Raw genomic sequence first — 111245 nt, forward strand, 5'->3', positions numbered from 1 at the left:
GTAATGCTTTAGCTTGGTGAAGATCAGATTTGACAAATTAGGATCACTTGCAATTTTTGATGCCCTGTGACAGTTGTATGCTTCATTGTTTCTCAGGAACGTGCCAGATGTTCTGTACCTGTATTAACAGTCACACTCGTGCCACACATAAAACCAACACAAAAACTATTTCATGCAAAAAAAATAAGTAACAGTAAGAACTCTAAAACCCTGGATATTTTTCCTTGGATAACTCTTTGGGTAACGTGATTGTTCTTCACATTCCTGTAGCAATCACAGCGACATCATGGTTACAAACAGGTGAAGGCTTGTGTGCCCATTGTGCTAATCCAAGCCACCAAAGAACAGCTTTGATGGACAGAAGCTTCAGAGCAAGAAGCTTCTCTGCAAGAGAACTGATGTAGATCCATCTTCTGTTAAAGCAGGGGATAAAGTTTTTGTTTTGTTGTGTTTTTCTTCTAATAGAAACTGTCAATAATTTTAAAGATAGAGCATCCTTTTTAATGGAAGTATGTGGTTACCTTTGCACATGGCACGCAGTCTGGTTAGTTTGACTGGCATCTAAGTCATCTTTTTTGGCTGTTCAATATCTTCCAGCTTTGCTGCTAATTTTAATTGCCATATGCCACTGTATGTTGAAGAGGAATGAAGAGGGAACAAAACCACAACATAATGTGTTACGTTTCACCTACGAATAACAATAAACAGGAAAACAAAGAGGAAGCATGAGTCTCATTCATCCTCATCTGTTGGTTTGCTGTGCGATGTGGGAATTGACTTGGCTCCCCTCGCCAAGCAGATCCCCTGCCATGCCATCCTTGGTGATCCTCTCTTGAAAACCAGCGAGGAGTTGCACGCACTCAGCCTGCAGGACTCAGCCCCATGCCTGAGATGCAAGCACGTCAGGCTACGAGATGGCCAGTGGCTCTCACACTAAGTGTTCTTTATTTGACATTAAGGGGGATTGACATTAAGGGAATAATTATTAAGAATATCTTTGTTCCCATTGCATTTTTGCTGCAACATGATTAATAGAAGGGAGTGGGGAAAGTTGCAGTAGTACCTCGTTAACCTACTTTCTAAAATAACGTGTGTAACGTGTCTTTCACCGGAAGGAAAAAGCGTTTATGTATGAATATGTTGTACGGAGCTGAATTTCTAACCCCCGATCTTTTCAAGTAGAACTCAGCACTGTGTTAATTGCCGGATATCGCTCACTTCAGCTTTTTCTTTTTACAGTAACTTATCTTGCCAGAAAGTTTCCATCGAGGGCGCCTTGTGGCCGCACGCAGCCCGGCGTGGAGGCACCCGCAGCCCGGGCGCGGCACCTGCCTCACGCCCAGCCCCGGGCGCCGGGAGCGGAGCCGATAACGCTTGGCGGAGGGGAGAGAGCGCCAGACCCGCAAAGAAAGCGGTGCCCTCTCTTGGCAACGAGCAGGAACTCCTCCTGCGCTGTGCCACAACCGCGCCGGAGTCCTCGCACCTGACGGCGCCCAGCCGCCGAGCCGCCCGGCTCTACCACGGCGCTCTGAGGGGCTCTGAGGAGCCCCTGGAAGGGCGAGGAGCCCTCGGTGCCGCCTCGGCCGAGGGGGGCTGCCCTCGGGGGGCCGGCTCCTCACATGGCAGCGCCCCGGGGCGGCGGGGCGAGCCGAGCTGCCGCTGCCCCCGCCGGGCCCGCCTCAACCCCCCCGGCGGCGGGCGGGCGGGCAGGAGGCGCTTGGCGGTGCCTGTCCCTGCGCCCCTCTCCGACGTGCTCGGGGCGGGGGAAGGAAGGGGATATGAAACTCGCCCAGACGGCGGCCGCGGGGGCGGCCCGAGGGGGCTGAGGGGCTCCGCGGGACGGCACGGGACGGGACGGGACGGGGCGGGGAGGAGGGGACGGGACGGGACGGGACAGGACGGCCGGTGGCCGCCGCCGGGTCGCCCCGAGCCCTCGTCCCCGCTCACGCGTGGCGGGCGGCGCCGCCGTGATGCCGGGCGGCGGCCGCGGGAGGGCCCCGAGGTAGGGCCGGTGGCGCCCGGCGGAGGATGGCGTGCGGCGGCGGCGGCGGCTGCTGCTGCTCCAGCGCGGGCCGCCTGAACGCGGACAACGCGCGGTTCCTCCTGCTGGCGGTGCTGATCGTGCTGTACATGCTGTGCGGCGCCGCCGTCTTCTCGGCCATCGAGCTGCCCACCGAGCGGCAGGCCAAGGAGCGCTGGGAGGAGCGGCTGGAGAACTTCACCCAGCGCCACAACCTCAGCCGCGCCGAGCTCCGCCACTTCCTCCGCGAGTACGAGGAGGCCGCCGTGGCCGGCATCCGCGTCGATGACATCCGGCCCCGGTGGGATTTCACCGGCGCTTTCTACTTCGTGGGCACCGTCGTTTCCACCATCGGTGAGTGCCCGGACTCGACGGGGTCCCGGGGTGGGGGTGCCGCCGTCGTGCCGGTGCCCGCGGTGGAGGGGCGCCCCCGGGCTGTGCTCGCCTCCCCGGGGGGACGGGGGAGCCTCGGGATGCGGGGACAGGCTCCGGGGATCACCGCTCACACCCGAAGCCGAAAGGTTTTGGAGAGCCGCCACGGCATCCCGAATGTTGTAGCGTCTTCCTGGAGCGAGTCTTCGGTCCGGAGTTGGGGAGGGTCGGTAGGCAGCGAGCTCTGAAGGGACTTTGCTGCTGGGCTAATCTTTTACACAACAAAAGTCCTGAAACCAGCGGTGCCCAGCTGGCAGCTGTAGCACCTGGGAAGGTTGGGTTTCAAACCACCCAGCTCTCCGTCGCACTGGCTTTCCGTGTCAGAGTCAACAGGTCGGTGGGCACTGCCTGCTTCTTGGTGAACAAACCCGAGTTTATCCGGGCGGAAGGAGCTGCAGGGGAAGGTGATACTGAACAGAAATTCAGGGGGGCTGAGAAGAGTACATGAAGATGGAAAGGGACAGAGCCGGGAACTGACATCAGCGCCCCGGGGAGCCTGTGGGTGTCATCAGAAAGGCTGCGTTAGCTGCTGTGGGCAGCCAAGAGCCCCGGAGAAACGGAGCTTGCTTTAGTGAAAGACAGGCAATCTTCTGCGCATTTACCACTGTGATAAATGGGGTCACTATGTCTTAGTAATGGGATTTCCAATTCAAATCAGTTTCACTCCACATGAGAAACACACTGAGGAATGATTATTTAATTACTAAGGGCAATTTTTCAAGAAATCACCATTAACACTTGCTCCCTGAACACGGGCTTTGAGATGTCTTGCTTTATGTTGGACCTGCGAGCTGTCCATCAGTTTGTTGAACACTTGATGCTTCCCAGCAGTTCTACTGATTCCCCAGCACCAAGTTTCTTAGATCTTAAGTTCATTTTGTGATGACAGGTGTCATTGGACTGATTTTACATTACCTCAGGGCATTAAGGTTTGGGTGTTTTGTGTCCTTAGACCTGGAGAAGTATGTTTAAATGTTCTGCTGAACTGGTGCTTTAAAGTAACATAACATTGCTAAAACCATTTCTGAGAACTGATACTGTTTGTTTGAGATTGTAACATCTCCATTCAGGTCTGTTCCCTGAATGATCAAAATATGGTGTTCATCCTAACCTTTGCTACTGCCATAAAATCACAGGAAACAGAGCTGGGAACAGATCTCCGAAGTTCACTAGGTCCACCTCTGTTCCTAGAGGAGGTATCTTGTGTGCAGTTACTTTCCTGATAGGCATTTGTCCAAGCTGATGTTTTGAACCTGCAATGCCGGAGATTCCACAGCTTTCACAAGGAATCCAGACTAGTGTGTTATCATCCTCACTGGAAAAGAAGTTTTTCCTGATGTCTGCCTAACTGCAGTTTAGTGACTTTCCTAATTTTGGTCTTATCCTCAGACATAGAGAATGGCCTCTTAGGTACTCTAAAGACTGTCATGTGTCCCTTCAGTCTTTTCTCAACTTAGAAAGCCACAATATTATAAAACCCCTTTGCAGTGATAGAGTTAATTTTTACCTGTAATAACTGATGCCAGTAGTTCTTAATGTTAATATTTATCTTATATGAATGAGATTGTTAGAGGGAGAAGAGTATCTGTGGTCTTATTAGCTGTAATTACTTACAAGCACAAATATCCACTTAGTCACTCATACTTCCTGGTAATTTCATTGGTTTGCTGATTTCCGTTGCCCACAATTGAGAACTCAATCAGCATTTCTACAGAAAATGCCCTGGAGAACCCTTCTTCCTTCAGATGGTCTGTAGTCTTTGAAGATTTACATCCTACCCCTTCTTTTGACTTGACATTTCTCATTTTTAGTTGTATCAATAGTATCACTTTCTCAGTTTTATCAACAGCATCATTCTTTCTTAATCTGGTCAGTAGCATTGCATGCTTTTGGTCTTATCAATGTCATCACTCTTCCTTAATCTCCTCAGTAGCGTGGCTGCTCTGTGAGGCTGCTGGTGTGTTTCAGCTCTTTATCTTAGTGTGTGCCGCAGGCTGGGCTCTCTGGATGGTCACAAGACGATGGTGACTTGGCCACATCCCTGGGGCCACACCATGCAGGACCATTCTCCCACATGCCCTGCAAGTGTGTTTGTTTTTATCAACCATATCATGGCTCATCCTAACACTAGATTGTGTTATACGTCTCTGATCAAAGATTTTGCTCTCTTCTTGACCCTTTCTGAATGGTCTGCATTTCTTTCATGCCCCAGTAGAGTGCCCCCAAATCAATGTATTAGCTCCAGCTGTGACCTTACTAGTCTATGGAAAGTGGAAAAATTATGGCTTGTGTTTTTTATTCTATCCTTCTGGTGGCCACATACATTTCTACAGCTAAGTTTGGTGCCTTCAGTTAAAGACACTTTTTCAGGAATTGGTGTTTTTATGACATACTCCCTGTCCACAGTCAGTAATACATACTGGTGTCAAAGGTTTTGATTTAACAGGTAAACTGTTGTCAAAGAAGCGGTCTTCTATTTCTCTTATAAACTTTATCTTTTATATTTTTTTCTCTTCCACATGGTGGCAATTGTTTTGCTACTGTACTCGAATAAATGTACTTCTTCTGCAGTAAATAAGGAAAACCTAACCACTTTGATACACTGCTAAAGCATCACTGAAATGTTACTGCTAGTATCAACTGCCTACCTGTACTTTAGCTTGAAAGATTTGCCATCATGTGTTTTGGGCTTTGAGAGGAAAGAAGAGAGGTTTACAGTATCTAAGGGGATAGTACTGTATTTTTAATTAAGATTCACATAAGATGTCTGTCACACAGATATCATACTGTGATATCAGTGTGTGGAGTCAAGAGGTTGAAACAAAATATACCAACTCTTTTCATTTGTCAAGAAAATACAAAGCTAAACTAATAAAAAAATGTCCTTTTTTCAGTTTAATAATCTAGAGTTTGTTCTGTCAAAGGATGTATTCATATCAATGCTCAGCCTGTAATTCCTAATTTTGATGTGTCTTTTGCTTAATGTGATCCAGCATTAGGCCCTGAAGTGGAAACAACAGAGGCATAAGAAGGCAGCCACAAGCACCCGCCCAACTGGCAGATTACCTAGTTTTGCCAGGAGGTCATCCCAGGGAATAAGATGGGGTCAAAGCCCCTTCATCCCATGAAGGCAGTTGCCTAACTCTAACCTATGGAGTGGAGCCTACCTGTGTAGGATCGTAGAAGCACAGAATATCCCGAGTTGGAAAGGACCCGCAAGGATCATTGAGTCCAATGCCTGGCTCCACACAGGGCCAAGTCTGTAGCAAAATCCTTCATACACCCCCTTTGTTTTCCAGGTTAGTTTGTCTGTTTGCCACATAATGCACCAGCATTTGGTAGGCTCTGGATGCTCAGCAGTGTCGGACTGTAAGGTCACGGCTGTCAGAAGGCACTCTGATACCTAAGCTCTGTGGTACTTTGGGACAGCAGCGCCTCCAGGAGTTAGGGAGATGATGCCCAGGTGCTTGAAGAGCTATGGATTGGATTGCTGCTTGTCTTTCGTGATAGACACCTCGGCACCCTCTATTCTGCTTGAAATAGGTAGATGCAGCTGCCCAGAGGGTTAACATAATGGGGTATTTGCAGCATATAGGTCCTTCTCATATACGTTCTTCTCTGCTTTTTGAAACCACTGAAAAAAACAGTTACTGACTTCAGCTGCATCAAATGAAGGACTTATCATTACTGCCTCCATATCTCATGTACATCTGTATTTCTGTGAATAACTTCACAAAATTGAAAGGACTTTGTTTCCTTTTTAAAAACAAACAAACAAAACCTGTGCTCATCCCAGGCAGTATCATGGTCTTGATTAAAAGTGTTTTATTTTTAACTCTAAATGATGGGAAATGTGTCTTGTCACAAAGGCATAGCCTAAAGAAAGTAACTCATCAAACTGACATATGATGTAGCATGTGTGTGGTGTTTGACCAGGCTCACAGCAAATGAGGTATTTTTTCCTACTGTTGAAACAGAATTTCTTGTATTTCAGTTTGTGCCATTTGCCTCTTGTCTTTTCTGTGTGAACTGCTTATAAGTAGTGAGGCAGAGGAGGAAGTTATATCATTTTCACAAAACTAGGTACATTTTGTGGAGAAATTGCCGTAACTTGTGTCCTTTGTGGCAGAAGCTGCCGCGTGTTGCTCTGGAGGTGCACAGCCTTGGTGCAAGGTGAGAAAAGAGGTTTGTCCCCCTGCTGCCTTACCTGAGGCCCAGGAGCCAACATGTGCTGGCAGAAGAGTGGGCTTTGTGCAGTAGAAAGCAAGAGGCAACCAGGTGGTAGTGTGTGCGAAAGGGGACACGGGGAGTCAGGGCGTCTCCTCTGAGCACCTAGAGGGGGCTGGGAGGGGAACATTGCTGGCTAACTGGGGGGAACCCCCATGGCAGGGCTGTTCCCTGGCAAGGCAGCCACGCTGCCCATCGAGCAAAGGAAGGAGTGTTCCAGGTGCCAGACAAAGTGCTGGTATCCTCGTTTTTGCCTGTGTAAATGCAGCACCTGCTGCTGAGGAGAGTTACATCTGAGGAGGAACCAAATGGAGGGGGAGGAATAATGCCCAACAAAACACCAAGGTCATTAAGATAGAGAACTGGGCTACTGTTTGTAGCCTCAGATTACCCTGTTTTTACCATCCTTTGGGTGAGCAAAGGGTGGCGGCTGCACCGAGTGCCCCCCTGGTGGCCGAGGGCCTGGTGTCACAGAGACCAAGGGACAGGCCGTTACCCAACCGAACCCGATCTGCATGTTGGAACTTGTACAACACAAGGTACATTGTTCTGCTGGCTCATGTTATTCTTTAAATTCTGTTTATGCTGCAAGCAGCCCTAATAATTCAAAACAGTGGCCTGCTCTAGCCACCGGGCCGTGACCGAGACTCAGTAATCCCGGGTGAGACAATGCGGTAAGCTCACAGGAGCCAGTGTTTTCTTTTCTCTAAGTTCATTCAGGTTCTGGATGTTTCGCGTCATAGATTCTGGAGTACTTTTTCTTCTTGGTGAGCTGGTACTAGGCTAAGTTTGTTTTTATGTTCATAAAGTCTGTTGTGGTTCTTGTCCCTGAATGTCAGTTGAACTTGTCTCTGAATGTCATGAACTTCAGAAGACAACATCTGACCTTGAATCCTGTCTGAATGTAAACTCTTACACATTTTCTTTTAAAGAGATCCCTCTTCTCCTTATAAACAGTGGCATATGGCTGCTACGTAAAAGCATCATGTTTAAAATTCTGTCACAAGAAGAGAGTTTGGGTTTCAGTTCCCTGCTTTATCCCCTCGCATAGCCTGGCTATTCTTGCTGCGGGTGTAGCCCATGTGCTGTTCACCTGTGTTTAGTGGAGGGTGATGTATATATAGCTCAGTTTTCTGGATCTTTACTGACTCTGAGATTCTTTTCACCAAGGTTGCTGTCAGTAATGGAGACTCCTATGAATAACTTTGTGCTGTGGGGACTGTTTCAGGTGCCCTTCTGAAGTTTTGAAGTTCTCCCAGGCATGACATACAGAACTACTGTGCAAGGACTGGATTACACTCCTGGAGCCACTGAGCCTTTGAGTCCCTTTCTGGATGTAAAGTGCTTTTTGTCATCTTGCCATACTCATCAGCAGAAGTATTGCACCAGGCTGCTTAGGTTCTCCTTCAGATTAAAACCAAACCAAACCAAAACATTTAAAAATTATATAAAACATTTAGTTCCAACAAGCTCTGTTAAAGGTAACAAATGATTTCCCTGCTTTCCTCTACTGTAGAGCTGCCTGAAGGATGAGAATGCCCCAAATATCAGCGCGGGTTATGGCTACTTGAGTTAGTATGACACCCACTTTCTCTTTCCCTTTGAATCTACCATATCCTGCAGTCTCTGACTTGAAAAGCATATTCCACTTACACCCTGTAAATGTAGAATACGGGGAACTGAATGTCATGTCTGATGTCCTTTTCCTGTCAGCATACGTTAAAAATAGTAATTAGTTTCAGAATCACAGAAAATTTTCCATGATGGCAAAAGGTAGGTATTCAAAGATCTCAGACTTTCAGTGTAGAAAACCTGGCATTGCGATAAGCAGAAATAGTAGAAGAAGGGCTTCATAAAAGTGTTATTGCAGTAATTAATGTGTTAGAAAGTATATGATGATAATTAGAGATGAAAAGTGTGTCTGGCTAAGTAAGATTAAGCAAGGAGATGATGTTTAGATTTTCTTTGAAATATTTCACAAATGCAAAAGAAACAAAATGCAAAAAAAATTGTCACACTGATCATTTTGGAGGCTGTTATTTTCTGAAGGTATTGAAACAATCCTACTGGCCTTTGTTGTGTAAATAGAGCAGACCATTTTTTTTTCTTTTGTTTTTCAAATAATATTGCATTTGCATTAAGGAGTGCAAAGAGGATCTTAATTAAATATTAAAAAACTCACTTAATTAATTTCTTAAAAATGGACCTACTAAAGAAAGAGGAACAACTAGGTTTGCCCAGTGCCAAGAGGAGGAAACAGCAGCCAAAAAGCTGAAATTAGAAGCAGCAAAAAACAAGGTTTATTTTACATGCAGGCAATTAGAAGCAGCAAAAAACAAGGAGGTTTATTTGACATGCAGGCAACTGGTATAGTGACAAAAAGGGAATAATCTTTCCTCTATCTCATCCTGATACTTTAATAAGAAAGGTTTTGTTTGTTTGTTTGTTTGTTTTTCTGTTTTTTTTTTTTTTTTTTTTTTTTTCTCTACTCTATATAAAAAGGCTTTCATTAGTTGTAGGTCATCTTTAAAAATGCATTCTAATGCTTCTGATCCGATAGCTCTAAGAGCCTGAAAGATGTGTGCTCTTAGAGGATGACTACAAGACTGATTCCCTTCCTTTGGGTTTGAGGGGAAAGTTCAGGAAAGGCATGTCTAGAGCTAAAGGCTCTTCACTTTACATTCCCATCCTTCATCTCTCTCTCTGAGCCATGTTTGCCAATACCGAGATCTTAGGCTAAAGCTTAGGGAAGATGCAGGTAAACTGAGGTAGTTTATTTGCTTTACAGAGATTACCAAGTAGTCCTCAATTTACTTAACTTTTATTTGTTTCTAGAACTGCATCTGTTTGTGTGACTAGTACATTCCCCACCTCTGAAGGACCTATTTGCCCAAGTTAGTGATTGGTTCACTGTAATAGTTACTGATGAATATACAACAGATCTGTATAAAGCAAAGATGTAAAAAGAAATAGGAAAAGGAGAATGGTGGTTACCACGACAGAACGACCATCAGTCTATACGCAGAACAAAGCAGAAATTTTTAAGTTAAGCAAACCATGCAATAGGAAAGAAGTATGAAATTAAATGAATCTGGAATTTCTTTTTTGTGACATTTGAAAACAAGATCTAAAAAAACACAGGAGTGGTAGCCTAGCACATTTGCTCTTGGACAGAGGTTAAAACAAAAGGTTAAACCACAAGATTAGGAAAAGGCCAGGTGACTTCTACTGTGTACATTTTATTATTTCTCTTAGTGTCAGAGTTTTCAAGTGATCTTCAAGTCATCCAACTTTTCAGTATATATCTTACGTAGGTCAGATGAATTAATGTGTCCTAATATGTCTGTTTCTCTTCCCTGACCAGAAAAAAAAGCTGAGGTTCCAAATGCAAAAGTTGATAATGATACTAACAGCATTGAAAATTAGGTGAAATAAATCCCACCCTAGCAATCTGATGATGGGCACCCAGAAAGCAGCAGAATCAAGACACTGACTGTTAATTTCTCTGCCACAGGTTCCCTCTCCATTAAAATAGATCAGTAAATATTTAAGAGCACTCTGAAATCCACAGATGCAATAATTATATCAGCAATTCTCTTTCAGGAAGGTTGGGATGAGGCTTTTTGTCCAGGGCATAGAGCTTGATCATAATGGAGGATTTATTTTATCTATTTACAAGTTTATATGCTGGGAGATTAGCACAAATTCTCCTATAAGTTTTTCAAACATAAATGCAATTTAAGAGGAAACCCTCTCAATTTGTCTCTAACTTTGCTGTGGTGTAAATGTAGAAGGCAGCTTCTGTGACCACAAAGTGGCAGAGTTCATTAATCTTTAGAGGAGAAGGAGAAAGAGAAAACCAGGGGATTTCAAGAGCAAAAGTTTTAATAACTCAGAGACTTGCAGCAAACAATCTCAGAGGAACCAAAACTAAAGAAAAATTAGGTTAAGGCAGGCTAGCAGTCGCTCTGACAAAAGTTACTCATGATGCTGGCTCAAATAATCCACATGTAGAAAGAGGACAAGAGCTGTAGTGAAAGACCAGCATGTTTAAATTTTCAGTTAGTTATAGATTTCAAACTATATTTCAATCAGAAGGAAGCATACAGGAAATGGTCATGTGGCCATGATGAAATAGGGTAGGGCCCAGTTGGACATGGTATTCTTTGAACAGTTTTCACTGGATCCCTGTAAGAATAGAAGCATGTATCAAATGGGGCTCTGCAGGGGCCTTCCTGCAGTCCAGAATTGCTGCTATGCCAGTGGAAAAATAAATCACATTGAAATGTATGAAGAAGCTTGCAGTGTTATGTTTCCACTATATTCTTTTCTGGGAAGCATTATCCAGAAAACAGTTTTCATGTTTGGCTGCTGCACTTCCAGAAATAGGGTCTAGAAGGAAGCACTTGGTATGACCAGGCATCTAGAAAACAGAACTTATGCCAAAACTGGAAGAAATCAAGGAATTTGAATAGCTGAGAGAAGAGAATTTGTGTGGAAGAAAACAATATGTGAAAATCTGATGCAAGATGGATTTAATACTCTGTTCTCTAAGTGCACAGCAGCTAGGAAAAAAAGTTAATGGGGCTTAAATTACAACACTGCCAGTTCAGGTTACACACAAGAAAGTCTCCTAACACTGACTATAAAGTGAACCAGTTGTGCAGTCTCTCTGGGACTGCCATAGAGAATCCAGCACTGTAGTCCTTGAAAGCAGGTTAACCAGACATCCCTGGTGTCATCCCAAGAATGACACTAGAAACTTTAATTCTGTCACTGGGCAGTGAATGGACAAGATGACCTTTTTATGCTCCTGCCAGAGCTTTTTTTTTTTTTTTTTTTTTTTTTTTCCCCAGGTTCTGTCATAGTATATTCCTTATCCCCATTAGCCTCCAAAAAGATTATGTGTTTAGCACCCTGCATATAAAAGTTTGTTCTTCAGCAGTTTTCCCTTGTATTTTTAGGATGCAGATAAGAAGCATTTTGTGACAAATTTACAGGGAAAATATAGATTTTAAAAAAAATTTGTTAAACCCTCAGGAAATGAAAGCAGGATTTTAATATTAGAACGAAACAGGCTTTGACAAGTGCAATTGTGTTACCCTACTTAGTATATATCTCAAATTAAATAAACTTTAAAACAGCCTAAAATAGAACTGATCATGCACTGAGAAGCACTTAATTAAAGCAGTGAAATCAGATACAACAATATCTTTACTGCTGTTAGAGTGAAAAGAGAAAAATGGATGAAAAGAGATTAATCAAAGCCACAGCTTAATATAAACAGATCTTTACTTTGAAGAACTTGGTCCTGTAAGGAGCTAAGTACTTTGCTGGAAGATGCTCTTCTGTCAGCTGTAATTAAGCGTACCTCCTTCTGTAGTGTTATATATATCCCTATGACTTAGAGACAAAGAGCATGAGGAAAGTACGATTGTTCTTATTCAACAGCTGGAGAATTAAAGCAATGAAATGATACCTAAACTGAGCAGTGGGTATCTCCCTCTGTGCCCTCCACTGCTCCTTGCATCTCCCACTTGTTCTAAAGAGAGACCTTGCAAAACACACCACTGTTCACTTGCAGTGCTTCCCTGCAGAAACCAGGGGAGGGAAGGAAAAGGAGGAAGGGTGGCTGTGCACACCCAGACCTCGCCTTCACATAGGGGTGGGGCATGGCTGGGGCCACAGCTGAGTGTTTGGTTTTTAGAGTGGTTTTGGATAAATGCTGGAGAGGAGAGGAGAGGAGAGGAGAGGAGAGGAGAGGAGAGGAGAGGAGAGGAGAGGAGAGGAGAGGAGAGGAGAGGAGAGGAGAGGAGAGGAGAGGAGAGGAGAGGAGAGGAGAGGAGAGGAGAGGAGAGGAGAGGAGAGGAGAGGAGAGGAGAGGAGAGGAGAGGAGAGGAGAGGAGAGGAGAGGAGAGGAGAGGAGAGGAGAGGAGAGGATTGAGACATTTGGGAAAGCTAAAACTATATCCTCTTTAAATGATGCAAAACTTTGGGCCCTACATGAGTTTGTAACTGGATCAGATCCTAGAAGTTTAAAATATTTGTAATTTGCTTCTGAACTCACCTGGATGTTTTTGATGGCAATATTCTCCTTATGAAGAGCCTAACTAGCAAACTCCTTGAAGGGGACACTGGATAATGCTATGGAGCATGAATTCTGCAAGACAAAAGCAAAGGATTTAAATCTGCAGAACAAAATTTCCTAAGTACTAAAGCTGTGCCTCAGGGAAATGTGATTTTTGACATGGAGGAACTCATCTGAACTGCTGCCGGCAGTATCTGTTACAGGTACTGACTGCTGTGTAATGGGTGGTTCTCTCGAGGCTGCCTACCTTGTTGTTCAAAAACTCTTCTCCATGTGTTCATCCAGACCAAATACAATAAAACCTGCAGGTATGAATGCAAGGAGAGATGGACAACTTCACTCACAGCATATGGGAACATCAAACCATGGATCTGAACATGTTTAATACCTTGAGGTACTCCAAAGAGTTCAGCACATTTGCAAAGAATAAAAAAATCTCCCTGGGTTATGTAGTCCACTTGCCTGACTGAGAAGGGATGCTTCTCTGAAAGACCTGAGGTTTTGGCTTTGTGCAAAACACTTTCCAGTGTAATGGTGAGCCCTTATTAAATTGCTCATTATATGGTGACATGAAAAAAATAGGTATCAAAACAAGGAGTAAATCTGCATAATTTTCTAAGCCAGAAGTTTCCCGAGGAGTGTGCTGCAGGCTGAGCTGGAGATTAATTCTGCATGTTGGAGCACACAGCAAACGAGAGCTTTCTGACTGGAGTGGTGACACATGCAATACTGTGTTTTCCTATTTCCTGGAGAGAAAATTACTTTTTTAATTGAAAGTAAAAGCCTAACCAGAGCTGAGAACATTAGACATGCTATGAAGTGGGATAAGTTGGATGGAGAAAAGAAAAACACCAATGTAAACCAACTACTTGCTGGTTATGGGTGCTGTCTTAATTTGTGCAATGGATGAGTGCTAAGAGTAGGGCAGGACCATGTATACCTAACAGTGAGACAGTATTGACTTGAAATAAGTGATTAAAAGTGGTCAGTTCAAATAATGTTTTATATAATAGCTATTAATAGAAAATAGTTCCTTTAACTTGGATCAGACCACTTATATAAAGAAGCATATACATATTTTGCTATTGGAAATTTGTAATTAAATGAATGCTGGGGAGGAGGCTTGCAAACTCTAATTCCAATATTAGCTGACTCAACGAATTTTAGAATAGTTTAGTCAAGTTATAAAATACTGCAAATAAAGGCTTTGATGACTGTTTATCATTACTCATACGAATAGTTCTGCCTACTACAGTGGAATTATTTCTGCTGATAAACTGAAGCATTTATTCAGATAGTTGATGCATGAACAGTTAATACTTTAAAGCCTTTTCAAAGCAGTATAAAATACTTGAAAATAAAATTGTTTCAATGTTAAAACTGGGAAAAAAAATCATCCCTGCACAGTCTTCTTTGAAATATTATTATATATCTTAGATTACCGGGGAAAAAATTAGGATTATAAAGTAGGGATTTTTTTTTTTAAAGCATTGATGTGGCTTAAGGGTTCTACTGAATTCACAGTGCCATCCCTGTCGGAGGGCTATAGCTTGCGGAAGCATTTCAGTTTTCTTGACTTGTGAAAATCAATATACCAGAAGATGGTGTTGATTGTAAATATAGCCCAGGCTTATTGCAACCTCAAACCAATTCTGCATTTGAGGTGGTTTTGTTCTCACAATAAGAATGTTAATAAGACTCTTAATGTGTTTCTATCCACACAGGGGAAGTGGTGAGCATTTTAAGTGTGACACTTTTTAGTAGAAAGCTATTCTTTTGAAAATCTGATAGTCCTCAGTCATTAGGAAGAAAAGGAAATGGGAAGTACTTATTGCTTCACTTTTAGAACATTGTAAAAAAAAAGCAAAAAAGTAGTAAGAGGTGATAAAACATTGAATACAAATGTACCAAAGTAAACTAAAAAAAGTTTTCTATTTTAAGCATGTATTTGCATCCATTTTATACTTTTTCAACACTTCTTTTGCAGTAGTCAGAACTTCACAGCAACAGCTGTGCAGCACTCTTACTAAAAAAGACTGTTCCTTGTGTGCATCTGTACTTGTGATTCTCTTATTCATGTCAGCAACGTATATGTAGCCTATACACACAGCTGAGCTTTGCTGCTTCCTATGATAATGAATTCTGTGCTCTTAAGCACACACATCCAGTTAATAACATAGTCAAACTCAAACATCTTAAAGCTGGTTGGAGCAAAATGGTTGTGTTCCAAGAGATGCTTTGAAAATAACAAGATGTTGAAATTCAGTTAGAAGCAGAAACTGATTGTTTTATGAAGTTATTTCTACCAAAATATAAATGGGGTAGTGCTGTTGGGACAGAACCTTCTTTTTAAATGAAACTTTTTTTTTTCTTTTTCTTTTTTTTTTTTTTTATTCCCTCCTTTTGTTGTTCTCTCTACATCCCATCTCTTTTCCATTCTCTGTATGCTCTGCAGTGGCACTGTGGTGCTGTTTGTTGTCAGAAAAGTTATATTCTGTAATGGCAAATTTCTCTCTTTTTGTAAGCACGAGTTCATTTTGTTATACAGGCTGCCCTTCCTCCTTTCATCTTTTATGTATAATGCTTTAAGTAGGAATTTTCATCTGTCCAGAGAACCAGAGTCTGCATCACCCACCTGTGGCTGTAGTATTCCTGTTTCACAGGGTAAGCGGCAAAAAGCCCGGTTTGTAGAATGATGAGAAAGTTCTTAAGACTGTCCTGTGTGCTTCAGTGAGTAATGTTGGCTGTTCCTGCCTCTAAGATGCCATTTCAACACAAGTGTGAACATCATTGTGCTGTTAGAGACACTGCATTCCAGATGAGCTGTAAGCCAAATCCCCATATTATTAAAACTGCCCTGGTACCCCCTGTAAGAATTCAGTCTTGCCCATATTTCAGTGGGGATGGATGCTTTCAGAACAGGGACGTAAAAGGAATTCTCCCCACATTTACAACCAACATGCTGTTCTGTTACCTCATCCCCCATGTGTTTTTTTTAATTTGCGATATATTCTGTCACAAACTTGTTTCATGACAGAATTGCTATCGTTCAGTGCCATGACAAGACACCACTACACAATCTAAAAAAATCATTTTGGAAGGATTTTTTTTTTTCAGGAGTTAGTAGTATTTTAGGTATAAATGGATGAATAAAACATTTACTCTGAGGGTCAGATTTTGGTCCCATTAATGACAGATTCAAGGCTCCCTATGTTTGTTCATTTCAATTTCTTTCTTTGGAATCCAAAGGAGCAGAGGAATAGAAGGTGGCATGTAACAATTTTGTCAAAACTAGATAGTAAATGCTTTGTAATTTATGCAGCAGGGGATGGATTACCGCTTTGCAAATTGTCCTTTGATATGAGAAATGCTTCTGTTAGCAGTAGTTTTTCTCTGATGCTTCCCCAGAAAGAATTATCTCCCGCTTAGAGAGCAGATGCAGGGGAGTACTGGAAAAAGCAAATTAGCGGGATGAGGTTTTACTGCAAAAACTTTGGAACTGTTTTCCTGATGTGTTTAGAGTTGATCATGTAAATAACAAGGTAGGTGAGTCTGCAATCAGTTTAAAAGCTGTCTTTTGCAGTGTTACTTCTATACAGTTTGTAAAGTGTTTGTCTACTCACATCAAGGACAAAATACTGTTTTTTGGAAAAGCATTTTATTTAGTCTACAAGCCTATGTCATATCTTGGAGAGGCTGTTACACTGAAGGGCAGATGATTTTAAGATTCATTTTTATCTTACCAGTGTTCAAGGGACTAAATTCAACGTTTTACAGAAGCTGCCTGCAAAGCCTTTTCACCCTAAAGAAAACATTGGCATGACTCAAAATACACAGAAAACAGATCTGCTCTGTTTACTAGGTGATTTTACAGTCATGTCTCAGAACAGACTTGCACTTTAAAAATCAAATTTTGCCCCCATTGAATAAAAAAAAATAAATAAATACCATTCATTAGTGCTAGTTTATGTATTTTCTCTTCCTAAAGTTCTTTGTCATTAATTCTGAGGGTCATTAACCCAAATGACTGCATCAGAAAAGAAGATGGAAATCCTACTTTTAATCTGCTCTAGGGAAGATCTGCAGTCAGCTGGGTATTGACACTGCTTAAAGCAGATACATGGGGAGTGAGCAGCAGATGTGAGGAGAGGGCTGCCAGGGGAAGTGATCATGGCAGTTGCAGAGAAAAAGGGGCTCACTGTGGAGGGCCAGTGGGTAAGCAGGTGAGGATCATGGACTTAGAGTCACCAGCTGAGCTTCAGCAGCAGCATGGGTACTCCATCCCCCTTGCTCAAACACAGTTATCCAGCTGTCTTCTGGTGGCACTGAATATTACCAAATGCCCTGTCCCTCATTTGCAGATATTACAGATGTTCTGAAGACACAAGTCTGGCTAAAGAGCATGCTTAATATTGACATCTGTCTTTTTAACAATGGAGCTATGCTCCAAAATCTTTTGGCTTGCATGTTCCTGGACTGTCTGCTATAATGAGCCCTAAAATAGATCTTGTTGTTTGTACTTGACAATTACTGCATAACACTGGTGCTTCCTCCTACAACTGATAACTGGCATGTCTGTAGCTCCTGAAAAGGAAAGACCTTTAACATAATGAAAGGATCTGTTTGGTTTGTGTCTATCCATTTCTTCCACACATGGAATGCCTGTTTTTCTTTGCACCACTTCAGTGGGAAGCACTGAGAACATACGTAGAAAATATAGTCACTTGGAGTAGCTACAGTTAGTGTTTTCTTTCACATGGGGCAAGGGCTTAAAGTTTGTTTAGCCTCATCCTAAAATGAGATGTGCTCCTAATCTCATTACTGAGCACAGACATTCAAACTTCACATATAGTTATCAACGGGGATGGGATCTGTCAAGTGACCATTTGAAGAATTCCCTGAACAAGGAACTAACATGAACCAGAAACCTAAATAGAGTAAAAATGATCTCGTCCTTTATACGTAACCTCCGTATTCCTCAGCTTCAGCCTGGCAGTCCTGTTCCGAACCTCTGGTAGTTTCCCAGTACACCGGGAGCCTTCCTAAGTATTTTAAAAGTTACATGGATTTGTGCACAATTCTTGCTGCAGAGATTTAGATCACATACATGTAGCTATGGGTGTGCCCAGTGCCACTGGTGGCAGGAAGTTCTCCTGCAGGATAAGGAGGTCTGAGACAGTGAGGCTGATATTTTAGAAATCACCAAAGTTGACTGAGAAGAGGGCAGAGCAAGTGCGTTAACTGTCACCAAGCCTGCACACGTTGGGGGCATTTTTTCTCCAAGTCTCTTGTGCTGTCATAGCTGGAATTCAAAGCTGTTCTGATTGAGTGGGATCCCTGGGGTGATCCTGCTGCCAGTCACCCCCCACTCCAGCTGCTCAGGAGAAAGTACCCAAGGTGGAGCAAGCTCTCTGACTCTCTAGGATGTAACTGGCCCCTCTGTCCATACTAGAGTAAATCAAATACTGGCTAGAATAAATAGCTTAAAATAGCTTTTTTGATCTATGGTGTTTTTTTTGTTTGTTTGTTTGTTTTTTGTTTGTTTTGTTTTGTTTTGTTTTGTTTTGTTTTTCTTAGAGCAATGCATTATATCAGCAGCATTTCCAATTGCAAACAGATCATTTTTTCCATGACAGAACGTGTTACACAAGAAGGAAGTAGTAGGGAGTAGCCCAAATCTAGCATGAAAATGAACATCTCTGGAGCATACAAAAATATCAGCTCAGTTTCTGATGTGTTTATTTGCTGCTAGAGCTGTGAGATACAACAGGCTCCTACCTAGAATTGCCTTCCTGGCAGATAAAAGTGGGAGCACTGGCAAGCATTTACAGTCCTGACAAAATCATGTCAGCTCTTGATATAATGAGTAACAAACAAAAAGTGTGAAACGTTTAAGTATTAGTTTGAGATATCTTAGTGTTGACATAGAATCAACACTTGATTGGCATAGAGAAAAGGGAAAGCAAGAAATTTGGGTAAGAATAAGAGCCACTCTGAGACTTCTGAGCTGAGTCCTGCTGCTGGTGCTGGCTGCGATGCTGGTGCAGCTGGCTGCAGCTGGGCACTGTGCTGCTCAGGGGCTGGCGTGTGCCTTGCTGCAGTGCTAGGACGAGTGGGTGACCCAGCTGTAAGCTGAAATAGCTGTGGAAGGAAGGAATAAATGTGAGGGGCCGTGAATTTACAGGAAAGCTGTAAGTATCCACAGAAGGAGAGTCTCATCTGAAATATTAAAATCACATCAGTTTCTTTCATCTTGAATGGAGTTTCATCACCAAATACATTCCTTTTTTTCTCCCCCATCTTGTTTTGACTTTTATCCTACCTATTGACTGGAGCCAGGCCCAAATTCTGTAACTGGAAAAACTAAAACCTCATACTTGACTGATTCCTGTGATTTTTTTAGAAGAAAGATGCTCTTAGCAAAGCATTGTGTAGAAACCTTTATCTCATACTGGCTTCTCTGAGAGCCTCCTGCATGGGATCTGTCTTACTGGACCACAGCATCAGGCCCACCAGTCCACCTCTGTCATGGCATAATAATGCCTCATGTAGCAGAGGAAGGACTTGTTTTCTGCAATAATATATTCTTCCTTGCTCTTCCTTTCTATTCTGCATGTCTTCTTTTTTTTTTTTTTTTCTTCCATGTGATGCCTCGTGGGCCCTGGCCCAAGGTTCTGATCTTATGCCAAAATCATGGGGAGCAGATAACCAGCTGTGAGGAGGTGGATATTAGGGGGCAAATCTCTTCCTGACTGCAGCAGAATATCAGCTTCTGACCAGGAATAATGAGTATTCCTCTTTATCTGAGCTCTTGTAAATTCAAACATGTGCTCATAATTTTATCTGCCCATTAACAATAAATCAGGACTGTAGGATAATTCAGAATTACAGACTAAATTGTACAATGAAAATGTGTTTCTTAGCAGAACTGTTTACAAAACAAATGCTCAACTTTATTAAGAAAGGAGTTAGCTGGAAATTGGTTATTGGCCCACCAGACACTTGAGCTCTGGAACTGTCCCAGGACACGGCTTTAGTGCTCGGTTACATTTCCAGAGGGCAGCACGCAATAAAAGTGTGTTCGAAGGAGTTCGGGGAAGCAGGTGACCTGCTGGAGCTAGATCAGGCTCAGGATTTCTGTTATACAGGAGATGCCATTTGCATGAGACTCCAAAAGTTTCCATAGATAATATACAAATTTGTCTGCAGGAACAATTTTTTCTCCTCCTCATTCTTCCAAGCAACACGAAGCAGCAATGTCTGAACTGTCAGGGATTCTGTACACTTCCAGGTGCACCACGGACTTCACTTGCTGGACCTAAAAAGGGGGTTTGCTTTGGGGTGACCAGTTACCTGTCATGGGGTAGCCTGTGCAGTGGAGACGTCTCACAGCCACACACGTGGAAGCCAGGCTGCTCAGCGAGATGGCTTCTCAATTGTCAGAACCCTCTTTCTGTTTTGGGAAAAATATGTCAAAACCAAAATGTTTCTGTGAACCACTTGGGTTTGATGCTTTGTTACTTCCCCATGAAAAAATGTTTTGTCAGAAAATTCCTACTTAATTCCACTACACAGAAACAATTAGAATACAAGAAATTTTCTTTCTTTGTTCCCTTATTGTTTTTATTTTTTACAGATATTCTATTTTTAAAATTAGAAATGAACTGAGTATCTGGCAACAAGGGCTTTTTTTCAGTTCAAGTAACTATTATGGGACTTGGTAAAAAGTCAGCTTGTTCTGCCTGGTGAAGTTAGCTACAGTGGCCAACAGAACTTTGCTTGAATCCAGAGAAAACAAACAAACTTTTTTTTTTGTTCCACAGAGGATGTCAGAAACCTCTGCCCTTACTACAGGGCCAAATTCAAATTTTCTTTGGCAAAACCACTACAGTGCTAATGGACGTGAACAGAAGAAAGTGAACAGGGCCTTCCTCTCCTTTTCTGAGGCTCTTGTGCTTGTAGGGCTCTGGCTCAGTGATCAGATAACTCAAATCAGCGATAAAACATGGATTTAGACTCCTCACTTTAGGCAACTTGGTCTGACTCCATGACAGAACTTCACAGGGTCCCCAAGTTTTCAGGAACTATATACTATTTTTTCTAAATTACTTATCGCCCACAGAATCCTGAGGCATTTGAAGTCTTTTGTAGACTTCACTTGCAAGAAGCATTCCGTGAGACATAAGTTACGTAGACGTTTCAGGTCATAGTTTTCGACTGCTACTTAATTAAAATGTTGAAGTGAAACAACTTTGCTGATGAGCGCACCAGGCAGCAGTGAGACAGAAAGGCAGGAAAAGTTAAGATTCCGACGTTGTGTTAACAAGTGAGAAAGGAAGGTTAAGTGGGTATAACAACCTTCACCGATACGCTTTGTGTTAGATGCAAATATAATTGGTTGTCATTATTTCATTAATTAGGAGGTGAACAGAGGACCTATAGATAGAGAGAAGAAGCAAAAGGCTCAATTACATAAAAAAAAAAAAAAAACAAAAACAAAACAAACAAACAAAAAAACCCCAACAATTTCCAAGTACTTATAATATCAGGGATTTCAAAAGAATGGGAAAGATTTTTAACTGTAGAATCTTCAGATGGGACTACTGATTTTCTAGCAATGTTCTGGCCTTAGTTCTTGCCCTTTCAGAGGACATCCAGAGAAGTAACATAATGTTTTGTTTTCTAAAATCATGGATTTGGTTTTGGCCAAATAGAAGCAGTTACAGTGTGTTTTTTAATTTCAGAATTTTGTATCTAACATGGAAAATGTAGTGCTTACAACAGTCCAGTCAGAGAAGTGGATCCCCTTCATAGCCTCTCTGGGTCTTGGTGTTTGTTTTGGGGTCCAGTAAAGCTGTGGGGTCTGATGACAGCAGCAGACACTGCTACAGATGGTTTCATTGGTATGCTTTGTCCACATTTTTTTTCCTCCTTCTCTCGTCACTGTGTGTTTTTTCCTTCATTCCTGACCATTACCTTGTCCCTGATGATAACACAGGCATGACTGAGGCGTTCCAGCTGCTTTAGACCAGACCTTGTCTTTTCTGAAGAATGGTCTCCCAGAACAGAGCTCTGGAGAAGCCCCACGGTGCCTTTACCTGAGCCTGCTGTCTGGTGTGATAAGCTCAGGGACTGACAGGAGAGCTTTTTCTAGGAGCAGATTCCTCTGAAGAATCTCATTTTGCTAGGGCAGTGCAGAAAGTTGATCCCTTGGCTACAATCATGAGTGATGGCAGTGTTGGAACTTTGCTACACTGGTAAAATAAAATGCAGAGGTGACAAAGTCATTAGGTCATTTGTTCTGTAAATTGCTATTTTCCATCATTGATTTCAATCAGCTCAGCCTCAAAGACCAAAATTAATGGACAGCCATACAGCTGCTTTCTGTACAGAAGTCAGTGGCATTGGGCAGTGAGCCTTTGGTCATGACAATGTCAATTAACTGAGATGGAAGTATAACAGTTAATAAAGGAGGCTTACAGCAGAATCCAGATAATTAGGTGAAATCAGGGAGGTAATTTTTTTTTTTTATACAATGGTTTAGCCTACCCTGAATTCATACCTCAGATCTCTGCTGTATGTTTACATTTTTCCTGGCTGTATTACATGTCTTCGGTGGCTTTGTCAACTGTTTCTTGTCCAGTAATCAGAATGACAAAATTTTAAAAATACCTTCAAGTCTTTTTGAAGTTCATCTGCATTTCTATAGCCAATATTCTTGTCACTGGTATTAATATCTTTAAAATGGTGGAAGGCTATATAGCCAGAACAATTTTTTTTAGATGGCTTATCTACATTAAAAGGTAATATGTTTAGCCTTGCAGGGGGACTTAGATGAGCCTACAGAGTTACTGAAGTGCCTTTATACAGTCAGCTAGCATATTTATGGAGTGGTTCAGCACTCCTAAATGAGATACATATTGCTGTCCTTGGCTAGAAAGAGAAGGCCAGGTACTTTTATAGGGTAGTGCTGTACTCCATTTTTTTCGCCTAGACCTGGGAGAAGCTAGGTAAGGAGTCTATCTGAATGAGGTTGGGACATGTGACTGGGCAGTCCCATTCCCATCTGTTCAGGAGTCTGGACCCACACATACTCCAAAAGTGTTTTTGTATTTCCTTCAGTGAAGCTCGTAATGAAAAATCCATAAGTAGTCCAAGAGCTGGAACTGGAACCTCCGAGCTGCCATCCAAATAGTTTCTTCCCTGGCAGCTCTTTGTCACACTCCCTTTCTCCTTCTGCTGTAATCCACACAGCAGCCTGGTTTCCCTAGGAGGGGACTTTTCTGTCTCAGCCTTGTGTTCAAGTTGGTGGGTTAGATGCTGACCTGGGCAATGTTTGAAACCTCCCCATGGCTGAGTAGGATTTAGAGTTGAAGCTCCTGACTTCCTGGGTGATTGATCACTTCAGTCATTGCCCACTGTATGCAGTAAATTTAGGTACCACCACTGGTGATTTTGAACACAATTCATAATAGCCAATGCCTAGCAAAGTCAATGAGTGTCAGTCAGGAGATGTAAAGAGAGTTTAGACATCTCTCTCTATGACTCTGGAAACACCAAGTCTGGATATTCAGGCTGAGATCCCACTGAGTATTCATGGCAACTCAGGTGCTTGGGGATCTTGCTTGGGGATCTTTGTGGAGGAGCAACCAGGCTCCAGGAATTTCAAGTCAGGTAACTACAAAGGACAGAGAGTCTGAATAGCAGTTTGAATTTGTGTTGAAAGTGTGCCTCAAAGAGATGGTGCTGTATACAGGTGTCTGAAATACAATCCAGATTTGTGCAGATGCTTTATTTTACACATGCTCAATAATCTCCCTGAAGTATCTGAACTACTTGCTTTCCTGTTCAGGACAAGTAACATATATAAACAGTTGTCTGCAGAAGTGAGTTTTAAATTTTCCTTCCACAAGTATATGTAAAATATATCATTAACGTAGTAGAAATGTCTTGTTTGTTTGTTTATTCACAGGACAGCAAAGTATAGCTAGCTTTCTCTGTGCTGGCATTTCTTAAAGTAAGCTGAAACAAAATAGTAAGTGAAGTCTTCTCTAAAAACACAAAAAGCTCTTATAAGGAAGGAGCTATTTTTAAAATAGATTAGATTTCAGGTTTTTAGTGTCCATTCACTCTTACATTTTAGATTTCATTTTAAGATAGGAGAAAAATACATAGGCCTGAAGCTCTGATGTGTGAAGTACAAGAACAAATCCAATACTTGCTGTTGCATAAATCCTCCTGTTGTTCATCTGAGGACTGCAGAATCTGCCAAAACTTCTCATAACAGCACCATGGGAACCTCTGGAAACTTCAAAGAGTTCAGTGATTACTGTCAAAACATGCACAAAGTAGCAATAAAAAACAACAACCCTGCAGGATTTTAGAGATATTCATCTCCATTGAACCCTTCTGGATTGTAATTGATACCAGTTTAGTTTCACTAAATTAAGTGCATTTTGTTGGGAAAACAGTCATTGTCCCCTTTGACATAACATAATGAACCATGGCAATAACAGTTTCATGGTCATTAGTTGACTGTATGTGTGAAGTGTGAAGCCTAAACTGTGGCTTTTCGCTCTTAAATCACAAGGTCTCGGCTCAAGATGCCGCACTGCCAAAGATTGCCTTGACGTGCCGCCAGCAGCCTGACTTCAGGGCTGCTGTGCCTATGAACCATGCTAATCTGCAAGTGCAGGCCTGTGATGGTAGCTAAGATGTAGGTAGAAATTACTTTCTATTTATTTATTTATGTATTTATTTATTTATTTTAGGGCATCAGCAATTAGAAATGAAGGTTTCTAATCTTACAAAATGCTTCCTTCCTTAAGTTACAGAGAAGGGCTGGTGGGACACCTCTCCATGAATGTGTATCTGACATTTGCCATGCCTCAGAAGACCTGCATTTATTTACATGTCTACACATAAGCAAGTGTAATAATAAACAGAAATGAACCGAATCCTCAAAGTCTTCCCCAGTTTCTCAGTGTTTGATTTGGCATTCTGATGTTTTCAGACCTGTAGCCACTGTGTATCATTTAGCTGACTTCTGTGTTTCAGGCAATTGAAATGTATCCAGTTTCTCCTGTACTGAACAGCAAAGTTTGCTTATCTGTTCAAAGTCAGAGAGGAGACTGGTGAAGACTGTGCAGTCCAGGTAGAGGAAATGAGCTTAGGGATGGTTATGGATATGGTTTTAGCTGTATCCAGGGTATTCGTACATCTGGTAATAACCTCAGGAAACAAGGCTGAGGTTATAGCGTGGGTTTCAACTGAACTGTGTGTAAACACCCAGACTGACTTAGATGTTTGTGAAGATACATCGAAATTTTATCAAGATTGTATCAGTTCTATCACATTTTTTTTTTTCCATTTTATTCTTTTTTACCTTAACTCAGTTTCCTTTAATTTGTTCCTTTTATTTCCTTAGCCAACAAACAACTCTACAGTAACCATACATGTCCTCACAAAATCATAAAATCATTTAGGTTGGAAAAGACCCTTGAGATCATCAAGTCCAACCATCAACCTAACACAAGGGAGTCCCATCACTAAACCATGTCCCTTAGTGCCACTTTGTAGCCTATTCCAATGCCTAACCACTCCATCCATGAAGAAATTGTTCTGGATATCCAATCTAAACCTCCCCTGGCACAACCTGAAGCCAGTTCTTTGGATTCTGTCATTTGTCACCTGTGAAAAGAGACCAACACCCGCCTCCCTACAGCCTTCTTTCAGGTAGTTGTAGAGAGCTATGAGGTCTCCCCTCCGCCTCCTTTTCTCAAGACTAAACATGTGTCTTCTGGCCCCCTGTGTTTTGCAAAAATCAGCACATGCTGTTTCTTATCAAGGGCTACATTGTTAGGTGTCTGGACAATGTATATATGCTGATTGCTGCCAAACAAAATATAAAAATTTTTTCCAGACTGCTCTTGTTTTCGGATAACATGAATTATGGTCTCTGTCTGCCACCCAAACTCCTATTATCAGAAAATCTGTGGGATCATAATTATTTTGGCAACTTCTAGCCCTGTTTCAGATCTGACTGAGTCTAATTGACTGCTCCAAAAATTGCTCAGGCAGAATGATTCTCTGACTGACAGGGAATCAGGAGGATGTGCTGGTGGGCATATACGCTCCATTTTATTGCAGAACTCAGCTGAAACTATAAGCATGTTTATTTTTTCCGATACTGTCACTACTAGACTTTTCTATGCCAAACTTTTCTTCAGATTTCTGAAAGCTCTGAGCTTTGCGATGTATCTGTGGGCGAGTAATGAATTCTTGGCTAGGCATGGGAAGAATGTCTTTGCATTTACATGTTCTGAGTGTACATACTAAATTCAACAGAGCATGAATTAGGCATGGAACTTATGAGCCCTACACCTTTACAAGCTAACATATTCTGCCTAAAAAAAGTTTTTTGCTTTGTAAATGATCTCTAAATAAGCTAGAATGTAAGGAGTGAGCAGGTCTTTGCAATGTGGAAGCTCATACACATTAAAACTTGAGCAACTTCTGAGCAGCAAATGAAAATGGCTAAGACAAAACTATGCTTTCATCTTTCAAACACTATCATCTGAAATTATTATTGTTACCTCCACCATTTTTTCTGCTGAAGACTTCCATTTCTCCTCCCCCTCATTGCCATGGGACTGGGAAGAAACTTGCTGGGTAAAAATAGCACGACTGTGTTTTTCCCCCAGTAAAGTCCAGTCAATCAACTTCACAACTCTTACACATTGCTCATGATAATGTTATATGAAGATCAGAGCACTGTGGATCTTCCTCAGCAGGCATTAAGACAGGAGTTACTGCATAAAGCAGCCTTTGTGTCAGTTGAGGAACAATGCTAGGCAAATTCTTTGGGAGAATTTTCACTGTTCCATTCCTCAGTATAATCATGGGGCTCATACATTGTCAGAGCTCTCAGCACCCTGTAGGGAAAATCCAGGACAATTAATCAACCTTGAAATGTAAACAATGGAAAACGTTCATTGGTTCACGTGGGGATTTACAACTTAAGGAATATGGAACCATCATTTTGAACAAACGTGTAGTGCCAGCTAGGAAGATTATCACTAGCATAGACAAGAAAGCCAGCTGTCCTGATAATGTTTGTTAGTTACAAGGAAAATATTACTGCTAATGTAGTCTTGTACCCATAACAATATGACTTTATGAATCTGAATTTGCAGCTCTCAGGTCCTTCTGGCTTCTGTATAGAAATGCAAATCATCCTAAGACTTCTGTCCTCACTTCAGGAGCCTTATAGCAATGAAAGTAGCAGCTCTGCCACTGGGAAAGGAGCTGGTGATTGCACATTTTACAATGCTAATGTACATACTTAGCACATTGGGATATGAAACTCACTGTTAATGTTGATTTAGTTCCTCACGGATAGAGACTGTGCCACTGATTATTGCTGGGAACTGAATGTGCTTTGAGCCACAGGTCCACTGTCTTAGATTAGAGCCTGGTGGTAATTACCTAAGCCCAGAAACTTCTGGACTTGGAAACTCAGCAATACTTTTATTTCTCACCAGTCAATTTGTAATATAGAAAGGAAGAAAGAAGAAGGAAATTATATGATAGTTTCTTATCTAGACAAATTTGGACTAAATTTTTTCTTTATTCCAAACTGTGCATTACTGGATACATGCCTTGAGAAGTGGTCTTTTGTTCTTAAAACAAAACTTTAGGTGATCTGGACAAACAGATCACCTAAAACAAAACAGGTGTGATCTGGAAGGAAATAAATGTCGTTAAGAAATGGATGATTTCAGGTTTTCATGACGCATCCACTTGTGTTAGTTCTAGTGATTTGTATTTGATCCTGACATATTTTGAGATTGTATCAGTGCTTTGGGATGGGAAATGTGCTAAAATGTAGCAAGCTACACTTACCAGGTAATGCTCAATGATATGACCTGACCTAGATCTTTATGATACGGAAAAAAGCATCATCTTTCAAATATACTTCCCTTGACAAAGTATTCTAAGAAGAAAATTAGAATGAAATTGTCCTTTGGGGCTCTATGGACAGAGTTCCCATTTATATAAATCATCAGGGATGATTTGCAGTGTACTGAACACGGGTGTTTAGGTAGCTTAGAAATAATGTTTTCCTGCAGGTCTTTCTGTCTTTCAGAATATGGTTTCATACTGTGGATATATTCTGGGCTTCCCCTTCTAAGAAATAAAGTGAGCAGTGCCTCAGCTGAAGTGAATATGGAAAGATGTGAAGATGGTTAGGAATATAGGACCTCCACATGCTTTTTAAGTGCTGTGGGGTCTTTACATCCCACCTCTACAGCACCCATGTATGGATAGAAGACACACTGGCATAATGTCTGAACATGAGGAGAAGCATTTGATGCCTTCTGGTCTTGGAGAAGCACTGCTTATCTTCCCGTGTGGGAATAATTCAAAATAAGAACAGAATGAGGGGCAGTCTGACCTCACTGGAAGAACACATCTTGTTTGCTTACAGATGTCAGAACATCTCTTTGCTTTTATACAATGTCAGCTGGCCATACCTTAGAGATCTTGCGTACTGCATCATACAATCTGTCCCCCCCTATGTGAGCAGGAAAAAGAAAGAAAATTGAATGTGTTCCATGCAATAATATCACTGAAAAAAAAAAAAAAAAAGGACTAAGTTTAGCTCATATTTTGTGGGCTAAGGATGCAGCTGAATAAATTTAGGTTTATTAGTAAAGTAATCCTTCAATTACAAATAATGTCAGAGCTAAAATACACAGTAATTATGCCCTGTTAATACTGCTGAAATAAAATTTTCAATGCAAAATTTGGCTAGCATGGAATCCCAGTGGGTTAAATAAACTACAGAGAGGAAAGTACAAAGTCCACTGTCAGTGGCAGGTGAAGATGAGTATGCAGAAGAAGATGCCATAGAAATTTAAGGAGACATAAGAGGGTGTTTCACCAGAAATTAGAAACAGGAAGCATTCTCAGATACATATTTCTTTTGCCCTGTACCTCTGGTGAAAATGAAGAAAGGAATTTTCATTATGGTCTTGATAGGAAACATCACTCTCGGAGTCCTGGAGCAGCAGCATAGGCTGGGGCAGCTGTGCCAGAAGACAGAGACAGAGGCTTGGGATCCAGCTCTGGCTCTGTGCTGGGACAAGACCCTGGCTGCTGACGGAGTAGTACCGTGTGTCCCACGAGCACACCTGAGACATCACTGCAGAACATCTTGGAGATGGTCAGGGAATGTATTTGATGTATTTGAGCCAAGTACGTAATGCAAATATGAAGAAAAAAGGCCTACATGCTTTTAAGATACACTACATGTAGTTATATTCTAAGATATATATATGTTCATTTATGTATGTATGTACATATATATAGTGCTTACGAGCTATTTATGAAGGTAAACACATCGGTGTTACACACATTCTTCCTGTTGCTTTGGAACATGCATAAATGCTGCTGGTTTGAGCCACTAGGCCTTTCCCGAAACAGAAATCAGCTGATGTTAGCCTTCCCTGCTTCCCTTAGAAGCTCTGTAACCAAAAAGAAATCATTATTGATACTCTGCTAAGGTGACAAACAATCAGGAAGACTTTACTTCCATCAGGAGGACAGAGCTGGCCTTTAGGAAGTTGCCCCCATTCCTCACCATGTGCACTGATGAAGCATTTTGCTTCACAGTTTACCCATAAGCAACAGGTAAGCAAACAAAAGGGAGCATTTGGAGGTTTGCTCCTCACTGGTATTTTAACCTCTTGTGGAGACTTTGCTGCTATATGTGTATGATATGCCCACTTGGAACCTATTCACTATTCACTTGGAACCTAAATATAACAGAAAGATGATAAAAGAGAATGAAGTCATCTGTTGAAAATGACCAGATAGCGTTTTAGAAGAATGCCAGGATAGTTCAGGAAAAATACTTTGTGGTTGCTTTCCTAGAAGAGGAAGCATGGAGTTTGACTGAACAAATTGTCAGGGAACAGCTGGAGGCATAGTTTGCTGAAGAAATCATTAGCTAGTTAAGAGGCATGCAATAAGCAGCTTAGATGAGCTTTTGGGTCCTACCAGTCCTATCTTCTCTTCTTCAATGAGTCAATGAGTGATTTTGCTTGTGCCTCAAAGCATGGAAATCTATATATCCTTTACATTTTTTATCAACTTCTTCATAAGAGAGGATATTTGCTACAGTAAAATTAGAAATTGTGTATTCTTGCTAGCCTCCTGTTATCATAAATCAACGAGTCCTGCAGCAGTATTGCCAGAGTGACTGTTATTTGTTTTAATGATGTTGTTCTGTGATATATTGTTGCTATTGTTTCTGATTAGGTTTATTCATATTTAAATTGCAGTAGTGCGCAGAGCTCTCATATCCAGAGGACACACCTGCTTCTGGGTTGCCTTGTGAAACTGTGCGGTAGCGTGCAATTCCTGTCTCAGGTTGGATTTTATAATATGAACATATTTACTTGTCTTCATCAGTATTTGAGTATGCATTTGTTTTCAAATACGCTCATATTCTTAGGTTAGAAGAAAACATAAGCAGGAGTGCTCACTTTCTTTAAGCCATTTAGTATTTTTTTCACTGTCATAGTGTATCTTCCCTTTGAATTTAACAGCCAGAGCCTTTTCAGTCTCTCTTTGTTCAGTGGTTTCCCTTGCTTTTTGTCATTATCATTATTATCTCAAATCCTCTTTCTCCTACACTGAGAGCAGCTTACAGCTGAAGATGCTAACTGTGATGAGAGCACACTGGTGATGTAGGGTATGGCTTTTCCCAGCACTGCACACACTGACTCCAGCAGGGTATTTGCCTAGGTGCTTAACTTTAATTGCATATGTGGTACCTTAGCCTTTGCTGTATTTAAGATTAATTTTAGCTCCTGTTCTTTATGTTCTATCTTTTGTTGGCTATTTTGATGGTCACAAATCTCTACATCTTTTTAATGGTAAAACAGTTTGGTGTGGCCAGTCAGCATATCTTTTTTTTTTTTTTTTTTTTTTTTGTGGAAACCCATGTCTTCTCTTGTGTTTCCTGCCAGAGATGACTACTTGACCAGTATTAGACAGGTTTGTATTAGACTAATTTAGTTAATTAAAAGTTATTTTCCTATTTTACTTTATGCCTCTTCTTCAGCATTTTTCTTTGCACAGCCTGAAGTTTTGTTTTGTTTTGTTTTCTGGTTTTATTTGTTTGTTTGCTTTTGTTTTTGTTTCTCTGGGGAGACTCTTCACTGAACTACTCCCTGGGTAAAATTTAGTGCCTGATTGTGGTCTCCTGACTGTGAATTAAATCAGGGGAAAACCAATGCATGGAGGCGGCTTTAGACATCAGATCCAGATGTTGTACTGAAGCTGTCATGAAAGCCCCAGATCTGTGACCAATGTGCAGAACAATATTCTTCAACAATAAAAAAGCTAGAGGTGAACGTAGAATGGATTTGTATATGAAAAAAAGGGGGTTTATTATCTCCGGGGTGGTTTGCTCTTCCCTAATTGGGTGGAAAACAGTGTGAGGATACTTAAAGCACTGTACAACTCTGCCTTCAGTGATGGGAATGCTTTCACACTTGCCATAGTAACAGCAAAATTGCTAGTGGTAAAATTAACTTAGTCTCTCTATGCTTTCTGACATTGCTATTTTAGCACTTGGTATGCATTTTAACTTTGCCCATGGCCAGGGTATGTAATGAAATCAGTAGGGCTACAATCTATTCAATTAGCCCTTAATAGTCGCTGCAGTGTGTACGTATGAATGGTGGCTTAAAATCGATGCCTAAAAGTAAAGTTTTGGTTCAGAGCCTGTCTTCATCTGAGAAAACCTGGAAAACAAACAAACAGACAAACAAAAAAAAGCCACTTAATATAAATCACGGGCCACCCTGAATTAGGGATTAATTTATTGCTGTGTATTTTAGCACCAAGGCTGTGTATTGATTTTGGGGATTCAGCCCAGCTTTAACGGAGATCTGCATACAGACTTTTCTCCTAAGTGCTCATTAGAGCTGCCCTGAGCTACCTCTGCTAATAGATGGTTGTTCAGAACATGAATGCTGGTGGAAATTGAGTTTTAGAGCAAATGGCAGTATTAGTCTGCAGACAGCATGAGTTTACCAATAAATACATTCATGCAATTGATGTAGGTATAAATATATCACAGATCTCAGGCATTCTGGAAGAATGCTGAGGAAACTATGTGACTTTCATGGACTTCTTAAAATAAACCCTCCTATTTAGAAGAAAGTAATCCAGAAAGTATTTTCTTTAAAAAAATAAATTACTATTTAACAGTAAAACAGTAGTATCATGTCCTTGTTATAAATACATTGGTGCCAATAAAAATACACCATCCTTTTGCAAGTCAGGTTGTAGATTTCCATTGTACTTCCAGAAACTGGGAAACTCAGTTACCATTTAGCCAATTCACCGAGTTTTGTGGAGGAGACAAGGAGGTACAGGACAGATATCCCCTCATGTCTGCAGGTTTCCACAGTCAGGAGCTCTCCCTAGAGCACCCCTGATGCTCTCTGACTTGGGTGGCCAGGTTTTGCCAGCTCCTGCACTGACTCTCAAGCACTGAGCTTCCAAAGAAAACCTTCAAGTTGATGCCTTATGAAACCTCCTAGAAACACGTCAGTATTGGTGGGCTCCATAGGGATGGCAGTGGAGCAAACCGATCATCTGCCACCATCCTTGGCCATAGCCAGGTAGAGGAAACACAAATAGTGCCAGAGGGTGGGCAGGAACTATGGCAGCTCCTGAAACAGTCCTGTGCCTCTGGGGAGCAGGAGGGCCAATCCACAGCTTCATTCGGGGAAAGCACATACAGATTTTTGGACCCTTTTTATTCCCCTTTATTTTTCCCTCCTTTGAGCAAAGTTTTTACAGAATAAAGGAGAGCCTTACAAATTTCCTGTGAGTCAAGGTGTGGAGAGATGAGAGAAGATAAAAAAAAAGGCAAATACTAATCACTTGATAAGAAGCAATAAAGTAACAGCCTGTAAATGTTTCATAGTACAGGATAAATTGGTAATGATCTCTAAATATTTGAAAACATAAACATATGGGAGGAGTAGATTTACTTAGTATAAAAAGAGTATGATTAATAGCAATGGGATAAAATTTAGCAGAAAGAAAATTTAGGATGAATATCAGAAAAAAATTGGAAATTTTATTAACTGCTATCTGTCAGATTGTGCTTTTGAATCAGTAGTGGTCTACAAGATGCTTGCTGTTAAATGTTCTAGCTTTTTTGATCTGTTAAGTGGTTTTCAAGGAGACTAAAAGTACTGCGAATCTTTTCCTATAATTTCCTTCCAAGTTTGTGCTTGTGCCAAGTTTGGCAGGGGGTGTGCTATGATTGCAAATGCCAAGGGGATCGATGTGCTCAGTCACAAGTAGAAGAGGTACCCATGAAATATCCCTTGTAGTAAGATAAGGGTTTTTGCCCAGGAAAAGCTCTCAGAATCCATTATAAGTGTATTTGGAATATTTTATTAGTATGCTTTGTGTGGATCCTACTACTTGATCTATTTTAGCCTTTAGATCTATTTACTGAATTTAACTTCAGTGGGCTAGAATTCTTGGTTTAATAAGAACCCCACTTTAAATTCTGGAATGCCATGTAACTTCATTTTAATGGAAAAGCTGTGCCCAACAATAGCTTTCAGAACACCAAATCTTTTCATATTTTTTCTATGTAACTTGAAAGCAACATAGCTGAAATATTAAGTAGCTGATTACTCAAATGAAGCTATTAAAATGACGTTGAGGTTTTGATGTTTTTCCCCTCAATTTTTGTCATTCCTATCAGATAATATTTATTTTATTTGCTAGATGGTGAGTCACTTGTGCAAAGTTTTACATCTGTTGTTTACAGAACATTTATATATCACTGAATTTGCTATCTTGGTGTCTGACTCATCTTTGTGTTGCCCCGGTGTAAACAGACTTTTTGTAATGGAGTTACAAAGGCGTACAGAAGGAGTAACATAGCACTAGACCAAACTTTTGGCTGCTGTAAAATTTTCCCAGGTGAATACCTGTGTATCACTAATACGAATATCCACAAATAGAGACCTTTTTTTTGACTTTTTGGGGAGGTAAGATGTGTAAATCGTTATGCTTTGGAGTCAAAACTGATCTCCAGCTGACACAGACAAGAAGGAAACTTTCCAGAATACACTGCGTCAGGCATTCAGATGCCTATAAATGTGTATATATATATGTAGTGCTGTATTTATATTCCTCAGGAAAACAAACAGTATCACATGAGTAGCACATGAGGTGAATGACATTTTAAAAACACGGTCTCGCCTTTATTTAATGCCACTCACAGTCACTCCCAGGCTGTGCAGCACAGGGCTCCCATGCGATGTGTTCTGCCTCGTACTGTGCCATGGGCAGAAGATCTGAGCACCAGCGCCTGTGTCTCTTCTAAAACTGTTGGTGTGATCGCAGAACTGTAACATGGGAACAGCACACAAGGGTGAGGGCAGCCAAGGAAGCTGTCCCTGGATCTGGGCAGGTAGAAATTTATCTGTGCTACAGGATTAATGTGCTGTCTTGTCAATGAGGCTGGAAATGGGGGGATATCACAGTATACAGCCTAGATGTGAGGCTGATGGCGTTTTTGCTTTTTTGTATCCTCTCAGTCATCGTCCTTTCTGTCACAGGTCCCATGTACTAAAGCTTTAGAAATGGAAGTGCCACACGGGGTCGAATACAGAATAACTTAATGTGGGAAGTCAGGTGAAGATCAACTGTGCACAGCCAAGAAATACCTTACACCAACGTGACTATGTTAGATGGTAGCAGTTGCAGGGTCTTCCTGTTGTATTTGCTTTAATAAGTTCAGCTGATAAGCATTCATTCTTTACTCATGTGACTTCTGCTTAGATAAAGAATTTGTGCTGTAAATTGTTTAAAAATCTGAGTCAAAAACTTGTAACATCAGTGTGAAGGTCTGCCACTAATGGACAGATGGGCTTTGCCTCTCCTGTGCCTCAGTCTAAACATCTGGAAAACAAGGCAAGAATGCTTGCCTATCTAATACCAGTGCAGTGAGATTCGGTTTAATCATATACATGATGTAATATTTGGGTTTATGAGTTGTGAAAAAGACAAATAAATACCAGCATTAAAGACATCATTGATTTTAGCTTCTTCAGTTTTCAAGGTGATACTTTGACATTGATTTTGGTCAAGATTTTATTCCAAGTGAAGGGTTTTTTTTTGCATATTTTAACACGAGAGAGTTTCTTTAGCTTACCCCATTCAGTTTTGTGATTATAGACAGAAGCATTTTGTAAGTTCTGTGCCCATGGCCTCCCCTGGTTTGCGAGTAAGTAATGTCAGGGCACTGCTGGTTATTTCTGAGAAACTTCCTTCAGTGTCCTGCTTCATTACTTGGGATTTTTTTTATTATTATTTTTTTGTATGTGTCTGTTTGTTTGTTTTAAAGGACACCTGAGATGTATTAGCAAAGTCTTCTCCAGGTTTCTGTCTCTGGGACAAGTCTATGCTTTGTCTTTCTTGCTTCAAAATTACACAAAAAGCATGAGGAAATTGCAAGAGGAGGACAGGCAGGCTTCTGCTCTGGTGTAGGAAATATGCATGATCCTGGAAGGATGTGCAAACCTGTGTGGCTGGGTTAGTTCCTGGGCAATCTGATTGTGTCACTGGATGAGGAGCACAAGCACAAGTTTCCAGGCTTTTCAGCAGGGCCAAAAGAGATATGCTGTGCATCCTACGGCAAAGATTGCAGCTCATATTTGCAGGCTGGGAAATGCTCCTAAACCATGCAAGGGATTGGCATGGTCAGCAACTCAGCAAGCAGCATGCGGAGCATGTGGCTCTGTAGCTGAAGGAGCCAGGGTTTCTCTCTAACATCTCTGCAAGGAGATGTTGGGAATAAGTAGGGAGGTTGTGGTTCCAACAGCGATTGCACTGTGTTGAGTGCCAGTGGATCATACTCTGAAGCTCAAAGAGAAGATTAAGTTCTAGGAAAGAGCCATGAGAATGAGTAGCATATCAGGAAACTTGTTTTCTAAGGAAAGTCTTGAGTTCATTTTAAGTTAGAATCTGAGAATATAGAACGGTTTGGGTTGGAAGGGACCTTAAAGATCCTCTAATTCCAACCCCCCTGCCACAGGCAGGGACACCTCCCACTAAACCAGGTAGCTTGTGACCACACAAGGACAGGAAGCTGATTTTGGACATAGCAGATTGGGTTGTATAGCTTGGCCAGCTCAGGCTTTCGGTGCTTTTTTTAGCTGTTGGAGTTAGGACATGATTTGTCCATCAGCATTTACAAAGGAGGATTCTTTCATTCAAAATATGTAAAGAAGAATTTTTGCTTGCTGAAGATTTCATTAATTCTCCATGTAAAGAAGAACTGCCAGCAAGAATATTCAATATAACTGAAAGTAAACAACTGTGTGTATTTTCTTAGATTAAATGCTCTAATTGCTTTAAACAGTCTTCTGTCTCACATAACACATCCCCTTTCAGACATGAACAACAAAGCAAAATACTTTAAAAGTTAACAATTTTTTTTTTTTTTTGCTTGTTTGCCATGTTTTCTCAATTTCATGTGATACACAGGAAAAAAAAAAACTACTCATATTTCTCTGCATTCTAGGCATCATAATACAGGAAAAGATGCTGTATGGAAGGCATTTCTCTGCAGGGACGGTCTAAATCTTAGAAAGAACACTAATTTAATATTTTCTTCTATCCTTTAATTGCTATTCCATATGCTGATGAAGACATTATTGTGGCAGACAGCATGATTACTTAATGGAAATATTTATTTCCATTAAAACGCAGATTTATTTATTTATTTTTTTTTTATGTAGTGTTTGCAGCCAAAATATATGGCATTGTACATTGCTGCCTGAGAATGTGTCCAGATACAAAAGCAGAATTCGTACTTGTTTTTGCTAGCTGCAAAATAACTGGGAAAAAAACCACCACCAACAACAAACTCAGAATGGCCACAGCTGGCAAGTACTGAAATGCTTTATTGTTGTTGTTGCCTTTCTCACTTTCAGTTGTCTATCACTGTGTTATTAACAATGAAGAAGAAATAGAAATACTTGACTTTTGAGTTGTGTTTTTTTTGAATTGTGAAGATAAAATTCATCTCTGGGAGAACCAGTGGTGATCTCCACAGAATTTTATCAGGATCAATGTAACACATTTTTCTAAAAAATGAAAAAAAAAAAAAAAAAAAAAGAAAAGAAAAGAAAAAGAAAGCACAGTCTCAGACTTCTGTATCAGTGAAAGAAAATTCCAGACCCATCCACTGTAACTGAAACTGCGCTGAAAATCGTCACTGGAATTGAATAGCCATGCATCAGTTTATTCATCTGTCTTTCACAGATAACCCCATGCACTTCAATTTCTCATGACTTAAAGCCAGTAATTCCTCACCAAAGGATAAATAATCAAATGTGTACATGCTTTGATGACAATATTTTCAGTCATTCAACTTTTGGTGAGAAACTCAAAGGGAAGTTTGAGAATCAACCTCATTGCACACATTGCACGTGCATTTTTTATTGGAATGTGCCATCAACAACTGTTTTTCTTTTTAAGAAAAAAGAAAGTTGGAGTTCCTGTTTCCTGTCACCACTTCACTTTTCTCAAGGCATAAGCCCCACACCATCTGTGCACATTTCACAGTAAGGCTTTAATTTCTATCTGTCAAGCTAAAAGGAAATATCTTTTCATAGCAGTTCAATATTGCTCATTGACATTCTGTGGGATTCATCCTGGAAGATAGTAAAAGACATTGTCAGAAACAGGAAGTTTAGGGGTCCATTGCCCATCCAGATATGCTTAACTTTCTGTGAGGAGCTAATATGGCAGTATTCTGCATCTCAAAATCGTCGAGACTCTACTTGTACTGATGGAGTTGTTCACTTGTTCTACAATGTCTAATGTTAGATTCTCCTGATAGAAATTGTTCCTTAATTATTGGTGGCAGCAATTGCATCTTATCCGGTATGACAAATCCAAATACAGTTCTTTCAAGGAGACATATAAAGGATAAATTAATTTCTCAATTTTTATTGTACTTTAATTTACTTTAGTGAATTTCTTCAGCACTTTCCCGTGTTGGAGGGCTGAGGGCAGGGAGGGGAAGAGTTTTTCATAAACACTGTGCTTCATCTGTGTGTGCACGCATTTTACATCTGCTTTAAAGTGAAGTGTTCTCCTGTTCTGTATTTCCCATATAGAGCTATAATTCTCTCACAGTGCTCTAGTTAGTTTACATGCACATAAATAGCAGGAAGAGAAGCTTAAAATCTTAAGAAAGTGAGACTGCTGTTTTCTACCATGCTATATCTGTATCAAATGTGAGAAGAGAAAAAACAGGGGCAGGAAAGTTGAATGTTGTTTTTAGGTAGAATCGTGTTTAATTAGAAATTGTTTTAGGGTTTTCCATCAGGTGCTAGCAGAATTCTCACAGTACCTGCTTAGTGATGCTAGAGAAAATTGGGCACTTGAAGATGTGAAAATTCCTGGTATGTTTTAGCTCACTTTATTAAAGTTGGGCTTGCTGAAAATCATCCTTCTTTGGAAAAAAAGAGCAATGAGGTATAAATTGTGTAAGACTATTTCTCTGTCACTTCTTCATAGAGCTTGTCTGTCTTGGACTCCTAAATGCAATTGCAGATCAACTGGAGGTGAAAGTCAGCTTTTAAATGCAGGTGTGTAATAGCAGTTTCTGTTACTTTTGACGTTAATGGAAAGAAAATGTTTTTTTCTACTTGAGGGTTGCATGGAGGTTACCTGTTCTACTCCAGGATGAGTAAACTCTGATTAAGCTGCCTGAAGCTGGTAAGTGCCTGTCAGACACTCAGCAAATGCCTGAAGAAAAATTAAGCATGAATTTCCTTGATGGTTCCAAATTAAAAACACTACTATTACTAATAAATGTGTTCTGCTAAGCATGAGGAAGGTTTATAATTATTTATCAACTTATTGATCAGGATGGACAGCAGATGCCAGCTCCTTCTCGTCTTTCTCAGAGGAGGGGTGGCAGTGGAGCAAGGTGCAGAGCTGAGTGCTTGGCTGAGTCCCTGAACCTCTCTGCCCGCTCCCTGCCCTCCAAGGAGCAGGAGCCTCACCTGAGGGAGCACCAGAACTTGTGTGCTGCCGGCAGCATCCACTGGTGTATTGCCTGTGATTTTGTGCTGGCAGACACTTGAGTTGCCATTATATCAGTGTTTATACCCGTCCTCGTGGGCTGTTTCCACATCCCTCTGGCTTCCCCTGCCTTTAGACTATGTTCTCCTACGGACAGTTGCCCGTAGCAACACCCATCAGAAAAGGCCCGGTGCCTCTCAGGCCCTCTGAGGGAAGCTCAGTGATGCCAGCCGTAGTTCTGGAGGAGCTCAGCTCTGAGCCTCCCTTCAGAAGCATTCCTTCAGAAAACAGCAGTTTGCAGGAATGAGAGGACAGCACACCCCAACCCAAAAGCATCTGACAAAATGCTTACCAGGGATTGTCCTGCGTGACTAGCCACGCTGGCATTTTCCTGCTGGAAATATCACATTGCTGATGTTGTGTAGCTTCCTTCAGGGCAGCACTGCACCCAGCAGCCCCAAATCCCATCCATATCCAGCAACCAGCACACCCCTCCCCTCCCATCCACCTGCTTTATGTGGGGCTGTGCCATTAGTTGGGGTAAGGAACTGACCTGGTTAAAAAAAATCTGAGAAAAAGGGTTATTTTTAACCCTTCCTCTGGATCAAGTTGTGGCCATGGATAAGTACACCGGCACAAGGAAGCTGACTTGGGATCAGTGGATGAGAGCTGCTTCTGCTGCCATTGCCGCTGAGGTGAATGCATATTGATCTCATTGTAAATTGAGAAAGCTACTTATTTTTGTTAGTATACCAGACAACTTCTCTATTTGTGCTGGTATAACTACAGCAACAGAGATCAGACAGAACTAGGTAGTGTGGGACCCACATGCACTGAAGTCTCACACTCAATCTGCCATTAGCTGGAAGCATGAAGGGTTTGGCAAAAGATTCCCAATGCTGATACGGCTCCAGCATCTGCCAAGTCTGTGTTCCTGGAGATCCAAGTCCTGGTCTTCTTGGCCTTAATGTCGAGGATGTTTGGACTCACATCTAAGCTTTCCACATCAGGTCATTTGTCCTCATATCAAGCTCTTTTTTTCTTGCTTCCCCTACATCTGCCACCACCAGACAGCTTTGTGTAACCATGGATCTGTAGCTTTTAACCCATCAGATTACACAAATTTGATTTACTGAAATAGCAAAACTGCAACAGCATTGATTGAGGCTTGACACAGTGAGGGCACTGAACATGAACTACTGAAGTTGCTATGTGGAAGCTCAGAATAGCAGTGCAGCTCCAAACTGGGCAACTAAAACCTGCCCCTGATCAATGCTAATAATGCCTTCATTTTCTTATTTGCTATGCTGAATTTCTTTTAGTAGGTAATGATTTCCTGAGGGAGTTTATTTCTGTTCTTACAGCTATAGCTGTTCTTACATCCAAATACAAATCAGAAAAGAAATGTATGTGGCTGACCGTGAAAATATTGGAAAATATTGGAAAATACACAGTGGGCGTATAAATCCTGATAAGAAGCTTATGGAAACTGTAGTGGGAACCTAGACCTTACCTAGGACAGTGGGTAGAGAAGCTCAAATACTCATGGATACCATCCTACTCAAAGCATTTAACCCATGCTTTAAGTTTTTAATCATTTTAGCCTGCATAATTGTTTTTATGCCTGATCCAGCTGTCAGTGGACTGGTACAGGCAGTACTGTATGCTTCGCCTCCCTCCAAGCAGAGCTTTACTGCAGCAAAAAGTTAAGTAAATTGTGGGATTCAGAGGTCTTTAAATGACATATGAGCATCTTCCAAGCAAAAGCAGTAAAGGATGTTTCATTTTAAAGGCAACTTCACTAGTTGGTATTGTTACATTGTGGAAGATAAGATCCTTTAGCAGGATGCTTTAGTGTCTGTTTACCCTTACAGTGCTGGAATAAATCTATCATTTCCTCACACCTGTTCACATCATTAAGTTATAACTATCCTGAATTTCTGCCTTCACATTGCTGAGTTTAAAACAGCCACTTCAAGCTATTTAAAGCAGAATTAATTGGAGAATGCCATAATAAGGACTCACAATTCACTAATCTGAGTAGAACAAGTAAAGCAGTACTCATTTGTAATATATGAAGCATAACTATAATTTCCTTAAAAGGATTAATTCATTTCATCCTATGCTTTTTATGGGGATATATAAAAGCTGGCAGGGTTGTGGGGTTTTTTGTTAGTTTGATTGTTTGTTCTTAATTTACCTTTAGTCATGTGCCAAAGTAAGAGAGTACTATAACATTGGCACTTTCAATAAATTTACAGTGAGCAAAGTCCCTGAAAAAAAAAGGCAGTTACTGTTTGTCATGCCAAGTGGACTGTAAAGCAAATGGTGTCTTTGCCTGAATCATCAGAGCATCAGAGATCTCCTTAGATTCAATTGTTGCAAGGTAAAAATAGAACAGTCTTCAACTGAAATTGTGACTGTTCTGTGGAAAGACAAGAATACAAGAACTGAACATCCTCTTTCTTGCAAGCTCCAAGGCCTTGGCTCTGTTGAGAGACAAGGGAGGTCATCCACATAGTGCTGTGTTCTTTTGCTATTGAACAAAAAATGAAATGTGTGTATTCATGATTATTCTCTGCTGAAAGGAAATATGTTCCTTAATAATGTACAGAGACACTACAGTGATTTGCAAATCAAACTATATATTTTTAATCCATAGAATCTTGTACTCAAATTTAAATTGACTTGTAAAATAAACCTGACTTGCTAATATCCCTTAATAATTTTATGGAAACAATTTATTTTTCACATTAAAACTTGTTTGGAGAGAGGTTCCTAAAATATAATTGTGTGTGATGTCAGTCAGCCAAGCCTCCCAGGTTTTTTGGTTGGTTGGTTGGTTGTTTTAAATATCTGTGTCAGTAAGTCTTTTATGAAATCTGTATGAAATTCTGGAAGAGGATTAATTAGATGTTTCTAAGATGTCTTCACAGAAGACACTTTCTAAGATATGTGCTTCATTAAGTAATGAAGCAAGATAAAAAGGGTTTTCTGAGCTTTAATTAATACTTTTGCTAAGGAACAACACGGTAGAAATGTGACATATAACCCAAAACTAAAAGAGAAGGGAGAGTGGGGACAGAGACATCCTTCCTACAAAATTTGCAGCACAGTGGAATAACATGCAAACCCTGACTGGGCAAGCAGGAAAGCAAGGCTCCTATAAAAACATGAGAAATTCCTGAGGAGGCCAGACCAATGGTCCCTTTAATCCAGTGTAGTGTTCCAGCAGCAGCAGGAGGTGATGGGATTTAGGTAAGTGAGCCTGGTCAGAGTCACAGGTCCATACTCCTTGTACTTCCTCAGCACCCAGAACTGTTGGATGTGGTTGTTAAAGAGTAGGTTCCGACCTTTTCCTGCTGTCGTCTGCTCACAGACTTGTTGTCCATCCATTTGTCCAATTCTTTATTGAGCTTGCTAATATTGTCTGCCTCTATGGTCTCTTGTGGAGGCAAATTGTAGACATTCAAAACACCAGTTGTATGAAGTAATTTCCTTAAGTTTTAGAGCAGTTTCTTCCTTGTTTTGCTGAGCGATGTGCTAGTTCCGGTATTTCAGAATCTGAGGAACAACATATCCCAATTCAGTTTGTTGTTGCTATTTGTTTGGTTAGTTTTGTTTTTTATTTTTTTTCTGCATGGAATTTGCATTTGTGGAATTTCATTACCCAGACAAACTTAGCATCATCTGCAGATCTGTGCATCTCACAGCGCACCCTCTTCTTGCAGTCATTTATTCAGCCGCTAAATAAAACAGGTCCCAGTACCAATTCCTGGGAGACCAGCACATTCAGAAGAACTCCTCTACATGTCAGTCTACAGAATTCCTCTTCTACATTTTTGACGACAGTGATTAAAAAAAGATGTAGTAAGACAGCTTCAGTTTGACGTTTCAGATGGATCTCATGGACATTTAGTAAAGAGGGGGTATAATAAGAAGAGAAAGTTTGGTCTGTGAAGTAAATCTCAGGGCAGACCAGTTCTGAAGCTGCATCCACAGTTCTGACTCCTAAAGTGAAACTCTGAGTTAGGGTCTGAACAGAGAAATTTTCAGGCAGATTTTTTTTTTTTTTCATTTTGTTTCCAGTATACTAATCAGGAGTGGAAGCTTGTACTTTTGTTAGAATAATTTTGATTTATTCTTCTCCTGTTCTTGACTTGCACTAAATCCATAGTAATTTGACAGACACCTGGCATGCTGCTCTTCATGAAAGCTCTCTAGGTGGTGTGCAGATTTATCAGATGGCACCTTATATTCAAAGACATGTTCAGGGGATGTCAGGAGCCTGACACATTTCTTACAATGCTGTAAGTGACAGCATAAATGTGGGTAGTACAGGGGGCCAAATTCATCTAGAGAAGCCTCATCTGACAGCACCCACTCACCAGCAAAACCCCTGGAATTTGCTCACCAGGCAGCAAGCAGGAGGAACACACAGGGTTGCTTGATTTTGAACAGCAGGAGCTGCCTGTCTGTGTGTGCTCCACAACTATATGCAGGCAGAGGAGGAAGGAGCCACAGTGGTGCAATTTAGGAGAAATTTCTTTACTGAAAGGGTGGTGTGGAACAGGCTGCCCAGGGAAGTGGCTGAGTCACCATCCCTGGAGTTCTTCAAAAAATTTGTGGGTGTAGAACTTAGTAGCATGGTTTTGTGGTGGACTTGTCAGAGCTACATTAAAGGTTGGACAAGATGCTCTTAGAGGTCTTATCCAGCCGGGATGATTTTATACTTCTATAATCACAGAGCTCAGCGCTGCAAGGTGCTGAGCAGCTGTGCTGAGGTACAAGTGCTGGGTATCAGTGCACTGGGGTGCCGTGCCTCCTTACACGAGCTCTTCACCACTTGGCATGTAGGAGTCCCTTACTGTGTTTCACACAACCCCCGTGGTTGTTTCTTCAGCCCCAGTGCTCTGCATAAGGGATCAATGTCAAGAGGACTGAACCCTGATCTCAAACTTCCCCTAGTAGGCAGACATCACCAGCTGGGCTTTTAAGAGGACGGAGGTGCAGTTGTTGTGCATTGTGCTAAGCACAGCCCCGTTGTTGCACGTGAGCCATGCTTAGACTGCAGCCAGACAGGCTCAAGCATCGTGGGGACCCCAGCAGAGGACTGCTGAGCTTGTGCAGCTCTGGAATGCTCAGGCCAGTGAAGGTAACAGCATCTATGGGCATGCATGGACAAAATTAAGCATCTAGAGAAGTAACAAGGGGAGAAGACTATGATCGCTGGGCTTTTCAATACCTAAGGGAAAGTTGGCTTTTTGTGTATCATGTTCTTAGACTTTGTCAAATACATTCTTAATTAAACACATTTTAGGTACTTTTGTACTATTTTTGTTTTGGTCCTTGTAAGTATTTAAGGATTTTCTTTGCAATCAATATTATCTTCTTGTCTTCAGCCAATTATTTTGATGTGCAGCCAGCTAGGTGCTCTTCACACACTTTTACTTCAGCAAGTTAATTCCTAGCTGTGTTTACTTCCAGAGAATGTTAATTAAAAGGTGATTAGGTGATTGTTTGATTGATTGTGTTTGTTTTGTTTGTTTGTTTTTTAACCAGGAAAAATCATCAATCTGTGTAGTCTCTCTTTAAATGATCTCTTTTGTACTCTCACCAAATTGCTGTGCTTAGACCCAACTTGGACATGGACATGGTGCTTTAGCTTTGTGAGCTAAAGTTTGAAACATTTTTGGTCTCTCTAGCCCAGTTTGAGGAAAAGACTGATTTTTATTTTTATTTTTTTTTCCATTTCATGGCTCTCTCTGTTCATCTGCCATGGCTTACAGGACTGGTACTCCTCCTGTAAGCCACCCTGTCAGCCTAAGCACCACCCTTCCCAGAGCCCTGGGCCCCAGGGAGCTCAGATGTGGTTTTCCTCTCCAGGACCACATATTGAAGCTTATCACACACAAACTCTTCAGATAGTCATCTCAACCATAGCTTTTTCTAAAGAGTTAAAGAAATACTCAAACTGAGCTGAAATGTCTGTTTGCTGAGATGGACTGCACCATCTTTCCAGAATTCCGTATCTTTTCATTTAGACTCCTTTCATCGTAGCTATCATGCCTTCTCCTGCAGAGAAACATGGCTCCTTCTGCTCCGTACAAAGTCCCAAAAAAACTTTCTTCTGACTGCCCTTGGCTTCCTTTTCCTCTTTAAAACCTTTATGTTTGTTCCTTTGCATGACCTACCGTTAAACATTGTTCCTTCCCTGAGAATGAAAGGAATCAAATTGATTGTTTTCTGGCTCTAAACCCTTCTTGGCGTTTTCATCAGCTATCCAGAATTTGGTTACTGAAGTCAAATTCTTTGTTTTATGTTTATTTACTCCAGAGGGGAGGTTGACATGTCAGCCCTAGGCTGAGTTACTACATATTGAGCCAGATAATTTGATACAATTGCAAACTTATCTATTTACTTACTTAGCTTGTTCTACACAAAGTCCTCAACTCATCACGAGATGTCACACAGCTTTTTTATTCACTCCTCAGAACCACTTGTCAATTAAGAAGTAATGATCTTGAGCAGTGCTATACAAATGTAGGGAAAGACAAAAGTAGCGTGCAATATGAGTATATATAGTTTTCAGTCTACATTGTTCTTCTGCATTTCAGAGTTTGTTTCTGTAATACGATTTCCACTCTCATCACACAAAAATTAATGGCAAAGCTTCACTTCTTAAGATGAGAGTAGCAATTTCCAGGAATTCCACATCAACAGCAGCAGGCAAAACCCCAATTTCTTGACAAGATAAAATGCTGGCAAAAGTAAACAACTGTATTTTTAGTTTTTATGCTTCTATCTTATAAGATATTTTTATTATAAATAGCTAGCTCTCACTGAATCCCAAATCAGTGTGGACGGTGGATCAAATTTTACCTCACCCTTATTGGTGCAAAACCAATATGATTACATTGATTGTAGTAGATTTATGTCTAATTTGTAACATATGGTTTGTATCAAGGCCAAAATCTGATTGCCCACTATATTTGTCTGAGATGCAATCATGTACAAATAGTACAGAAATCTGTCTAAACTCCGTAGTTATTACTTGGGCAACTGGATTTTTCTGCCCTCTGGTAATAAAAGTAGTGAGCAACTAAATTCAAACATTTAACATTACTCTAAGAAACATATTTTCAGCCTCAGCTGATTAAATGGAATTTGATTAACTCTCTTACTTCCATCCTACTGAAATGAAAGGGCTTTTCTTGCAAGGATAGGGAGGAGATGGCAAGGACAATTATATGACAGTGCTTCAGTAAGGAAAGGGTTGCAGATGTGAAAGGAGCTGCTAATGATTCATAATTCTCCTTGGTTAATACAGAGCAAGTACTTGCTAATGACAAAGTTTCTAGTTTAATTGAAAGATTTAACTAGCTTCCTCCCTTACTTAATTCCACTAAGTTTTTGGGGAAGTGTTTGCACATGCATATAGTCGTATTGACCCATGCTCTGTCTTCCTATTCAATTCGCTTATCTTTCCCATGACACTGGCATTTCTGTTAAATTGAATCTAGGAAGCATGTACCTATCAAATTATGTTCTTTATCTAGAAAGTAAGAACTGTGTGATACTTTATGCACAGAAACAAGGTAGGAGCTCCCAGCGTGTTGTTCTGCCTTTATACTGTCCTTTAGGTATGAATAAGGAGTAGGTCTGATTTCCAAGAGAAGAGGAAATGCATTTATTTCCATTGTGGAAAACAGCACGAACATTTTTCAGTCAGCAAGTTTTCCCTTGTTCTGTGATTGCTTGGAAGAGAAGGCAGCAATTGGTTGCCCAGGCTGGGGCTGTACTCAAAAGCATCAGCTTTCAAACAGAAGAACAAACTATTCTTGCCAGAAGGTGGAATGTCATGTGGAAACATGGATGTCCAGAAAGCAGCCCCTGAAAAACAATTCTCCTCCCTATAATTTTTGCAAAGCCCTGTACATGACTTCTCTGCTCCCCATCTGAAGCCCTGAGCACTGTTGTGGCTCAGGAGAGCTGTGCAGGGCACTGCCTGCTTCCTTCACAAAGTCGCTAAGAAACTAAAAAAGTTGCTGTGACTTTGAAACCATTAATTTTTCCAGCTCCTGGCTGGGTAAAAGAAAAAAAAAATACAAAAAAGTGTACAAGCCTTGTTTCCAGCAGAAAACAAGCCTCTAATGGAAGTGTGATAAACTCCCTTCCTTCAACTATTTCACTAACAGCCTTTTTATTCTAAAAGAGATTCTTTTGTGACACAGGCTTTTGCACCTATTTTTCAGCGTGTGCATTATATGCTATATCAAAGCACTATTTCCTTTTCATGTATGGCAAACTGTTTGGGACATGGCGGCTGGGAAGCCATTATAGAGAGACAAAAGGCTGCATGGGTTCCTTTTTGAACAGAAAGGACTTGATAAATAGCTTCAAAACTTTCAGATTTGTTTTCACACAGTTAGCCATGGCATTGGTCACTTACACTCCTGAGAGATCCCATTATTTAATTCTTTGCTTCTTTTCCAAATTAAAACATGCTTTTCAGAACTGTGAATGATGAAATTGGAAACATTTAAGCCTATTACCAGTACAGGTGACATCTTCAAAGCTTCTGGAAAGAGCCAGGACTTTGCTGTTTCATGATAACATTTTTTTGATATATATATATTTTTTATTTTTTTTTTTAACGAGCCACATGTTTGGTTTTGAGAGTTATTCAAACATTTCTTCTTCCCCTGGCAGAATACATTTTTAACTAGTGATACTTCAGTTCTTGTGACAAACATATGTAGTGAAAGCTTTTTCAGGTTCACTATTTTCATAAGCAGAATCTGTAAAATCATTTTCATTAACTGTAGTTATTTAATTGATCAGCACTAAATGTATCAAGTAAACCACCACACACATGGAAAAAAGTATTTACAGAGCAGCTGTATACAGGCTGCCAGCAGCTGAACCTCTCTGCTTCCAGGTGTAACAGCTTCTGAAAGACTGGGAAAAGCTATCTTCCAAAATAATCTAAGTCATCTCTGGGATGATTCATGTGAGAAATTTCTCTTTGTGCTTTTTAAAACGTTTTAATTTCATTTAACACCGATGTTTGAAATGATGGACCTTTCTTATGTGACTATGTCTTAGCACTGAGACCAGGAAATAGCCCTCGATTACATCTTGCAAACTTCCAGAAAGGTAGTTCATCTGGTGCACTCCAAATCCACTGTAATCTCTTGAAAGTTCAGACAGGCATTCACCCCCCAGAGTTTTTACTCTTATAGTTTTCAGCCTTATGATTTCAACTCAGTGATTGTCACGTCTTCAAGTAATCACTCAGAAAAGAGTTCACTTTTCCTTGAGGCTCATGAGTATCAAACTCTGGTAGGTATCTAATTTGTTGGACCAGGCAGCTACAGATACCTGTGGGCAGAGGTGAGCGATTCTTTAAAAAGTTTTATGTTTTCAGCAACAGTATAGTGCTTTCTCATAAACAAAATCTGTTAATTCAGTTAACAAACTTGCAGAGAGAAACCTCATAGAGCAGAAGAAAACCAAGTAGAGTTTCTGAGAGTCTCTTAAAGGCTTCTACAAGGTGTGTTTAACCTTTGATCAAAAGTATTTCAGAAATGGTTTTGCAATTTTCCTTCTAAAAAGATTCACCCCAGTTTTATCTTTCACAAATGGGTGTCTCTTTTTCTAGACATAATTAAAGTATGATTTTGTTCCCATAAATCTGCAAATACCTGTCTGGAAAGCCTTATATCCCTTTTATCCTTCAGATAGTTTCATGTTCCACTGGACACACCCTATAAGCATTCTCCAGAAGCCCCTTCCAACCTCAGCGATCCTCTGATTTGGGATGTCCTCAGTAGCTTTTCACCACCCTTTAACATCCCGTAATCTCATTCAATTCTAGTCTCTCTGAATGCTTGTGGTGGTGCTTTATAATTGTTCATGTGGGTAAGGCAGCTGATGCACAGAGAGCAGGAGTTGGGCATCATGCAGAAAGGCAGGAAAAGAGAGAATCAGTCCCTGCATGAGGCATTGTTTTGTGGTTCACAGGCAGGGGCAGGTGCTTTTTGTTTAGGAAACCCATGAGAAAAGTGCCAGCAGCTCTCACAGCCACCCAGTGGCATAGCAGGTCCTTGCCTTTTGAACCAGGTGGACATAAACTGCAGACATAAACTAAACTGTATGTTTTGCTGTCATGCAGGTAGAAGCCAGCACAATCTCACACAGTCCAGACTTACTCTTTCCTCCAAACCAAAAACCACTGTGCTGTCTATTGCTGTCATTAATATTTGTTTGTGTGTTGTTGGTTGTTCTTTTTTTTTTTTTTTTTTTTTTTTTTTTTCTTCTGTATAGAATCTTTAGTTGGTCTTGACATTTTTGCACCTGGTGGCAACAATGCTTCTTTTGTAGAGGATTTCTCTGGAATAGCCTGGCACTGTTTCACAAAACTAGCTTCTTTATTCAAGTGTCCAACCATCAGTCTCCCCAGCATAACTTCTTGCTTTTAAAATGTTTAAAAGGGTGAAAAATAGCCTTTGCCTCCTTTCTAAATCCTAGTCTTTGATCTATCTTATACATGTTAATGGGTAGGAAATTCAAAGCTGATAAAACACATGTTCAAGCTCTTCATCATATGCTCATAGCAATTGCTCAGAGAAATGCCAGTGCTACATCACCAGCTCTCCAGTGGCAAATATTCGTCACAGTCTCTGTTAACATAGCTGTCATCATTGTCTGCCAGTTTTCATAATTTTAATCAGAATAATCATATTTTCTTCTTCTTTTATGCAGAATATTTCAAGAATCTTACTACATACCATACCAACAGCTCTTTCTGTATGGTGTGAGCTCATGTTCTTTGCTTTTTATTTGTAGCCCCTGAAGCATCTGCTTTGTAATTCTGATATTTTTTTTTTTTGGTCATTTTCTTAGCTTTTTGGGGGCTGTCTGTCAGTCTCTGAGGAACTAAAGTGGTGTTTGTGCTGGCTTTTATACTTGCTCCTTTGATCTGTCCTTCAGCTTGATGTATCCAAGTGTCAGCCTAACTTCATTTTCCGGCTGAGGTTTTCTGTTACATTGAGGTAGCAATGCCAAGGCCCTTGGCATGTGATGGTTTTGGTAGTGATGCCTCCCAGGCTGCCTTTCTGTCATCAAGATAAAGCTTGAAATTGGTTAGGAAGATGTAATCACACACAAACACATGTGCTCATAAACTGTTTATTCACATCACCAAAAATCATCTTTCCTTATCTGAGTCCAGCTGCCTTTCAGCCTATGTAAAAGATCTCTCCTGTCCTGTCTTCTTCCCCTTCCCCTTCCCCTTCCCCTTCCCCTTCCCCTTCCCCTTCCCCTTCCCCTTCCCCTTCCCCTTCCCCTTCCCCTTCCCCTTCCCCTTCCCCTTCCCCTTCCCCTTCCCCTTCCCCTTCCCCTTCCCCTTCCCCTTCCTCGTTCCCTTCTTCTTCCCTTTCCCCTTCCCCTTCCTCGTTCCCTTCTTCTTCCCTTTCCCCTTCCCCTTCCTCTTTCCCTTCTCTTTCCCCTTGCTCTTCCCCTAATTATCACAGCAGAGATCTTCCTTTAGCTGAAATGCAGGTGACACTGTTACATAAAATTGCTCCAACCATGTCGATACCTAGAGACAAGAAAGAGCATTAATTTTATGAAACCCACTTCACCAAAAAGCCATTGAGGTGGTTATCTCAGCCTCATATTGCCAAAATACACACACACCACATATTCTCACTTGTTTTTTTCCCACTGTTGAATACAAAAAAAAAAACTTGCCTTATTGTCAGTAGCTTTACCTCTAAATGGGAAAAAATACTAAAGCTGTACAGCAGAGGAAAAATGTATTAGTACATATTGGACTGAAAAAGCAATTCACAAAAGCTACAAACATATGTACCTTTCCTACAGTATTAGGTGAAAAAAAATCCCTCCAGGAGTTACATAAACACTTTTTTCCTCCAAGAAAAATAAGGTCCTTTGTGTATATATGCCAAGAATGAAAGTTAAAAAAGAAAATTTAAACTAACCTTGGAAAAACTTTAAAATACACACAAATTTGTACTGTTTAGAAGGAAAATTTTAGTGTAGATAAACCCATAACTTAATTAGCACACAACATTTTGTTCCTATTCCTTAATAGCTCAAGTTACCATATTTACTCAGACTGACTGCTTAAAAACATACCCTTGAAGCAATGTTCATTACAGTCCTGATTCTGAGAAAGTACTATTGTGCCGTGACAAATTATGGCTTGACGTTACTGTTTGTTGTAAGCAAGGTATACTATTCAACAGAAGAAAAGGTTTATATACATATATATATACATATTCATCATAAATGCTTATGCTTATCTGATGCAGATATAATTGTATGCATATTTCAGTTTTGCATGTAAATAAATATATTCATCTTCTCTTCAGATGTATTGAGGCTGTCAAAAATTAATTTTTTAAAATATCTGTTTCAGTCACACTTCGAGATCTCTAGGTCTGATTTTGATTCTTCAAACATTACAGACACTTCATATATACCATGTATACATTATATACCTCTCTGCTGAACATACTGTGCTGGGACTGAAAAGAAAAGGCCAATATTTTAAGGAGTTATTTTCCTATAAATATGTCTTTATGGAGACTTCTTTTGGTGCTATGAGTTAACCAAACATGCATAGCAAATCTGCCATTTGTTACATTTCCTTCCTCAAAGACTTTAAATCCAAATGTGTATGCATTTGATTTTTCAATTTGAAAATATTTGAAAATAGTTCTGTTGTGATTAAAATTAAAACTGATGAGAATGCTATTTTTTATTATTTTAACATATTTATATATTAAATATATTTTAACATATTTATAAACATACAGATGTGTTAGTAACATCAAGATGATGCAATTAAAATCAACGTTTCTGTGTTTTAAGAATACATAAAAAATACACAAGCCTTTAAATGACTGTTCTACAAGTCATAAAAAGTAACCATAAAAAAAGGAGTAACAATGCTTTCTCAAAATTTAGCTGTGCTTTAGTCCTGTACTGACACAGGGTGTATTGACTTAAAAATGATGATGGAAATTCATTGGGTATAGCACCTCAGGCTTCAAAAACTGCATAAAAATTATAAAGGGAAACCAGAAGGTAGGTATAAAATATTTATAAGTGGAATTTATGATTGCAATGGAACTGTAACAAGGCAGTGTATACTTGTTACACAAGACGTGGCATGAACCTTAAATAAAATATAAACTTAATTACATAAAGCAGAATGGTAGAGATCCCATGAATTATCTTATACCAAAAAAAAAAAAAAAAAAAAAAAAAAAGCCTTAAAATAATGAAAATTACAGAGGCTGTCTCTCACAGAGTCACGTATTATTTAAGGGCGTTGTAACTAAGGTATCAACAGCCCCATAAAGACATTTTCTATTAATATTGAATTTTTATTATATTTTACATCCAGTGTTGTCCCTTTAGCATTTTTTTCATATAAACCTCATAGATTTCTTAAAATTGGAAGCTTTTCTTAAGCTATGTTTCTGTTCAGTGCAGAACATGTGGTTTATATATTTGAAATGAGAGAAGAATGGCAATAACAGGTACTCAAGTCTCCAGACAGGTTTCAACAGTGACTCACTGTGAGCCTGTGAGCTAAACTCCACTGTGTTAAATACAGACATTTTATCATACACATTAACAAAAAAAATAATAAAATAAAAAAAAATAAAGGCAAAACAAAAAAGCTTTCCTTCTGTTCTCTAAAACAAAATCACTCAAAACCCCAAAGTTTTGCTATTTTTGCCCTCAAAGTCCCATTCACACACTCATCATGACGCTGATCTTCTACATCTGTGTTACAAGATTCAGTTTTCAGAAGGCAAATAAATTTTATGCACAATCACTTACACAAGTCTTTTATATCCTTGGTGTATCACAGGCTGAACATGAGACTGGTACCATCCTCAAAGCATATCTCCCTCCTTTCAGTTCGGCTGTTTTTGCACACTGGCACTGGTTTAAGAGCAAGCACCTTTGCCATGCTCATCTCTGTCTGCAGAACTGCTGCTGGTGTTGTGTTCTTCAAAGGTTTTGGAAAATTATCATTTGATTGTTGAAAGACATAAAAAGGAAATGCCACTGAATCACAATTTTAGGATTTTATATAGTCACAGGCAATACAATTTTCTCTTTTATTTTGCCTATGTTATCCAAACCAGCCAACATTCTTCCTCTGTTTTTGTTGTTGTTGTTGTTGCTGGTTTTTGTTTGGTTGGTTGGTTGTTTTTTTTTTTTTTTTTTTTTTTTGTGTGTTTTTTGTGTTTTTCTTTGTTTTTTTGTTTGTTTTTGTTTTTGTTTTTTTTTTTTTTTTGGATTTGTACATTATAATCGTTCCCATTTCATAGTAATCTAGAATTTGAGTAATCATTTTCCAGTTTTGATATGTGATTGGTCCAGGGAAGAGACCAAGCCAAACAGGCCCCCTGACCTGCTCATTGAAAGAACCTGGGATGCCCTTTTGAGTCTTCACATCCAGGTCCATCTGTTTACCCTGTATGCACAGATGACTGCCCAAGGAAGGTGTAGTTTGAATAGCTGTGTTGGAAAGTTGGTGTGTTGATTGGTAAAGATGAGGATTTACAAAACAGAAGAAAGCATGGTTTGGGCCATTCACCTAAGACTCCAGGGAATATAGTCAGAAAGCCCCTGCTTTATCCCTGTCTAAATTTTTCTGAGCCTTTTCAGAATATGCATTGGTGTGGATGTTTTGCTGGGGACACGCAGGCATGGGGCATCAGCTGCATGGCAGGGTCCTTGGGGACAAGCTCGTGTCCTGGGTCTCATTGTGCTCTTGTGCCCGGGTGTAAGGGGCAGAGCTGCCCTGATGCTGACACTTAGGAAGGTTTTGAAACATAGAATCATAGAATGGTTTGGGCTGGAAGAGACCTTAAATGTAGTCAAATTCTAATACACATACACGTGCATAGGTGTACCTAAGTGTGCATCTGTGCATACACATGTGCATGGAGTGCGCATCTTGGGGAAAGGCAGTAACTCTGAAGAGAAACCACTTTCTCTACCTCCCAAAGACAAGTAGAGAGTAAAGACATTAAAAGTTGTCTTTTAATCCTACCAAAATCTCATACAGCAGAGAAGCAGCAGACTCCTACTGTTTTCAGAGGGGGGGGGGAGGGTTGAAGACAGAGAACTCTGGGCCTAGTTTGAATTTGGGAGGTGGTGGGGACATCTTGAGATCCCACCTTCTTTTGTTGGATGGAGTCAGGCAGGACATGCAGGTGGGTCTCAGGATAACCTGATATTGTTGGCTTCACAGGTCCAAGTACTCTGGTTACCCAAAACCTCAAGGGCAGCAGTCTCCTGAGCTCCAAGTGTGAGAGCCACACCAGAAGCTCATGCATGCCATGAGTGGCTCAGGAACATGTATGAACCAACCTAGTAGAACCACAAGAAGGACCATTAAAACCAAGCTTCAATATTCTAATTCTTCCCAATAGTAGTTTTCCATGATTGTGGACAGCTAAGAATGATGTTTGAATAAGATAGGACAGTTCAGTAGCTGTAATGAGTCAGACTCATTTACTGGTTTTACTGGTTGAACTCTTGCTACCATGAGCTGAAGGAGAAACTTTTCTGCCACGTGGTTTGGCCTCACTTCTTTGGAAGTAATTCAGCAGTCTTTGAAACAGTGGCAGTAGTGCTCTCTGCCAGGTTTGATGACTCTCCAGATAAGCTCAAGGGGGAAGAAATCTCAAGATATATGAGAAAGTGTAGCTTGTACTTGGGTAACTATATTTATAGCTTCATCAAAACATCTTATATCATTAATTTCAGCGTCACTATTGCCCTTTAGGAATGGACTTACCCCTGCTAGGAGTTCTGCAGAAGGTCACAATCTCTCTAAGTCTTCCTGAGCTGGATGCATGACACTGCAAATGTAGCCTGGCACAGAATGAAGCAGCAGCCACGCCACTCAGGGCAGGGTACCAGGTCACCATCAGCCGGTCACTCAGCATAGTGGTCTATCTGTGGATATGACTCAGCCCTAACAGCCCTGGAGGCATTTCCAGCTTTACGGCTCCCCAGAGCACTCAGGATGCCCAGGCAGGAGGTGCAGCACTCACAGGCACCAGGAACATCATGAAACAGAAGAACAGATAGCACAAAGCAGTGCTGCTATAGCCATACGGGCCCTGCCTTCCCAGCAGGCTGAGCCCTTCTCCACTATGGAGCTACCTGCACAACAGAATACCATCGCCAATGAAATACATATCATGGCACACTAGGCTGTCCCTGAGAAAATATTATTTCATTAAATATAATTATTTAATTAATATTAGGACTCAGGACTCAGCTAGCTCATTTTTTCCTCTGTATTTAGAGAGAAGGTCAAGAAGTTGAAACAAGTGTTTCTGACAACATGTGTGACTGTAGGTGTGTCACCACAGAAATATGTCTTTTTCTTCTCTTTTTGGGAAAGACTTTTTGTCCTCCTTCCTTTACAATACAGGACTCTATTATAAGCTTGCTGTCACAAGGGGAATGATGTGAGGTGGTTTGAGAGTGTTCCTAGAAGCGTTCCTGCTGGTGACAGGATTACTCCAGAAGAACTAGTTTTGCTAGGACTACTTATCCTGCTCAGAGAGCATAAGAATAAACTATTATGGCAGAAGTGAATTTTGCCACATTATTAGTGTCTTGACACTGTGGGAACAGTACAGGACATTTTCTCAATAAAGTCTTTCAAGTACAGCTTCTCTTAGAGTGGTTTTTCCTGCCTCTCTTTTAGAGGCACACCATACCCTTACAGAAATAGCTCAGCACAGAATGTGTACTGGAAGAAAGAGGGTCAGCATCTTTGCAGTTATCCAGGACTTCCTATATTTCTCTTATCTAATTACAGTTTTCTTAATCTCCTCATTGTAGTTGAGTATCTTGGTCATATTTAGTTTGGTTTACACCTTTCCTGATCTTCAAACATTTCCTTGTGATTGTTCCACTGGTGAAATTCAGCATTTCCCCAGTGAGTCATGACCAAAGTAGAGTTGATAAAGTAAAACAAGGAAGAGAGTTAATCAAATAAACAGAAAATGCAATAGGAATAGAGCCACAACACAAAGAGCTCTGATTGTAGGTTAAACTGGAAAGCCATTTCATGAAGATATTTATATTTCTAGCATCGCAATGACTCATTATTGTTGCTATAGCGTTACCCCCTCTTTCTACCCACTTCCTCTTTGTGGGGAAGGCAGGAGCAGTGAGCTGTACTTCTAATAGCACACATTCAAAAAGGAAATGAAACCTCTCAGGAAAAAAAAAAAAAAAAAAAAAAAAAAAAAAAAAAAAAAAAAAAGAGGTATTTTGCAAGACAATAGAAAGACCCAATCTCATGATCCAAAATGAAATGTAAAATCTATATGTCTGTCCTAGCCTTCCTACACACAAATTATATTTGGTGCTTCAGGCTTCATTCATGAAGGATTAGGACTGATGAACAGTTTCTCATAGTTCTTCATGGCACCATGAGTACCAGGATATGAAAACTGGAAGTTTAACTGGTATAACCTGTGAATGTCAGAAAATCCAGAATTAACACATGCCAAACTGTGCACCACCAGGCAGAGGAAGCAAGTGCAGTAATGACGTAGGAAAAAAATGCTTGCAGCAGTTGGTAGCTTTGGAGTAGTTTGCAACAGAAAAGATGAGATGAACCCACACTGGCCTGGAGTAGACATCTGGATTTGCCAAGGCCATTTGCTGTGGCCTCCTGAGAACACCAGGGCAAGGGTGGCACAAGTCCCCTGGGCTGTGCCCCGTCAGGGGAATGAGATGGGATGGGGCTGGGGGACGTGGGCAGGGTGAGAATGGCTGGGTGGGACCACTGCATAGCCTTGTCCTGGCGCCCAGCTTCTGGAGGCTGGCGCTTGTTATAAATAATCTTTTCTAGATTTTCAAAGGCTGATAAACCAGGATATTGAAGAAAGAAAGTAGAGAAACTGGATATTTTGTAGGGTTGATTAATTATAGCAAGATAATGCTTGTTTCCTCTTGTATTTTGATATAAACCTGTTTCTGTTAGATTGAGAATAACATTTGCTTAATATTGGTCAATACTCACCTTCTGTCAGATTATTCATCTTTAGGAGAGCTTCCTGTTGGACACAAGTCAAATTGACTATTGATAAGAATTACAGCTGCTTTCTTTTCTTTGGTTATCCTTATTACTCGCTTCAGGAAACCATGGAATATGATCATATTACACTGTCAATATGTTTACAATTCTTCTATCATTCTTTTTCTTAAGTATCCCTGTATCCTTTTGGAAAAGGCATACAATATACTCTGAACTTACAGGTGGATTTTAGAGCACTTTGAAATAACAATCTTCAAGACAGAATTTTTGCTGCCAAGATGAAATCTGCAAAATTGTTTTGCGTAGGAGGTGTGTGGTGCTTTAGAAAATTTTTATTGACTCTGCTTGGAGTTTGAATTCCTTCCAACTTCTGCAAACGTAGCTCTGCTACAGAGAAATTCAGAATTAGCGTGTATATTCAGCAAAGAAAACTAAATTCTTTTTTAAGCACTATTAAAAAAAGAAAAAAAAGACAATAATTGAAGGAAAATTGAAACTACAAGGAATGTAGTCTCTCAGTCTCGCTGAATAACATGAAATATATCAGGCTATAGTAATCAATGGATCATGGGTCACAGGCAAATCAGTACTGTGCTGATTTCAGAATAGAAATTTGAAATTTGTACTTCATTGCCATGCTGCCATACTTAGGATTTGTCATGTGTATCTATCAATGTTAATAACAGTGCCATATCCACAGATACATCCAACAAATCCATTGAAACACTCTTCGGTAGTATAAAAACATTTGTTTTTTCCAACTCAAAATGATGTGATTTTCGCTTGATTGACTATAATCTTGATTTCTACACGAAATAACTCTTTTTCAAGAAATGTCACTCAACTTATAAAATAAAGTTCATTAAATGTCATCAGCATCCCTCATACTATAAAAAAAATGTTTATCACTAGCATTTTTTTCCTGCAGTTCCTGTTTTTATTTCTTCATCACAAGTAATCTTGTGTTTTCAAATAACCTGCAAGTGTCAGCCACTGCTTTTATTTCCTCTTTCATCTGATTTCATAATTTCATTCTGTATTTGCTTCTCAGTCTGCAGTTTGGCTTCTTAGTCTTTCCCTATTCAGCTGTATGGTTCACACTGCTGTTCTAATTGCTCTCTAAGGCATTTCCCATCTATATATTTGCCGTTGGTTTCTCTTCTATGGGTCATATTGGAGTAACCTCTTACAAATTGTTAGGAGTGAAGTTTTTCTTTCAGGACTTATAAAAGAACTCAGACATGAAATTGCTGCTTAACTAAGTGTGATTTATAACTTAAAATCATTTTTGGTGCAAGGAAAATAATAAATAGCAAAAGTGACAACAGTTTTTAGAAAAGGATGCAAAGATGTTCCTAGGAGCCATAAGCCACAAAGTCTGTCTTCCATAGGGGCACATCGGGAAACTGTAAAGAAGAACAGAGCTAGTAGGAGTTTTGATAGAGATGATGGAGCTTTTCAGGAGGGAAGTCATGTCTCACAAAAATTACAGGTTACCTAGACATTGAAGAAGCACTCTCACAAATGTCCTCAGCAAAGTCTCCAAAGAAATAAAATTCTGCTGGGATAAAAAGTAAATTCCTATCACTGATAAAAAACCATTAAAAAAAAAAAAAGTCTAGGTATCATTATTCAGTTTTTGAAATGGAAGCACATTAACAGCAGGGTCTTTGAGGCTCTATGCTGCTAGCTGTACGTTTAACAGTCATAAACAATGTAAGACAAGATAGATAACATTTACATAAGATAGAGAAGTATTCAGGGTAGGCAGCTATAAACTTCACTGTGAAGAACTGCAGGTGGATATCATATTACTGAATAACTAAGTAATAAAATGACAGATGAAATTCAGTGGTGACAAATACAAAATAGTGCACATGGAAAAAAATGCTTAATAACAGCCAAACGCCCGTCACTTGTTGAGCAAGAAGTCTCATCCTCTGTGGGTAGGCCTCTAAAAACATCAGCTTGGTGGTCAACAGCAATTAAATGGACAACCAGAAATTACTATGAAACAGAGCGCAAAGCAGGACACATCAGTATGTCCTGCATAAATTCATTGTACATTTACATTGCAAGTACTGTGTATAGTTATTTTCCTGCTCCATCTCTGAAGGATTGTACTAAGGTAGAAAGAAACAAGCAAGGCAGTGGGACTGGTAATATGTCTGAGCAGATAGAAACTAAGGACTAAATACTATAGAAGTCCTCAGACTGGAGAAGAAGTGGGAAAGAAAGAAACAACAGAAGTGTATAAACTCAGGCGGTGAAGTGAGAAAATGAGCAGAGAATGATTATCACTACAGCTAACAATGCAAAAGGTAGGAAACCTGAAATGGATTGTCAGGTAGGAGGTTAGACAAAGATTTCTTTTCCACAAACCATAATTAAATTGCAGAACTTACTGCCTCAGGAGACCCAATGTGTAAATTATTTGAAAAAGAATTTGACAAGATTGATGGATAAATTATTAAATGTGATGTCCTGAAAGCCTCTAAATTGCTGAATCTTGGGAAGATATGCCAGGGAAAGATGACTCTATTCATACTTTCTTCTTTATTCATGCTTCTTTATATCCTTTCTCTGAGCATCACACACCCAGTGCTGTCAGAGGCAGGGGTCTGACCCAGCTCTGTGGCCCTGCAGCTTGGCGCTGCTCGCCCAGGCTCCCACTGAAGTCCCAAGCCCCAGTGCAGCTGGCACCCCTCAGCTGACAGCCATGGCCTCGCAATGGCAAAGAAATGCCAAGCAATGGCAAACAGCAGACCTGTGGGTTTCCTGGGATGGCGCAGAGACCTGGGAAAGACAGCAGGCAGATCAATAGGTGTCCTACAACTGCGCCGAGATTTCAGTTCCAAATTGATGTATTTCAGATACTCAATTAATTATTTTGGCTTAGAAATGCTGCCTCAATCAAGCGTGCCAGTTGTACTTTGGACGCCTCGCAGCCCGTGTCCCCCTGGCTCAGTTTGGCACACAGGCAGCATCAGGGGTTGTCAAAGAGAGCCTCACTTCTATGGAGACACCTGACAGGTTGTTCTTTTTGTTTTGTTTTGTTTTGTTTTTTAACATTATATTTTGGAAGAAAAAAAAAATGCAGTATTTCAGTTTTAAGTGCTGTAGTGTTACCCCAGACCTCACCCTCCTGGTCTATAACCAAATTGTCAAAAAGGCATTTTGCAAGCAAAGCAGGGAATCCACGTCTTTGGACCATTGCACTGTAGGGTATCTGAGGCAGAAGAGAGAGGATAAATATGTTTTTGCTGGTGTCCCAGTGAGCAGATGTGATGGATGGAGACACCTGCCCCAGGGCAGGCACCTCTCCTCTCAGAGACAAGAGCTCACAGCCCCTCCGATGCTGAGTAATGTGCATGACCCCAGCACGCAGCCAACAGGCTTATTTCAGTGTCTTTTGATTAGAGGGCAGCGTCTGATGTGAGAGCTTTCACTGACTTAATGAAGGAACTCATTTAAGCCATAGGTCTTCATGCTTGGCACAGCACAGTGTTGTCAGCAGTTTTACTACAAGAATGAATCCCATTATCACGTCTTTTTGTCTGTGAATGAGCTTTATTTTTCCTTATACAAATTTGGAAACAAAAAAGAGAGAAGCAAAGCAAGGAAAGCAATTTATTCCCAGGTAGTGTTTGCAGAGCTGTTGTATGAAAAGGGGTTTTGAAAACATTAATTTATTTAGTAGAGATTAGTGAGATTTCTGGCTTGATGGCCAGTGGAAAAAATGGGAAAAAATTTGACCTGAAGTTGTATTGGAAAACATAATGAAACAAATAATGAAAGTTTTGGTAGGTTTAATTTGACACTTAGTGAAATGCTGCATTACATTTTAAGATTATTAAGCTTTTAAAACTCTGAAATGTATTGCATTTTTTTCCCATTTGTTTTACTTCAAACTGAGAGATTTTAACCAAAAGGTGACCGATCTTTCAAAATGAAAAGTTTTGCCACAAAAATACCAAAAGAAAACAGTCTCTTTCATTTCAACTGGTTCAGCCTTTTACCATTTTGCACTCTTGCATTTCTTTGTTGAAACAGTTCACCAAATTTACTTGGATTTATGAATAATTTCAAACACCCCAAGAGTCCATTTGGAGAAAAAATTACTTATTGTCAGTCAAGTCCTAGTCTGTAATACAATATACCAGATTAATTTTAGCTGTGATGGTCAAAGTTGAACAGACTCAGTGTCGTCCAGTACTTGTAAATACAAGACATTTCAAGAATTAACATTAGTTCTGTGACTAAAAGCTTATAGGTCACTTTTGACAAATGGTCTTAAAAGGAAAGTGCTTCTAAAATTAATATCTTTATTGTAATACTGCTTTTAGGTTTTCCATTTTAGTGCTTCTCTGGAAATGTTAGCATTGATTGCTCCATATTGAGATTTGTAAACAGAAAAGTGAATTTAAAAAATACATTTTCTCCAGAAGGTCAAAGCAGCTGAAGAGGAGGAACTGGCACCGGATAGAGCCACACTCAGGCTCGCTGCCTCCTGGATCAATGTTCTGCATTTTGGCGTATTTATAGCTCACTGTGCCTTTCTTGCCATGCCTCTTTGGGTGCCTTTGTGAAGCCTTTGTTGGTGGGTCTTTGCCCAGGCAGATGTGAGCTCAGAGACCACTGAACCTGAGCCCCTGACACGAAGTGCCCACGGGTGGGGACGAAGCAGCCAAAGGCATAATGCCACGCTGCAGGTGTGAGCACCGTTTGCCATAAATGCATCTCTCTTGCCAGAGCTTTTACTGTACAGCATCTGGCACACACGCTGATCCCCGCTGCCGGCCACCTTGTGCCAGAGGCTGCCCAGCTTCCATCTCTGCCCAGCCTGGATGTGGCAGCCCTCCCCTACCTCCCCGCCGCCGCTTTGGGCAGATCCCACCGGCTGCAGAGGTTCCCCTTGGCTGTCGGTCTTTGCGTGTCTGTCCACAGGGTGGAGGTCATGACTTGCGTATAACAGGCTGCACAGAAAATAAGTCAGCATCAGAACTAGGATTAGAGGCGGATCGGTTCAAGGAGAAGGAGGGGAAAGCAGGTGGATGGAAACATTTGTGCGCCAGGAGGAACAATGGCAAAAAGCTGTCATGAACAACATTTTGTCAGTTTGATTTCTCTATTGCCCTGTTTCCTACTACAGAGAGCAGCAGCCCAGCTCCCTCCAGCAGAGAAATTTGACAAGGAGGCTGGAGCCTCCTCCAGGTCCCCTGGAAGCTGGGGTTTGGAGTGTGTGTCTCAGAGGGACACTACTCTGCAGGGCAAGAGTCATGCAGAGGGGTGAGGACAGGGGCTGTCACCTAAACATATGGGAGCAGAAGCAGCCTCCGAGAGGGATCTGTGCTGGTAGCAGGTCTCCAGTGGTGGGAGGAGGACTGCAGTTCGGAGCTTTGGGAAACACAGTCTCTTCACACTGTAGTTGTCTATCTTCCAAGCACAAATGTGTCACACTTCAAATACAATTTCCTTTATTTCCCAGAGCCTAATTTCTTTATTTTATAATTAGCATCTCACAACTGCAAAGTGAGGGAAACAAATAACTCTGTCTCTTGTCCGACATGATTTTGCTGTTTTCTACCAGGATTGGCTTAATTGATGAGTTATTTTATCCCTTATTAATCTTCTCCAGACCCTAATAAAACAGCAGCAAACTTATTTATCATGCATATTACTCTAATTTGCTCAGTGTTGTTCTGGACATGCTTGTTCACTTTTTATTCTTCAGCAACCTCTTGGTAAAACAAGTAGGTCTTAACGGCAGTTTTAACCAAATCAAAATTGCTATTTGCAAGCTGTGGGAAAGGAGGGAGATAAGGGAAACCTCTGACCTGAGAAATTCCTTGACAGAGAATGAGACCAGAGGAGATATTTGTTAGGTCCCAAATACAGATTTTAGCTGCGGAGAAGGACATGGACAAATAAGAAAGCTTCATCAGTGCTGACTTAAAAGAGGCCGATAATAAGCAGTCAACACTGGGGTTGGACGTGATGCTGGGTGCCTATGTCCCATCTGTGCCCACAGTTAGCTCAGTGAGGCACAGAAAGGCTTCATCTCGGGTTGTACGGCTCTGGTGGGGACAGACTCCTGTGCCTGTGAGGGGAGAGTCATCCTTGGATTGGATCCCCTGTGCAGAACAGCATCAGAAGGAAGGAGTGAGTATGATAACCCCAAGGCTAGAAATGAACCAGGGTGCAATGGGGAACAGATTGAGCCTACCAACCAGATGAAAATCCAGACCTTCAATAACTTCTGTTTTCTTTCCTTTGTGTTTGCTCTTGCTTGTTTCATTCTGGTTCTGGAGGAAATGCATGAACTTCCTTCCCCTTGCTGCAGGGAAGAGGTGAGACTCAAGCAGGTAACAGTTTGGAAGAAAGTCCTTTATCTCCTCAAGCTGAGCTGTGCCACAGGGATTTGCTGCCAGTTCCTCTGTCTAGCCTGTGACAAAGCTTCTGATGTGATAACTAAAGGTTTATTTTTTTAAAACCCTTCTGTTTTGTCTTCCAGGGTTTGGCATGACCACCCCAGCCACTGTCGGAGGCAAAATTTTTCTGATATTTTATGGCCTTATAGGATGTGCAGGGACCATCTTGTTCTTTAACCTGTTCCTGGAGCGCCTGATCACTGTCATAGCCTATGTCATGAAGTCCTGCCACGAGAAGCAGCTGAGGAGGAAGGGCGTCCTCCCTCATGATGGCCGGCGAGGCTCGGGGACCTCGGAGGCAGACAGCCTGGCGGGCTGGAAGCCCTCAGTGTACTACGTCATGTTGATTTTGTGTGTAGCATCACTCATCATCTCCTGCTGTGCCTCTGCAATGTACACACCAATTGAAGGGTGGAGTTACTTTGACTCACTTTACTTCTGCTTCGTGGCCTTCAGCACCATTGGTTTTGGTGATCTGGTCAGCAGCCAGAACACCCAGTATGAGAGCCAGGGCCTTTACCGCTTTGGCAATTTTGTCTTCATACTCATGGGGGTTTGCTGCATCTACTCCTTATTTAACGTGATCTCTATTGTCATCAAACAATCCATAAACTGGATACTAAAGAAGCTGGACTGCAGGTGCTGCCATAGATGCCAAAGAAAATTATTTCGGTCACGGAGGAATGTGGTAATGCCGGGGAACATGCGCAGCCGGAGAAACATCTCCATCGAGACTGACATTGTCAACGAGAGCGACACAGATGGGCGCCGGCTGTCAGGAGAGATGATCTCCATGAAAGACTTCCTGGCCTCCAATAAAGTGTCACTGGCCATCATGCAGAAACAGCTGTCGGAAACTGCCAATGGCTACCCGAGGCAAATGAGCACTAATTCAAAGCAAAATGGATTCTCTGGTGGGGTTGGAGCCCTAGCAATTATGAATAACAGACTGGCAGAGACAAGCGTGGACAGGTAAAACAGTAACAGAAATACCAGTGACACAGTGTGAAGCATTTCAGCACATACGGCAACAACAGGCATCGAATGGAAGTAGCAAGGGAGAGTGTCACCAGAGGGTGGGCTGCACGTGACAAGCATACCTTCTGTTGGAAGACCTCTCACACACATTTTTTGGGCTGCCACTTAATATCTTGGCTCTTTGAATTGCACCAGTCTCGGCCTTCCTTCTTCCCCTTCCTCCCCTTCTTCCTCTTCTTTCCATTCCTCAAACAGACTACTGCAGGAGAAATTCTGTTTAGCCTTCAGATCAATTTTCCATGCCCTGTACTTCTCCATTTATGTGAAATACAGATTTCAGGATAAAAAAATCGGTGGTATTGGAAGAAATCAAGAGTGTCTTCTGGACACATACTTAATTCAATGATTGTTTTGAGCTTTCCGTCTTACACTTTTCATAACTGTTTTCTGAAGGTATCTTATCTGAAACCAAAAGAGGAATCATTATAAAGCATACTCTGTCCTTCTACAGATTTAATTTAATGGAATAGAAAAACAATTTCCTTTTAAATATCACTTCTTAACATGTGTTCTTGTGAAATATCTAGGCTCGATGTTGTGAAACATCTAGGCTTGAAAAGCCAGGTTCTGCTGCACTAAAAATGTTTAGATCTGGAGCGATTCTCTGACAGTCAGTAGAGGAACTCTGGAGCTATTGTGATGTGAATGAGAGGAGAATTTGACCTTTAGAATTTGATTTAGTCTTCCCTTTAAAAGGATACTGTCAAAAGAGATAGAATAAAAAATTACCTTACATTTTTTTCTTCTATTTGCAAAACATGTTTTTTTTTTTTCTAGGCTAAATTTCCTTCTAGAATTGAATCACTGTGGTTTTCTGTTTCAAAACTATCAAATTGTAAAAATCGCCATCCTGACAAGTTGTATGAATTATTCCACAATAACGACCATAGACTTTTAGAAATTTCTGTCCATATTATGCTCAACTGTGACTGAAGCAGTTCAACATCAACATTGTGTAATGCAACTAGTAACTGGGTTTACAGAGCAGGCTTTATTCTGCAATTAGATTGCCATGCCAACATTCAGTGCATTATTATAAGTGACTGTGATCACAAAATCACTTTGGCAATGTCCTTTTTACCTCTAATGTAATTCTTCACCTGTTTTCTGGCATTCATTAATGATAAAGACAGGGTCTTGATTAGGGAAATAAAAAATATTTAACTCCTCATTTTTCTCAATGAAATGCTCTGAGTGTTCATTATGACTAGAAAGGAGACTTCATTGAGAAGCATAATAACAGCACGAAGAAAATGAAAACAGGAGACTAGGTGATCTTTAACGACAGTGAAATCACGCTTTCCGTTAGATAACTGTAGAAAAAAGGGATGAAATTAACATAAACTCTAGCAAGAATTTAAGGAAGTCTGGGCTGAATTCCAGTTTCTTCTTAGTGCATTAAAGCTGAACACTATATGAGAGTGTAAATAAGCAGAATGGGTCACAAAGGACCTGAGCCAATTCTCCCTAAAGAGAATAGTACATGCATCAGGACTGAATGTTTTCTCACTTCTGTTAGTAAGAAAACCTTTCACAATACTACAGTTTTAGGCAACACCCCTATGTAGTTCGTAATTTCTCTCATATGGAATAATGCTGATAGCTTCTTCAGTTTAACTTGTATTGCAAAATAATATCATATTATTTTTGTTCATTCTGACCAGAAACTCTTTTATTTAGGTTCCTAATACTACAGGATAACATTTTAATACTCATTTTAAGCAATATTTGAATTTGAAAATAAAAACATACCTCTTGGAATCCTTTCCTATCATAAAGCAAAACCAGAGATTAGATTAAAAAACTGCACTAAACAAGTGAAAAGAATTCCTAGCTCTTCCTGACATGTTACAATTAAAATATCCTGATTAAAAGTCAAATCCTGCTGTCCTTAGTTGCAAGGAGAGCTTCAAGCTGCAGTCAGTAGTCAAAAGTCTAGTATCAACTCACCTGTACAGCAGCGCAATATGCCTAATGGTATCCCCCCACATTAGTGCTCATGTGAAATCCAAATCGGTTCACAAACCTTAACTTTGGTGAGAAGAGCAGTCTTATTTGTCACTGGGGGGAGGGGAGGTGTTACATATTGGAAAAAATTCCACTGAGATGTTTTAGACATATTATAGTACCCAAGATCTATTATGTTGTTACAATTTTTTTTTTTCTCCCAAAATCTTCTGTCTCAACCTTACTGAATAAAAAGACTTGCATATAAAAACAAAAAAGTTCTGCTCTGAAGTCTTCTTTCTGATTTCATTCAGCAATGCCTGTGCCCTAAGATTTCATTGTTACAGGAGTATTCCTTGTGCTGCCAACTATCAGAAATAATTTAGGACTCAGCCCATTGCTTAAGCAGAGAGCTCATCCTGGTCAGAACAGCCACAGACTTGAAAAGTGCAGCTTACTTCTCCATTTGTGCTAGTTATGAGTTCTTAGGTGCAAACGTCAGATTTTGCTGAGCACTGTAGATAGAAGTTAATCCCTTTCCCTGATGATCAAGGCAATGCCCCAATTAACCTCTTAGACAAACAACCAAAACATGTAAGTTTCTTGAGTCCATTTATTCTATCATTTTGTGTCATCATTAATGAAGGATCTGGCTTTCATACAGGATTTTGACCTTCATCCTTCCATACCTAATTAGCTTTCAAATTTGGTTCTACAAGTCTAAGCAGTACACAGTGAGACAACTAAAATAACACGAGGCAACATTCATAGCAAATAGGTGAAAAAGAAAATTGAAGGAGAAAGGAATACATATACACTGATGGAAATAGGTACAACATTACAATCTGCACAGTCAATTCTGCAGAGATATTTATCTTTCCGAATATGACACATCCCAGCAGTGGATCAATAGGAGGTGGTTTCCATTGCTCCCAAGAGCATTTATACTGCTCCTTTCCATTCCTTGTGATACCAACCCCTGGTTGCCCATCACCACAGAGGAATCTTTATCAAATTCAATAGATCTGAAAACATCTATAGTTATGAAAGCAAGGCCATAAAATGCAGTCTTAACCTTGGTCAAGGCTGAGTGAGATTTTTGGTGTGCAATAGCTCTGCCTTTCCTCATCAGCCCCAACCTTCTGTTCTCTCAAGCTCTGGCTTTCTCATGACCAGAGCCTGCCAGTTGCAAGACAGTCTACAGTTGTTTTGTGGTCTGGTTTCATGTCCACTGAAGATAAAGAGGGAATAAGTGCACTAATTTTGGCTAATCACTTCTGTTCAGATGTGAATTGCCATTCCAGAGCTGAAGGGCTGGTACATTCTGTGACCATGCCATCTTCTATCATGAAGTCATGCTGTCCCCGAAGCACCTCTGACTTTGTCTTTAAGAAGCCATGCAGAATGCTTTCCTTGGGTGGCCAGAGGAATTCTAGGAGAATATTAGGGATTTAAAAAGAAGACCTCAAGTTTGGAAAGGGAAAATTTTGTCCAATGGTACTACTACAGTTGTTTTTCTAAAGGTATTGGACAGAAATCCTCAAAAGCTCATTTCATAATGTAGCATCAGAATTTTAAAGACACTGAATATGTGGAGATGTAAGCATACATGTGCTAAAAAAAGGCAAAATTTGTTACAAGAGTGCCAAATATACAGGAAACATCACATTTCTAGCAAATGAAAGCAGTGAGGAATTAAATGAGGAAATGAGGAATGAAAGGAAATAATGTCAAGTAGCCATGGATCTATTTTCAAAGATGTCTAATTTAAATCTTAATTCTGTATTGCTTAGAACTAAAATATCAGCTGGCAAGACAGAAACCTTTCAAAATTACCGTGTTTCCTCATTACCTGATATGAATTTGCTTTATGGCTAATGAGATGTGGACTTTATTTTTTTAATGCAAAAATGTTTCTGTGAAATCTTGGATGTACTGAGGCTCTGAATTTGCAATTAAAAGGTCAGGAGTACCTCTAATGCCACTGGATTAAATAGCAAGTTGCAAGCTAGAAGATTTAAACTGATACTCCTTAATAAATTAACTTTTTTTGAAAGTTGGGTTTATAGTTATGCCACACTGTAATAATATTAGTATTGTAAATTATCATTATTGCACGATAAAAGGAAATATTTAAGGCTAAAGAAAATATGATCTAATAGTTTAAGTAAAGGTAGCTCTCAGGACAGTCTTAGGTTTTGTAAAATTTGTTCATTGACTGCTTTGCTGTGTGGGTAGGTAGGCGCTGACAGAGTTACACTCATTTATCTCTGCAAAGGGCACAGTCCTGTGTTTACAAGGATATGAATAGGCTTTTCAAAGGCATCTAGTTCCTGCTGAAAGTCAATTCACCTCCTGCCGCACTTTAACTTTCAGTGGAAGTTAGGTAGCCAATTCCCTAAGGCAATTTGAGATCCCAAGCCATGTTTTAGGTCTTGAATCTAAGCTGCCCTGACAGTGTCCCTGAAAAGTTAAGGCACTCGGAGCAAGGTTTCAGTGCTACCATGCAGTAATAGCTGAATTCATTTATTTAAAAGCCTTTTATGGTGAATGCTTTGCATCTACCCAACAGCACAAGCAATGATTACAGTTTGCTTGATTTAATCTTGGCCTCTGCCAGTTTTAATTATATTTGACACATTTAGAAATTGAATAGGAAATAGGAGGTTGGGCTGGGCAGGAAAAACAAACTGGCTCCGTTTCTCAGACTGAATTAATCAAGAGAAAGAGGTCAGGTTGGGGGAGAAGCTTTCTGATTAACATTGCATTTGAATACATTTCCTCTAGAGGTGGAGGGTGTTAAGTTGTTTGGATGACTCCTCTTCTACGGCTGCAGAAGTGGAGCTGTTTGCTGTGCCATGCCAATGCCTCCACTTGTGGAACAGCAGCTCAGCTTACATCTTTTCTTATTTTGACTTAGTTTACTAAAAATGGGCTAGTGCTGTAATTCCTTGGACTCCTTCAAGAAGTAGTAAAATTATTTTGTAAAATTCTGTGTACAAGCTGTGGAGAATCACCACGTGTTGTCTTTCCACTGGGCAGAAAATACTGCTAAATATACCAGAGCAATCTGTCTGTTTGAGAGCCTTCATGGTAGTGTTTTCCTTAATCCAGGAAATAAGAATACAACTCCTTCCCTCTTCCCTATTTTCTAAGCATCTCTTGGCAACAATGCCTACACAATACTCTGTGCTTACTGCCTAAAAGATCATATTTCACTAGGAAAATTAAAGCCATTGCCCATCAAGATGGAACAACACAGCCCTATTCTTTATCAGATTCAACAGACGCACAGCGTAAACACAGGGAATGACTCTTCAGGTCCAGGGAGACAGAAGCTTTTTGAAATGCCCCATGTTTATAGAACTGTTTCATGTGACACCAGAGAAAAACCCAGTCACTGCAGATATTTGAAAGCTTAAAGAAATATAAGAACAATATTACAGAATAGAAACACTAATTTATATTTTGTTTTTCTTAGTTCTGCTCTAACATTTCCTACAGTTTTAATGATTCAAAATTATTTACAATAGCACAGAAGAATATACATTCACTAAGATTTTGAGGAAAGTGAGATTTGTTTAAAATGAAATATCCTTTTCCTCAGCTTCCTAGCATTTTATAAAGGGAAGGGTTGATTAAAAGAAGAATTATTGGGCTTCCTTTCCAAGCAAGTGTGCCAGTTTCTGGATTCCAAATGGACTTCCTATTAGGTGTCCATGCAGAAGCTACTAGAGAGAGGCAAGGTGCCCTGGATTTCAAACTTTATCAAAGTTTGCTTTTTCAAAGCTATTCTGCCTTTCAAAGCAATGGAATGCTACCAGTCCTTTCTGTTTGAGGTCTTATCTGAGACAACTTAACCTTGCACTTTATTACCTTTAGAAGGAAAGGATGTACATGAAGAAAAATGAAAATAACCTTAAATAACCTTAAAATGTACATGCTTGGAGCTGCTAAAATCCTCTCCGTTTTGTTAATTTGACGTTTGTGTCAGAGTTTAATTTCTCCGGCTCACCAAAGAGGTTTGCTCTTACTAGTGAATAGTCACAGTTCAAATCAACTTTCAAGTTGCATTGTTCCATCTGTTCTAAATGCTGGAAATGAACTAGTGATCTGAAGAGTGGGCACTGTGCTACGCCTGTTAGAATTAAAAAGGCTGGGGTCCTAGTGCCTAGGTCCATGCGGCGGGCAGGAGACACTCTGGGGCCATTACAGACCAAGTTGCTGCAGCAGAGGCGATTGCTGGCTGCTAGCCCCCGGGTGTCATATCGTCTGCATCCTGTGCATGGGGCCAGAGTAAACAGAGATAATGCTCTCCAGAAGCACCAGTTCAGAAATTCACTGGATAATTAGGCTGGAAGGGGCCTCTGGATGCCATCCAGCCGAAACCCCTGTTCAAAGCAGGTCCAGATAGCTCCTGCCCATCTCACCTGTTATGCAGCCAGGTAATCCTGCTTCTGCACATAGCACTCAAGGCACATTTCTCCATTAAAAACTGACCACCTTTCTCTTTGAAAAGGAAATGACAACCCTTCCTCTGTAGCTATTGCATTTGGGAAAATGTTTAGCTCTAGGTTAAACACATTTCTTTGTAAATAGCATCTAGGCAGCTGTTTTTCTCAGTGTAATACAAAGCAGATGGGTATTTTGATCCCTAGATATCCTTATTGTTGGCGGTCTTATTAGAGATGGCAAGGACTGAAAAGGTCAGTCAGTCTCTGTCAGCCCTAAACCTCTGGCAGGCAGCACAGAAGATCTCGTCTTGATCTGTACTTTGGGTTTGGTTGCATCCTCAGCTCAGAAACTGACTCAGCTCCACTGAAATCAATGGAGACTTTGCTACTGGGCTCTTTATCTAGCATTTTTCACAAGAAGTATTTTCACTTTACAAATAATCCAGAGAAATGTTGACTAGCCTTTTGTTTTGCTTTTACTACCAGCTGTACAAATGTTAACTCTGCTCATGCCTTGCTGTATTGTGCACGAGCTTTTTACCCAGCGACCATTATTTGGTCTGAAAATAACAGTCTAATTACAAGGAAACATAGAGTCATCCAGGTTGGAAAAGACTTTCAAGATCAACAACTCCAACCATCAACCTGACATACTGAATCTCAGCTGAAAGTATCTTGATTATTATCTCTAAGAACTGTTTGGTAGTTACTCAGTTCCTTGCCTGGAAAACTAACAAGTTTCACATTTTTCCCTGGAACTGTCCGCAGTTCTGCAAGGGCAGGTTTAGCTCTGTCCTGGCTGCCCATGTGAGTTTGTTTTTTCCTTCACCTTTCTTCCCTCAGGCAATACCTGCCAGGTCTTCCACCCTTCATTTTTTTCTTTCCATTCATCTTTACCTCAGTTCAACAAAGCAGTCTCCTACCCAAATATACTATGGGTTTTCCCTCTCCTTAACATTGCAATTGAAAGTGGACTCACTGTCAAAAAAAAGGATTTTGGAAAACAAAACCAGAACAAAACAAAACCCACCTTTTTAATCAATATGAATTCAGAGCCATATGGTGCCCATTAAAATTAATGATAAAAATGTGTTCTTAATCATTAATCTACTTGCTCCACACTGTCTCGTTAATCCACTTTTTTTGAAGTATGGTGCCCAAAATCAGACACAATGACACAGAAAATGTGCTAATATAGCATGCAGAGCAGCATGATTATTTTCTTCATCTTACATAAGAATCTCCTATGCATTTAGGTTCTAGGCAGGTGCTTGCTACCTTAAAGCACTGTTGATTCATGTTCAGCTTGTCACATGCTATTAATGCCAAATTATTTTCTGCAAAACTGTTACTTAAGTTTTAATGCTTCCAGTCTATGCTGGTCATTATTTCTATGCACCATTTACATGTATTGTTGTTGAATTGTTGATTTTTCAGATCTCTTTCCCATAGCCATTTCATTTTGAATGCTAGTCCTTCAACATCTACTCCACCACCCCAGTAATTAACAAAAATACTGACCCCATGCAGGTCTTGCAGAACCCAATAGATACCTTCTTGCACTTTGATACTTAACCATCACTCTATACATACTGTGGCTTGAATACTGCTTCTCAGTCAATTCTGCACTCATTTTGTGTTAGTCTCACCGAGTGTGAATGACAGTAACCTGCATCTGCAATATTTTCATCCTGGGTCATGAGTTATGAGCGAGAAAAGATTTAGCTTTAAGATCTCTAAGTGAATTTGCACAACTGACTAGTAGGGAAAAATATAATAATAATAAAATGAAATAAATGCAAATCTTGATTTACCAAGCCTCCAGCACAAAACTCCACCCTTTTTTTTACAGTTACTTCTTATGAAATAAATGTGTTCCAAGAGCTAGTGAAACAGATTAAACTACTTGAAATATTATCTGGAAGAATTTACTCTGAAAAATAAAAATGTATTTTGGCAATACCTTGGAGGATTTGGGTTGTTATTCCCCCCACCCGATGCATTTCTGTTCTAAAAGTTGCAATCCGTTAAAACAAAGTCATACATGAGCATAAATCATTTTTCTATAAATATGAGCTCAATTTTAATTTAAATTTGTATATAAAATCCAATTCTAAGTGAGATTATATTGGATATTTAATCTTGTTGGTTAAAAGTACTGAGACACAGAATGCCTTTTTTATGATAAAAAGATTTTTCAGGAATTATTTTCCCTCAATGTGTCAAGCTGTTGATTATCTTTTTGAAACACTGGTCTCTGTGAGCATTTCAGGGTTAGTGCTGTGCAACCAACAAATCATAGAAACACCTTTACATCATTCCCCAGACAAAACTTACAGATTTAGAATGAATGTGTTGCATGTGAGGGAGCATATTGTTCACTAGTCATTCAAGCTCCACAAGCCACTTAAAAACAGTGGCTGTGTTGTCAACATCAGTCTTCTTTGACCATCCCCTTACACCACAGCTCTGCAGAAAGCAAGCGATGTGGCCTCAGCACTCCAAATGTGCAGCTCCTTCAACAAGAAGCCAGCCCACTTGTCATGTAAAGGCTGCACCTCGGGTGGTCTGCCCAGCCACTGCCAGAGGTTTCGCTGCCCATAATCCCAATAAGCAAGTTTTTCCATGAGCAGTGGAACTAGGGGTTTTCATACACATATATGTCTAATGTCCCCTATACTCATTCCTTGCATGACTGTAACATCCACATATTCCCTAAACAACCAGCCTCTCTCTTTCTATTCCCAATGACACCCTACCCCAATACTCTGACAGTTTCAGCTTCTTCCTGTATCCACTGCAAGCACAGTGATACCCTAATTATTTTCCACATTTTTAATACCCCTGCCTCCTGCATTGCCCCCTCCCCTGGCCAGCAGGACCTACGCTGGGCAGGCTGCTGACAGGCCAGGGAACAGCCTTTCCCTCACGCACACTTCTCCTCACAAAAATGTGTAGAAATTTAATATATTTCAGACTTTTATCCCTGAATTAAATGTGGTTGGAAAAAGATAAGAGGTTCAAATGTTGTTTCAGGACAAACTGCCAGATAAATCAATGAAAAGGGACACATCAGGAGTATGGGTCTATTTCACCTCATCTCTGGAAGCCTGGTCGGTTCTGAAAGGAACTGCATTTCCATGGTTTCCATTGCCCCTATCAGACCACAGGTCTTTAATTGCTGGCAACACAGCACTGATCAGATTTACAAAGGTATTTTTATACCTTTGCATAGAAGACCATTGCAGATTAAAAAAGAATAAGTACCCAACTCCCACGGAAATCATGTACATGTATTTGCAAAGCTCTGTAGGCAGGGCTGAGCTTACATTCAGTCCAAACAGTTGTTATTCCCAGCTCATTACTAAAAAAAAAAAAATAAATGTGTGAGCAGGAGCTGGTAAACATGGTAAACCTCTAAATTAAACAGGTATTGTGATGGAGGGAAGGGAATCTGTGTCTGACGCAGTCCAGCTGCCAGCACAAATACTCCAATAATTAATCAGAATCTGAGTATTCCAGGAATTAAGATCAGAACATTTCAAGGAGAACAGTTAGTGGAAAATCTGAACAAAGAATAATACTTCACATATGTACAGCCAGAGACAACTCTGAAGCACTCCAGAAATACTGTGTTAATAGCAGATGTAATAGCACAAACCATCTGAGTATATTCTATTTTAAAGGGAGAATATTAAACTGCATGAAATGGATTCTGAATTTATAGAGGCAAGTATGAAAGCTATTGTTTGTATCTCCAAAGGCAGTTGAACGATGACATCTACTCAAGATACAACATCAATCAAAAAACAAGTAGCATATGAAATTGTATTAAGAATCTGTTATTGCACTATATAGATTAGATATATGTCCTCATCCTAGCTATTATTGTAATAGTTTGAACAAAAGATGATTACAAATGTAAAAAGATAAAGCCCAGGTAAAAGCAATTACAAATATCCAAATTAGAGGTCCCTACATGCTAACCCCTAAGGCACACACATACAAAAAGAAAGTCAGAACTATCTGCAGATCTGACTCTTGAAATAAGTGTGAGTCTCGCTTATATCATGACTGGACAGTAGAGGAAAACCAAAGAGCATAAGGAAACACACAGCTGAGAAAAGGCAGCCCTTCATCAGGAGCGATGCTGGTGGGAGAGGACAGTCCTTCTCTCCTGTGCAAGGCTCACGTGTCTCACTGGAGTCCTGGGTGTGCAGCAGCAGGACTACCTGCAGAGCAAAAAGAACAGGACAGGTAACTATCAGGACCCATTTGTTTTTCTCCACTGAAAGAATTGAAATGACTGAATTGGATTAAAATGAAAATAAATAAAAAGTAGGCAAAAGGAAAAAATGCACTTGTAAGGTTGTGTTTAGATGATGAGCAATATCCACGTAAAGAATACAGCAGGGTTTAGAAAATGGATGGTTACATAAATAATAATTGTGTGATATGGTATAAAATAATGTTTCTGAACCCTCACTCTTCTGTGCTGATAATGTTAAGAAAAAAATTGTCTTTTCCTGCAACATGTACATTTCAAGACATAGTGCCTGTGAAGGTTTTATACTTTTCTCTTTAAGCAGGTGTTGTTAAGGACTTGTAACAAGACCAATAAACCTCTGCAGTTCTCATAAATACTATTTCCCAAGTTATTAAACTGCTCAGGAAGTACATGAGCAAAGCAAATGTAATTTAGATATATGACTGTGGTAAGGGCAATATAGATCCCATATCAGAATATTTATTGAAAAGAAACGTGTATGTTTATATACTACAGCCATATCATACATATATAAATTTTTCTCTACTGATGAATGCCCTCAAAAGCAACAGGCTTGTTACAAACTGATGCAAAACACCAAGCCCCTTTTCAGCTGTGGTAAATGCTGAAATGTTGGGTGGACTGTTTAAGGGAGAAGCAGTTACACAGATTTCCAGGTGGGTTAAATTGACAGTGCTTAATTTACTTAGATTTACACCAGAGAAAGATTTGGCCTTTGGCACTGGTTGGCAGAAACATTAGGCCAGTTGTCTCCTATTACATTTCAGCTTTCTCTGAGGACATCTGGAGGGCCCACATTTATGATTAATGCAGCAGTTAAATACTATAATAACAGTAGTGGTACAATATAGAAGTACATTTACATTACAAGACATGTAAGGAAATAAATACTACAGTGCTAATATATGTAGCTGTATGAATCTTTCAACTTTATTTTAAGCATTGCATTTCATCATCATTTTCTACGTTAACAGCTATTTTCTTTTACAGAGGTTGGGAACTGGTGTATAAGCTTAACATACAGGACCAGGTATAGGGTTCCACGAGGTCAGGCAGCTATGATACCATTCAAAACTCACATTTTATCAGATTCAAGTCTTTTGAAATGTTTTTTCCTGTTTCTTGAATGACCTATTAATTTGATAAAGTTTTCTCATTGAGATATTCAGTTATCAACCAGCTGTTAGAGAGACTGGTGCAGCATGCTGCAAGCAGTAAGGAAGTACGAAATATGAACCTACAAAAGATCTGCTGTCACCACGTTTGGTTCCCACAGATGAAAAGATGTTAGAGGATCTGATAGCATGTAGTTCATTTATTTTCATGCTTAGAAACAGTTTGTAAGTGTTTTAAAAACAAGAATACTGATATTTTTCTATTCAATAAGAGATAGCAATGTCATCACATATGCACGAGTGGCTTTTTTCAGGTAACATAGACCAAGATGACTACAGACATTAAGAAATATTTTGTGTTTGTTTCTTTGTTTGTTTGTTCCTGTGCAAATTTAGAATTTTAGAGTGCAAACAAGTGTAGGGAAAGCAACACAGAAATTGATGGTGTGTGGTTTGGGGTCACATTAGGATTTGGCACTTTGCAACACAAAACAAAAGCATTTCTACACAGCAAATGTGTTAAAGTGGCAAGGAGCAGAGGCAGTGCAGGTGTCAGGGTGAAGTGGGTCTGGATGAGACCCTGCAGAGGGGAACTGGAGCCGGACACAGCCCTGGGGATGGCCATAGGGCCATGGCTCAGCAGGCCCATGGCTGGCACCGCCGGGCAGTGGGGAGCAGTAACCTGGCCCTGCTGGTGGCCTCAATGGGGCAGGGGCTGAAGGCCCGAGGGTTGATGTGGAGTCATGGGACTTGGGCAGGGTCAGTCTCTTTGGGGCAGAAGTTTCTCAAGGGATGATGAGAGCATGATGAGGTTTGTGGTTTGCTTCAGGCCTGTCTTGTTCCCATCAGTGTTTCCCCCAGCCTGTGATGCAGCCCTTCAGGGCCCTGCCGCCCCCATGGCAGGGACAGCCAGTCAGCACTCCCTGCCACCACAAAACTGGAGTGGGTCAATTGAATGCTCTCTCATTTAATCTGCCTGTCACAGGCTGGAGCCATTTTGTGTGACTAACCCTGTCTATTAGTATGTTAACACAGCTTTTGAAATGCTCTCCTGGTTTAAGCAGAGCGTTGAGGGAATGACAGTAAACAGTTAGATGAGACACTCCTCCCTTGTATTGCAATGTGTCAAATGCACACATACAGCTCTTGTATTTGCTGAAAGGCAGGTATTCTTGTTCGCTGAAAGTCACTTTCTGTAATTTAGATGATTTTTATGTCTTCGGTTCTATTTTCGGGAAGTTCATCTTGTGGCTGGGTTTGTGCTCCTGACAGGTACATGGTGAGCAGGGAGAGAACTCAGTTCTAACGTGAAATAAATGATCTTCGCTGTTCTCAGAGCATAACCTGGGGTTTGTGTTATATAGATTCCTGAAGGCTTCTCCTGCCTCTTTGCTTCATGTAAGATAACAAATGCTGCAAGAGAATTACTTGTCTTTGAGTAAGTGCAGGACAAACATTGGAATCCCCTTTGGAAACGAATGATCAGACCTCATTTATGTTATTTTAAAGAGCAGTTTCCTATATCCCAGGTTGCTGCTTCAGTCACCAGGCCATGGACTGCTTTCTTTGGGGTGTATCTGTCTCAGAAAAAATGTTACTATAGGCTTTGGAAGGTATTAGGAATACCTACTTCCTGTCACTTACAATTAGTAAGTGACAAAAAAAAAGATCAAATTATTTCAAAGGATTAGGCATGCTGATGGAGAAGTTGTTAAGGGTGCTTCCAGGCAATTATTTGTTTAAAACCTCTGTAACATTGCTGTGGTCACTGCTGATGTTGAGTCTTTGTGGCGGGAAAAGAGCTATCCCTAGTATTTTCCTATATGCTCAGGTTGCCCTTTCTTCCATACCAGTCCTAGCTAGAAGCTTGTTGGAGATCAGATCATCCCCTTCACTTGTGCTACCACTTACTTTTGAAGGAAACCTGGAGATGAGTGCAAATCAAGCTCCACTTATGGATGAGCCACTGATGCATTGCCAGGGAAAGCCTGGGAACAAGAGGTGCAGCAGAGAGCTCAGTCCTGCAGCCTCAGCTCAGCATGTTTCACACCTCCACTTTCTTCATCTTCCTAACATGCTTAGACAGAGGAGATGCAATAACTAATGTCACAGCTGAGACGTTACTCCACTGCCTTTTTTTTTTTTTTTTTTTTTTTTTGACCAAGATAGGGTTTGTTCTAAGGCAAAAAAAATCAGTGATCTATTTTAGTGAATAACTAGGGTGATGAAGGACACTGCTGTGCCAGCTAAAAAAAAAAAAAAAAAAAAAAAACAAATGAACAAGCAACAAAACAAACAAACAAACAACAAAACAAACAAACAATAAAAAATAAACAAACAAAAAAACAAAAACAAACAAACAAAAAACCACCGTTTTCATCTTCACTGCAGACTGCTACCTGTGGCATGATGACGGAGCAGGCCTGATAAGCACAGAAAGACAAATGCATGTAAATGTCAACGTGCATTTGGTTGTTCCTTGTTATATATGGAGTGGTAATTCGTGTTGAGAAAATGGTTGATATTAATAAAGAAGAGGGACATTTGGGAGGGTGGCCATGGGGGTCAGAAAGCCCCGTGGTTGATGATAACATTAGACTCTTAAACATGAGGCCATCATGAATGCAAAAGATTTTAGAGGGAACAAAGAAGGGTGATTCAGGAAACTCCATGCAGTCTCTGGTTGCTTGTTCTCCAGCCGTTAAGGCATGGAAATTTCTGGGTGTTTGCTGTTGTTATATTCAAAGTTGTTTGACCAATGAAAAGTTCTTTTCAAAAGAACTGCTATGGGGTGAAGGGTGTAAGAGGGGAGCCTGTCCTCAGGATTAAAAAAAAAAAAAAAAAGGCAACACGATGTAATGAAGTTATATCGTCAATGGGTAGGCAGAAAGAAGAAGAGGAACAGGCTAGTGGAACGGAGACCAGGACGGGAACAGGCACATTGATTGCCTCATGAAGATGGGTTCGGCCAAACTCAGCAAACCGCTCAGGGAAGCGCATACAGAAAGTGGCTGGAAATGGGTGCACCAGAGCTGGGAAGAAGCTCAAGCTGAGAGAAGTGGACCCGCGCACACAACTGCCCCTCACCCCTCGCTGGTAAGCAGTTGTGCATTATGGGGAATCATACGTCCTTAGAAACAAAGACTGTCCTGGTGACCTTACAGCTTATTCTCCTTATTAACAATCGGACAGTTTATGATCCTGAAATATGGGACCAAACTGAGGTCAAGGTGTGGGACTCTGCAACTAAAAACAACAAGGTTGCAGTGGAATTGGTTGGCACCTGGTGAGCAATCTCTGAGGCCTCAAAGAGCCATGTGGGACCACAGTCAGAAACGTGTGGTTTGCCAGAAAGTGAGGGAACTGCGGGCTCATTTACTGATCTGACTGCTATGCCAGCGGCCCCTCTGCCGCTACTGCCATCGAAGGCTTTTGCTGTTATGCCCCCTGATGACCTGGATGTGCCTTTTGACACAGGCCCTATTGGCCTTGAAAGGCAGATGGATATGCTTTTCTTTGATTTGGGAAGAACGGGATACATAAGGCCTGAAGACCGAGTTGCTTGACAACTTAAAGCAAGGCATATTGCTCAAAAGGAATGGAAAATGGAGACTTGTTTGTAGTCAAGAAAAGGAATGGAAAATGGAGACTTGTTTGTAGTCAAGAAAAGGAATGGAAAATGGAAACTGTTAAGTCATGGAACTTAAAGGACTGTTTGTTACCTTTTCTGATTGTACATATGTATAGGTGTACTTGGGTTTAGTAAGTCATGGAACTTAAAAGATTGTTTGTTACCTTTTCTGATTGTACGCATGTATAGGCATACTTGGGTTTAGTATGTAAAGCAATGTTCTATATGTTTAGAATGTTTGATGTTCGTGTGTGCGTGTTGGTGGAGTGTAGACTCCCCGCACACCCAGCACTGTTTACTTGCCTTTTATACCATTTGTAAATATTCTTTTATAAATATTACTAAATTCAGATTGAGATGAGACTTCATTTATAACATTCCTTATTCATTGGCTGACAGTATCTTTGAACTGAATATTATTTCCATTTCCTTTTGTTGTTCCTCATTTCCAGTGCAATCAATATCAACCAGCAAGCACTCTATTAGGAATGCGTGGTGCTTTACTGTGAGCAGTAGGGTTGTTTGATGTTAATAGTTTGGAGTACATGACACTGGCTTGTCATTACCTGACATTGCTCTTGTTTTACATCAATGCCAATGAGACTAGAGGAGCTTCTGGGAAGCTAGGGATATTGAAGATTAGTGCTCTGTCCCTTTTCTCTTTTGGTGTGTTCACATCCCAAGGTTAGGATCTTGTCTTCCAGCCAATGAATATATGTCACATACAGTGAAATTTACAGTGGGAATTGAAAGCCTGTCCAGAAGATTATATCTTTGGAAAAGGCCAATGCACTAACAAGGTAAGATAATGTAAGAGGCCATGAAATGGTTTTTGTTTGCATTTGTATTGGGCTTACACGGCAAAGTTTTGGTAGCAGGGGGCTGCAGGGTTGCCTCAGCAGATCACAGCAGCTCCAGTGTCAGATCAGAGCCAGCTCCAGCTGGCTCCAAAAGGGACCTGCTGCTGGTCAGAGCCAAGCCACGAGTGATACTGGTTGGGCCACTGCGAGAGCAGATTCAAGAAAGGGAAATAAACTGCTACACAACAGCAGCTGGTGGGAGAAAGGAATGAGAAATAAGAGAGAGACAGCCCTACAGCCCCTCAGGTCAGAGCAGCAGGAAGGCAGGAGATGCTCCAGGCATGCAGCAGCAGTTCTCCTGCAGCCTGTGGAGAGGCCCCTGGTGGAGCAGGCTGTCCCCCTGCAGCCCATGGGTCCCACATGGAGCAGATCTCCACGCTGCAGCCCATGGAGGAGCCCCTGGTGGAGCAGGTGGATGTGGCCTGGAGGAGGCTGTGGCCCACAGAGAGCCCCCACAGGAGCTCCTGGGCCAGAGCTGCAGCCCGTGGAGAGGAGCCCATGCAGGAGCAAGGGACCTGGGAGGAGCTGCTGCCCGTGGGGGACCCATGCTGGAGCAGTTTGCTCCTGGGGGACGGACCCCGTGGTATGGAGCTGTGTGGGAGCAGTGCTTGAAGAGCTGCTGCCTGTGGGAAGCCCATGCAGGATCTGTTCGGGAGGGACAGCATCCCAGGGGAGGGACCCCACACTGGAGCAAGAAAGCTAGGAGGAAAGAGCAGCAGATGATGAAGTATTACAGGCTGACTGTGGACCCCATTCTCCTGTGCCACACAGAGGGAGGAGGTACTGGAGGGTGGATGGGGGAAGGAGTTTTTTGTTGGCTTCGAGTTCTCACTGCTCTAGTCTTTTATCAATAGGTAATAAATTACATTAATCTCCCTTATGCTGAGACTGTTTTGCCCATGACAGTAATTGGTGAGTGAGCTCCCTGTCCTTGTCTCAACCCACAAGCTTTTGTTTAATCATTTTTTTCCCCTGTTCTGTTGAGGAGAGAGAGTGAGAAAGCGCCATGATGGTGCTTAGCTGCCCAGCCATGTTAAACCACCACGGCATTCTAACTTGCCTTTCGTTAATGAGTAATCCTTTGTTCTTTTTCAGTCTTTTGATTTCTTAGAATCTGTTTTCAGATAAAATAACCACAAGTTCTGTCATATTTTTTTTCCAATTAAAAATGTTACTTCTGACATTTATTGGGTGACTAGTTTCTCTTACTGTTTATTAGCATACTTCTACTGAAGTGTTGAAGTGTTGAGGTAGATTTTGGCTGTTTGTTTTCTGTGTTTGTGCTTTTTCTGCTTTGTTTATTCTAATCCTTTCTGAAAGTCTTGTTCCTACTGTGAGGGGTAGCCAAGGGGGGGGATGATTATCCTTCACCATGTCAAGTTCCATGGACCTTCCTGCTAAACTCATCCTCTTTTTTTATTTTATTTTTAAGACTCCTAGAAATTACTGATTATTTCCTGCTTCTTCCTGATTGACTCTGAGGCTTTCATCATATGCCAATGCCACTGTGGTAATTTAAAGCCACTTGTTGCTGATGAAAATCAATGTAAATGGTCTCTTGACCGTTATTTTGGATCTGAATGTCAGAAGCTGTGCTCAGAGGAAGTCCGCATTTGCAGACTGATAGAAATCTGTGGACACTCATGGAAATTTGCTACTTAGTACGCTGGCAGTTCCCTCTGCATTTATGGCCCATCCTTTCCCCCTGCATATAGCAGATGTAGCACCCTTATGAGCTGGTTATCTGATATGCAGGAGCAGAATTTCCATATCTTCATATACTGCAGTTTTCTACTTTTGAATTAAAATGTTTGATTGAAATGGGGATGATTGTAGGTTCCATTTCTTTCTGATTGTTACACCAGCGTTCTCACAGCCTGTTTAAATGGAATTTGTGATGGGACAGATGACCTCAGAAAGAACAAGAAAACATTTTTCTGCTTTCCAATCTTAATTTGCAGAAAATACAGAACACTTCATTCTGTCTTCTTTGGCAACAATACAAAAAACAATGATAGTGAATTGAGTGGTCTTACTTCATTTTTTATCTTAGACACAAGTTTAGAATTTTTCTTTGGAATTGCTGATGTTACAGGTGAGGATGTCTATGCAGTCTTGGAGTGCAAATAAGTGCAAATCTATGAGCACATAGTTCAAGACCCTGGATATTTTTAATTACCCTACAAAAGGCAGTAACTGTAAAATTAACAACACTGAGGAGATCCAGAGTATTCTCAGGTAAGAAGTATCAGGCGTGACTGCAACAGGAGAAACAACTTAGTAAGGATCTGGCAGTCTGGGTTTTATTGTGAGCTGAGAACCAGAGCACCTAGGGACTCTGACTAACTGATTGCTGTATGTACATGCAATCTGCTAATGTGCTGAGGGATTGTGTTTTCATTGCCATTGTTGTCCAGATAGCTAATTAAAAAACTTGCACTGGATTTATTTGCACATGCTATTTGTATCTAAAGTAAAAACATCCAGCCAGATCCTAAGCGTTAAAGTTGTCTGAATTTATGCGGGCAGAGTTTCTAAGATTCTCGCAGAAAATAATTCAGTTTAGCTTATTTGAATCAACTCCTCCAAGGTTTCTCCTTTATTTTGCAAATGTTTCCCATATCTGTGTGCTTTTCCTGGGATGGTAGCCAAATGCTAAAAGAAAGATAATACTTCATCGATTAAATGGCAGCACGATGTAAGGCAATGCTTTTTTCATATCATATCTGTAACAGTCTGGGAAAAGAGATTGAATTGAAATCCCCAGTAAAACTCCATAGCCCAGACTGTGCAAGAGGAATGACTGAGATACGTCCCAGAGGCACATTCAGTTAAACATCCTATGAAAAATGCATTTTTTTATCTCATTTGTGTGCATGCACCTTGTATTAGCTCTAAACAAATTTTAATATGTTGGTTTTGCCTAATCCTTTTTCATGCTTTCACCATTGTTACTTCTATGCTGCTCTCTTCCCAGTTTTCAGAACTCTGCCTCGTGGTAGTGAAGTATTTTTGTAAAAATATTTAAAATTATCTTTTCATCTGCTGGAGATAGAGGTAGTAGAAGTATCTGTAGTAGGAAAAGGAAGGGCAGTTTCATTTAACTGCCATCCTGTTAACAAACCCATGTCCAACTAGCACTTTGTGGTTATCACCACACAGCATGTCATGGTCACCTGAAAACTCTCACTGACAGAGGACAAAAATCAGATCACTCTACTCCAAGAGCAGCTTACTGTTTGTTTAAGCAATAGGAGTTAATTTTGCTCCAACTTTAGCAATGTAGCACACAGTCAAGCAATTCCATTTGCAGCAAAAAGGTAAGAGCAAGCCCAAAACGTTTTCCAGTGTTACATGATTAAGTAGCTAATCAGATATACCTATTGTACTTGTACAATTATCCCCAAAGCAGCACTACTTCAGGCACACATTTTGTTAAAATAGCTTTGATCTATAATATGTCTAATACTCTGAGGATATGTCACAAAGCTGTGAGGTAATTCAGATATTCTGATTCTTGACAAGTTGGTTTAGACACCTTACTAGCACTTGCTGTAATAAAGCACCACAGTGCAGGTGGTTCCCTGGTGTATTTAAGACATTTTCCTTTGTTGTCTCTAGTGATTATCTTTATGAATCTCCTCTGAGAACATTGGTTTCCAGTTTACTTCACTCTTCTGGAGGAGGATAAAATTTAACTACATGCAGTAATGAGTTACATTCATACTGGGATAAAGTATATTAAGTTTTTTTGCATTTACATCATACTTACTGGTGTTTCTTTGGAGTGTGCTGTGTTCAGATTAGGTAAGGAACCATTCAAGGCTACTGATCAGAGAAAAGTAGAAACGTTATCACACTTCTTCATTTCTAGCAGATATACTGAACTTAGGCTATGGGTAGGGGCACTCGTCAAGGCTCTGGGTGTTGGCTTGTGAAGAGGGAAAAGGAGAATCCTTCTAGGACACTGAAAATAAAGGTCACTGCTGCCAGAATCAGAACTCAAAATGTCCACATGGCTCTGCACTAATTGTTACCCTAGTGCAAATGTTGTGGTAAAGACAGAGCTCAGTTAAACATCCATAGGCCTTACCAGGCCATCTGTTCTGAGTATAAAACAAGTAAAATTCAGATCTATATTTATTAGTGAAGCGTTTGGAAGCCAATGAGCTATGGAAATTATTTTTTCCCAGAAGCCTGGACTACCTTTGCTTATCAAAGTAAGATTGTCCGATTTCTGTTCACCAAGTACAGCAGCTGCATCTCTTCAGGACAAGACTCAGAAATCTCATCAATCTCAAGTGGCTCAGCTGAATATTTTCTTGGCAAAAATTATCTGGGTCCAGAGAAAAAGACACAATGGTACTTTGAGCCTTCAGAGAACAGGCTGGCTCTGACAATTACAAAATGGGGCCCATAAGGGGAAAGAGGTAATTCTACTTCTCACTAAATCACTCATTTGTGTTCTCTGTTCCTCACGTAAACACTTCAGAAGGAAACTGTTACTTCCCTCTTCCTCTTGTCTGTGAATGTCCTATTAACTAACAGGACTTTGCAAATATGCATTCATAGAGGCAACTGAAATATGGTGGTGAGTGCTGCATTGCCTATAGTTAGCACACAGTACTTAGAACTGCAGATATGAAAATCTATTTTACTGTGTTAGAACATTTCTTCTCTGATGTCACTTGAAGACACCTTCTTCTACTAATTGTGAAAGAGCAGCAGCTGCAAGCTTCAATGCCATTTTGTTCCAAGGGCTAGACATGCCCTCTCCTCTCCTTCAAGTGCTCTGTGTTTTTCCCAGTGTTTCACAATGCATGTGAAAACACTTCTGCAGTGTTTGGGCTCAGTGAGACATTTTTGAGTTTGGGATTATGGAGAAGTAAACAAATATTTCTTGGCTTTACCAGCTACAGACAAGATCTGCAAAAGCGCTTTAATCCAGCTCTGTTCTGGACACTTCTGCCACTGTCTTTCTGCACTCCCCGCACAGCTCCACCTGGGTGGGATGCTTGTCTTGGTCCTGCCCCTGCTCCAAGCCAACTCCTGGTATTATCATCATGATAATTTATTGCTTGGCACTTAGATTTTTTCCTTAATTATCTCCTCAGATGATGGAAGTGTAACAGAACAGTACACTGACAATAATAAAAATACAAATTTAAAAAAAAGTTTTTAATCATCTCAGTCATAAAATTCAGATGTTGGCCAACTTTAACAACAGAGCAAGAAAAAAAAAAACAAAAAAAAACTTATTACTAGCCTGGATACTGATCTTATAGCTCCTATGGTTGCAGTATATGTTTAGTTTGCAAGAGATCCAGCTTCAACTTGTACTTGTACCTGAGTGTTCAAGCTGGTCTCTTCCTTCTCCCAAGCTATTGCACTGTAAGTGTTTAAATATTCTACACAAATATTGATACGTAATACAACTGCAATAAAAGAGAGGAAGGAAAAGACCTACCCTAGAGTAGCCTGTCATCTGGTAATCAGACTATGCTCCAACAGATGGGATATGTCAGTCCTCTGATTCTTCAGAACCTGTAACTCCTTCTGAAGTTCCTCATTTGGTTATCAAAAAGCATGAAAAACAGATTTACATTTTGTCTGTTTTTTATTTCATTCATTCCTGGGCATGATGGGATCATGCAGTTCCTTGATTCTGGAATCCGCTACCAATTCCGTCATTGCCATCAGAGTATTAACCCCAGTTCTCCTCAGTCCAGTGAGTTTGAATAACAACTTGAGTATAAACATTGTGGCATGCCCTAGGTACAAAGGTTAATATCAATTTTTTCTGGCAGGCTTCTACAGTCAGTGCTGGTGCCTGTCATGGATTTGCTTCTGTTGTTACTCAATTAAGCAATATAAAGACATCCTGGGCATGGTGATGCCATCCAGCTCTGACATAGATGTGTCTGGCTCCAAAATCTGTATTCAAGTCACTCTTTTGAAACAATGCCTTCCAAAATCAGTATTTTCAAGACGGCATGGGCAAAGTGCTATCACAATGTAATCCTTTTCTTTTGATATACTTAATTTCCAAATTCCAATGCCTTTAACGCTGGCATATCTTTGGATGTGGTTATATTTATTTTTCTTTCCTGAAGTGCAGTTAATATCTTTAAACTGTTTGTGTTTTAAAAGTAATGCATTTGATGTTAAGAAGTAGTAGGGAGCATTCTGGGTCAAAGAGTTCAAAAACATAAATCCTCTAACTCCTTGTCTCATTCCATACACCTTTCCACCCCCAAAATCTGAGGCTAGCAAGACCTGAATGTGAAAAAATATTCAGCTTAAAAACTGTTCTTTGCATTAAAAGCTGTATGGCAAAGCAATACGTTGAGTAAGGAGGACACAGCTACCTGCATACAGAAAGAGTGCAGGTGGCCCATTCAGAGGGATGTTAAGGTGTCTGCTGCTCCTGGAGGAACTTATGTGTAACTTGACAAAGATCAAAAGCCAAGGTTTCCCAATATTACTCTGAAATAGTAATAAATAAATAAATAATATAAATGAAAACAACTAAGTAGCTTCTGAGCAATATTAGCAGGTACAGAAAGGTGTCAGTTCTCCTGGAATACATTTTATTGGTGACTTGAGGTCTGAAAGGCTGACACTGTGGAATAAGACACTCCAAGGCACTATGGGATCACTTTGGAAATTGGCTGCCTTCAGCATGGGTTCTTGCTGTGCTGGTGTGTCAGTCTAACATCAGTACTTGGTTTCAGGCAAGTTTTCTCAGCTTTGGATCTTGTTCTGAAAAGTCCTCAACAAAAATACTAGTAGATCAATACTGCATTATTGGTTCTGTGCTATAAACACTCCTTATATTACTGCCTGAACTGCACACACAATCCAAAATTTGGCTCACGGGTGATGAAATTGACCGATGACTAATGGAAGGAGAACAGGGAGAATTTAAGCTCATGGGGAAAAGATGTGGTGTTATATATTCCCCCTGAGCCCCAGCAGTGATATAGTCAGTGCTTACTGCTTCAGCTTTCTGTTTTTAACATGCGGGAAGGGGGAGGTTTTGGCACTTCTTCATTAAAATTTAGTCCCATGTTTGCCATATGTTGTAGTTTACTGTAGGCAAAATGATAGAGTGAGAAGTGTTAATGAGCATCATTAGTGTTACAGACTGTTACTCTGGACTTCTACTCCTTAATTTTACACCAGGGGTTCCCAAACTGTATTTTCTGTACACCACCATGAACAGAAGCTCTGTGGTGTGGGGCCAGCCGTGTACCACTGTGAAGTGTTCTGCACGCTCTATATTGGTACATGCACAGCTCGCTGTACATCATAAACTTGGCACTCAAAAATGGTCCATGCTGGATGATCTCACCTAATTTTAAGATCTTTGGATAGGTTCCAACCCCCTAAGCTTAAGGAATTTAGTTACATAAAATATCAGATATGTTTTTGAAGCCGGATTGAGGAAAATTAGGTTGAAAATTTATTCCATTTAATCAGTAATGCAGCTAGATGAGTGAGCTGCTCTGAATCCCTTTGCAATCATTGATCTGACCTAATCATTCATGTAATTAACATAACCACTCCTGACATCTGATGCACACATTTTCTTATATTCAAAGAAAAGTATAAACTAATGGTCTTGCAATTACTTCTGCAATGCACGTCTGTCCTGTTTGAGCAGCAGCGCCCTTTGCTCTCAGTAAGATGGAAAGCCTCATGGTGTCCTTTCTAAAGAGCTTAACAGTTGCACCCCTCTTTGTGCCTCTGCCTTCACCTTCTGCCTTCTGCCATGCACTATTCAGAAACATCCCATGACATGGGATGGACTAGTTCTGACCTGTTCACTGGTGAAAATGCAGAGTAATACCAAGCCTTTATTTTTTTTATTTTTTGGGCCTGTTGTCATTGTTTTGACAATGAACTATAATTAGTTTTCAGTCAGCTCTGATTCACCTTTAACCAGTTTCATTTATGCCATATTGCCCTGGATTGCCTGTGAAAATATTGTGGAAACATGTCATCAGAGCTTTAGAAGGAGAAGATGTACAATCTTTACATCTTCTCCTTAGCTTGACTTGGATCGAGCACAGTTAGTTATTCAGTTAGGCATTTTTAAATTTAATTACAAGGAAATTGCGTTGCCCTGAGGGGACATCTAGCACTGTCCCCAGACTAAACTGGTGAGCAAACAGCTCCAGAGCACTCTCCAGCTCTGGCTGGCAAGGCAAGCTGGTTTCTCTGCTCCACGGCCCCTCAAAGGGTCCTTCCTCATTCTGCTGCACTCAGTGTAGAGGCAACCAGAGACAGCCCTGCTGCACAGACACCCTGTCCCAGAGGCAGACAACCCATGGAGGACATATGGCAAGAAGTAATTGATCAGGGCCGTGCAGCAGGTGAGTTGCAGTGGGCAGTACCTGGCTCTCCTGGCTCCTGGACCACTGCCCTGCCTGCTCTGCTGCCATGCCAGAAACTGCCCTGCTGTCTCGGGCACGTTGTGACTGGAAGATGGAGATGGGAAAGACTTTCAGAGAGCCCTGGGGCAGCCTTTGTCCAGCTGCAGATGATGCTTACAATGATTTCCTTCTGAGTCTACTAAGTGAACTATTTACCCTGTGAGGTGTGAATAAACAGGACAAGTGTTTTTTACACCAGGAAGTATTTTGATTTGAGTCGAGAAGCTGTTAATTTAAGGAAGACAAGTGGGCAGGTCCAGAGACAGAACACCACTTTAGTTGTTAGTTGGGTACTTACCCAATAAAATTATTTTTCCCTGCTGTAGCTTTATTATCCTAGAGTTAGATTTGTATTTATTTATTTATTTTAAATGTATGTATATTGCTTCCCTAGGGTTAACTGGTGAAAGAACCAGATTTAAGAAAGAGCACACCTTTCCTCTGCAGCCTGATTATACCAGCCCTTCCTGGGAGGGGGCCAGAGAATGGATTTTCACTTTTTACTAGCTATAGCCAGGCTTCTATGGGGGATGTAGCTGCAGTTGAATTGTATTTTTAATAAAACACTATAGAAAGCTGTAGAAAAGAAAACACTGGTTTCAGCCTCCCTCCCTAGCAGAGATGTTAGGAAATGAATTAATCCAAAATTAACGTTACTTTCCGCTCTGTTTCATCATCCTGCATAAATTTAATATTAATAATGCTTCAAATCATAATGTAAACAGTTTTAAAGCATCTTCTTCCTATATACTTTAAATACAATGATTAAATTTTTAAAAACATGCAGGAAAGAAGTCAGAGTTTGTGCATGTTCAGTATTAGTGACAAGCAAGTCTCTCAGTGCTAAGCAAGCAATTGGGGGCCCAGCCCTGTAAATCAGTTGTGCAGGGATTTATACAACTCAGCAGCTGTATACCTCAGTAACCATTTGTGCTATAAAATGTATGTGACCCTTAGGAGCCAGATCCTGCTACTCAGACACCCTATTGGCTTTTGTCCTGTGCGTCACCAATCCCTGAGGCTAACATGGTGTTGCCCTGTGAGCAGCATACAGCTTCACGCCTGGATTGCTGAATGTGTTTGGCAGGCACGGATGCAAATAGGAGCTCGCAAATCCCCCTCGGCACCCAACGCCCTAATGTTTTTTTGTCAGCCTTGTCTTAAAAGTTAGATTTGGTTGCATCAGGAGCTGCCCAGGAGCAGCCCCAGGTTTGGATCATGCAGGGCTGACATTTCAGTGCAGCCACCGCAGCAGCTGGTGAGGAGAGCAGGAATTACCAGGGCTTACCCCATCAGAAACACCAGCCAGTGCCTCGGGAGTGCTTGGCAGTTTTGGTGTTGATGTTTCCATATGCTTTACAGCTTGTGTTAAGTACACTAGTACAGGATGTAGGAAATCTTTATGGAGACTGCTCAAAGCACTGCACAAAAAGGATGGCACTACTTTTCCCCAAATGCATGTTGTTTTGACATTTTAATGCTAAGAAGCTTGCTGGAGGAACCCCAGAGTCTCCCACAATGTTCTCACTGATTTAGGGTCCCTGAGGCTGTAGGGAACACACCACACCTGCTTCTCCTTATGGCTTTCCAGACATGTTGCTTCATTACAAGATGCCTCACGCTCAGTCTGATTCGTAATCTTGATAGTGTGGATGAAGAAAATGACACGCACAGACACCTCTGTTTCTGCTCTCTGCTCCATTCTCACTGACATCAAGGGCCATCACTGGCACTAGGGAAGGCACATAGCCTTTGTGATATTACCAATAAACACAGGCAGACCCTCTCGCATCAGGGATCAGCTAGTTTAGACGTTATCTCTTCCTATCACACGAGACGGCTAAGACTGGCTGAGACGCTTGTGCTGTCAATACAGTGGACTAAAACTCCCGATATTAGCAGCTGGAAGTTGTCAGCTGAAATTTGAATCACTCCTTGTAAAACATGGCCCAGTCTCTCAGGATTTGGGGCTCGTCTGCCTGCCGATTTTTAAGCTGATGGTGAGGTGCTCAGATGACTTGGCAGTTGGCAACCTGCCATGCAAGCAACCGAAGCAGCTAAATAAATGGTGAGTCAAAGATTCTCAATAAAAATGAAGCATAATGGCTTAAATCAAATTTAACATCCAAATACTTCCTGCAAACTGGAGCAATTGAAACATGACACAGAAACAGGAATGACTTTGTCGGATATGGGATGTATCAGGTCCTGAAACTACACAGACTGGACTGTAGGCAGCTAATGAGGTGAAGCCGGTGAAAGCTATGTGAGGCTGACAAGAAGCAAGTCTTCCCCTCCTGAGAAAAGCCTCCAAAACCTCTTGTTTTGTGCAGGCTGCTCTATGAATAGTTGGAAAAGGGGAAGACTTGTCCTCAGACAAATACATCAGAGTGCCCTGTCACAGCAGTGCCCCGTTTCCTTCAGAGAGGTTCTCTGGCCAGGTCCCATTCCCTGCCATACAAACACCTCTGCTTGCTGGAGTCTGTTTTTGGCTCTTAGCTGTGGAAGACTTCTCCTAAAATGTACGATAAATGTAAAACCAAAGCTGATGGGCCCAAAAGTACATGAACTGCTGGGTTGTGTGAGGTAGAGAATGAAGGCAATCTGGGACACCGGGGGAGATCTTGTAGAGCAAAGTGATGTGCAGGAAGGGAGGCAGCAGGAACAGGTGCCAAATTGCACAGGTCAGATCACATCATGCTGGCGAAGGGTTAAAGAGCAGCAGCTTCTTCATGGGGGCCAGATGAGAGGCCAAGGTGCTGCAGACATGTTCGTCTTGTGCAAAAAACTTCCTTGATGCAAAAAGCAAGCATACTTGGGCTTCTGGGAAGTGGGACAATGAGGCTTGCTGGCAGCAGGTACGGTAGGAGGAGGGAGGTTTTGAGAGAGCTCATTGCATGCTGCTTGCTTTAATCAGGGTGCTGGTGTGGGGAGATGAGGCTCCAGCCACTGTTTAAATATAGAATAATTACGGAACGTACCCGGTGATATAATGGCTGTTGCATTGATCCAAACCACTGGGCCTGTCTGGGCAATTATTTCCTACAATACCAATAATACTGGATGTTCTTTAAACAGAAAGGTTCAATTTTTTCCTAACAAATAGACAAATGAGTCACCCGTTGGGTCCCATTTTATGAGCCTCAGAATCCTCTTCTCAGCATCTATATTTGGGCATATCCATGACTGAGTTGAGATTTTATTGGGACTGACAGAACTAATCTCCAATTGTAAAAACAAGTGTTGCCCAACAAGATGTCTCTAATCAAGCCAATATCCTTGGAATTGACATCTTACTTATGTAGCCAAAACATATTTATCTGGTCAGCTCTCTCTGTATCTCCACCTTGTCAACTCTCTCGGTACCTCCATCTTCCACATTTACCACTGCAGAAAAAGCAACACGTGTGGCCAGCAGCAATGGGTGGCTGTCCCACCATCAGCACACACTCCAGTTTGTGCAGAAATTAGTTGGTTGGCTGGTTTGTTGCTTGTGCAGAAGAAGAAGGCAACCCTACTTGCTTTCCACTCGCTGTTGCACTTCGCAAAGGTTCACTGTGATTGTGGGATTCTTGACCCCTCACCATCAGAGCAATACTCAGAAACAAAACTCCCTGCCATCTGTTCAAGAGTGAGCCATATGCAGTAAACAATTTCAAACAAGTACAGAAATGATAACACTAAATACCAGAATATATCAGAGTATTTCAGCAACTAAAGATCACAGCTAATATTTCCCTTCAGCAATTTAAGGCTACCATGGTTTGTTTGAAAAGCAAGGGTAATATAATGTAATCCCCAATTAGTCATCAGAGAATATGATCAGATTAATTATAGCTTTTCTGACTGACAATGGCTTTTACACCTCCCTTGAAGTACACAGACTCTTTTAAGTCTATAGCTTGCTATGAGCTGTGAATAGACTTCTAATGAGGCTTATTGTGCTCGAGATATAGAAATAGATGAGTATTTATCTTCCCACCATACAATGAATAAATCAGTGTACGTTTTGACTATGTGGCTTTTCCATGGTTCTCTTTTATGAGTTAATTGAGTTCTGTCCTCAGTGAGGGTGAAACAGTATGTTACTTTTTGTGGTTATCTGAGTTCATAATAGCTCTCCTAGTTGAACAGCTTAGCTGTTAAGTGTCCTTTACTGAGCAACTGGAAGAGGCTGGAGGCAGCATTCTTGTGATCAAACCCACCATCACTGTCTGTGCATATTAACACCAGATCCATATACTTCACAACCATACTTCAGCTCTGGACTGACCGACACATGCAAGGCTTGGGAGGGTGGGCTCCAAATGGAGATGTGAAATTTGTGGCTTAGAGCACAGCTCTACTGCTTTTCTACGTGTGATTAGTGCATCATGCACCACAGTGTATCAGATACAGAATTATGAAGCCTGGACTTTATCTAGGTGATGTTACTTCAGAGCAGTGGTTTGAGAATAACTTACATGTAAGCTCTCTGTAATTCAATTTCTCCATCTGTAGAATGGTCTGCAATAACTTATTTTGTGGGATTCACTGAGACCTACAGAATAAAAGCACTGGTAATAAACAGCATTTATGCACTAAGCATTAAGTGGTTTTGATTTATGTTTATGGGTCTGAAAGTAATTACAAATTCTGGGACAGGGAAATTATCTTCCTAAATACTCATTTAGGGTACTATACTATAAGGGTTAAGACAGTATAGTCACTTCTACTCCCTTCCCGTGTGTTCTTGCCCTTTTGCCTGATGACTTGAAGACTTTGAGTCTCTTAAAACTAATAAATACAAAAGCTGAAGAGAGTAGAAAATAAAGGATTTTTTTTTTCTTTTCTTTCTTTCTTTTTTTTATTTTTTTTCAGGAGAAACTCTGGTAATAGAGCCCAACATGACTCAATAGCAGACATGCATTTCACTTTGGAATGAATGTGCTGAGCTGTTGAAGCATTGGAGGCACAAACTCTTCTCATCGTAGCTCATCGTAACATTTTAATGTTAGTTTTGAAAGGCCCTGGACAAAATCAAAAGCCCTCCAGAAAGGGTTGTTCTGATCTTCAGGAGCAGCACGCTGATGCGCAGATTATAACCAAACAGAAGTCAGAGCACTTTGCTCCCAAACAGCGAGTGAACCTCACTGCTTTGGTGGCACTGTGTCAGGGCTCCTCTCTTTACAAAGTGCTCTGATTCATCAAATGAGGGGAATTAAGTCAGACCAATGAAGCCAAGACCTGTGAAAGGCTCACAGTGGAGTCCAAATGGCAAGACTTTTTTCCTTAAATTTACCTCTGGCATAATTCCTTTGAGTTTTATGAACTGAGAATCTCAGCAAGCTGAGGGAGCACTTGGTGTCCTTGCAGGATCTGGCTCAGGACACAGTATGTTAAATGAGCACCTTGTGCATCTGGCTGTAATCTTCAAGGCACAAGCACACTTGTATGGGAAACAGGCTCGCAAAGCACACCGTGATCCTTGGAGCCAAGATAATTTTACAGGTGAGATCAAGCTGAGACCCATAGGGATGAAATCATGGACCAGTGTTTGGTCTGCTTTTATGGCCATACTAGTAACTTTGTGAATGGAAAAAAGTAGTTTCCTTTTCTTGATAGAATATTTGCCCATGGTCTCAAGAACTAGGGATATCTAACCAAATATAAGCTGATTCTGTAATGCTCTGCTACTACAGTACCTGCTGGCAAGTTTGAGAGAGGAGTTTGAGAGAGAAGGGAGGAAGGGAGGAAGGGAGGAAGGGAGGGAGGGAGGGAGGGAGGAAGGAAGGAAGGAAGGAAGGAAGGAAGGAAGGAAGGAAGGAAGGAAGGAAGGGAGGGAGGGAGGGAGGGAGGGAGGGAGGGAGGGAGGGAGGGAGGGAAGGAGGGAGGAAGAATACAAACAAAGCAAAAAACATTCTGCTCCTGCTCTCAGAAGATCACTTTTGCTGTCTCTTCTCCCTGATCTGAGACCTGGTAGTTCCCAGCTTGCTCCCAGGACATGAGCACCACACTTGTTCCTTCCCAGTTCAGCCGTGCAGAAGATGCAGATTGCCAGGGAGTGCTGGGGTGCCAGTGTGCCATGGCTTGGCTCTCTGCCCCAGCTTCCATGTTCGCATGGCACCTTGCTTTTCAGTAACTCAACCACAATGTAAAAAAGGAATTTGGGTATTTTAAGTTGATGATAGCATTTTAGTCTCCTGAAGTCTACTGACTGAAGGGTGTTGAGTAAGTACTGAGGATTAAAACTGTTAATAAAATAGTGAGTTAATTTGGCTGTCATAATTGAATGTCTTACAGCTTGCTGCAGCCAGATGTAGGGTTTGGATGGCATTTGCTACCTTTTGGCATGGAGAAGGTTTTGCACACCTTGCCAGTCCCCAGCTGGTCTCCTGCACCCTGAGTTGCGGGGATATGCCTCGCTTGGGCAGTGCCAAAAGCGGCTCTGAGTGGCTCTCCCTTCCTCCTTCAAACAGAAAGCCAGCGAGGCAAATGTTTCTCTGAAAAAATGCGTTAAGATTGTCTGCTGTAAGGTAGGCGTGAGCTGCTATGGCACCACGGGGTTCCCGCAGCTCCTGTGGAGGGGAGCAGCCGCACGGCCCCGGGGGGCTGCGGTGGGAGGCAGCAACAGCAGCTGGCATGCACCTTCAGCTCTGGGTCATCACTTGACTGCAGTGGGACTCCTGCAGGTGCTCTTCAGGAACAGAAATTGGATGAAGTTGCTGCTGACTCTTCCAGCATCCCCCAACTCCTGTGGCGAGCAGCTGTGTAATGCTTGCACGATAAGCAGCCTGGCTGGAGGCGTGGCATGGCTCTGCTGTGGAAAGGTGCAGTGATGCTGCCTGCACCCAGCTGAGCTCCTCCGGGCCCTGCCTTGACACAGCAGTACACCATTCACTTGCTGAAACACATGCTGGGGCCCGGTGACCCCCTAGGCCATTAGCATGGGCTTAAATGCTCTGTTGAGCCAGGACTGAAATTATGTCATTGAAATACAAAATGTTTTCTCTTCCTGATGGGCATTGCAATGAACGAGCCCTGAGTGATAGATGCACAGCGGCGATGCGGAGCCGTTCTGCAACAACCAGGCGTTATGGGAATTGTGGGCTGTGAAATGAATCAAATGGTTTGCAAGCCTGATAAATGGAAAAATTGAAACTGTGATTTGTAATTCAGAGAATAACTGGATTAATTAAAGAGGCACGTACAACTGGAGATTCCTTGAGTAGTAGGGAACTGAGCAGAGACCCACAATCATAACAGAAGAGAGGGGGAAAAGCTGACCGGCGGTCACATTACCATCTGTTGTTCCAAAAGTTACTTGAACAGTATAGGGAAAAAATGCACCAAGAAAAGAGTACAGATTTGCTTGTGGGCAGATAAAGAACAGGTCTGTTTGCCATCCTAGGGAAACCTGAGTTAACAGCATGTGCCTGCAGCCTCAGCACCAAGGGAGGAAGGGTAGCTGGCTGTTCCCAGGTCCTCTCTATACAGAGTCCAACCAGGTGTGCTCCCAAAACACCTGCAGGCCAAACAGCAGTATCCAGGTGCCCCACGGAATTAACCAAGCTGTTCAGCTCCAAATCAGCTGCTGCTGACTCACTTTGAGGAGCCCACCATGGAAATGACTCCAGGCACCTTCAGGGCTGGGCAGCAACTGTGTTTAAAGCTCAGTGTCTCAGACTTTCTGTACGGCCATGCCATGGCTATCTGCATGACCCTGGGCATGTGAATCCTTTGTGGATCTAACTGTTCATGCTTGCTTGTGCAAGCAAGTCTTGCCCCGTGGAGGAAGCCTAGGAGGAAAATTGGGACCAGAGGGCCTGTGTGAGCAAGATACCCTTCAGTGGGCAAAAGTAAGGGTCAGACCTCACTCTGTTGTGAGTTTCCATGGTGGGCCAGAGTGAGACCCTGACCAGGTGTTAAGGGGAAGGAAGGACATTTTTCTCTCCTTCATTTTCAGAGAAGGCAAACAACACTATATTAACCTATCCAATTTTAAAATTCTGAACTTTGGGGAGAGAAGCTGTTTTGCCAGGAAGGTTAATTCTACCAAACCCTCACAACAAAGGCTCTGATATTATGCCATGTGTAATGGCATGACACTGGAAGCAAAGTGAAACCCCAGAGGAGAGAAGAGGAGAGAAGCCCTGCTCACCTTCCCCAGGGAATTAATGTAAATATCCATCCCATGCTCACTTTTGCAATGCACAGCATAACCACAGCTCTGTGATTAGCCTGGTGTCATCTGCAGCTTTCCTCTCCATCCCGTGAGGCTGCTGCAATGCACAATGTGTGTCTCTCTCTCCTCCCACTGCTGTAAGACTATTATTTTATTTCAGCAGAAGTCACGCATTCAGCTCCATTAAACATAATGGCATCAGATTGACATGAATGCTCTTTTTAGTTATCTAAGTAAGTGCTAATGCCTTTGAGAAGGGAAATCCTCTCTCTAAAAGCCTCCCTTCTCCACACTGTGCCAATGGATGGCACCATTAGCTACAGATTGCCATGTAGCTACAGTCTGGGGGGGCAGCTGTGCCCTCCTATTCCCTTTTTGGCATTGCTGTCCCTACCCAGCTCCAGAGCTCTAAGAAAAACTTCCTCCAACTTTTAAGAAGGAGACCTGCAAGCTTGGTAATCTTATAGAAGACCCAGCTATCTTTCCATCTTCAGTCACCTATTCTTCAAGCTCTTTATCTCTGCAAAAATAGAGCAATAAAAATCGACACCATAGCATGTTGTGAGAATTAACAGATGTTGCAGAGCGGCTGGGGGCCTCAGGTGCAAGATGTTCGCAGTACGGTTGTCCCAGTCAGTGAGTCAGCGCAGCCCTTCTGAGATGCTTCACATCCAACTGCTCTCCCCAGCTGGCATCTCAAGTGGTGGCAGTACACACGCCTGCTGGGATATACTTGTGCTGACTTCTTGGAGCAATCTGTGGAGGTGTGAAAAAGACATAAGGTGTTTCACTGCGGTTAACCTCAAAGTGCTCTCACATCTCCCACGTACGGACATCTTGTGCTACAAGATCCTGAAAGCAGCTGTGCTGCGGCGTGCTCCTTCCTTTGTGCCTCTCTCCTTACTGGAGGCCGGGAGGTTTTTTCTAGCGGAAGGAGTTATTCCTCCAGATTCTGTCTCGAGCTCATACCATGGTGCTAGGACAGCAGCAGCACCTGCTGCAAAGTCAGGGGACATTAAAACACAAAAGTCCTGGTGCTAGCACAGCTGTGCTTTTCTTCCTAACCAGAAGACACCCAGCTGCTGCAGGGGGATGCTGCCTACCTGTCCCCAGCTTAAGAAAGAGAGCACTACCTGGTGAGCTCAGGCTGATATCTGCAGGGCAGAGTACAAAGCAGAAAGGCAACTGGAAGTTTGGCAGCATTGGTGCTGCCCTTGTCATGCCGCATCACTGTCTTACGGCTTCCTTTGGGTGCTCGTACAGACACTGCTCATCACAGGCTCTCTGCCCTCCCTGTGTGTTCCTTCTGCTGGGCCCCTGCCAAAAAACAGCATCAGCTGCCTGTGTGATGAGTGCCCTGGGGGTTTGCTTGCAGTGCTGGAGGACCTGGGGCTGATGCTCATCTGCCCATCACTTGGCCTCAGCACAGGTCGGTTCCCTCCCGACAGACTTCAGACTCGCTCTGTGTCGAGGCTTAGACGTGCTGCATGCACTCGAGATGAATCAATAGGAATAATGGACTGTTAAGTGCAACAAAGGACCTCAGAGTATCTTTGACATTTGCTTTAATTTTAATTTTCCCTTTTCTAAAAAAGAACCAATGTAGTTTCCATTTGTTCTCCTGGGCAAATTTAGAGCAGAGTGCAACATGTGGCCACTTGTGCTGGGAGCTTAGGCTTGGTATGATAAATTGGCAGGGCATTAATTAGCAGCACAACCCTGTTCTCTCATCTGGGGATGTGGTTTCTGGCTGTGGCTTCATGTGAGAAACCAAAATTAAATGCAAGTAAACTATCTGGAATTTGCAATCCAAAGGGCTTGAGTAAGAAGCTGTTACCAGAGGCAAAAAGAGGGCACCAGGCACACTGCAGTAATAAAACCACCCAGGCAGTTTGCAGAGAGAAAACAACCACTGAAATTCCTTGTCCCCGAGGGGTAAAAGGAAGGCTCTGCAGATTGAAACACAAACTGCAGGGTAGTTGAGCTGCTGCCAGCTTCTAGATCAGACCGACATGTTTCCCCACCAAAGCCCCACTGCTGCTCCAGTGACTGTGGTAACTCTTTGCATCTCCTGTGTCTTTTTGCTTGGCATGATGTGTACAACAGAGGTTACACTTATCACAGGCTATGGGGAGATATCCGTATCACAGAGCTCTGGCATGGAGGATGCAGTGGTTAAATGCCCCCTGTGTGGCTGCCGGGGATCACAGGGACCGGGATCTACAACCCGAACAACCTCTTCCAGCTATTCAAACTTGTTGGAATACATGATTGTGTGGGAGCTCTCTGATTTCCATACAGAAGGGGAAGTTTTATTTGGCTCCAGAGCTAAAATTTCACATGGACAGAAGCAGCTGAGCCCCAGCTGTGCCTGGCCAGGGCTGACAGGTGCTGCAGCTGCTCACCAGGAGCCAGGAGCACGGGCAGCTCTGCTCGGTGCAGGCTCTCACAACTCTGGGGAGTGTGTGCCTCACTCACCAGTGCTAGCAGGGAAGGATTGCATCGCTGCAGCCCCTTCTCCCCATCATGAGCGTGCATAGCACTGGCAGGTGGTGTTTTCCCTCTTTCCTCCTGCATTAGTACAGACTTTCTGTTGGAAACCAAGCCATTATGCACATTTCCACAAATGCGCTTGTCTCCTGCAAACCAAAGACCTCTCGAGGCAGAATTTGATTGTTCTGAGTTTCACTAAAGAGGTAACGCTCAGACAGGGATCTCTGCTGTCTGATTTAGCCTGCCAAAACAAAGCTGCCAATCGAGCAAAAAAGGCTTCTTCATTACATAGCGCTATGCTTCTTGTGGCTAGAAATGAGCTTTCTTCTCTCGAGGGGCACAAAGGAATAGATGTGAGCATCTTGTGGCTGTACTGCCTGCTAATTTCAATGCTTTTCTGTATATAAGCTGTCCTCTACATTGCAACATGCTAGAGGGTAATTAAAAAGCACTCATGGAAAAAGTCTTAATGAAGCTGTACCAGATCAGATCAAGTCAAAGACCTGATTCTGCTTCCAGCAGCAGTCAATAGCAGAAGTCCAGGGGACTTCATGCAACAGTATTTCCGTGCAGCCTTTCAGCCTCTAGTGATTTTTCTGCTTAAGGATTCCCCACACCAACTGTGAGGGAAGAGATACCACAAAGAGACACCCTGCGTCCCTGTAATCAGGAAACGTAGCAAAGAAGTGGAGCCCAACAGTGTAACTTAGAGGGCAGTGAGCAGTGGAAAGGCAAGTGTCAAATGCTATCTGCTGGCTCACACTTCAACCTCAGTCTTGCAAATCCCCCTCTACTTCCTGAACGTTGTCATTTTGCAGTTAGGAGAAGCACTTGTGTTGCTGCTAAGTGAATCCAGTCTCAAAGCTAACGTGGTGTTTTCATTCTCTGGGGGGCTGCTAATGAAGGTACTCCCTGCGCTAGTGTTTGCCAGGCAGCGCCAGGCTGGTTGCAGTGAAAGCAGGGCTGTGTGCTGGAAAGTAATACCTAGCACCTTGCAAGATGGGATCACCAGTGTTTGCTTGCACCTGCACTCCCAGCTGCAGAGAACTGGGCAGGCAATCCAGGCAAGTAAATTAATGACCTGTCCTTAACAAACTGCCCCAGCTGAATTCCTGAAGCAATTTACACGTTAGGTATATAGCAGCAGGGAAGTAAAATTTCAGACTATCTCTGTATAAGGGATAAAATAGTAGGGGATTTGTAGCAAAGAGGAAATATGACTTGGTAATTAGATAGGAAATGAATAACTGAGCTAAAGGCAGAGTTCAGACAATGAACTGAAATATGCTTTAAAGAGGATTTTATCTATTATGGCTAGTTGTAACAGTAGCTGTTCGATAACATAATCCTCAGGCAGCATGAAATGCTTCTGATCCCATGTGCTTAAGCCTAACAAAAAGAACTTACAGCCATTAACAGACTCCCACTTTTTTAATTGAGGTAACTTAAAATATTTGTGTTAGTGCTGCTTCTGGACTCTCATTGGCGCTCTCTGCCCTGGCTGCAGCTTACTGCAGGCAGGGCTCTTACAGTCAGCCCTGGTGTAGATTTACTTTCACCACACTTAATTAACCTAATGGCTAAAACCGCTTCTGGTCCTGAGCATTGCATTCATGCTCAGGCAGTGATAGTTTCTTTCCAACCAACCTTGTGCAGACCAAGGGCTTGAGACCTTCTCCATGGTACCAGGGATAACACAGAGGTGGCCAAAATCAGCAAGTTGTCAGTCTGTGGCCAGCTCCTCTGGGGCTGATGCTCCTGCCTCAGAGTACATTGCAAGTGGGATGCCTGCCACCACGTGCACTGAGGGGAGAGTTTAAAGAGAGACACGGTCAAGAAAACTGAGCTCTTCTGCGCGTTCGGAAGTGTATCCCTCACCTAAGGTGGACAGGTAAGGATGAAATCCAGGCTGTCCTTAGCATGTATAGACATTTTCAGTCACCAGATTGTCAGTGAATATCTCCAGCCATGATGCATGGGGAATAGAAAGGAGAAGGAAGAATGAAGCCTTCCTGGTCCTCCTGACCACTTGGTCACTCAGGTTGCTGTGTAATGCTGTCCTTCAGGGGCCAGCAGTGAGCTCTCCAGCAGGCCTGAGTCTCTGGGGAGCCTGGCTAGGCTGGGTCCAAAAGATGCATGGCATTATAAGGATATCTCATCATAGAAATGAAACTCTGGGCTTCGTTTTCCTCCTTCACATCTCTTTTACCACTGGAGAAATAGAACAGTTTACAGACCAAAGACACTATAATGTGAGCTAAGGTTAAGGGTTTGCCCTGAAATTTTATCCTCCTCCAAGGAGTCTGGCACCAAAGCCAGAGACAACATATTCCTGCTGGTTTCAGTTTTAATTGAGGACATGTCAGACCCAACGCTCCTTTTTTTTTTAGTTTGGAGTGTATGTAAACTGTGACTTGCCAATGTTCTTAACGCAAGCTAATGATGAGAAAGAAACGACAGTCCCATCTTTTTCTATTCACTGTTACACACCTCCAGACTCTTGCTGTCCCCTTCTGGAAATCCCTTCTCTGGCTATAAGTGACAGGAATCGGCTAAAATCCATTCGTGTGGCAGCCAGGCAGCAGGCCACTTCGAAGCTCTGTTCCCCCTCCTCTCCCTTCATCACTTCAGCTATTGCCACCATGCATCCAGCCAAAATGTTCTTATGGCTTTATCATTGCCTTGCAAGGTCTCCGCTTTGCTCCTGGAGTGATTAGCAGTACTCATTGTCGCTGTTAACACTGTTGGTTTTATTGGAGTATTGAGGATATTGAAAACTTTCCTTGGAAGTCCCAGTCCCTGCATTACTGTGATACAGGAACACCTCAGCTTCCTTTTATAAAAGACAGTATGCTGTCATGGCCACAAAGGAAAGCCTGAACACAAGGTTCAGGTGCACTCTGCAAGGCAGTAAGGCTGAGAGCAGAGGGACCATTAAAATATGTTTTTAAAATTTATACAAATATTCATGATTCTTATTTTGGTGCTTACAGCATGGCTGGAGATTTGGGCTTGGCATTTCTGTGAATGTTGCACACAGGCACTGCAGCCAGCAGTTGTTAGCAAGGGATTGGATTATCAATGACATCCATAGAAAAATAATGAGGAGAAGGTAGTAGAAAGCTTTGAGAAGAACCTCTTAAAAGGGATTTAGCATCCCTAAGGGGGAGAGTGTTTGGACTCTGCACCAGCATGAATGGAAGGTACCCAGTGTGGTGAACACAGAGCCTCAAGTGAAGGGTGCTGGCTCCCTTTCCCAGCAGCTGCACTGCCTTTGTCCAGAATTTTTGCCTGCTTGGCCTGGGATGTTGGTGACTTCTAGATACTGCAATTCAGATCTGGCTGCTGCCCGGAACTGTGCTCACACCAGCTCCCCGCTGCTTGTCCAGTACCCAAGTGAGTTGCCCTGCTCCAGAGTCAGTGGAGGTGCCTCACCTAGCATTGATCCAGCTCTGCCTCTCTACCTGCCAGGTCCGGATTGCTCACTGAACCTGGCTGTCATTCCACATTGCCTGAGTCTACAGAACAAACTGCCAGGGGAACATCACACATCGACCTATTCAGAGAAAGAAAAACAGATGAAATGATAGTTTTCTTGGAACTGCTATTTCAGGATGCCTTGTGGCCTTTTCGTTTGACAAGCTTAATAAAGAATGCTTATGTCGTACAGGAAATCTGGTTAGTCTCCATGAGTGGACTTCTCAATTGTTAATCTCATTTGTGCCAGAGACTAAAATCTGGCTACCATGATTATTGTCAGCCTGTTGATCTAATATTCGTAATCATATCTGTAATTACATAGCCAATCACTTTTTAACTGGCAGTAGGATCGCTGGAAAATACATCTGGTTGGAGTAGTAAATCCACCTGCTTTAGAGATTCCTGCTTCTAGTTTGTCTTGCAGATGATGTTGAGCTACTTGCAGACTTTCAATGAAGTCTACACAAGCCATAATTGGCAGTGCTGCCATTCACTGTACAAATTTGTCATTTGTCTGCCATTTATTCTGATACTATTTATCCTGCTGTGATATAACCAATAACCCAGTCATGAATTGAAAGGCAGATCAGCCACTCCAATTACCCTGGGGAGACACAGTTTGCAGTTAGTCAATAAAAAGAGAGACAGTCTCCTTACAAGGCAATGAGTCATATTAAGTTCTTTTAGGATTTTGTTGTATTTTAGAGGCAGTATATTAATAGTTTAGTGTCTAGTGTAAGTGAAAAAGACACCAGCTATATGGGCTACAGACTATTCTGGCTAAAAACAGACATTCTGTATTAAGAGTTTTAGCTAATTATCATAATTCTTTACTATAATATGTCCAGTTCTCCTCTACCTGAGTATGGTTCATAATGGTACAGGGCAGTTTTTAGCTACTGTAGGGGTGAAGGCCATGAATTTAGATCCACAAATGGGCAAATGCTTAGCAGGGCTTCAAACACCCACCAAAATCTTCAGGAATAGCATGGCTGTGTATTGTTTCTCTTGTCATCTCTCAGAAGTCATGACCCTGAACTGGGTGCATGGGCTCCCCTGGGAAACGCATGGAGAAAGTCAGGATCTTGAAAAAAGCTTCACAGGTGTTCTGCTGTGTTTGAGACACACTGTGTCTTATCTGTTAGCCGAGAAGTGTGGCATCATTAAAGAACAGACCAGATAAAAAGCTGGAGAAGCTTTCACTCTCTTTGATCAGAGCTGATTATTGAGGCTATCTGGCTTTCTGGAAACACACTGTTGATGCCTATCTTTCAGACATTCCTAGCCACCTCTGGTGTGAAATCAGTTTGCATGGAGATATAAGGTTTGCATTTATCTGAGGCCCAGACCAAATTATGCATTTGCTGGGATGATTGCTTCTAAGGGCTGTGGAATTGCTCCACAGGAGCAAACCTTATATCAGGGAAGAAAAAAAAAAAAAAAGAAAAGAAAAAGAAAATAAAAAAGAAACAAACAAAAAGTCTTATTATCAAGGAGATGTAATGAAGAGACAGATGAATGCAATTTGTCACCTATATTATAAAGAAGAAAAGCAGACCATCTCCATGCCAAGTCCTACTTTCAGAGCAAAGTGGAGGTGGAGTAACAGTGGAAATCAAATCCAATGGGAGAGAGCTCTTGTCTAGCTTGTGAGGAAACCCTGATACTTCCCATTGAACTGCTATAACTTGACAGTACTTCTAATTTAAAAAGTAGTAACTGTGCTCTGGTAAGACTACCCAAAAGCCTGGACTTACTATTGAAAATGGCCTGAAGTCCTGAAACTTCAAAGCTTAAGTTGAACAAAATGAAGTGTGAAACAGAGTTGCTAAGGAACGGACAGAACTAGTAGGACACATAACTGGTAGGACACAAGGAATTGGCATCAGGTTGTGCCAGGGAAGGTTTAGATCAGATATCAGGAAGAATTTCTTCATGGAGGGGCTGGTCAAGTATTGAAATGGGCTGCCCAGGAAAGCAGTGGAGTCCCCACACCTGGAGGTACTCAAGAGACATGTGGATGTGGCACTAAGGGACATGGTTTAGTGATGGGACTCAGAAGGTCAGGTTGACAGTTGGACTCGATGATCTTGAAGAACTTCTCCAGCCGAGATGATTCTCTGATTCTTATGTCTGGAGTCAGTCAGAGCAGGGTGACCCTACAGGCAACCGGAGGAGGGATCTGCACACTCAGAACGTGCTTCCTGAGAAAACTCCACAGCCATTACGTAAATAACTGTGCCCAGAGCCATTCATAATTGTTTTCAGGGAGTTTACAGAGCCATTGGCAACACAGTTGTCCAGAATAATACAGTATCAACAGTTTTCTCTAACCATCTAAATGCAGAAGAGGGGGAGGAGGAATTCTGAGATTATGAGACCTAAACCTTGAAGTGTTCTTGCCTATTGGCAACTGAACTGAATTTACTTCACTGCAACGGTGCTACATTCAGTCTCAATTAAATGCGCTCAAGACATCCCCTTTCAAACTTTATTTGTAATTTATGACCAGTTCTTAATTTACAGAAGGAGCATCCTGAGCTAAAACGACCACAAAGTAATTCTTCTTGACATGGGAGTTCAAACAAAGCAGGCTTCAGCATAAGGAGGCAAGGTGCCACACACTGCTGGGAAGCAGAAAGTCCCTGCCTCATGTACAGAAACACTCAGTGCCATAGTGAGACGTTGCCAACAGTGTGTGCCCAAATGTTTGGCTCATTGTCTTTCCAGATGTCTTTAGGATTTAAACTTCCAATACTCTGTCTAGAAGGATACTCCACAAACTCACCTCTACCTATTTTTTTCTTTTTCCTCTTTTTCTTTTTTTTTTTCTGGGCAGTAAAATTGTGTTCTGCTTCTTTCTGTCATTCTAGTATTCCTAATTACATACTACCCATCCTTTCTCAGTGGCTACGTTCTTCAAGTGTTTACAAACTGCTTTACCATTCTTCCCAAGCCCTGCTATATATGTATGTCCTGATATGTGTTTCGATACTGCTTAGCTATTTTTTCATTTCTATTTATTATTGGTTTTGCAATGGTAAATATTTCCCCCTTGGCAATTTGCATTAATACATCCCATTCAGTCATTGTTTAGCTTTCTCACTTTACCATGTAGCTAGGATGGAGCTAAATTGGCCTATATTTTATAAGTGTCTCACTTATTTTTCTCTGCAGCTGTGACCTTTCTGTTTAGGGAGACAGTTGACTTAGATTGTATGACCACTGCACAGATATGTACCATCAATAAGAGCAACAGCAAACAATAAATGAGTAATACAGGAGAAAACCATAAAAACCTAGAGCAAAGTGCATCTCTTCATGATGAGAAAAGCACACACAGACCTCTGCTGGCAAGCTCTATGTGAGAATCACTGAAATGAGAAAAAGCATCTTAAAATGTTCAACTGTTTAATGAATTTTATTTCTAAATGTAAGACCTCACTTGTGTGTCTGTGGAGGAATATTGTCATGTTGTCATGGCATTCTTTCTCACAATGCATGATTTGTTTTTAATGTGTATTTCCCACCAAAAATACTACTAACCTAGTCTGAAAACCCAGGTGGCTGTTTTCCACTACTTTCCTTGCAATCCATAAACTGGTCATTGGCAGCCTTCCCCTCAGCTTTTCCTGCCACAAGCCCCTCTCAAATCCCATCCCTGGACTCACAGTTGCATGGTTATCTTAGCCTTTGCACATACCTGCACACAGTTAGCCCACTTAGGTGAAGTGAGTTGTTAATCTTTGTTCAAATAAAGCAGTTTGTTATCATAATTGTCCTTAGCATGCTAAAATATGTTAAACAATGTTGTCTTTCAGCTCTACCTGGTGAAGGTATAAAATTAATCTTAAAGGCTTGCCGTGTCCTTGATACTTCCAGATAGTGGTGTGGGTTTTGTTTGCTTGTTTACTACAGCATAAACAGAAAATATATTCTGAGTCAGCTAAGACTTTCATGACAGACTGGGTTTAGGAGAGAAGTAGAGAAATATGCTACTTATTTTACTTTTAACCCTGAGTTCAGTTTGGAGCCAGGCCTCCAGGAAATCATGAAAAACAACTTAACTCTGCAATTTTTGAAATTGCAATTGTTTTTCTACTCTGAATTCTTCATCACTAGGTTGGCAATACATGGTAGATATGCTACCTCTAAAACTGATCTCAGGGAAGCACAGGTGGATTTAGCACATGCACTCACAAAAACAGATATCAATAATAAATATAGATAGATATTGGTTATATGTATTGAATAAATAGATATGATAGATATTGATACAATTGGTGATGGGAAGACATTAATATCTCAAATTAAATTATACTCTTAGATCCAATGATAGCTACAGTGCTGCATAATATTACCAGTGGTGCAACACGTGTTTAGCACACCATTTTAGCTGGATTTCTTTTAATTTTGCAAAAGGACCATTGTTCCTCTGAGTGGACATCTGCTGTTTTCATCCTCAGGCTGGGAAGGTTTGGTTTGCCATAAGCTGACATGCTTTTGAGAGCTGACAGCAGAATATGTTGACTCTGCTGTTTCATATCCCTGTTTCATATCTGATTAACTGCAACACTTCCTCAGCTTCCATTTCCATGAGGTGCCTGCAGCCACGATCATGCCATGATCCCATCACATGTTGGGTATAAATACATGTGATCATTATTTGGATGTGAGACCTGGCAGCAACATAGTGCCACTGCAGAGACTTATATCTAGGTGTTCAAAGCATGATGAAGGCAGGAGGATAATGGAACAGAAAACTTTGTTTGTACCTTGCTGCTGATCCACATATAGCTTGTGTCAGTAGAAGATGAAACACTTTACAAATGGATGCTGGCTTGAAATCAGTTCTAATATACATTCCCCACTGTCAAGATAAGAACAGCAGCCTACGGCAACAAGCTTTGACTAGAGAAATGTAGCCTGTAGCTACGGCGTAGTACTGTAGCTATGTAAGCTCCAGAGATAGGTCATGTCAGACCTCTCATGGGTTACACCAGTTTCTGCAGATTGAGAAATTTACTCTGCAAAAAATGAAGTCTCTTCTACCTCTAACTTGTATAATTTTACAAATCTTTGGCTTAAGCCCTTCTCTTGTGCTAGCAGAGACATAGACAAGTCCTACCAAATGCTCGCAGCACTGTTGCAGTCGATGTACTGATGCAGTGTAATACTTCTGACATGAAGAGCTTTTCACATGAGCCTGTTTCCAGAGGATTACAACCTCTTCATGTTACCATTCAAGAAATTATTAACACAGATGATTGTATGTTTCAAGTGCAGATAAAAGTAAACGACATACCTTCTAAAACAAAAGATTATGAAAGAAGAGGTGACATCCAAAATGTTAGAGTATGAGCAGTTTGATGTTAATGGAAAATGGTATAATCCTAAAATCAGTCGTATACATCTCTAAACACTTCACAGGAAATTATGGAATATGTTATCCTGACAGATGTAACATTTGGGTAGTACAGTATGAGGGAAACTGCAATGAATGAAGAAGAAGGAAACTGAAGAGTAGAGGTATTTTTTACAGCAGAGAATATGGACAGTTACACTACCTGTAAACCCAGATCTGAAAATCATTGCCAAGGCTGACTATATATGGGATTGGTATAGGGGAGAATTTGTATCAGAGGGACAAAGGATTTTCAACAGAGTTCAACGGAAGATAAAATACAGTTTCAGAGCCACAGCATCACCATGCCTACTTCTGTTTCTCTTAAACTTTTTCAGAGGAGACTGGCACCTCCAAATAGTCCTGAATTCATCACTCTGCCCATTTTTTCAGAAAGGCCCGTATAAAACAATATCCAAACAAGAATTCATGCACTTCTCATTTCTCACTCCACATACCAGAACCACACTCACCCCACTGTATTCAGGGCCTTCTCCATTTTCTTTTATTTATTTATTTATTTGTTTATTTTTGTATAGACAAGAGTTCTGCACAGCCTACATAATAAGTGCTAACACTTCCACAACAGGGCTTTGGCTCTTAGTTTCAGCTGTCTTTCAGTAAGAGTATCCTTTGTGTGTGAGCAGAGGAGAACTAGAAAAACTAGAACTAGATGGTTTCTTCAGCAGCTGAAGAAATCATCTGTAGAAACTTTTTCTTGCAAGTGAGGATGACTGATTTGAATAACCCAATAGATTCAATTTGCATTATTAACAGTAAACATAATTACATAGGTATATCAACCATACCTCCAGATAGTGCTGCAATTACAGGCTGATTAAGCAGACTATGCATCACAGAACTGAAGCCACAATTATTCAATAGAGGATGTGAACATGGTGAGACGCTTGTGCAGCATTAGATTACAGGGCTGCAGGAAATGACAGAGAGGAGTGATTACATTAGAGCCAACAGATTAATGCAGAACCAGTACTTCAGTGAGAAGCAATTAAAACCAACATATCTTCATCTTTATTACAGTGGCAAGGTGGTGAAGCTAGTGACTCCTAGGTTATTAGGGGCATTAGGACTTTTCCGCTTGTTTTTCTTGTGTCTCGGTGACTTCCCGTTCTCCTGCACTGACAATAGCTCTCTGCTCTCTCCTCTTTCTGCTTCCCTTTAATGGCCTGGTGCATTCAGTCCACTTAGGCTGTCATTGTTAGATTCAGCCTTTCTTTCCATCCACTTCAGTGGTCTCCAGGACTGTCCCTAACTGCTTTCCAGCTTCAAGCCTCTCCTCCAGACTACTGCTTATAATTAATCCTTCACTGGCACGCCCACACTGATGGTCTTTGCCCTCCAGCCTCCCTCCTGTGTTACATGGGCTGAGGAGAGAAGTCCTGCAGAGCAGGCACACCCCTTCTGTTGGGTTTTGCAAAGCATGAGCACTCACAGCATTAAATAAAAGTAATTATAACAACTCGGCCCTTTCATGGGGAAAAACACACAAATCACCAGCAGTTACTAATTGGATGGAGCACACGGGCTTGGCAAACATCTGATGCTGTCTAAGAATGTCATACTGACACCCTAAGTAGCCAATACAATTTTTAGAAACTATTTCTATGTGTCATTAGAAATATTACTGTCTGTCTGAGAAATGAGAGGAAAAGCCTGTTTCATGTTTTCCTCTTTCCTTGAAAATTATTTCTCTATTTCTTCATCAGTTGACTGAGTCCTGCAGAGTGGCTCTGGAACAAACTTAGTTTATGTGAATGTTGATGGAATTAATGATAAAGTATCCAGTTTGTTAAAACCATCCTAGACTATTAGTATATCAATAGATTGAATCCGAAGAGTGTTGGGTGATTGTATCTTTCCAACATCAGGAACTATTAACAGGCCAAGTGAAGATCCTTGTATACCATTCCGATGACTTATCTCCATATTTCATCCCTTTCCTTTGTTGTTCTTCCAAAGTTAGTAATTTCCTCATCAGGCAGTCTGCTGTATTCACTTTCACAAAGCTACCAGAAGCCCCACAAAATACAGACTGGCTAGTACGTTAGCCCTTACGAACAAATCAACTAATTATTACATTTGCCTGCCACACAACAAAACATCCCCATAGCAACTTCATTCTTTGCTTGCTGCTGAATTACTAAAGGATCTTTTCTTACAGAAATGCAGTGCCTTGCATTTTGCCAGCCACTGTTTCAAAAACAGGAAGAAAAGACATTTTCTTCTTCCACTCACTTTCAGCTGGGTTTAGGATGCCACTTTGCTTTTACACAGCTGTCACTCACTGGAGCCCTCTGGGCCGGACTCAGCTATCACTTTGGGGAATGTATTTGCCACCAGAACCAACGAGGTGAATCTGATGCTGCTTACACTAAGGGAGAAGTGAGTTCCTTCAGCTGCTGGATGATAAGCCTGAGGCAGTCTCCTCCACCT

General features: G+C 41.3%; 1 protein-coding gene and 1 long non-coding RNA gene across 2 annotated transcripts; one reads left to right on the forward strand and one right to left on the reverse strand.

Moving 5' to 3' along the window:
* Positions 1-1922: 1922 nt before the first annotated feature.
* KCNK13 (potassium two pore domain channel subfamily K member 13) lies at positions 1923-64952 on the forward strand. The gene is made up of 2 exons (XM_084522744.1): positions 1923-2374; positions 63563-64952. Exons 1-2 carry the CDS (start codon positions 2029-2031, stop codon positions 64453-64455), a joined length of 1239 nt encoding a protein of 412 aa, XP_084378870.1. The 5' UTR covers positions 1923-2028; the 3' UTR covers positions 64456-64952.
* Positions 64953-67063: 2111 nt separating this feature from the next.
* Positions 67064-86343, reverse strand: LOC311438403. Its single transcript, XR_014694080.1, has 3 exons — positions 86280-86343; positions 75034-75150; positions 67064-67896 (listed from the first exon to the last, which is right to left on the reverse strand). It is a non-coding gene; the product is annotated as an uncharacterized lncRNA (long non-coding RNA).
* Positions 86344-111245: the final 24902 nt, after the last annotated feature.

This window comes from Aythya ferina, assembly GCF_964211825.1.
Source record: "Aythya ferina genome assembly, chromosome: 5".
In the NCBI taxonomy this organism is placed as follows: domain Eukaryota; kingdom Metazoa; phylum Chordata; class Aves; order Anseriformes; family Anatidae; genus Aythya; species Aythya ferina.

Bases quoted from the DNA above. Each gene is read 5' to 3' on its own strand.
- KCNK13 (XM_084522744.1), top strand. From the start codon at position 2,029: ATGGCGTGCGGCGGCGGCGGCGGCTGCTGCTGCTCCAGCGCGGGCCGC. The intron at 2,375-63,562 runs GTGAGTGCCCGG...TTTGTCTTCCAG, and splicing joins CACCGTCGTTTCCACCATCG to GGTTTGGCATGACCACCCCA.